Source organism: Gouania willdenowi, chromosome 12 (genome assembly GCF_900634775.1).
Source record: "Gouania willdenowi chromosome 12, fGouWil2.1, whole genome shotgun sequence".
NCBI classification, from domain to species: Eukaryota; Metazoa; Chordata; class Actinopteri; order Blenniiformes; family Gobiesocidae; genus Gouania; species Gouania willdenowi.
In genome coordinates this window covers 19,976,853-20,097,045 of record NC_041055.1, presented here as the reverse complement: position 1 = coordinate 20,097,045, position 120,193 = coordinate 19,976,853, and the positions used below count along the sequence as shown (strand labels likewise).

General features: G+C 37.6%; 4 protein-coding genes across 6 annotated transcripts; 2 read left to right on the top strand and 2 right to left on the bottom strand.

The window, feature by feature from the left end:
• Window positions 1–3,412: 3,412 nt before the first annotated feature.
• On the bottom strand, window positions 3,413–21,640 carry LOC114473838 (iporin). Its single transcript, XM_028463665.1, has 10 exons — window positions 21,372–21,640; window positions 15,887–17,170; window positions 14,346–14,625; window positions 12,333–13,256; window positions 9,157–9,233; window positions 8,853–9,027; window positions 8,656–8,761; window positions 8,514–8,560; window positions 5,898–6,504; window positions 3,413–5,815 (listed from the first exon to the last, which is right to left on the bottom strand). Exons 2-10 carry the CDS (start codon window positions 17,123–17,125, stop codon window positions 5,680–5,682), a joined length of 3,591 nt encoding a protein of 1,196 aa, XP_028319466.1. The 5' UTR covers window positions 17,126–17,170; window positions 21,372–21,640; the 3' UTR covers window positions 3,413–5,679.
• A 1,909-nt stretch (window positions 21,641–23,549) lies between these two features.
• On the bottom strand, window positions 23,550–39,514 carry scarb2c (scavenger receptor class B, member 2c). Its single transcript, XM_028463152.1, has 12 exons — window positions 39,392–39,514; window positions 38,280–38,437; window positions 35,020–35,164; window positions 32,713–32,904; window positions 32,536–32,627; window positions 32,137–32,256; window positions 28,055–28,233; window positions 27,838–27,956; window positions 26,638–26,711; window positions 26,368–26,419; window positions 26,118–26,270; window positions 23,550–25,968 (listed from the first exon to the last, which is right to left on the bottom strand). Exons 1-12 carry the CDS (start codon window positions 39,512–39,514, stop codon window positions 25,930–25,932), a joined length of 1,446 nt encoding a protein of 481 aa, XP_028318953.1. The 3' UTR covers window positions 23,550–25,929.
• A 1,223-nt stretch (window positions 39,515–40,737) lies between these two features.
• Window positions 40,738–92,181, top strand: rai14 (retinoic acid induced 14). 3 transcript variants are annotated; one of them, XM_028463034.1, is made up of 21 exons: window positions 40,738–41,140; window positions 44,318–44,395; window positions 68,522–68,652; window positions 71,879–71,967; window positions 72,047–72,111; window positions 73,546–73,603; window positions 73,793–73,863; window positions 77,789–77,895; window positions 77,976–78,160; window positions 78,777–78,802; window positions 79,106–79,192; window positions 81,305–81,394; window positions 81,524–81,658; window positions 82,259–82,360; window positions 84,268–84,984; window positions 86,663–87,126; window positions 88,629–88,797; window positions 88,861–89,028; window positions 89,121–89,279; window positions 89,407–89,472; window positions 89,594–92,181. In XM_028463034.1, exons 2-21 carry the CDS (start codon window positions 44,360–44,362, stop codon window positions 89,738–89,740), a joined length of 3,072 nt encoding a protein of 1,023 aa, XP_028318835.1. In that variant the 5' UTR covers window positions 40,738–41,140; window positions 44,318–44,359; the 3' UTR covers window positions 89,741–92,181. The 3 variants fall into 3 exon arrangements, with proteins under 3 accessions (XP_028318835.1, XP_028318836.1, XP_028318837.1); XM_028463035.1 differs by having other exon boundaries at window positions 40,739–41,140; window positions 90,985–92,181; XM_028463036.1 differs by lacking the exons at window positions 40,738–41,140; window positions 44,318–44,395; window positions 68,522–68,652; window positions 71,879–71,967; window positions 72,047–72,111 and having other exon boundaries at window positions 73,541–73,603; window positions 77,981–78,160.
• Window positions 92,182–93,407: 1,226 nt separating this feature from the next.
• LOC114473450 (uncharacterized) lies at window positions 93,408–97,978 on the top strand. The gene is made up of 2 exons (XM_028463085.1): window positions 93,408–93,884; window positions 96,465–97,978. The coding sequence occupies exons 1-2, from the start codon at window positions 93,665–93,667 to the stop codon at window positions 97,721–97,723; spliced, it is 1,479 nt and encodes a 492-aa protein (XP_028318886.1). The 5' UTR covers window positions 93,408–93,664; the 3' UTR covers window positions 97,724–97,978.
• Window positions 97,979–120,193: the final 22,215 nt, after the last annotated feature.

Sequence of the window (120,193 nt, the reverse complement as noted above, 5' to 3'; positions counted from 1 at the left end):
AATAAAATGAGGTTTACCATAAAGAAGCATTACTTTCCAGGAACTCAGGTATGACGAAAGGAATGCTGATAAAAAGATATGACGGGATGTTGAAGGTTTGTCATTCACGGGTTTAGATGGAATCTAATCTCACTGCTGTGACCTACAAGTCTTTAGAGAACCAGACATACAACACAGAGTCTCATTTTCAAATACCTTAAGTAATGGCATATGTATGAAAATGGAGACTGTGAGAAAAAAAAGAAAAAACTGAAGTAGTGACTGTCACTTCTTCGTTTCGACATAACTGAGATTTATCTGATTCCTTTGGAATTTGCAGAAAGGACACTCCCGTCTCCGTCTGTTGACTAGATCTGCATTCTTCAGGTGAACTCAGTGTCCTACAAACACATAAACATGGCACACTCATTCCACTTCTATATTTATACAGGGTTCCCACACTTTTTCACAATGATTTTTCAAAACATTGCACCCATGTTTTATTATGCTATTATGATGTTGCACTTGTATTCATTTGCCCACAGCTCTGTAAAGCACTTTGTGATTTTATCAGCGAAAAGCGCTTCATAAATAAATGACTTACTTACTGAACTTTGGTCTCATATTCATGTTTTGATCTGAAACCCAAATTCCAATGCTTTTGGAGGGGACTGTATACCATTCTGACCACTGATGCTCATGGACCATGTGAGGGGCCCTCAGGAGCTCCAGTCATCAATGAGCTGCATCTAAAATCTAATTAACTTTCTAGGATTGAAACTCACAAAGATAAATACATTTGAGAGATGTATTTAGTACTTAGTAATGTTAAATATGTTGATAAAGTTTTAGTATGGATTTAACCATCTTTAAACTGTTTATTTTCACTGAAACATTGTGAGAAATGGTTTAAGCCAGTGTTGCAGATCTGTATGGTCAGTAGAATGTTATATATATTATGATATAAGATATATTTATAAAAACACAAGGTGGATTTTCTAAAAAAAATTTAATGAAAAGGAAACAATTGCATAAATTAGGAGAAAAAATGTTTCATGTTGAAACCTCAACATTTCCTGCCTTTAATTTGTTATGGTTTCATTTATTCAGATAACTGTTTTTCAGGAAATTTACTATGGCCTTCTGACATGTTTCGACTGTCAACTGCCAGTCTTCTTCAGAGGTGTCTGCTGATTGCTTTGATGTGAAAAACAGAACATATTATTCAAAAATAAGTCAATAAGAACTTTCTGGAATTTTTTCCTACCTTTCTAAGTTACTTCTATCCTTCCTTATCATCTCTAATTAAAGTGAAACCATGAAAATGTAGTATTTAAGAAGTTATTTTCTAACTGGTGAAGTGTATGAAAGTATTAACGTCTTGATATTATAAGGTTTATACTCTTTTGAACAAAGGTTAACTGTTTTCAATACATCGCAGTGAAGAGCTTAGAGGCCTTCATTTTTGAGTCAGTGTACCATTGAGATATATTTAAACTTGGGGGTCAAACAACAAGCTCCCTGTTTCACTGATTGATAGGTTGTCTTTTTCTACCCCGCCTTTTTTTTGTCATCACCATCTACACCACCAGATGCAACACTGGTAGTCCTTCAGTCTATACAGTAGGCTTATGCTGTGCATCTTTGATGAAGATGTCTGACCATGAGCTGTGTGAACTTAAAAGATCAGATATGTAAAAGTTTTGATCTCACAGTTTCAAGGGAGAGGCAAGGGTTACTTATTAGAACAGTAAGTAACTATGCTCACAATAAGGACTGGCTCAATGTCAGAAAAGGATCAGAGATACAAATGTCAGGCTGGAGCTGCCAAAGTGAAGCTTGCATGTTTTTATCCTCTTATCATTTCGAAAGAATATATTCCAGGTATAATGTCGGCAGTTAGTTTTTAAACTTAAAATGCCTGATACATATCTGGTGATTTCATCTTGTACCCTTTTTTTCCCCTCCTTAATCAAGTTAATTTTTTTCACACCCTTCTCCACTGCTAAACGTGAATTATTCTGTACAGAAAAGCTGAAAGTGACAGTAATGAGTTGAGGGTGTTTTGGTAGAAATGTATTGCATGAACTTTGATAAAAACAGGGTTTTGCAATTTCAGTTTAAACATTGAAATTGTGAAGGTCCACACTGAATTTTTTGCAGGAAAATTGGTCACAAAAGACCATCTACGGTACAACAGAGCTGCTCCTCTGGCAGGATCCAGAGCCCCCACTACACAACCCCCCCAGATGGAAACCAATTTCACCTTCTCTCAAATGGTGTCAAAGAAAGACAAAACAAGCATGCAAAAGTAAGATATCAGGCACACACACACACACAAACACATGCAAATCTCACACAGCACAGAGGTCAGCACAGTAACAACATCTTAAGGGGATTTTTTTGTCTTCGAAGCACACCCATAAACTTCTGTCACACTAACATTTAAGCGATGTCGTCTGACAACAACACACGTATTGCTACATTTGAAATTTGGCAGAATGACAGCATGGTTTCACAGCAACACAATAGCAAATAATCTGCAATTACAATGGTGCATTATTAGTTATGAGCCAGCGGTTCAATCAAAGTTGAAAATCAAATAAAACCCATAGTGGAATAAACTGTAGTTAGAAACAAACAAAGTGCTCACTTTGCAGTGAGTTTTGAACCTACTTCTATATGAATGTGAGCATGACATGTATCTATGAGTTTAATCTAGTATCAGAACAGAAGGAAAATGTACCTGCTTCAGTTGCACAGGAGTGAAGAGACTTTGATGTAAAAGTAATGTTTTCAACATCATGTGATGTCCTGATTTAAACCCACAGGACACACAAGTAAACTCTGCCAACATTATATCTCCTTTGAAGGCAATGAGCAGTATTCGCATGTTCTCACTGAGCTACCTAAGTTTACCATAGTTACCTCGCCCAGTCTAAAATCATCTATGTTGGATTCAAGGGGAGTTTCTATATTGGAATTAGAATTTGACTGGGGTACTTTCCCCATGTTGTACTAAATCCTAAATTTGTGACCTGGGACCGCGACTTTCTCATTAAAGCAGGGGTCTTCAACGTTTTCCAGGCCAAGGACCCCCAAACTGATGGAGAGATGGAGCGGGGACCCCCTACTTATATATATTGTATAAAATTGTGTTTTATATTAAACTGGTCCTATAGTGCCATGTATATATATTCAAATAACACACAGGTTTATATATTCTTGTTTTTAGTTTAAACATGTGCAAGGTACAGTGAGTAGGGTGGCCATGCCACTGCCATTCATACACATAACATAACATAATAAACTGATACCTGCCAAGATCAACAATGTCAACATTTTGCATAAAAGCTGTTCAAATGGACATTTTTGTTCAACATAAATGTGGAAACGAAAATTATTGATGCTTGTTAGTGCCACTGGCATGCATAAACATACCTGTTATCTTGCATACAATGCTGAACTATTAACATAATTGACAGATTCATGTCAGCATTGCTGACTGAAAGACATCTTCTGCCTCCATTTATCTGTTCACTACAGTGTGTTGGATTCATGTTAATGTGTATTTAAAGACATTTCAATTTATTGAAAAAATTGCGGGGGGGAATATAAAAAAATGTCTAATCAACCAAAACTTTTGCGACCCCCCTGCAGTACCTCCGCGGACCCCCTAGGGGTCGCGGACCCCCTGTTGAAGACCTCTGGATTAAAGGATATCGACAAAGCGGTTTCGAGCTTTGTACGGCCATATGCAAGATATTGTTTGGGCGACTCCCATTTGCTAAACCAAGACCCTAATCAAATTGGCCAATGAGCTCTTACAATTATATTCTATTATAATTAACCAACTAAACAGGCTACAATCATGACAACCTCTCCTTAGAACAGCTCTGCCTAGGACTTAGCTTTAGAGGCCCCTGGTGGTTAATGGGGCCCCAATGTATTCGCAACGTCTGCAAATAGCAAGAAACGGCCTTGGCTAATTGCATAAAAACAAAGAAAAAACTTAAAAAAGAAAAAAAAGCTTTATTAGGATGGATGGGTCTTTTAAAACGTTGAACATCAACTTCTGCTTTAAACATTTCACAACAAGAGTCTTGGATAAAGATCACATGATGCATCTAGAGTGAAGAGGTTTGCATATCTACACACCATTCCATGTCACTTCCTGTAATTGTATTTGACAAATAATCCATAATGATGTATCCCTGTACTTTTCTATACGTCAGCCAGCTAAACATGACTACCTCCCCATGAGGCAAACATGAACCTTCAGCAAAAAGAGAATTGAATGAGGTCAGAAGAGAAAACAGAACATCTAACAAAGTTCAGTCTTGAACGAAATGAAATGTGATTGTCACTGGGCATTGAGGGAGGCATTCAGGGGATTCTAGAAGATAAAGGAGTGTGGATTACACACAATTCACAAAACTGCAGAACATTTAAAGATAAGCTTCATGTAATAAACACAGAGAAACTTGTTTCCTTGACTTTCCCCAACACCTGCGTATCAAACTTTGACTGGCAAAGAATCATTTACCTGAAATAGCCACATGATGGCTTAAAGCTGACATCGCTGGAAGGCGGACTACTGTAAGCACATTATTACAACCTAAAATTACATGCTAGAGAAGTTCAAGAACTAAAGAGACATCAGGAAGTTTGTTCAGACATCAAATTACCAACAGAGTCACATTCTGCATGACTGCGACATTATTTATCCATTCAAACCAATCCATGGTCCAAATATGCTGGAAAAGAGGAAACAGTCGATATTAAAAAAAAACATCAATGAATTTTCACTACATGAGGCTGGTGTGTGTACGGTGTATTTGGTACTAGAGTTTGTTATTCCTATTAATGACATCAAAGATCAACCATGAGAAACAAATACATATATACAACAAAAACAGTTTGGAGCAATATTCAAACATTAAAAACACAGCAAAAACAAGAAGGCAGAATTGTAGCCATCAGGAGTGTATGGATGCATTGTCATTTATTAAAAACAAAAGTTTCCTAGTTTATAAATTTGATCTTGCTTAAAATCATTCTAAATGTTGTGGGTTCCCTGGGTGGTTGTGTTGGAGCATTTAAAAGACGTCCACATTAAGAGGTTTTTGCTTTTTGACAGTTTTGGGTCAGAAAATAAATAAATCGCTTTATCTATTTATTAAAGGGAATTTAGTCACCAAGAATATCCTCCAGCATCAATAATTCAAATGATTATTAATATTTGAAAATATTCCGTGGCATTCAGATTGAAACATTTCACACCACGAAGTGTGGAGTGAAAGAATAATGCCATGTAAAGTGCTTTGAGTGGTCAAAATAAGGTGCTATATAAATCCCATGCATTATTATCTGGCCCAGCACCAAATAAAACAAACTAATTTATTTGTGACAAGTCAAAGCACAGTAATGTAGTGAATCTGATCTCGATTTACTCAATAACGTTACAAATATTGCATTTACTCCAAAAACACGGATTGGAACAATCACTTCTGCTACAGTTGCTGCTTCTAAATGGCAGCCAATTGTCAAAATATCTGTGATCACATACAGAATTAATCTCAGTGTAGAAAAACAAGTGTGACACAGCTTAATTATATTAAAACCTAGATAAAGAAAGTTTCCAAGTGACACCAAAACCTGAATAAAAGTCTCTGCTGGTCATTTGGTGCTTTATCGTCATCAGTGTGTATGTTCATCATTGGTTAACATGTGTTTATCAGTCGCTGCTGCTCGTGTCCCCAATGACCGGACAGATTTAGCCAAAAGTCCGAGCTGTGATTTGTCCAAATGGAGCCACTGTGACGGTCTCATGTTCCTGAAAACAGAGAATGCTTTTCATTATATATCTATATGTTTTTAATATTTGTGTTTTATTCTTAGATGTTCAGTGTGAATACCTTCTGGAGTGAGCTTCAGTGAGACTTTTAGGAGTCGTCTCTGCTCTGGTCAGTGTATTCCCTGCACCAAACAGCTTGGCCCAACGCAATCCATGTTGACATGGACTTTCTGTCATGTTGGTGGTGCTACAGTCTTTGTCCGCTCTGCTACTTCCCATACTGATTTGAAACCAGTTATTGCCATTATTCCTGCTACAGTCCCCTCTTTCAAACACAGAATCCTCCACGTCTGTGTCTTTGGGCCACCACTCTGGAATAGGAGCTAAAACTGGACTTTTCCTGCTGGTTTGAATAACCACACGCTGCTGCTCATCTGTTGAGTTGAAAGACTTGAGGTGACTTGAGTTGGCGGCTAACTTCCTGTCTGCTTGTAGCTTCGGCCAGCTTGTTGCTAACAGGCCTGAACAAGGCTGAAGCGGACAAACGGCCTCTTGGTTTGAACACAGCTGTCTGTCGCGCAGCAGTCGTGGCTCCAGGAGCAAGTTGAGGTCAAAGGGCAGCACGTTGAGCGGCTGCAGCAACAGCAGCAGCTCGTCAAACAAAGGCCGACACAGACTCAGTGACACGGACAGGAAACCCCAAGAGTGGTAATAAGTGGTCACTACATCTACGGAGACAGAGATGAGAATCAGTGACAAAGGGATGTAGATTTGGAAGATTAAGAACTTAAGCCTTTAAAACATCCAATGTGGCTCGCAAGGAAAAAGTAAAAATGACAGAGAAAACAAGAATCATTGCGTAGATTACCAACTAATTCCGTTGTAGTTATCTCAAATACACAAATTCAATGAAAATCCATATTATTTGCACAGTTTTCTCATGCTTATATCACATGATGGCAATCAATGTTAATGTATTTTTAAAAAATTCAGTTTAAGGTCACTCATTGATGGGATATTGTCGGGTCCTTACATACCTTACACATTATTTATACAAGTGCAAACTGGGCACATTAATGTTGACATTGCTTTTCTCCCCTAAAATTTGTGGTCTATTTACAATCACAGTTTGACGCCCCCTGCTGTTCACAGTTTGAATGCGGTGCGATGGAGCCGACTGATGCTCGGAGTTTACGTTCCCCCCCCAAATTCAAAAAATAAAATACAATTCTTAATATAATATACAAATATTTTAGGTGCCATAAAACACACAATATATATATATGAATTTATTTGTTGTTCTTTTAAAATAAAAAAGTGATTTTTTGGTGCTCGAGTCATGTGACCAACGTCTTCCTTTCAAGGCTGTTATTGAGATTTTTTAAAAATATATATGAAATAGCTTTCTGCTGCTTTAAACTAAACATATTACTGTTAGTTTCATGTCAACAATGTTAATTCTACCTCAGGTATGTAGTATAAGTTTTCAGTGAAATGGTCCCAAACTTTTGAGACTTTAGGTTGGTTCTTCTTCTGTTGCGTAATTCTTCTCTACAATGTAAATGGTGAAGCGACACTGCACCCAGCAGTTCATGTGTGGTACTGCATCAAAAAGGAAGCAGAGAGCGGCCGCCGGCCTGATTTTATCATGAATTTACAACATTAAACGACGCATCAACGCACATTTATGGACTCAACATTATCAATAATGTTACTAATCATTTTTGCATTATTGTATATGTTACACAAATTGTGGTTTGTGCGAATCTCGAGACGGTCTATATATTTCATTTTATTTTTTCTTTTGCCCCCCCCTGGCAAGAATCTGAAACTCCGCCTATGAGCTGACTGAGGGCACAATCTGTGCTGGAAAGAAATATCCTGCAGGTCCAACACAAACAGGCCATGAACGGTGCCTCTACATTGTGATGCAGTGACCCTAAGCATAGCTCCACTCAATGCCTGTTTGCTTGCAAAACTAACTCAATGACATCCATTGACTATTGAGATTTTACAATGAACACTAACTTGTTATAAAACTTGCTTAAGGTTTTCAAAACTTTACCCTGAAAGCAAGTTCACAGCTGAATCTTAGTTCTAAGGATTAGACGATCAACAACTTTAACAATACAGATTAAATACAACCAGAAACACTTTGTTTGCATTTTCAGCTGCTTAACCACATAACTCACATTTTTCTAAAAAAAATACCTGAATGTCTTCCAAACAGTCTCATAAATCCACTCATATGGATTTACTCACAAATAAATGTTGAAGAAAAAAATTGCCACTTGAGTGTTTGTAATTGTTGAGTTTCCACAATAAACAAACAGGCTGTTGTCAAATGTTCATGTGACTTTGGAAAAGTTTTGTGCATTGCATTGTGGGATTCAGAGTCCCTTAGAAGAATCCAAAGATGGCACAGTAGCAGAAAAGTTTCTTCAAAAAGTGTTTTTACTTAATTTTTATTGTGATTTTTTTCCCCCCATGATTTTGTTTATTGGGATATGATGTAACGCTGATTTGAAAAATAGGTAAAATTAAAAAAAACAATTATTGATGTTGTTAGGCAGCTTTACATATTTAATATTTCTCTTCTGGAAAGTCCTTTTTATAAGGTAGCTCCTCTTTTCTCACTTTAATTATTTCCTGCAGCTAAAATTAAGTTTTTTTTTAACCAATGTTTACCATAATCAATAAAAAGAACAACTCAAAATAAAAAATTGCACAAACACACCTTTTTGACTGTGAAGGTGACTTAGCCAGAACTCCAACGCTCTCAGGCTGCAACAAAAGGAGTTTGTTTGGTGAGTTCCATGTATTTAATGTCAAAGAATGTTGTGAAGACGAATGTGGAATGTTCAGTGTGATGGATGTACTTGAGCAGGCCCATGATGAAGGCTCGGAGTCTCATGCAGGGGCTGCTGAGCTGAGAACACTGCTTGATTTTAAACACCAGACTTTGGAGCACCCTGGTGGATGGACCTGTTATCAAACAGAAAACAGATGGATTACAAACAGAAACGGAATGTTTTCACCTAAATCCCAATGGATATTGTTCCATCAGTGGGCGTACCTGTCCGAGTGGAGATCTCCACCACATTCCAGGAGTGGTTGCGCCTTTGCCCAATGATAAAATCCAGGTTGTGATCTCGAAGGCCATCCTCTAAAAGAATCTGGATCGCTGGACACAGGTGCTCCAGAACCAGGCCCGCAATGGTGGGACTGCAAGAGCTTTTTCCCAGACGCATCTGTACAGGATACAGGAGGACTTCTGCTGACACAGGCTTTCTACACTGCTTGTCATTTAACTCCAAAATTGTAAGTGACACCAGTTTGGCTCATTTCCATTGGAGGATTATTGATGTGCAAATTCATACCTTTACTTCTGGATCCCTGCTGCTGCCAAAATGAGCCATGATGAGATCCACTGCTCTGCTCACAGATCTGAGCAAACCTGTCAAAATCAACAAAGAGAACTTGTATCTTGTAACTCTTGTGACTCAAAACTAGACTGGTTCAACCACTACACATATATGTGGATATGTTTTTACACACATAAAAAACAACCTCTATATACAGTAAAGAGTGGCAAACTGGCAAATACTGACTAGTCTGATCGTACTAAAAAATAAAATAAAAAATAACCGGCAAAAAACTCCAATTTCAAAATGAAGTTGGAACATCTCAACATATCTTTTTTACCAGATGAAGACAGTGTGAGCCTCCAAATCAAAAAATCAATGATGTTTTACTTGAAAAAAGATGGAAAAGGTTCAAATTGCTGCTGAAAAATGTGGCAATTTCAACTTTTTACATGTTTTTTTTTTTTTTCAAGCAAGTGATCTTCGATTTATTGATCTATGAAGCATACACTAAGGGGTAGATTTACTAAAGAGCTGCACGTGTTAGAATCTGCAAACGTCACTAAGCGCGCTAATAAAGGGTGCAAACCCCTTGCAATCAGGATTGCATCCGTTAATATTACACATACAATCCATTTAGTGCGTTTGCCTCTGAAAAATGCTCAATGTGGGCAAATCAGAAAAATGAAACAAACAAAAATAATGGATGTTTAATGCTATATTAATAGCCACCTAACCAAACCGCAGTGTAATTTGTGTGTGATGGATAATGACAAAATAAGTGCATCTTTTCACCCTTAATTCAACGGCTTCAAATTTAATTTTGCGCTTTCTCCCACTCAGCTTTCCTGCATTCTCTATGTTGAACAGGCAAAATGTTTATTCAATTAAGGCTACACCTGCACCGGTTTGTGCTACAATCCCAGCGCGTAAGGATATTAGTAGACGAGATTTAGATCCTTTTATTGTAAATCTGCATCTGTCTTTATCTGATCTCCAGCAGCTTTAACATCTGGATAGAAAAGACTTAAAATGTCCTAAAGTGTAAAACATTTAGCTACAGATATCTCAATGGTGATTATACACGATGAGTCATGTTTTCCCTGTTTTCCCCTTTGGGCAAAATCAACCCATTAGATGCTCTGGATGGCTGCACTTGAGTTTGACATGTTTTGCTATACAAAATCTAAAGAGAGCATAAAAAACGGAAAACACAGACACTTAAAAGGTATTTAGTGTTTTTCTTTTAAACACAATAACATTTTTAGTTAATAATTAGGTAACAGAAGACTGACATGTAATAAATACTCCATCCATCCATTCAAATGTCTGGTGCAATTATGAGGAATTATTTATTTTTTATTTTTTTAAATGCAAAATAAAATGTCATCATGTTGTCGTAATAATTGCATTTGATCACATTTCTGCTTGTTTTACACCCAAATCTGGAGACTGAGATCTAAGAAAATGTGTTGACTAACTGTAACTAGACCAGCGCGTTTCATTACCATACTATTAAAATGCAAGTACGAGGCAAAACTAAAGATGAAAGAGCCCCTTTCCCTCTCCTTTCCTGCTTTTGTTTCCACCTGCATCCCCTCTGCAAATGTCAGTGAATTCTTTATGCATGTTGATGCTGCATCGCTGCACCACAGAGACGTTTACTACTGCTGCCAATGCCCTCACTACTAAACATCTACTGAAAAGTGTCTTTGTGCTATATGTGCTGTGCACCCAGCAGAACATATGGTGGCATGTACGTATATACACTGAATAATTAGATGAATCGTAAACCATTATCATTACTTGTACTGTTTCAACTCCTCCTTCTCTCATCATCTGTGCCATGCACACATAGGCTACAGAGGAGAAACCACAGCCAATCCTGTGCTGGGAGAGTTAAAAATAGGTCATGTTTGAGTGGAAGCCCCTTCAGGGTTTTGAAGGCACTGCTTCTGCAGCAGCAGAGTGACTTTTCATTTCTGCTTTGAGCTGCTGCTCATCAGCAGCCGTGAGACAATCCTTACAAGAGGAAATGCAGTCATCACTGCATCACAATGACCTTTACTACCTTTTAAATCTTTGTATTCCACACCATTCAGAGAAACTGAGAAGCATTATTAATAATCATAAAACCAGAGGTGAAAGTGGCAGATTACAAGTACTCACGTTACTGTAACTGAGTTGTACTTTTTTGAGTATATTTCTAAATCAGTCATTTTACTTGTACTTTTGTTTTAAAAGAATGAAAGTACACATTTTACATCACATCACGTTTCACTCTCACCTTAAAACAGTCGACTCATCCCCATCCCTTCCATTTTCCCACCCTGACTCCCTCTTCCCTGTTCCCTTACCCCTCACCTAGGTGTAACACTGCCCTCTCTTTTTACATCCTCCCTTTAATAAAGTGTATTTTATCATTTCTTAGGGAGGGCTGGTGATGGTCACAATTATGCAATAAAATAAATTCATTTATTTAATTGCAATAACAAAACATGCATTGCTGTCGTTGAAAGATTGCACTTCATGTAGTGTTGACCTTTGACAGCATGTGCAGACAAGGCAAAAAATAAAATAAAATAAATAAATACTAAAGTAATTTGTTACATTTCTACACCCAACAGTTACTAGGTACATTATTTTTTTTTCTTTAAAATGGTCAATGGTTGAGAAACTACACAAAATTAAATGACAAGACAACAATCAAACGCATCACATTATAGCCGACCAATCAGATTAAATGTAATGCATGTGTTATTTTCTCAGTTTTAGAGTTCATAAATGTAGCTATACTTAGAGCCTGATCATTTTTTTAAATTTTCAATTCAATATATTCATTTTATTTTATTTAAAAAAATAATTGTACATTTATTTTATACAGATGCCTTTGTGTAAAATAAAGTAATTCGTTGTGCAAGATCTGCTTCTTCCTTTTCAAGTTTATACATGAGATGTTTACTGTATGCAAGGGAACTGTGGCAAGATCTATTACCAAAAATAAACATGGGGGGCGGCTAACTAGTAACTTTTACTTTGAGTACTATTTAATTGAGCTACTTTTTACTTCTAACTGAGTATTGTATGTATGACTTACATGTACTTGTACTTGTGTACAATTCCAATCATGCTACAGTATTTCTACTTGAGTTATAATATATCATCTTTACACCTCTGCATATAACCCTCACCTCTCCTCTGGAGATCACTGATAGACATGGAGTCATAGAATGTATCAGCTGAGCGACGTGTCTCTGTCGGCCTGTCACTCAGCGTCAGAGACTCGCAGTGATGACTTTGGGACGTCTTCACACTGAGCCCCGCAGACTCCTGCTTTTGTAGCCCAGAAAAAGAAGAGGAGAAAACGGAGCCCAAAGAGGACAGAGCAGCCATGGAGGAGAGGGCAGCTGTAAAACTACTGTGAAAAATGCTGGAATCAGCTGCACACGCAGGTGGATGCTGTTGGGAGAGGTTTGGGTGAAGGGTGACAGTGGTTAGAGGCAGAGTGGGTGGAGTCTCAGGCGACACTGAATGGTAGGAGTTCATAGGCCTAATGGGAGTTTGATCTTCTGGAGGAGTGTTTTTCAACAGGGGGGTGAGGTTGATCAGGTCCTGGTAGGTGGGAATTTTAACAAGAGTGGAACGTTTGGGAGCTGGAAGCAGATTTAATAAACTCTCAGATTGAACTTTGCTTGCATCGTCTTGTAAAAGAGTCATTGAGGGCTTAATGAGGCTGGTGGGATGTGGATCAGGACTGTTTTTTGATGTGTGATTTTGGCTGGGCTGGCTCCATGTGTACCTGCGACTGAAACACTCCGGGCTAGGCGTGCAGGTGGAGCAAGTATCCGAGCTGGAAGGAGCCTCCAGAATGATGGAGTAATAGCTTTTCATTGATAAAAGCTGAGCGTTAGAAACACAGTGGCTACTTTTCTCTCTAAACTTTGACCCTGGTTGAGAGCTTTCAGTGTTGTTGCTCTTTTGATTCATATACTGCTCCAGAAGACCACCAAGGTGCTGGGCCTGAGTCTGTGCTTTTCCTGAAGGGACCAGAACAAAGGGTTGGATCGGCAGTGATGTTGGTCTCTGAGCTTTACTGTAGCGCTGTGGACACACTCCTATGAGAGGAAAGTAAAACAAACACCAATATTTGATTGACTTAATCAATTAAATCTTGTCCTTTTTGATGAAGCTATAAAAGTTAATGACGCTTAGCTTGCGTCATCAACTCATTCACCTGTCACACCACTGAAGTGATAATTTGATTGCCTAAAGCTCACGGATCAGGTTGAACAGAGTTAAATAGCTTGCTGCTATGCAAATCTCACAACTTAATAATGCAAAACATGACGATAGAGAACGGAAAGGCAAAGCGTATGTGGACCGGTGATGGAGAAATCAAAGCTTTGTGAACTCCTGAATCAATGTGACACGACTGTGTTAACTTAAAATGAAAACATTTAAAACATCAGCACTCAGAGTGCAAACCTATTGGCAGTTATCTAGATCAGTGATACTGAATATGGTACCACAATCATTTACAAACTAAAGGCTGAGAAGACATTTATATCCCCATAAATAACAATACAATAGGCCCAAACGTACAGGCACCACAATGGAAAAACTAAATTGCAATGAAATGCGCAATCCGGATCAGATTCGGATGAAACTCTCTGGGGTTCTTGAGGAACCAACCCAACATAACCAAGGCAAATTTCAGAAAGATTGGTCCGAGATACGAATTTTTGATGAGCGATAGCGATTTATTTTATTTTTGAAACCGATCCAGAATCAGTTTATTAAGGGAATCTTCCATGGCGTGAAAGATCCATCTATGGTTAAGTTTTTTAAAAATCCATAAAGAACTTTTGATGTAATAATCCTGGTAACAGTCAAACAAACTAATAAACGCTGGTAAAACTATTGCCTCCTTAGCAGACGTAATAAACAACTATAAAAAACATCTCAGAGCAAATTGTCAGTATATATAACATTTAAAGGAACGGTGTTGGCTATGTTTAACTACAATGTAATTAAAAATTACGATTCACTTTGTATACACTGCCATATATCAAGGGTGAATGATAAAAGATCTTGCAGAAAACATTCATATATGTGGCGGAAAATGATGATATGATACACACACAAAAATAAATGATAAAATATAAAGCGTGAATGGACATAAGTGATCCAAGCGTCTCTCTCACCGTCTGGCTTTTGTTTCTCTGAGACCTCAGCACGACTACACTCCCCGTCCTGAACCACAGATGGCTGTGTGGACCCGGCTCGTGCATCTTGGCACTGGCTACGACCTGGCCACAGCGAGCAGGGCATGCTGTAAATGTTCTGGATGCCGTTTGTTTGCTTGGTCCTGCAGGGAGCCTTGTCACAGGAAGTGGAGGCAACCTGGTAATCAGTAGTCTGTGAACAGTCAGAGCTGCACTGTGTAGAGGAGAGCCTTCTGTCTTTATGTACGTCTTCTTTTACCTGATAAAAACATACAGACAGAGCAGAATCAGCTTAATTATACAGTTGCACTTATTTGAACCCCAACCCTAAACCACAAATCAGATTTTTAGAAACAATTACAAATATGAAGTCAAACATTGTAAAAACAATTTAAAAAAAAAACATTATAAATTGAAATTCATTTGGAAGATAAATATCCTGAATAGAGAAACATTACAATCCAAAGCAAATCAGGCTGTGACAAGTATTCATTTTGTTAGTAAAAATCTTATTTTTTAAACACACGTCATGAAAAACTAGATAAAAATAAATCGATGTTTTTGTTGACTTGTAAAAACAAAACAAGAATTTTGTCATATTGAACGATATCCAATCAGAACTCAGGTTGACTAATGGTAAATTATTTTTTCTTTAAAAATGCATAAACTCTCATGCTTTATATTTTAGTCGATTATGTCTGTAACAATTTTGGTCGACTAGAATCTTAATGTCATTTAGTTGACTAAAACGAGACTATGGTATATAACTGAGCCAGTCCTGATGACTACATTTTGACTAAAACTAAAATGCATTTTAGTCAAAGACTATGACTAAAACTAAATCAAAATTTGCTCTCAAAATGACCTCTGGCTGTGACTGATTTTGGGTCTTGTGCCCGTGTTTGGGAAACACTGCTATGCAGAAAAAAATTGTTAAAAAACAACAAATTTTTTTTTTTTTTTTTTTCTAAATTAACTATGACATATAACACTATATTCATTTATATAAAAGAGACTGGTGTAAACTTTAATATCAGCACTTTTTGAGAGTACTTTGGTAATAAAACTAACAATATTTACTAACTACATTCATCAGGGTGACAGAGAATCCTTACAAATGGCATATATTAACATAAACTTACGAAGCATTACTATATCTGTTTAGATTGAATGACCAAGTTATCAACAACAAACTAATAAAATTAGCTGAACAGTATTATTTGATATTGATGACAAGCGTTCATCTAAAATGTACTACAAAATAAAACCCTCCAAAAAATAATTGTTAAACTTTATAAATCAAAGGTAAAAACAATTATCAATAAGATCTCATGTCCCCATAAATGTAAACAAAAACTACACACTTCTTGTGAAAAGTTTAGATACACCATCCAAATCAAATTAAATGAGAAAGTGTAGACGTTTTCAGTGTTTCTGAAACAAAGTCTTTCATTTGATTTCATCACTCTCAAGTAATACAGTCATTATTAATCAATCAGTTCTATTTGATCTGAAGTTACCTTTGTGACATCAGAGTGCTGCTCCTCTTCCGATTGGTTACCCCTGTTCTGACCTTCGGGGCAGCTAGCAGCACTGGACCAGGCTGGACTGGGTGACTGGGAGGACAGGTCACAGTCGACAAGCTTGTAGTATTTGGGATTGGTGCCCGTGGCCAGTGTGTCATGATTTTGTAGACAGGCGGTAAGATCTGACACCTCTAAAGAGGACACATCTGATGGTAAACGCTCAAGAGAGTAAAGTTGGTCTTTTGAATTGGAAGCGAGTTTGATGTCCCCCTTGTCTCTTAAAGAAGAGCAACCTGCTGGGTCCTCTATGGGAAAGTTGTCACTTAAACTGGGGGCAATGGGCTGAAGATTGAGGAACACTGAACCCTCAGATGAGTGTGACGGGTAGACAGAAGGACTTCTGAGATCAAGAGGTGTTGCAGGATTGTTGCTCTTGTCGTAGATTGTACAAAAGTTAACCAAAATACCATCTGAGCTGTTACTGGAGGAGTCACTGACGTACTCTGTCTGACTATTGAACAGAGCACCTGGGGAACATCTGTTCTGGTTGTGCATGCAGCAGGTCAGCTTATCTTCTAATCTCCCTGAGTCCTGCACAAAACAAGTCGTCATGGTGATGTCAGATCTGGTAATGGGAGCATGGTTTGTTTGTGGAAGCTGGTTCCAGTGTCCGTCACTGTCAGTGCTGAGCATGGTTCCTTCATTGTTCCATTCACAATCCACATCCCTGTAGGGCACTGTGTAACCTGAAGCCCCATCACGTGGTGACCAATTTAAATTACCGTGCAGGACAAAAGATGAGTCTTCGCGATATCTGTGAAGGTTGTCACCATCAAAGTCTTCGTCTTCGTCGTCCTCGTCCAGAGCAGTATTGGGAAGGAATGAATTCTGTAAACGCTGGCAGACTTTTTCATCAGACGTTTCACTGTTTAGATGGGAACTGGTCTCCTCTGGGGATGAGGTGGAGTCGCTGGCTCCCTCCTCCTCCACTCGGTCCTCAGTGAGGCTTCCGTAGCTGCAGGAAAAATTCCTGCGTCCGCCCGTGAAGGCGTGCTCTTTGTTGAGCAGGTCTTGCTCTGGGAGAGACACGGCTCGGGTCAGCCCCGCTGAGCACTGAGTCCTTTTAGCAGAGCTGCAGAGGGCCTGGACAGGAAGTTGCCACGTGGGAAGCTGTACCACAGGGAAGTGGCAGGCAATCAAGGTGTTGCCTGATAATCTGGATGCTTCAATCATGGTTTTTTAGAGATCTAGACGAAGAAGGAAGAAGTCTGCATGTTCCTAGAATACAGACAGAGATATGTGATGGATCTGAGTCCCAAACAAAGAACATATCAGTCTGATTAATTTTGTTATATTTTTTCAATATCTACAACGGCGTATTAGGGCCACATTAAAGGCATACTGTGTAACTTTTGGCCACTAGGGGGCGCGAGACCTGTAACTTTCACATCAAGCGCCCCTAGTGGCCACAAGCGCAGCAGCACTGTCGCAAAAATCAACAAAAAGTCAGTCGGGTCAGCCTCCCTTGTCTTTTGATTGTGCATGCAGACAGTAGTTGACCTGTAACTTCGGGATAAGGATTGGCTCTAAGGGCTGGGTCGGTCGGACTGGGGTACAAAGCGCCGCTGCCGCCCTCCTCTCCCTGGCGCTCAGTGCTCCCCCCCCTACTCCCTCGCCTCGTCGCCGTCGGCGGCGGATGGGGATGGGTGACCTGGCGCCCGGCGGAAAGTGGGTCGGCGGTGAGGGCCAGGTCTCTGCGGCATCTTTTTAGCCTCCTCAGAAGCAGTTTTAAACTTTTTACTTGCCTCGGCCATGACTAGGAGTCGAACAGGTGGAAAAATAGTAGCAAAAGCCTTAGACAAATAAGTATATGTGAGCCTGTGGTCACGTGACTGCCGTAAAGTGATACGTTCTCCAGGCATTCTCTAGGTCACATGACCTGGCCAAAGACGGTCCGTCTCTCTAAACTTACATGGGCGGTATTTCAAGAGGGAAGCCCTGTTCGGAGCATTGATACAGCCAAGCATTGTATATTGGCCTGAGGAATCATTTAAAATAACTGAGTCAACTCTTTAGGTCAAAAAGTCCGCGGTGAGCCTTTAAAATAAAAAGAAATCTGGGCACTACAAGATTAGTCATAATATTTTGAGAATAAAGTCGTCATTTTATGAGAATAATGCCTTATCTTAAAAACTCGTATAGATAAAGCGGTCAGAATTCCTTGTTGAAGTGAACGCAACGCAACACCGATAGCCCTGAAGTCGACTACTTCCAGCCAGTTCCTCCTCCACAAAAGACGCTATTTGCTCCAAATCAGTCTGGCTCTTTTGTCGGAACCAACGCAAGCATCTGCAAAGTCTGTTTAAAGTCCTTAAACTGGTAACAGTGTGGTTATGATGGGCCAAAAGGCTCAGTATCACTATGTGTGAAACCTAAAAAGAAGCATAACCTCACTAAATGTTCCACACTCTCCATAAAACACACCAGTGACCTGTTTGTATTTCATTTTTATTTTCATAAAATGACAACTTTACTCTCGAAATATTGCGACTTTTAATCTCAAAATATTACCACTTTAATCTTGGAATATTATGATTTTGAATTTTTTTAAAATACAATTTTATTAAGATACAACTTAATTTTCAAAGAATTACAACTTTACTCTCGAAATATTGCGACTTTAATCTCAAAATATTACCACTTTAATCTTGGAATATTATGATTTTTAATTTTTTTAAATTACAATTTTATTAAGATACGACTTAATTTTCAAAGAATTACAACTTTTTTCTCGAAGTATTAGGACTTTCAACTCGTAGCGCCCAGATTTGATTTGATTTTAATGTGGCCCTAATAACGCCATTGTAAATAACAACTCTACATGACGTAGAAAAGTTATTTGTCAACATCTGTGTGAATTCTAGCTCATTTGGGGGTTTGTGGGGGTAGCAGGAATGTGCAAAATAATATATATTGACAGAAAATCTCCACCTCATCCAGTGGAACACACATACGTATGCAGATAATTCCAAGATTTTAAAACAAATTGCCTGATGAACCTTTACATTTTTATAAATCATTAAAGCAAGTTTTTAAATTTGGAACTACACAGACTGATTGTAAAGATAAACTGTTTTCCTCTCCTTTTCCACATCATAGACTTCCTCCTCCTGTCTGAGTCCTTTATCTTTACTTCCACTCCTGGTCCTGAGAGCGGCCTATACACTCCATAATTCAGACAAACATTATGAAACCCCTCCTCCAGGGCCTGGGCCAACCACATTCCCCAGCAGTTACTCAGCTGCTCTGTAACTAGGGCAGCTGCACTGCAGAGATGCTAAAAGTAACTTCAATCCACCATCAGTTTATTCAAATCAGAGCTCCACCACATACTGTGCGTATAACAGTTACACCTTGTGTAAATGTGATGCAGATCTTCTCTCTATGGGGGAGTTTGATGGAGGTCGTGATAATGACGCGAGTATGTGTCACTGCTGAGGAACCTTAGTATCCACTGATCATGTGACTGATATGGAAGTGTTTTAAACAATCATTTTCTGTTGATAATCAGCCTAATGATGTGCATGTGGATCTTCTCCGTGGGTGGGTAGGGTAGTGCATCCCAGTGCAGAGTGACAATGACCTGAGGCATGTTGGTAGCAGCCAGCAGAGCTTCTTAAGATGGTGAATCAGAATATTTTACACTTTCTGCAAGAAAATCACCTGAATGGATGACAGCTGCAGTAACATCTACAGGGACCAAACTGTCTGTGGGCTTAAAGCTGATATCCGGAGTTTCTGAGATTAGTAAAATATCAGCCCAATCCATACACGAATAAAAGAGGAGGAGCAATTTTAACTAGTGAAGAAGAAGAAGAAGAAGGTGAAACCAAAGTACAAATTCTTCTTCTGACCCTTCATTACCTCTGCAGACGACACTAACAATGATTTCTTAAGATTTATGATCTCAATGAGATTACAGTATACACATGAATGTCTTGCTTATACTCGAGTGCTTTCAGAGTATGAGACACTGTTCCACGATGGTATTGACACAATGTATGACAGTCACTTGGGTTTCAGCATCTTGCGCAACAAAGGTTGAACAAAGACATTTGTAGCACATTTCTAGAGGAGAACTAGACAAATATTCAAGGTCAACAATTGACAGATGACTAAACACAAAAAAACATTATTTATAGTTACAGCAAAGATGGTGGAAATCAGTCAAAACAATGTTTAATGTGAAATCGTAATGCTAATGTGGATAGAATATAAATATGAGATTGATGGTTGGTTGAGAGGATAAATGGATAATAATGAAATATAAAGGGTGATAAATATGAATAGGATCCATGAATTATGTTTAAATGTCCCTGAGATGATGTGATCCTCTGTATCACACACCCATGAAGACTCACAGTAGGAACTATAGCTGTGAGACTCGTATCAGGATCGTTGGTTCTTGAAGAACCCACTCCCACTCATGTCTTTTATATGTTAATACCACAGGAAAGTAGGTCAGTCTGACTGACAAGAATTCTGAAGAGCTCTATTACGCTGCCATCCAGGCTGAAAGTCTTTACAAAAAATGAATCCAACCAATTAAATCATTAGTGCACTGGATCCCACTGAGATAATCCCTACAATCTCTCAACTATTGGAAATGTCTGTCAAGTCCAGTTATCAAACCAGTGAGAAGAATCAGAGAAATGATCCTGCTTGTTATGAGCGATCCTCTTCAGTAATGACATGTTATTGCAGCTTATAACAGTGTGGATGTAAGAAGTGAATGATAAAATAAAACATTTTTGTACATCTCTGTAGCATTTAGGATGTCACGTTTCACAAATCATCAAATCAGCTGGAAATCATCTTATTAAGAATGATGACTCCACATGTTTTGAATGTATTTTTAGGATTTCATGAGATACACTTTGGATTGGAATATGCTCAAAGGTGATTATAGATTTTTGACCAAATGAGGCAAAAAAACAAAACAAATAAACTACTTACTGCAGCTTTAATAACTTGATACCAGGTTGTAGACATGCTTTTAAACCCTGTCTATGACACACACACACATATATATATATATATTTAAAAATGATAACTGCCAATATAAACACATTTTACTTAATCTAATTAAATTGAATATGAAAATAGACTTTGAAACATAATTTGACTGTCAAGCTTTAGAATAACCACCATATTTTTGTTGCACTTTACTGGGATTAATTCGATTTTTTCTCTTGCTTTAATGATATCTTAACATAGTCTATATAAGCACTAAAAAAAAAAAATCAGACAAATCCTTTTTAGAAGATTTACACACACACACACACACAGTGTCAAACCTGGCGAGACGGCTCAAAAACAGACAAGAAAAGTAGTTCAGCATTTATATAAGGGCTCTATAATGCATTCAATGAACCAACATGTTTCTTTCTCAGTCAAAGCTTTAATAATAAAGTCTCACCGTCAGACAAAAGGAGCTCCGTCCTCCTCCACAGCTGACTTTGATCCGAGGAAACCTCCTGAAACCCGGCGACAGGCTCAGAAACACCGGAGAAAAGAACCGAGCAAGACTCTAGCCAACCTAGGAGGATAATGAAGCTAATAATTCAGATTCAATACACATTTTTTTGGCAATTGTCTGCTGCTAAAAGCTAAAATTGTGGCTAGTTTTCTAAGAAACTACTAAAACAGACGCGGACCGGTCCGGTGCTGGTCGGTATCCAGGCGCCGCAGCTTCAGCACCACTCCGGGGCTGCCTGACGTGACACGTCATCAAGGCTTCAGCCAATCAGGTTAGAGGATGTTGAAAGACAAGTCATCCAGGACATTTGGTAGCTTCATACCTTAAAATACCTCTAGTACACGTGTCAAACTCAAGACCCGGGGGCCAAATCCGTCCATTTGGAGCATCTAATTCGGCCCGCAAGAAAAAGTAAAAATTATGACAGAGAAAACGTGAATCAATGTGCAAATTAAATTCAACCCAGGTGCTTATATTGCAGTCATTCTTATTGATAAAAAAAAAAAAAAAAAAAAACTCAAAATACAAAATTTTGACACAATATTTACCTTAATTAAATAGAAATCTAGGAAATTTAAAGTGAATATCCTGTTGGGACTGATATTTCTGACTTATTGCTTGGATATAGTCAGTTTCTTACATATGTTGTATTTTATGCATATGTAGAAGTGCAAACTATAGGGCACAATAATGATGAAATGGCTTTTGATTACTTGTAACCTTTGGCCCATTGAGATCAAACTACTCTGTATTTGGCCCCTGAACTAAAATTAGTTTGACACCCCTGCTCTAGTATCATGTTACCGTAATGGTAAACTAGCAAAGCTATTGAAAAATATATAGAAATATTTGGTTTACCATTGTTTTTTATGTTTCTAAGATTATACACTACACTTCAAATACAATTTAAAAAGACAATTCATAAGAAAACATGATTCAGTAATAGAAAACTATTAAAACTGAAGCGATTCAGGAGCATTGAGTAGGATAAATCAGAATTTAATCAAATTATTAATTGTAATACATCTACTTCATTCTGTGTCATAATTATCATATTTTTCCAAACATAGTGATTGCTGTAATAATGCAGCCCATTTCATTCTTTATCTTTTATTAACTTATCTTTATTTGAACACAAATAAGACGACAAAGTCATTGCAAACCAGGGGTTTAGGGGTATTAAAAGGTGTGCAAACATCACTCCATGCGCTAATAAGGAGTACAAAGGGCAGGGAATCAGGAGTGCACGTGAGCTGCGCTTTCAGAATCAGAATCAGCCCTCAATCCATTTAGCCTCAAATGAATATGCATAGTAGGCAGATCAGTTGGAAGCAAAAATATGGGAGGAGGAAATGCAAATAAAGTTATGCAGGGAAGGCAATGCGATTCATGAAATCTGGAACTGTTTGCGGTGATTGTTTTATTACAAAAAAATAGTACAAACGAAAAGGAGGTGCAAACACACACGCAGAGATCATCGCTGCAGTAAATGTAGACAGAAAAAAGGGAATTAATAAAAGGCTCCAGTTGTGTGTGTGTGTGAGAGAGAGAGAAAGAGGTTTGTTGTGCGCAGAGATTGATATATAGATATGACCATGAATCGAGCAATTTTACAAGACCAAACGGAGCATCCACAATAAATGGGGGGGGCTTTTTATTAGTTTATTTAGTTTTCTACATTATTAAATATTTGTGCCGCAGACAGAGAAGTCCATCTGCCTCAAATTTAACTTCCTCAAATGTCAGTGTGCTTGTGCACACTGACATCTCCACATTAAACGAGCAAAACGCACATTTAAATAAGGGCGGTCTGCACCAGTTCTGCTCGTGCACTAATTATTTCTGCAATCTTCGTGAATTTCACGCAGCAGGTGAGGAAACTGCGTCACTAAAGGATTTAGAGAAGCAACTGAATTGCCACCCTTTATTTCGAATCTTTGTGAATCCGGTTCCAAAATTAGTGATTAATAGTAGCATGCACCCCTAGAAGAGTTAACACAATTAGCTTCGGCGTTAGACAAGCTAAGGCTTTGAAATACAAATCCAGCATGCCTCAAGAAAACTGAACAAAATGTTATTTGACTATTTGCAAATGACAAAACAATGTGACACTTGAAGTAATTACACAAAAGGTAAAGGTGCTTTATTTCTCATTGGACAACAAAATGACAGATTACAGTCTTTTTTTATACAAAACATAAAAACTAAACACAAGACCTTTAGTAATTCAATAGTAGAACTGGTTACTGAAGTAGCACGTACAAAAAATGCCTTTTCCTTTCAATTGGAAAATAATGTTCTTATCTCCGTCAACAATCAAGGATCATCCATTAAAAGTGATTGAGAATCCCACACATATTATTTTTGCTTCTTTAGAGTGTGTTCTACTTAGAGGCTATACTGTACATACGCAGATCTGCTGTTTACCAGAATGTGTTGGTATAAAGAGGAAGAATAATATGTTGTTTTGCACCAATAGACTTTTCCTTTATCATTCCACTGTAGAAAAAACAAAATACTGTTTGGGTAAAATTTAACAATTTACTGGTACATGCTTTGTATCACAAGAAGACACATTTTAGAAAAAATGCTGGCTTCAGTTAAAAACTAAATTCAGCAAATATATTAATAACACGGTTTGGTTACAGCTAAAAATATGGCTGAATTACTTTTTCGGGACATAGAGGTGTCTAGTTCCTTTCTCTTTCCTGGAACGAGATAAAAACAAACTGAAACTCAGTTTTTCTTTCTATTCTGACACATTTTATTTTTTTCTTTCTACCTCATATTCTCAAAGAATTTTAGGTAATCGAGAAGGCTTGCTAAATGCTGACGCGTCACATCGCCCTCTGAAACACCTACTGCCTGCTATCCATTTACACCCTGTCAGTCCATCCTGTCCCTCATTCATTTGCCCTCAATAACTCCATATGAAGGACGTCCGACCAACTATGACAGCTAATCAATTGTTATCTTAGAGCTGTTAGATAAGATTACACAATTAAAATATATAATTCGATATCTTCTTAATAAAGGGTGTTATAATATATATATAAAATAGTCCCTACTTCCTTGAGAACAGCTTTGCATTTAGATTATATGTTCAGACAATCACTTAGTGGGGCTAAACAATTTCTGCTGCAATGTTAAACTAGTGCTGCGCCTTAGTGACCTTACCACACGCTATCACATTTGGCTTTCACTGTATATCTAATGCATCATCGGTACAAGGTTTGTATATGAATGGTCATAATGGACCAATTCGACATTTAACATGCAAGAGAATATGCAGTCAAAGGTCAGAATAACTAACCTCATATCTTGGTTACGATTACTAAACTGTGATGCAGTTTGTAGTATTTAAAGTGCCTTTAGTAAATATACCCAGCCCACTTTGTGCCATTAAGGACTGCTTGAACAACAGTTGAAAAGGAAATAGTAGAAATGTGACGCATGCTTGTAAATATGATATTGTAAGATGCATGTGATCCACTGTTTGTATCATACGTGTTCAAAACAGAAAACAAAAGCCTGAAAAACATCAATTGGTAAAAAAATGTGTGATTTGTGTGTGTGTGTAGTAGCAAGAAAACCTAACTCCAATGTAAGAACTGTTAAAGAGGAATGGCTTTCCACCATGGTGAAGTTTGTTTGATATCAGATATTTTAAATATGACCCAAGTGGTTTGAATATTTTAAAACCACAAGATTAGACATTTCAAAAAAAATACTGGTCAAAAAAATGGAAGCATTTGAGTGAATTGAATGTCAAATGTCTAATATTAAAGTAACATCACAATGGTTTGTTCTCCATTTCAATAAAGTCCTTTGAAATAAATAACTCTTCCATGTTCATTTTCATACACAGGAGCCACAAACCGTCTCCCACCCATCTTTTAAGATGATCCAGAATGGGATAAGGCAGGTTCAGCCTGTCTAAAACCAGCAACTTGTTGTATTCATGTTTAGCAGCTGATATCTGCTCTTACTTTGAAGGAACAATAGGACACTTTAGGTTTCCGGCTACATACTGTAACAAAGTGTTAAAAGTTAATTCTTTCACTCCCATTTTGACAGTTGGTTTTAAATTGTGCTTGAAATCGGAGATACTTCATATTTCTCTTGTGTTTGTCATTTACCATGCATTTATTTTACAGTAACGACCCAATCCCACAATGCAGTGCGGCTGAGATGTTGACTTGATCTATTCTTGAACCTCAACAACAAAAACTTGTCTTGATTTCTAAACTTTGCCTAGTTTCGCTTTGTCAATATCACTTCTTCGGTTAGCTGGAGAATGAAAACGGCTTAAAATTGAACAATTGAATGAAGAAAAAAAAAGTGATTCTGAATGAAAACCTTGAATTAATGGTTACCCCCTTTACCTCGTTTGATATGCTGCTCATCAATTCAACAATTTCTCTGAGGATTAAAAGGTAAAAGCTGTAAATTCTTTGAACCAACACTGCGTGCATTGTTATCCTCCACATTTTGTGTGCTACGATGAGAGTAGTGGTGTTCGTTCAGCAGAAGTGCCCTGAAAATATAAACCCCACCCACAAAGAAATACACAAATATGCATTACTCACGATATAAGTCACACTTGTTAAAAAAAAATAAAAAATATCTGAAAACATATGATCTGCAACAAAAATAACAAATATGGTAAAAATGTCAAACTCTCACCTCTGGTACTTTTTGTCGACACATCAATAGCATGAAAGCCCCTCCCATTAGGATGGCTAGACCAATCAGCATGAAGGGGATGTTTTCTACAACATTCTGCTTCACGACAATTGTCTGAAGCTTCTTGGCAGAAGCATCATCGATGACAACACTCTGACAGAGCAAAAGAAAAGGCAACGTCATCGTTAAGAATACAAAACAAACCTCAACTTTCACTTTAAGGACTGTGTGAAATAGTGTGTCCATGTACCTCATTCAGATACAGCATAGGAAATATTACTGTCCTCACGTTTCCTGTTATACTAAAAGAGACAGAAAAAATGTTAGCTTTCAACAGGTAGTCAAGGATTGTTTAATAGTCCACATATGAAGATGAAGATGATGACTCCACCAGAGAGGTTTATCATACTGAGAGCACACTCAATGAGCAGACACATGTAGATACAGCGCAGTTACTAAGTTACACAAAAACCTAACAAAGGAGTCATGACAGGCTGAAGTAGGAAATAAGCCGATTTACCTGAAAGTGGGAATTTTTTCCACGTAGGCGTTGATCTGGATCCGATTGGCTAGTTGGAGGACGATTCCTGTTAGCTGCAAAACACAGTGGAGCTAACCTGAGCATACACCTCAATGTATGAATCACAATTTTACCTTTTTGACAAATATTAGGCACCAAATATCTAACATTCAACATGCTGAATACTTGAATTGCAAAGATAGACAATAGTTTAGTCACTATAACCATAATCAACCTTTATTAAAATAAGCATTTAAGTGTTGAAACCATTATGAGGTATATACATAAGAAAAAATATAAATACAATGAGTAAAGCATGACAGGTTTTTAAATTCTAAAAGTGCAGGGGGAGAGTTAAAAGAAACCCTGTTTTGAATAATATCACAGATCTTAATCTCTTAATTTAACTGAGTAATAAAGCGAGGACGTATTTTTGTTCGTACGAGATTTACTGTAGCTTCTATGATAATATGGGTGTAAGGAAATACTCAATTCCAATCTCGATTCAAAAAAACAAACTCAAATGAAAGATTAGGATGTAAAGATGCACTTTACTCTTTCAATTTGAATACATAGAGTTCATATTCTGGAGAAAAAAAACATTAGTCAAACTACAGATTCTTATTCTTTTATTTAATGTGTCAAGAATATTTTTTTGTCTTCTTAAATAAGCAAACAAAACAAAATATCTTCATTTATCACCATGCAAAGATTTTTTTAAAAACATATAAATTCAAAACATAAGAAAAGTTTTAAAATGAAAAGTACAGTTCAAAAAATAGAGGTGACTATTTCTTTTTAAAGTGCATCTTATGTTCCTGACTTGGAATTTGAAATCTAACTAAACCTATGATTTAATCTTATACTGAGCTGTTATCCTAAACCTAACCTCCATCTACATACAATACTCAATCTGGTCCTTCTTGTTTTTTTTTTTTTTTAAATGATTACTAAGTTAAATAAATTATTAGGTAAAAAAAAAAATATATATATATATATATATATATATATATAAATAATTGAAAACGACGTATTTGATGGGCAAGGCGTATCGCATAGATCTAAAGAAGACTGTCATCTAGTGGTAAAAAGTTAGATTACCTGTTCTTACAAACAAACTTTTAAGTCTGGAACATAAACATTATCTCATAATTCACTTCACTTCCACACACAGTGAATAATGCATGTGCTCATTCTTACAGGATGGATGTCGATGGCAGTCTGGTGCATCAGCTTGTCGGGCCTCATGCCAAATACGTCCTTTACAAATTTCTCATCGGCCTCATAGAAATGTGGTGAGGACATTATGATGGGAGCGCCTACACACACACAAAAAAGAAAAGAACGTTTCGTACGAACACACAATCAATCGGCTTTATTCCAGTCTAATCCTCCAGCTGATTACTGCATTTCCTACCTTGTTTACACGCGCTGACGTTCAGCACACCAGAGCCCAGGCAGTTTCCAGCTGGCACACAGAAGCCTGCGTTAGCCGGGTTTAAGGTACGATTGGCAAACACCTCACTGGGTGGAATGAATCGATACCCAGGAATCGCCTTCACTGTCACGTCCTCCTCATAAAGAGCGTATATAGACCTTAGGAATAGAGTGACATGCTAATTAGTCTGTTACTTTTTCAGTATTGTTCCCAAAGACATAATCCAGGACCTCTGCAAGACGCAGATTTACTGAAAGCCTAAACAAGAGCTTACATTTAAGGTATGGAATTAAGAAAAAATTATGGGAGCAATTTTTTTCCCTCGTAGTTTAAAAAATGGGGGCATTTTTAAAATGATTGGGGGCCATGGAAAAATGTTTAGCTAGAACTTGGATATTTTTTATAGATTAAAATGCACAGCAGTTTCTGCCAAAGCAAATGAATGAAAAGCACAGATTTTCTTTTTCAGAAAGAAGTTTGCAAGTATTACAGAAAGAAGACAAATGTAGGGAAAATGCATGTTTGTTTAGCTTAATTTAGACCAACAGTTTCTAAAGAAATTAAAGTAAGATGTAAAGAAAAACAATGTTTATTTTTCCCAACCTAAAGTGTTGTCAGGGCAAAATTTTTAGTTATGTTTATTAACATATTTACTCATAGACCTTATTCTTTTTAAGGCTTTAAGTTGAGACTTTTCATTTCTGCTGTCTCATGTTTTCTGCTCTCTTCTCGAGGTCAGCTTCCCAAAACACATCTTATCCCTCAGACACAGAGGCATGACACACTCACATGCCTACACACACTCACATTGTCACACATACACACCCAATACACATCCATTCATACACACAAACACCATACACGCACACACCTCCAACACTCACGACAATCAGGAGATACCAGAGAACTGGTTGTTTTGACCTAAAGAAGAAACTGTCTCTTTTCACCCTCTTCTTTCACCTCCACCCTGTCCTCTTTATCTCCTGGGGGAGGAGGGAGGGGGACTGAGGGGGAATATACGTGATGAGTTAGAACTGTGCCACTCTGTCATTGGACGTCCGCCCGGGGCGGTCACTAATTTTGTCCATATTTGTACTCCTTTTTATTTAGTTTTATAATAAACCTTTTTTATAAAATCATCAATGCCTCGCCTGGACTCCATCATTCAACCAGAGCAATAAATCATGTCTCCAAATGAGGTCAACCGCAAATTTGCCGTGACAGTGTAAACAGGTTCCTTACCATCACAAATGAATTTGAATAGATCGACACTAGAATCTGATTCAGTAATAGCATTTACAGATTAAAAAAGCTATTATTCACGTTGGTAACTATTGTTATTGTATGCAATTCATTTATTTCCTATCATTTATAATCAAATTATTTTCTAAAAAAAAAAAAGGCACATGAAAAGCAAAAATACCTACAATAGTGTTTTCACTCTTTAATATAAACCACTTTATTTTACATCTGATAATGAGTTACATAAAGTTATGATTGCTAAATCACCGATTTCCTCTAATTAAACCAGATCAGGCATGATGATTTAATCATTAATGTACTGACAGCAGTACTAACAGTATATTTAGGTGTTTCACCACATTATACATAATCACAATAGTTACATTACTGTCTAATATCTTCTGAACTCGTAAAATATAATAATAAAAAAACAAGGATGGATGAATACAGTGATGTTAGTTTTATGCTAACATTTATTTCAACATGTTAGCTTTTAGCCTTCCATTCAAGTGTTAAATCTTACCACAAGAAAATCAGTGGCGCCTTGTGGTTTGATGACGGTAAGCCGTGAACTTTTTTTTATTCAGTCGCTTCCTTTTATGAAATTGTTAGCATTAGCGCTTAGCTCATTCTTATGTTTCGGTGGGTTAGCTCAGCATGCATTAGTCAACTTTCCAATTCATCGTTGTTGGCAGAAGGTACATCCCTTTGTCAATGTGTTTGTGGGAACTTTGGGTGGAACTGGTGGAGGAACCAGCTGGTTCACTTTGTTGGGTGGTTGTCTTAACGGTCTTAACCAAGTAGCGACACGTGATGTATCGCAGCAGGGCAGCTTCAGGTAGGATATGGCATGAGCAGCTCTCTGCAACCTTTTTAATGACCTTCTGGAGAATAATAAGTTAACAAAAAACATGGCCTGTGGAACAGGGTTTTTGGAGGCATTCTTGGCTAAATTGAGGGCCAAATGGCACAGGGCCCTCGCTAATTTCCGACAGTGGATACATTCATAGAGTTTCTGACTCGTCTGAGAATGAGTGCCTCATAAAGCTATTTTGCAAACCCTCAGTCAGCAGTTAGTTGATCTCTATGTGCTGAACTCTGACTGTGAACTCACCATGAACTAGAAAAGAAAAGTTATTTGCTCATTAAAGCACATTCATAATGGCCTTGTTTGACTTTAGTCAGCTTGCCAAGCCAAACTAGTCAACTTTAATCCAACATCGTGGTCTGGAAAAAGTTGATGGACAGCCTGAGTATCAACACTGAGTGAGACAGGAAAGGAGGATACCAATGCCAAATGTCAGTCACTTTTATTATGGCTATCACAGCTTGTTCTTATTAATTGGACAATTAAATTACTGAATAGAAAGAGAAAATGTCACACTAAAGATTGGAGCATGTTTGGGACTAAATACACAGTTTGTTTTTATCACTGTCATTGGTTTTAATAGTCAAATTAATCAGAAAACCCCGTTTTTAGTGCGTTGTATGTGGAAAAAACTTAAGTATGAGCCAGTTTCAGTTAATTCATCTACCGTACACACAGTTTACCCTGTAGAAATTCATGATAGGGTGTAAGTATGGGAGACTGGGGCTTGTTGTTGTCACACTTGGGTAAGTTGTCTCACAATCTGGGGTAAGACGTCACACTAAATTTTGCAACTAATAAAACAAGGACAAATTTATTTGTTGTTCTTTTTTATTACTTGAAAGTGAACATTGAAGTCAGGCACAGAAAATGTTTATCATTTAGCTTGAAAAAGCCACTGACCATAGCCATTGAACAAACGTTAACCTTACTCCTTAGTAACTGCTGGCACGCAGGCTATGGTTCTCAGCCTCAAATGCTTGTTTTACCTTTCTGAAGCTCAAAAATCCAGAATGAATTGAATTAGAAAAATAAATCAGTAGTTCACATGTCACAATTAACCCCAAAATGACTGAGACGTGTTGCCCCAAACTGGGGCCCCAGACAGGACATGACATATGACCATGTAAAGGAAGAAAACGAGTATTCCACTTTTTAGTTGCGCCCTCTGGTGGACAAGATAATTGCAATGGGACAACTTACCCATGTGACAACAAGTCCCATTCTCCCTATGTTCTGCACTGGTAAAACCACAGTGTGCTTATGTTGCTGTTGTTATCATAATTGAATTGTTATTGAGTTCAGAAAGTTGAATTTGTAATTGGCATAGAAATTCTATTAAAATTGTCATTTGTGATTTATTTAAAAACGAACCAGTGGAACTATGTTACAGTTCTATTGTTTACACGAGTAGTTAACAATCATTAAAATCAAGTTTTCCCATTACCTGGCTGTCAGTTCTCTTCAGGATCATTTTATCCTTTTAAAAAAGGAGGCTATACTGACAGAAAAAAGGCTCAGACACCCACACCAATAATATTAAAACCAATATTTTCATGGATAAGGAAGCCTAACATGGTAACCAAGAGTTGTGAAACAAATTAGATCATAGATAATATTTTACATTTTATTTTACATCTGATTTATGACATGGGTCAAAATGACCAGTTATCATAAGTGATGCAAACAGAAAACACGAGAGGAAGGTTACTTTTTATGGGGTTGTTTATTAAAGGCTCAGTAATTGTAATTAATTGTAATTGAACTTTAGTAATTGATAATGTAATTGTAATTTACTTTGAGGGGAAAATAACAATTGTAATCTTAGTTGTAATTGGAAAAAAATGCATGTCCCCGTAATCGTAATGAAGTTGTAATTGAACATGGATAATAAAAGACGTAATTGTAATTGAAAAATGTAATTGAGCCCAACCCTGGTGTGCTTGCTCACCTGCACAGGTCGGAGGAAAAAATGGAGAGGGTCTCATTGGTGGTGATGACAGGATGAAAAAATGCTCCATTGGTTCCATTGATCATATTACATTGATCTGATGTCCACCAGTTTAACGAGCTGCAGGCAATACAAATATATATATATAGACCAGGCGGTAAATGACTAAAAATGAAAAATTAATAAGAAAAGTGAACTAAATAATTTGCTAAATGTTTTTATATTCTGACAGAATTTAAAATGCCAATTTTCATTGCAACAACAAAAGTAAGAACAAAGTTAGAAAAATCAACCACATTCTCCTTCATACATTTCCAATAATCTATAACATTGATTTTTGGAATTAATCCAACTAAAAAACATTACCATGTCTCTGTCCAGTCAGCAGATATTATCTACCTTTTAGTATTCCATGTGTCCACTCTGGCAAAGTCTTTGTAGTTTTGTTGACCTGTGAAGAAAATGTACTCTCCATCATTTGACGCATTGTTCTGCAGGAAAACAAACAAACAAACATACATTTTAGCATGAGAATGTTTTTCTGAATGCATGTCTCATTAAATAATGATATGAAACCTTGTAAAAGAGTCCAAAGAAATCATCCAGGTCAGGTTTTAGCTTTTTTAAGGCTTTCAGCAGTCCATCTTCATACCCCCACAGCAGCTCCCCCACTGTGCGGGTGGTGAAAAGCCCCTCCCCCGTGGACCTCATGTAGGCATTAATGAAACTGGCCAAAATGGGGTCGTATTCAAACATCTTCATCACCGTCTGTCAACAGAAAGAAATGGGTGTTAAAAACCGCCGAAAAAATGGGAAGGTAGAAAGAAAATAAGCATTACTAAAAGTTAAGGTTTACAAAAAGTTACCTTCCAACCATGTTTGACATAAAAATGCTGCAAGAGCCCAAATAATTGATTGTAATGTTAAGAACAGGAAAACTTTAGTGGATACAAACGAAAACAGTGAGAACAAGAGCATTCAGAAAATGCAAATCTGTGCCAGGTGGAGAACTGGGAAAACATCCACATTATGCTCCAAAAACTGCTTTAGATACTGTATCCACAATACCTGCCGGATCATCTCCAAAATCAAACACCTTCTTCCTTTTAACGTTGTCTATAGGCTCACCAAATTTAATTTAAATCAGTTCAAAACTTTTTGAGATATCCTGCTAATAGGGATGTAACAATTAATCGTAAGGCAGGTAAAAATCGATTCATATGTATCACAGTTCACATCGATGCTCTGAAAATTGAATCGCAGCACTTTTTTTAAACAGCAGAGGGCGCTATATATCCTTCTCGTCTAAAAGTGTTGGCGGCGGGCGGAATCTGCTACTACTTTCTTTCTGGCCGCCATCTACTCTTAAACATGTTCATAAATTATTCTTTACCCCTTTAGCCCCGAAAGAATATCTGTAATATTACGTGAATATCTGTAAAAGTCAGGTTTTCTATTAGCATTGTCTGCAAGCATAGCTTCTCTTCTTCACTGCAATAATATCTGCATGCCAACCGACCACTGGGTTACCAGCGCCCTCTGCTGATCCAAACAAATATCTGACGTAAATACAATGCAATGACTGTCCTTTTTTTTTTTTTAAAGTCCAATTGTTAAGGCACAAAATAAATTTTCAGTTGCACTTTTAAAATGAAAAGGAACTATTATATAGTTTTGCATTGTTTACTATAGAACCAGAATTTAAATTAATAGGCTTCTTCATTTGTATTATTCCTTTATTTCATTCAAGATTTATTTTTAGTTAAATTGTATTGTTTTGAATAGTTTATCGAGGAATTCGTTTGACAATTAAATATAAAAAGAAAATAGTGCAGTATTTTCTAGTTTTTTCCCCCCCAAAAAATAAAGGAATATTTGTCTACATTCCCATTTTGTAAAATAAATCGTGAATCCAATCGTATCGGGAGTTGAGTGAATTGTTACATCCCTTCCTGCTAACAATAATGCAAGTGGCACATGTGCTCCTGAAGTCAAATATTTGGAAATATAGTGCGTGCCGCTGTATTGGCCACTTTTCACGAATTTTCAATATTCCTGGAAAATCCACTCCCTCACATACGCCGCATTCTATTGGCTGATGAATTTGCCCATTAAACAACACACACACGTTTTATATGTATGTATTAACTGTATACTATAACGAACCTGCTTCCATCCTGCACTTTTGTCTATTTGTTGTTGTTGTTTCTTTATGGTTTTGTGTTTCTACTTGTATCGTTTGTCTTGCCATAAAAAATTAAAAATTAAATAATGAAAAAGATTCATGTGTTTCACTGTTTTCTGATGAGTTTCTACACATGAAGTCCCCACCCCACTGCTCCAGGTCTGCATATCAGTCCTTTCACAACTTTTTTTGGTAAATTTTTACAGTAACTTGGCTATGTCGTTCATTATTTCCTACTACTACAAACTTGCTGAGATATCTCACATTTTAAATCTGATTGTATCTTTTATTTTCTCTCTTACTGCTGTTAATGCATATGAGCCCACAACCCTCCCCTGTAAAAAAAACTTCAATTTATTACTGGTATTTGCTTTTTATTTAAGCACCCAGACAATTTTCCTCCACTTCGACACCATCCTGCATACGAGGCACGTTGTATCCCACCCTCTGTTAGTAAAGTTGTGAGGGCATAACTTTACCAACAACTTCTGAATGTCATTTTTTAATTTTCGGTTTACAGTGATGTCCGGTGGCTGTGCTAGTTCAGTCATCTCGCCGCAGGGATAATGGTCACTACTACACAGTTTTGCCTCCCAACAGCTGCTTTCACTGGACTAATGTGTGCCAAAAAAACAACACAGCTGCCTATACGTTGGAAAATTCCAAATACGGTCATTTCCACCATTCGGTTTACTCACCATTGCTGGGACATTGGCCGTCCTGATGAGGTCGCTCTCTGGTCCTCGAGACATGTTGCGCTCAAAGATGTAAGTTTTAGTGTTGACAGCTGCTACTTTAGTGCCATTGTCCTGAAAGTTGACCTGCTCCATGGGTCGGTACTCTCTGTGTAGACACAAACACAATGTCAGCGAACAAGATTGTCTTCATAATGTTATGAAGCCAGATATGGCTTCAGGCGACCTAACCTGTTTTATTTTTCACCCGTAAAGTTAATCGGCATGAACAGCATTGAAGATAAAATGACTAGTAATATACAGTAGGGCCCTGTAAAATCCACGTTAAAGGAATCGTGGACGGAATCGACCACTGAACGCGGAAATGGACAGAATCGGGATGAAGAAAAGAACAATTTTTTTTATGGTAAAATGTTTCGGGGGACCGCCCATTAGATGCTCCCCCTTCCCATCATGGCCACTTCAAACGCCGCCTAAACCACCCAAAGCAAAGTCAAAACTGTTTATTGATTTTTATGTAATCATTATGGTCTGGAATGATGTCATCATGATAATTTAAATTAAGTTGATCAAAACTTAATCAATAAACCTGCTCAGATTCAGTAAACCATTGATCCCTGAGCCGGAATTGGATGACATTAATGTTGCGCTCATACATCTTTATATGACAAATAATTAAAAAGGAGCCGTCAAAATAATCCATGTAAGTACAACTTATATCTCACTTCTGTATGTATTTTACTATATTTTTGACATAAATTTTTGTTTAATGATGGGTTTTTTTTATTTATTAGTATTTATTTTGTTTGCTCATAGAAGTTAAAAACTACTATTTTCTGAAAAAAAGTATTAATATTTCTAAAAATACGGAATTTTAAAACGTGGAAATGTGAAAAATTTGGAAAAAAATAAAACAGATTTTATATGGCCCTAATACAGTAAGTAAATTTGGTATTTAGTGTTTGGATAAGTTCAATTTGAGAAAAAGATCCTTTCTGATTCAAGTTCATGTGACTCCCCAATTAACCACAGCCTGTGATGACAGCACTGAGTCTCAGCCTGTCAGTGTATTCTTACAACAGAAGTACGCAACTTTTACCACTGCGGGGCCACATGATCAGCATCCATGTCAGCATTTAGAATAATGAGCAATCTGAGCATTAATACAGGAAAGAACAAAGAGTTTTTCATTCAATTTTGTGTGTTTTTCTGTCATTCTGTGTATGTTTGTTGTTGTCTTGCTCGTTGTGAGGTATTTTGTGCATTTCTGTTGTCCTTTTGTGTATTTTTCCTGTAAAATACATGTTTTTTGGTCATATTGCTTATTTGTGGTGTCATTTTGTATTTTTGGGGGGTAATTTTTATGTATTTCTTTTGTCGTTTCGTATGTTTGTTAGTACTGTGGGTGTATCTTGTCATTTTGTGTACTTTTGTTGTTATTTTCTGTAATTTAATATGTTTTCTGAGTCATATTGGTCATTTTTGTTGTCGTTTTGTGTGTTTTTGGAGTATTTTCTGTGTTTTCCCTCTTGTCTTTTACTGTATTTTCCTGTGATGTTGTAATTCTTTGGGTTTTTTTAATGTATCCTTACTTTTGTTTTGTGTAGTTTTCTGTCATTTTGTACATTTACTTTGGGGGCCGCATGAAATTAGACCGAGGGCCGCATGTGGCCCCCGAGCCACCAGTTGCCTATATGTCTGTCTTACCTCATCAAATGTCAAAAGTTATAATACTGTTTACTACCATAATTATTAACATTATTATACTGTCATCATCATCGCTTTCATGCATATTTAAACAAATTCTTGATAACTACTGCATAATCGTTATGTCAAAACAGTTAATCAGTTAATGCAGGGTTTATAAGGTGTGTATGAAATTTAGTGTAATGGTAAACTAAATGAATCACAGGTGGTAAAAAATGGTCACAAAATGCTGACTGGGCAGAAATAAATGCTACATTGACAAAAAAAAGTTTAAGACGTGTTATAAATATCTCAACCATGTGATTTCTGTTCCTCAGCAGACAAACTGAAAAATTAAACGTTCAAGCAATGAAGTGGTAAAAAAAAAAAAAAAATCAATAAAGAGGTAAATGTTACATTTCCAGTGTCTCAAATGTTGAGCGAAGGGACAAGTCTGAGTTCTGACCATGTAAAAGAAAAAGCAGCCCACTCTCACCCTCTTCAGTCAGTATGAGACAACAGATTTTATTTTAATGACAAAGGGCATAAATCTCGGGAATGACTGACAGCAGGTTTTGCTTCAAAGTCAAATAAGTTTAGATACATATTTGCTGATCAAAGCATTCCTTTTAAATTAAAAGTTGAACTTAAATCAGGGTCTTATGGCGCGTTCACACCAAACGTGTCGAAAGCGTCAGGTGTACATTCACAATACATGGTGGACGCGCTTCTAGGGAGCGTCGGAGGTCCCGCTGTGCGTCCTGCGCGGCGCGTTTTGAATTTTGACGTGCGTCTGGCACCTCCAACGCGGCTGGACTTTTGGGGCATATCACGGCGCGTCGACCAATCAGGAGCGTTCCCCAACCGTGACGTATTCAGAATATTCCCCACGACTTCACAGTCACTGGGTGAATTGTGAACATAACTCATCGTCACAATATCATCCAGTGTATGAACACCACCGGCAACAGAGAAGCCCCTCCCCTCGACGCGCGTCCCGAGCATCTTCGACGTTGGTGACAAGCGTCTGTATTCAATAAGCACAAGCGTCCAACTACGTGCATGAGGCACGATTTTGATGCCCAACATGCGATTGGTGTTAACGTACCATAACTGTATAAAATGCCTTGATTATGGGCGGGGCTCCTTGAGCAGTTAAGACACCCAGTCTATAGAATAAAATCTCCAATAAGCAATTTATGATATGCTAACGAGCTACTCAATATATTCTGTAATAAATAGGTTTCAACCCACAAATGCAGTCACATTTAACAAAAAAATATGCCAAATTTTAATACTTTGCTTTATTTAATATCACTTAATTATTGCTGTTCTAAAATATCAGATGACACTTTTTATGTTGTTTGATTCCATTTTGAAAAACACTAGTTTTTAAGTTACATTTTTGACCCATTTTGTTGGCATTTTTTTACTCTTTAAAAGAAAACGTTTGAGAACCGCTAGCTTAAGTTTTGCACCAAATGCACACAATTATCATCCGCTAACTTTCTAAATGTTTAAACTGTATGTTGTCTGTAAATGTGAATCTGACTCTGTCTACTCTCTTCTGTTCTTACCTGTAGGTGTACGGGCCTTTCTCCACCACAGCAGGCCGTTCTCCATCCATCACCTCCAGAGGGTTTGTGAGATTGAAGAAGTAAAATTGCATGTAGATGGGTGCTGGTGGTTCCTCCCAGGCTTCAAATGCCTCGGTGCCATTTCGTAGCACAACCTCCTATTTAGGGCAAAGGGCAGTGGGTTAAAACATGTGACATCAGACAGAGCATTAATGTACTAATTAATGATAAGCTCTGTTATCATCAAGTGACGTATAAAACAGCTGTCAAAGGTAAGGAATGATCTCAGTATTATATTTGATCAGATAAGTAGTGTGGCAAAGAGATTATACTTCAAATAAATGAAAAAAAAAAAAAAAAAAAACTAGACGTGTGTATACAAAACAAAGTGTCTATTCAAACGAATCAATAGACCCCAGGACTATTGACACTATTGACAAGAATTAGCCCTTGGTTTCGAATCCTGCTTTAGTCATGAATATTTTTTTCATTGTGACATATTTAACACGGCAAATTCCACCTTTAAAAATACCTATACGAAAAACATTAACATTTAAGGGTATTTCCTGGGTTAGGGATAGTGTTCCGATTAAAAATACATATACAAAAAAATAAACATTTTAGGGTATTTCCTGGTTTAGGGCTAAAATAAAATGGTTAGCAGGGTAGCGAAAAATAAATATGAGCTAAAATAAAACTGACGGAACTTTCAGTCACGTGATGCACCTATCACGTCACCTAAAATTGCCAATGAGGGGGCGCTCAGTGCGGATAGTCAATTGATACGCTTCCGTACGAATAGCCACCGCCAATACAAACAGGTATTAACATGCATATACAGAGGATGGTAATGATCTACAGTGTATTCCGCTCTGTAAATTACAGTGACAATACCCCTATAATGAGGCAAACAAAGCGGTTTAAAGTACGCAAATGTAGCTACAATGACAGCAATAAAGTCAATTGCAGGTTACAACAGAATCTACAAACAATGAAGGCATAATTTACTTCCAAAAACTCAATAGGCTAAAGTAGCTAGCACTAGCTTTTAGCCGCCAACTATTGAATTGTTAGCTCGTAAACAAAAACTGTGGCCTACATAGTGTGTTTACCTGTTTAGTCATCGACTGCAAGAAATGAGGAAACACTTTGGACACCTCTAAACAAATGCCAGCGACCAACAGGAGGACTGAGAACACGCCGAGGCTGTAAATACAGCATGATTTCAGTAGCATGATGACACTGTGCTTATCGCAGTGACAGCCGCTCCTCTAACTATGACTGTCCCTGAGCTACTGTTGTTGTTATGAACAGCACACAGAGCAAAGACACACTGCTGCACTGAAATAGTTCCCTGCTGTCACTTCCGCTAGCGTTTTCCCCCCAACATCGCCTCTGGTTTCTCAGAGGAAACAGTTACCGTAAATGTATTTCAAGTCAAGAGTGTTTGGATATATTCCCAGCAGACTTGTGCATACGTTATGAGCACATATGATGGTAATAAAAGAGGCATACTTCATTTCAACTACTGCACACTTTAGCCGATTGTTAAGAAAGCCAAAGGAAAGGGTATGGAGGTAGATTGCTATCTTTATTATTCAATAGTACACATCTTATGAAGTTGTTTTCACGCAATAAAAGTATTTTCAATCTAAAGAAAATTGACTACAATAGAATAAAATAAAAAGTTGCATTTGCACAGTTTTTTTCCCCTTTGAGTGAAAATATATTTTTGATTGAAGTGATTTTTTGTTTTTTAATTAAAATACGTTTTTTGATTCAAATAATCTTTTTTTGTATTTGAACTTTAATATGGGTCGGACATTTGTGTGCTTTTTCAAATAAAAAAAATATTATTTTAATTTTTTTAGATATATATATTTTAAATGCATCAAAATAAACTTCACTTCAATCAGAAAACCACTGTTTCAATCAAAGAAAAAAAGTGTTCAAATGCTATTTTATTATATATATATTTATTTTTTATTTTTATTTTTTTTGGACTCTAAATACTTTTATTTATCTATTTTAATGAAACGAGATTATTTTTTCATTGAATAATAAAGACTGAACTCCACCTCCATAAAATGGCGAGTGCTTCTCTTGTGTTTAAACACTCTTTGAATCAAAAACGAAGACGTCAACCACTCACATGACTTGTTTTATCATCATTTTATTTGAAGTTAATGTAATTAATCACCAGTAGGAAATAATAATAATTATTATATATATTCTTTTAAAGCTTCAGGGAGCCATTGCAAAAGAGTCAAAGAGCCACTTGAGGCTCCAGAGCCGCAGGTTGCAGACTTAATCACGCGACCTAAACTGGCCAATGACTGACGTATCACGTGATCTAAACTGGCCAAATAGGGGCGCTGCGTACGGATAGAATGTCGGTATATTGATACGGCAACCGTACGTATAGCCACTGCCTTTTACGTAGCGCCCCTGCTGGTCGGTACCTTGGGGTTTCCGTAGTTTCTGCCAGGGTTTTGAGCCTGGTTTGGACTGGGAGAATGTTCCAAGTCTCTCTACACAGCAAAGTGCTGGAGGACTCTCCCTCGACGCGGTCACGGGAGCACAGGCACAGTGACGTCACTTTCCTAAACCGAGCTGTGAGAGAGAGAGAGAGAGAGAGAGAGAGAGAGAGAGAGAGAGAGAGAGAGAGAGAGAGAGAGAGAGAGAGAGAGTCCATGAGCTCCATAACTTTTAATGTAGTCAGACTGAACGGAGCAGAGCAGTCGTGTGGTTCCTACTCTTCTGCTTCTACACACTACACAACCAGCTGTTGTGTGTTTAAAAACCGCTGTTTTCACTTTACGTGTCCAACCTTTCTTCTGCGACGCCGACACACAACGGAGGTGAGTGTGTGTGTGTGTAACATGTAAAGCTGTTGTTCTGTAGGATGAAGGATGCTTTCGTGCTGCTATGTTTAAACCAACCTCAGCCAATAGTTGTCGAGTGTGAAACAGAACTGTAGCTTTTACTCGATGATGCACATCGATATGTGCACATTTCATACTCGTGTTCTGAGTCGCAGCTTTAACATTGTTTGCTCATTGTATGCGCTTCTCTGCACACATTATTCACATGTGGTCACATTTAAATGTGCTGTTGTCCAAGTTGTTTATACGTCAGGTTAGTTTTTTTTTATTGTTATTACAAAGGAAATATATTCCCAAATCATGCACAACTGCACATGCATAAAGGTATCTCGATCCCTCGGATTATATCGACCTGGTATTAAAATCTACGATACATCATTTGTTTTTCTTTGATTTATCGCGGTTATTTTTCAGAGTCCTCTAATTTATTCTTTATTTATTTTATTCAAATGTAGAATGTTATGTTTGAGGTATGTAACCCATTGGTTAATTATAATAATAGGGTCAGTTTTTTCATACTTACTGTTGCTGACTTTTCTTTTCTGAATTACATCATTTGATCAAGCTTTTTCCAACATTCCACAATACAAAGTAAGTAATAAAAGTCTGTATAATTCGTGCTGATGTCATATCAGATCTATATTGTATTGACCAATTCTCAAGGCAGCAATATCGGTATCGTATCGGAAGTAAAAAAAAAAAAAAAAAAATTGCATTGGGACACCGCTTATGCATATTGTATGTGCTCATAAAAGATTATGTTTTAAGGCTCACTAGAATTTTGCCCGATGGAGACCCAGGTAGTCGGTGTTTTTGTGCACCAGATTACACGACTGTTGCTGCAGCTGCTCCCATTGTTTTTTAAAGGCAGAGGCTATTCGTACGTAGCCATATCAATATACCGACATTCTACCCGTACGTAGCGCCCCTCATTGGCCAGTTTAGGTGACTTGATAAGTCACGTGAGTAAGACGATACTTACTTGTACTTCTGTTTGCTATTGATACGTAGATTCCTAAACTGCGATGTTACCATGCTACGTATTATGAATTGTTGTGATATTCATATGTAACGTCCCTCATTGGCCAGTACTTCTGTTTTCTATTAATACATATATTCCTAAACTACGTTATGGACTAACTAATACTAACCGTAACCCTAACCCTAAACAACGTTACGAACTAACTAACCCTAACTGTAACTCTAACTCTAAACTACATTACAAACTAACTAACCCTAACCATAACCCTAATCCTAGGGCTGGGCGATATGGCCTTTTATAAATACCGCGATATTTTTAGGCCATGTCACGATACACGATATATATCTCGATATTTTGCATTACCCTTGAATTAACACTTTGATGCACAAAATCACACCAGTATGATGATTCTATATGTCTACATTAAAACATTCTTGATCATACTGCATTAATATATGCCAATTTTAAACTTTCATGCAAAAAAGGGGATATCACAACTAAGTCAAAGTTGACATAACTGTATTTATTAAACAGTGAGTGGCTCAAACATAAAATTGTCAACAGAAAGTGCACGTTCTGTGCAAAATTGTCACAGAGACATTTCAAAACAAGACATTAGTGCAGGATGCAACTCACATGGCATTTCAAAACACAAAATTAAAGTGCACTTTTTGTACATAATGCCACTACAATATTTTAAAACAAATAGTGCCCTTTTGTGCATGTTGTCATTAAGATGACATTTCAAAAAAAAAAAAAAAAAAGTCCGCGAGTTTAACGGTATGGTCATTTTCAACACCGCACAGACTACAAGCTGCGATATATCGAGTATATTCGATATATCGCCCAGCCCTACCTAATCCTAAACTATGTTGTGGACTAACTAACCCTAACCGTAACCCTAACCCTAAACTACGTTACGGACTCACTAGCCCTAAACTACATTACGGATTAACTAACCCTAACCGTAACCCTAACCATAAACTACGTTACCGATTAACTTACCCTAACCCTAAACTACGTTACGGACTAACTTACCCTAACCCTAAACTACGTTACGGACTAACTTACCCTAACCCTAAACTACGTTACGGACTCACTAGCCCTAAACTACATTACGGACTAACTAACCCTAACCGTAACCCTAACCATAAACTACGTTACCGATTAACTTACCCTAACCCTAAACTACGTTACGGACTAACTTACCCTAACCCTAAACTACGTTACGGACTAACTTACCCTAACCCTAAACTACGTTACGGACTCACTAGCCCTAAACTACATTACGGATTAACTAACCCTAACCGTAACCCTAACCATAAACTACGTTACGGACTAACTTACCCTAACCCTAAACTACGTTACGGACTCACTAACCCTAAACTACGTTACCGACTAACTAACCTTAACCGTAACCCTAACCATAAACTACGTTACCGACTAACTTTCCACTGCTTCTAGCGTGAGATGTGTATTTTTTACAACACTTCTCCTAATGAAATACTTTATTTAATGCATGTCAGACAGAGGACTGAATGGGTTAAGGTGAGACGAGGCTTTGTGTGAATGCTCGGAATTCAAAATACACCAACGCATTGGGTTTATGGTGATGATCTTAGCTGAAATACAAGCCGGCAAAAAGGAACATGGAAAAGATAATGATGGAGAATGTCAATACTGAGAATCTGGCTGGAATGCTCAGGGAGAATTTTTTCAAGTTAAACCGTGGACAAGGTCACTGCATGCATAAAAAAAAAAAAAAGTTGCCCAAGGCCAAAAAGAAAAGAAAGAATGACCGGTAACCAGACGTTCCTAAGGGTTCTGCTGATGATTTATAACATCCCTACAGGAAACAATACAGCGCCAGATACTGCTTTCTGCAACATGTTTAAATTAGAAGTGCATGTGGTGGAAGAAGTCAGTTTCCAAAGAAGAACTGTTGAATCTAAACACACTTTGTTGCAGAGTTTCAAAAGTTTTTTCGTAGGAAGACTATCTAAATGACTCAGACCTTAGACTGTTACCACTGTAAATCACTGTAACCTGTGTGGATATTCTGTTTCAAAATATTCCATTAGTCAAGCTGCTTCACCCACCAAACACTAAGTGATATGATATTTGGAAATGGGAGCTATCGTGGCTAAGGCTAACTCTTTTCTCTTCTGCAGCCTTGACCCAGCCACTGAGTGACTGCATGGATCGGACTGAACATGAAGAGCCTCAAAGCAAAGTTTAGAAAAACCGACGTGAGTTCTTTACCTGTCATGATTGATGATTCAAATGTGTGTTTGTCTGGGTGTGTGGGCGTCTGCATGGGTGATTCGCTGTCTATGTCTTTCTTACAGACAGTATTAAAGCTCAAATATACTACTATGCACAAAGGACTGTGTGCAGACTGTCCGCTCCCCTCAGAGCTTACATACCGCGTAGTAGTTTCCATTAAACTCCTTTGCAGGTGTTCTCCCGAGTATGTTTAAGCCTTTAGGCAAAGAGTACTGGTATTTTGCTTTTTTTTACCTAAACAAAGGAGGTAATCTGATGGAAAGATTTTAATGAAATATTCAGGAAAATATCCGAAATGGGATAGGGAACAAGTGATTAGATATTGGGGATGTTCTGGATTAATATCCCAAATCTGGATTAGTTCAACAATAATTCCTATCTCGGTTCTTAATTGACCAATGTTGATGAAATTGACTCGGACATGTAGAGTTGGTTCCACTATCAACCCCACTGAGTTTCATCCGGATCAGATTCGGATTAACTGTTGTGGCGCTCTCTGCTTACTAGTTTTAAATGTATTTTTTTTGGTCATAAAGTTGCACTAAAACACTAAATAATGTAAATACATGTAATATTGGAATAAACAGATCCTTTTAATGATAAATGCACATCATTCCATAGCAGCTATATCCTGATTATGTGTGCAACTCTGTGTAAATAGTTGATAAAACACTAAAAATTATTATTTTCATCCTTTTTTTGCATACACACAAAAACCTCCGCTTCCTGCCTTTCACAATAAGAGCTCTGAATGTAGCTTGTTAACTTTATCAACAGGTTTTCTAAACTTCTGCTTGCTTTTATATAGCAAACCAGACTACATTTAAATAAAAATAGCTTAAATACAAAACAATGTACTTCAGAAAAAACTGCTGTTGCTATTTATTTGCCATTTACTACATTTACAACAAGGGCTTTAAATTATAGGTTGTTAACTTTATCAATAGAAATAGCATAAATTCAAAACAAAGTATTTTATAAAGAACTGCTGTTGATACATATTTGCCATTTACTACCGTATACAGTCGGGCCTATAATCTTTTTTTTTGGAGGGCTGTAGTAGGTTTTATTTTAATAACTTGTTTGAAAGGAGAGTATTAAGATACAGACTAAAATGATGACAATTCAAAATGATCGCCTCCACTTTTAATGACAAGGTAACGCAGACCTTTATAGAGATAGACGACTTTAATGCCATATACTTTTCATTCTGAGTAAGTAATGAGAGAGTAATGGCACAGATAACATCAGATACTTCAGCTCTGCTGTTGCTCCAGATGAGGATTTGATGCAGCTGTTGGCTATGAATCAGTCTTTAATGGGGGGATTTCTCCGTGGAAGTTAAGTCATACATTTTGTCACAGTCTGGGATGCTCCACACTCACAGGAAGTCGGGCGTCTCCAAAGCTCCTGACTTATCTGCTAACACAGTAATGTTGATGACACAGACAGGAAATGTAGGGAGGTCGTGTTGGATGAATGAGTTTTGGAGGTAAAAAACGCTAAAAAGCTTGAGGAAGTTCCTCGAACAGAAATGCTTGGTTTATGCAGCAGAGCAGGATGGTAATCTCTGGTCAGGGTTGGGGCCAATTACAAATACGTTTTCAATTACCTATGGTCAATTACAATTCGATTATGATTACCATTACCAGGATTTTTTCCAATTCCAATTCATTTAAAAAAACATTTTATCATCAGAAAGTTAATTACAATTACATTCTCACTTACTTAAGTTCAATTACAATTAATCACAAGTACTGGGCCTGAAATAAATAACCTAATAAAAGTTAACCTTCCTCTTCAGTTAGCTTTCTGTTAGCATCTTTTATGATAACCAGCTGTAAAGTACACTAAAAACAAACATCTATCATCTAATTTCTATTAGTTAACTTGTTAGGCTTCCTAATCAATGAAAATATAGGTTTTCATATTTTTGGTCTGGGCATCTGAGCCTTTTTTGTGACATTATACCCTCGTTTTTTTACATTTTTTTTTAAATGGTAAAATGTGGGACATTTCCATATGAAACATATTTTGATAATTGTTGACTACATACGTGTAGAACTGTAACATGGTTCGCCAGTTTTGCGTTAAATTTTAATTGACAATTTTTCTTGAACGTTCATGGCAACCACAATTACAAAGTAAATTATCTTAACTCAATTATAATGTAATTGCGATTACTACAGTGATAGATTTTTTAGAAATTACAATTATAATTACGCTATCATTGTAATTAATTGCCATTTACGTGAATACAATTATAATTGACCCCAACCCTGACTCTGGTAATACTGAGGAGGAGAGACCGTCCCATAAAGGTGGAATTTTGTCCATCTCTTAGTCATTTACTGTAACACACACTGCAAGTAAGGCTGAACGATTAATTGCATTTGCGATATAGCAATTATAAAATACGATTTTCTAATCGCAAAGGCTGCAATTTTTGATTTATTCATTTATTTTCTTGTCCTGTCTTGTACTGTCCTGTTAAGTTCAGAGAGTGTTTAAGAAGTGCAGTCCACATGTTTACGCGCTTCATGAAATGTGAAGATAGTTAGATATGTTGGAGGTAAAGCCACAGATTTGTTTTCTTTATTGTTGTAATTTGTGCTTTAACATTTATATTTTATACTTATTTAAAGTTTAAATACATCTGAAATTGTTTATTATGAAACACATTGATTTATTGCTTGTGTTCATTGAAAAATACATGACAAGAGGCCCTTAAAGAAATAATCGCACATTAAATCTCAATTGCAATATTGAGGAAAAAAAAATTATTTTCCAAAATCGTTCAGCGGTAACTGCAAGTCCAAAAGTATGAGTTTCTTGTTGTATGAAATCAGTAGAGAACACAAATAAAACCTTTTGAAAGCCACCATTAGCACTAATATGAACACATTGGTACAAGTAATGAGCCTTCATTATCAACAGTGCTTGATATTAGTACATTTTATGCTAACTCACTCAGCTATGCGGAGTACAATCGTGTTCATTGTTCTGGAAAATGTCGAGCATGAGCTTTGGATCTGCAGGTCAGATACAGTAGTTTGATGGTAATGAGTAGAATTGAATAGATTCAGGCTCACATCCTTCTTTTTTTCCTTCCTGCATTGGATACTATCAGCTGCAAAGCACCAGTGATGCTTTCCAAGTGAAACACTCGTCACTGAAATATCCAGTCGTAGGCGGTTGGAGCGAAGAAAAGGGAAGAGCAGTGGATGATGTGAACGTTGCTTAGAAACCATGCAGTTTGCCGACATGCATGCCTTTGCAGACCTCCCACTCACACTGTCGCACTTTGATTGCTTGAATAGTCGTTTGCTCTGTGTTCATTTTTTAATTGAAAACTTTCATCTCTCCTTCTGGACGTCATCAAAACGAAGCATTATGTGTCATACGTGACGTCGCAGTGACATGCCATCTCTTTGTTGTCTTGAAGAAAAGGTTACACTATGGTGTCATTGCTTTAGAATGAGTACAATCTATTTTCAGTCAGTTGTATTTCACCACCTTTCACTGTATTTCAGTGTAGCTCTCTAAAGAAAAGTCTTCTAAAACATGTGACTATTGCTTGTCACAAACTTATTAGCTATTAACCGTTCCTTAGCTTTTTACAGTACTGTTGATATTTGATATTAGTAGAGAAATGTGCAACTTTTATTACAGCGGGCGCCACAAAAAAGGGAAAAGTTTGATTCAAGGGCCAAATTATCAACATTTATGTCAGAATTTTGATTAATATCCAATCCGAGCATTAATATAGGAAAGAATAACAAGACAGTCATCAACATCCCCCGCCAGATTGTTTGTCATAACTCACAACCTTTTCCTAAATGTCCTAAATCTAAATATAAAATTACTAACTATCTTAAACGGTTTCTAAGAAAAGCTGTCCCCTTTGAAGACACCTCGAACAGAGTAAAAAAAAAAACGGAACAAGGGCGGTAACTCCGGAAAAAGTAATTGCGCATTTCTCATTTTCGAACTCCATCAAGGTATTGATACCCTGAAGCCACACAGCAAATTTGGTTATCAAATCTTAAACGGTTTCTGAGAAAAGCGGTACCCTTTAAAGATACCTCAAACAGAGTGGTTTTTAAATCATTGTCAACTTTTTTACAGTTCTTGTGATTTTTGTTTCGCTCTCTGCTTGAGTCTTTATAGAGGTGTTTGACATCCTTGTGGCGGAGAAAGAAAACCTTTTTTTCTAGTGATTCCCAGGGTGACGCTGCATTGGGTTGGCAACTTCATAAATTTCAATTACAATGATGGAACTGATAGGTAATATTAGGTAATGTGGCCTCCTGTTCCCACAGACCATAAACAGACTTTATAGTAAGCAAACACCTCTGCTCTATTTCAGGCCTTTTACTCACAGATTACTGAGCAAAGCTTCCCCCAAAACATTCCAAGATTACGATTTTTTTTTTCCTCTTCTAAGGCTAAAAATAGGAAGAGCAAATGTAATGGCTTCCTAAATAGCTTTTAGATGAAGCACCAGCATTCCAGATAACATGCAGAAGAGTCTGTGGTTCAGTGAGCAGTTAATGCCAAATGTTGTTCTCATGATTCTCCTCCAGCTCAGTGAAGTGAGCGAGGAATCCTACAGGATGATACCCTTCAATGTTAAAATGTAAAATAAGCCCAGAAAAATTGCTTTATCACTACTATATATATATATATATATATATATATATATACTGTATATATTGTATATGTTATCATTGGGCTTTTCTCAACAAAACACAACCTCTCCCTTTTACATCAAAATAATAAATGGTGGAGGGTTTCTGATCAGCATGTTTGAAACTTAACCTGACTATAGATATATAACTTTGCTACAGACTTATGGATTATCAGGTGAAACATGGATGTAGCTGCACCACCTGATTCTTGAACCATGACAGAGGGGCATGGCTGAATTTGAACCGTGAATCCCGTCCCCCACTCTGATAATCCCTCCCAGTCTCCTCCTCTCATGGAAGTGCACAAAATCGTGCACGAGAGCTGAACGTGCACTACCGGTAAAAACAGGTCGCCACGCAAAAGGATGCACCCAAAATGTAGGGAAATGGAACATTAGATTACCTGTCTAGAAGGAAAACAGACACTTGCGCTGAAAACAAGTTTGCACCGTGCACGCTCTTCACTATATATCACAGCAGCCAATGAGGAGGCTCCTTTGTGGGCTTTGCTCACCCCCCCCCCTTTCTCAAATCCTGTGATTGGAGCTGGAGGGGGTGACCGCCAAGACATTGTCTTCCAGGGTTTTATTAACTAAAATAAATAATTATAAGACACAGACAGCACGAAGATGTACGATTTTTTCACAAATTATTACTTTTATGATATACTATGATGCTAAGAAGAATTTTTTTTTTATTTAAAGAAAATAAATGGAGTACCCCAGCTTTAAGAGTTTATGATACCTCAGAGATGTAGGCGCCTCAATAATAAGCCATTACTACAACAGTTTACATAAAAACACTATCATCAAATAAAACTGCCAGCAGGAGACACTTTAAAGTATAAACACCATGAAACCACATTCTCTAGAATTACTCTCGGCTTCTACGTGTCATCATGCTGAGACACAGTGGCCAATGTAGACATTTCCACTGAATCATTTTTGTATTCATAAGAAATTGAGCTGCACGAATTGAATCTATTTCCATATAAACAGCTGTGCAGCTGTATGCTATGTTTAAAATGAAGAACTTAATGAACAGTAGCAGTTGTTTTTTTTTATTTAAATGTTTACTCTGTCAATTCAAACACTTATGAGTTACTGTTTAAATTTTACTCTAGTTGCTGGAAGCCTTGGGTGTTTTTTTACGACTTACTTTTCCTTTTATTTAACTTTACCGCCTGTGTTTGTATGAATTTATTTAGTTTTTATTACCTACTGCAGGTTAAGGGGTTGAATTTTTCCAGTGGCTTATATTGAAACAATGGCAGCTAGCTATAGGTGAGTAAACCTGTTTGGCCATGTGATTTTATTTATTTTATGTCCTGAATCTGAAGGAGACTTTTGGAGATATAAAAGTATATCCAGTGGGCTCAGTAGATCACTTTTCTAAATGCTGCTGTGCAAAATGACCACAGTGTGAAAACCCCTCCTACGCTGAAGGTGGTTGTGCATTTCCAATTTTGATATTAAACAGTGTTAAGGCTGCAAAAAAAAAAAAACAGAAAATATTTTTTTCCCACTCCCTTCAGATTATGCAGTGGAGATAATAACAGGGACTCTTGCTGAAAATGCATCCTCATCCGCCTGTGTGCCTGATTCGGAACACATAACACTGGTCCACCAAAATTCTGTGCATACCAGGGTTTCTCAAACGCTGCCTTATCTGAGTCTGTGAGCAGGTGTGTAGGTATTCAAGGTCAAAGTAGGTTAGACGGATTTTTTTTTTTACAAGGGTTCTTTTTCTTTTTTTTTTTTTTTTTTTTAACGTGTGTTGCACATTTCTATGCATGACTTGTTTGCATATCTGTCTGCTGGACTCTGTTTGTGTCTGTCTGAGAGCTTTCTCGCAACATTGTGGGATTTCTTTTTAGATCTTTTTCATGGAGCATGTTTAGTCAAGCCTGTCGTATAATCAGAGAGCTTATACACTGTTTGTGCTTGTCGGAGACGCACTGTGTTCCAGTTTCCAGGAAGGATCAAATCTCAGCGCGAGAGATTTTGGTTAAACCATGTATACAATACATATGTATAAACTATCATTTTCTATTGTTCATTGTGTATTCTAAGGTAATGCAAATCTGTAAAACTCCATCCATCCATGCATCTGGTGTATTGTACCTCCATCCGTCAATGAGGTTATATTTTTAAAGGCATTTATTTATTTTTTTGTTTGTCTGTTAGCACATAAAGTTTTTTTTTTTTTAGTAGATTTTGACAACATTTCAAGCAAAGATAGCTATTAGGATGATCTGTTGACATTTCCGAATGCAGAATTTACTACATTTGCTCAATAAATGCAGACTTTCCACACAAACAAACGTAAATGTGTCATTAGTATTAGGGGAAAAAAAGAGATTATAAATATATCAGGCCCAGACATGAATACCTTAATGCCTGACGGACTCGGGTCGGTTTTGGTCATTGCTGTGTGAGGTTTGGGCCAGGCTCAGACTGTATGATCTATATATACAATTCTTCTAAATATCACTGGACACTTAAATAAAAACTCTGAAATTGTGACACTACATGTCATTATCACCTTTTCAGCCATGATCAGCTGCAAAGCTCATTTTCCCTTCTGTTTTATAGAAAACATTTGACTTTATTTCCACAACAAAAACCTATGGGAAAAGCATTTTTTGCATGGATAAAAAGTGTAACTAATGTGAATTAGGGGAGTTGAAAAAAATCGATTCGGCCATATATCGCGATACTACGTCGCACGGTTCTCGGATCGATTCAAAATGCAACCATATCAATTTTTTTTAACTTTCCTTTAACCAACAAAGTCTTTTCCACTGCAGGAGACTTTGTAACTGCACAAAGAAGTGCACTGAAACCCGGGCATGTTGACCAGCTTGTGTTTTTTCAATAAAATCTAAAAAGAAAGTACTAAGTTTCTGCATGTGTTTGTTGTTCTAGGCATATACCTCAGTTATGTTGCACTAAAGTCAAAGTTGGTTTAAAAACCACAGGCAGATTGTTGCTTTTTTATTTTAAGTTGTTGGCACATGACATGTTAAAGCCAATGTTTTGACTGTAAAATATGCCAATAAAATATATTTCATACACAATGTTCTCATGAAGGTGTACACATTTACAGATTAGTTGTTTCTTAAGTCATATATTTAAAAAAAATCGCAATAATCGCCTCAGACTTTACAATCGGGATATATCGTATCGTACCGGGAGACGAATCGATGCCAGGCAATACACACCCTTAATGTGAATGATAAAACCTACACTGAGTAAAGCTATAGCTAAATCTAGCCTAACCTCTGTGTTAAGACTATGTTTTCCATCATTGCTGAAATCCACCTGCGTTTTTGTGCCTTGATGGCTGGTAAAGTCGAGCCTAGATGAAGACTATAGCATTTTTGCAGGCTTATTATGAGATTCATTATAACAAGTGATGTAGATTTATGTTTTTATCTGTTGATGTATTTCTTCTTCTTGCACATGCAGTATCAGCTTAATTTACAAAACTTACAAAACAGCAGGTGAGCTAAATAAAAGGAGGGGGAAAAATATGACCAAAGAGCATCAGAAAAAGTTGCATACATGCACACTAGAATGTGCACATTCCTTTGTTAGCAGTAGCTCTGGTTGTAAATGCTCAACCGGTCTTTCATACAGTTGCAAATGCTTAAACCTTCTCCCCCAGCTGCTAGACTAAGAAGGATTAGACAAATCTTACACACACACACACACACATACAGAGTTGCACACACACTCACCCTAGTTATCATCCAGTCTCACTATGTCTAATTGATGTGTGGATTATGTTGTCTCCTCTTATTCCACACAGCTGTTTAATAGCTTCACTTCATCTGTGAAACACTGCAGGATAAGACCTACATTTATTGTTTGTTTGTGTATTCTGCATGTCAGTGTGTGTATGAATATGATATGGTTGATGAGACAATTGTACGTGTTTCAGGAATGGCATTGTCATGAAACTCTTAAGCTATTTTAAGCGGAGCAGCAGAAATAAAAACAATCCTATGCTGCTCATCCAAACACTGCCTTAATTCTGCTGAAGGCTGAACCACTGAACTGAACAATATTTCCCATCATTCTTTGAGTAGTTTACTCAGACACATACAGTCATGAGAGAAAAATGCGCCACCTCAATTTCTCGATCAAATATTAACCCAAACGCAGTCACACAATAACAATGTGCCTCCAGCTGCTGCCTTTCAGTTACTGCACGTTTTTTTTTCTTTTCTTTTTTACCATGAACCCCATCTTCCTCACTTTGCTTGGATTTGATTTGGCACAGTTGGAATTGGGTTGGCATGTTGTGCTTTGTAATTTCATTGTGTATTGGCAGGGTATTATTAATCCTGGGAGGGACAATAAAAGCTCATGGACAGCCTGGGATTAATCTGGGTGTAGATGGAGGAAGGGTGGTGCCTGTTATCAGCAGGAGATAGCACAACAACCCAAGGGGTAATTATGACTCTATTGCTATTTTAATCCCACTACTGCACACTTTGCATAATTTGCATCCATCTGAGAGAAAAAATTTCAAGTTCATGCCTAAAGTAAGATTTAGAAATGTAATATTTTGCAGAGGTGTAATTAATCTGATTACCCTAATATTTGTGTGTAATTTACAGTAAAAGTAATTTTGTGAAAAGAAACTTGTAATCATATTATTTTTTAAATAAGATTTTATTTGTGTGTCAAACACAGGCTGTGTTCGAATTTACATACGAATGTACTACTCATACTAGAGGTGTCCCGATCCGATATTGATATCTGTCAGATATCAGCCAGAAAACGAATATCAGATTTTATCGGACTGCATCTAAAATCACCGATATAAGCTCTCCGATAAAATTTTCCACTCCAGCACTTCTATCCATTGGTGACTGTGGTTCACATTCCAACACAGTAACCTACTGATGCTGGCTATTGTTTTCTGTTTGAGTAACGTCACTTGATCAAGCCTTTAACATTCCACACTACAAAATAAGTCATAAAAGTATGTATAATTCGTGCTGATATCGTATAGGATCAATATTGGTATCGGCCGACACGCAAGGCTGCAATATCGGTATCATATCGGAAGTGAAAAAGTGGTATCGGGACATCCCTAACTCATACTAAGTCTGACGCCAAAATGAGTATGCATTAGATAGTATGGAAAGATTGAATACGCGAGAAGTACCCGGATGTATACTATATCAAGACAAGTATGGACGGTGGGCACACTAGTTATACTCAACCTCCCCATGATGCATTGTGAATGGAACGTAAAATCGTCCTGGGACCAGATTCAAACAAAAAATCAAACATCCCCTTTTCAAAACAAAAGCATCTCTTCTTGTCTTCCATTAGTTTTTAACCCTTTCGTAAATAGGGCTCTTGTTTTGAAGTTAACCAGAAGTTTAGTCAGTAGCACAATGGCAGATCTCCCAAAATCTGCGAAATGTGGGCAAGAAATGTGTTTTCCGCGAGTTTTATGGATCAAATGACCACATGGTCACTTTCTCGCTTATAATGCTTTCAGAACTTTCAAAGGTAGCGAATCAACAAAGATATTTAGCCTCAGCGTGCTTCAGGTTTTTTTAAGTTGTAGGTTCAAAATGTATTCTTGGAAACTTTGAAGTATCATCCTAATCCTCCTATCCATACTTAATGTGTATAGTATACAGTATATACTATACACATACACTATATACGTAGTATAGAGTATGCCTCGTCGAATACAGCCCAAGAGTTACAGTGAAAGTAAAAGTTCTTGGACTGTCAAATACATTGTTATGAGAAATGAACTATGAAATGCTTTGGGCCTGTTTGGGTCAAAATAAATTATTACCTTATTTCTTACTACATGTACACAACAACTGAGGACACACTGGCAGGAAGCAGCTGCTTTACACACAGTGGGCTCAAATTGTCATTGAAAGGGTGAAAATTTCAAAGTCAAGTTAAGTGTTGCAGGCTGTATTCAAGGTGAGACAGCCCAAGCTTTTCAAATATGTTTATAATCATAGATAAGTAAATCTAAAAATACAACTGTGCTCCTTGGTTGAACAGTAACACATCAGTATAGTGTCTCAGTGTGCCTGTTTGTGCTTTTAGGAACATTTTTATCTCGTTACGGAGAATAGATATGGTTATCAGAGCTCATTTGAAAGCTGCACATCCAGTTTGAGCTGACTCACAATGTTTGGCACATGTGGTGATGAAGTAATGCAGTGACACAAAACTAATCAGTGACAACTGAGTTTGTAACAGAGAAACAGATGGACGATTACAGGGAATTTATTTAAAAACAGTGAGAACATGGAGAAATTCCAAGAAATAAGAGAAACAAAGAAAAAATGATGAGAAAGAAGAACTGAAAGACAAGAGAAATGAAAAAACCACAAGAATTGATTGAGCGTGACTGCAGATGACGGTTTAAAAAGTATAGAAGAAAGTGAGGGTGAGAAACAACGTTGGAGAGAGTGGTCCTCACTCTCAGTAAGTATCAGGCTTGTTTTATTTGGCGGACTCTGAACAACTAAAACAATATTCTTGCTTGGAGATAAATAGAGAGTGGGTGGAGAGTCGGTTCACCTGAAAAAAAAAAACCTCAGACATTTAGTTTTGCACTTGTTGATTTGTTGCTCTCTTCCGAGAACTGTGTGTGCTTCCAGATGTTAGTGAGATGTTTGTGTGTTAGCTGTGTCTAATGATTTAAGTAGTGGAAGTCACAGACAGGTTTATGGATACAGTTTCTCTGCAATGTACCCAGACAGGGCACTGCTTCCTGCCTGGAGCGTAACAGAGTTTTAAATTCACTTAATCATCTGTACCTGTTTCAACCAGACTAGAGAACGAGAAAAAACAAGAAACAAAAAAACCCATGACACCACATCACCAATCCACCCCAAGACTAACAGAGAGGGTCACCCACTCATGATGAGACTGATTTACATTTACAGTGAAGGAAGCCAGTGCTTCTGCAGTGGCTGTGATTTTCGTTTCAAAATATCTCCAATTCCGTTTTAGGGTTTACGCATCAAGGCGCCACATTACACTTTTCTGTTTCGTTTCCATTTTATCATCTTTTCCTGTTTAGATGACCTTACTGGGTACGTCCCAAAATCATGCTAAATATGGTAATAAAGTCAACTACTGTTATTAGTTTTACATTTTGAATGCATCAGATAAATTGCGTGAACAGGAGGGTTCCGCTGAAATCACGCAGGATTACGTTGTGACAGTTTAACATGTCTGACTGCTTGTCCCTCAGCTACTCATTTCTTGGGCAAAATACCATGGCAATGTTTGATATGGTCCCAAAAGAAAGTTTGTGAAACCTTTAATTACCACCAACTGGAGAATCGTCCTCACGTTTTGCACCAAATCCCATGCAGCCGTGTGATAAGAGGTGTAATGCTTCTGCTGTGATGTTTCAACAGCTTAAATGATCACCAGTTCAACTAATACATCAACAACTACACCTGTCACAATAATCTCAACCACTTGTTCATCACAACACATTAAAAACACAGTTCAGATGAAGCTCCGCATTCATTTCCAGTCATTGGATAACATGGTCACTCGTCGGATCGTAACACGCAGCGCAAGATGTTGAACGTGGACAGATTTGTCCAGTTGTCACACTTTGTAGCTTCTGTACGTTGAGTCACTTGTGTTCTGTGTAAATATATATTGTCCCAAAATGTACATGTGAGGCATGTCCGTATTATGTTATGGAGCTTTTTTGATTCAGAACGTGAATTCGTTTTTTTTTCTGGCCATTATCCACTCCCACAAAAATCAAAGGATCTACTTCTGGATAGAAGTATTAGAAATATTCAAACTTCAATCTTTGTTATGAAGTTGGAGCAAACCACTTTTCATCATGCTAAGCTTCAGATTAACGTTTGAATAACTTAACATTGTTCTTGTTCGCACACTATGTGCAGGTGTTTGTGAGCTTGAACTCACTCAACTTATCTTAGCTGCTCCCTGACATTTTGAGCAGCAGCCCTGAGGCCGGTTGCTTTCCAAGCTCCGTCGTGTTTATTTATAAGATAGGAAAGGCTATTTGTATCAGAAGGAAGTGTTGCACGAGAGTTATTTTTTCACTCAAGGATCATCATTTCCCCATAAGGTTCCCGCGTCAGACTTATGTGTGAACTTTAAAGCTGTGAGGACTCTGGAGAATCAGTTCCTCATGTATGATAATATACTTTATAACATTGACTTCTCAGCATTACAGTATTTTGTCACAATGTGTGAAATCAAACTTCAACTATGCATGAGCTCTAGTCACTCAGCGTTCATGGTTTCTATTCTCGTGAATAACTATTAAGACATTTTACGAGTGGAGGTAAACCAAGGCAGTGAATAAAGAAGTAATTACTGTGATCTTTCAGTAGTTACAAGCTCGTGCTAATTAAAAAAAGTACATGTGGAAATGAAAGGTCTATAGAGGCAAGCTATGCATCTGAAATCGCATTGAGTTTTGAATTTGCATTGAGTAACAACCCTTTTGTGACCTAAATTCATTGTTGCACTCTAGCGTTTTAAAAAGTACATGATAAATAGTTTTAGTATGACCACAGTGCTTGGCAGCAAGCCTGTGGAGTTTCATTGGAATGTTGAATGTTCTATAAATCCCTTGGACGCTAAAAATAACTTTAAGGAAGACTTCAAAGCACTTTGCCATTTTTATTTTATTTTTTTTTACACAGTCACCTTATTTATAACAGATTTAAACCATTTTCTATTCGTCCAGCCAATCGAGAAGAAGAACTTGGCAGATGCTGGAATCCATTGACAAAAACCTCATTTGTACACACTAAAGTCTGTGCACATGTTCGCGAGTTTACTTCTGCAAAATAGTTCAACAAACACTTTTGTCAGTCTGTGACCGTTGTAGAACACAAAAGAATTACCTAGTGGGCAAATAGTACGCATACAATCACTAAAAAAAATGTTTTTTCTCATGATGTACAAGGTCAAAAGTTTTACAAAATGTCAAAAAGAGAGTTTCTTCTAAATCAATGCTTCTCAAATGGTGGGGTCCATCATTCCTGCTTTGCACTCCCAATTAGTTTGAATGACTGGAGTGGGGGAAGGGGGTTTCTAATGCCATCAGCCTTTTGTCCACATAGATACAGCCTTTAGTGGATTTCAATGTTGTCACTATTTTGGCATGCCTTATATGGCTGGATAAAGCTCTTTTTAAAAATTGACCGGAACATAGAATAGAATAAAATAAGTCTGTGCTACAGTACCACATGCAGGCTTCAGGTATTTGTCATTGTAATGTATTTGTTTTTATTTTGTGTAGATCTGTAACCTAAATGCTTTAAAACAAAACAACCCGAGGGGGCTGTACAACGAAGCTGGATAAATATATCCAGGATATCTCTCCATTAGCGTGCTTCACTTAACCAAACATTGGCAATCCCAGAACAGCTGGAAGTGATTTCTACCTGGCTGCATGTGCGCTCATATGCACCTGTCTTGGCGACTTTACATCCCACAATGCAATGCGCAAAAGTGTGCTTACAGTGGAGATGAACACAAACTTTTAGGTGACTAATTTGACCTTTTAAACCTTTTTTCTCAAGCACATGATCTTCCGTTTATTAATAGCGCAATAAAAACTGGCAATGGAAACACCTGAATTTCTAAAAAAAACACTCAAATATCACAAAAAAGTTTTCACTTTCGTGAGGAGGTTTTTCATAAGTTTTGAGATAGAGAAATATATGTTTATACTGTATATGTAATTAATTAATCGAATTAATCTCTTTTTTAATCGCACCTAAAAAAAATACTGAGGGACGCCCTCAACTTGAGGTATTTTCATTTAAATTACATTATTGTGGCAGATCAAAACATTGATATATATCAAAGTGGCTTTATAAAGTCATTTATTGTTTGTTTTTAACAATCTAGAACAGATGCTGGCATAGCCATTTACATTCCTCTGTATTTGAGATTAGTCCCAAGGGCTACAGTACGCGTCAAATTGCTGTGTACTTTTTCTCAATCTCTAAATAATAGAAAATACAAGTGAAATAAAACATGTAGTGCTATAAGTTAGCACATCATAAACAGTAAGAACACTTTTCTGGCACCTAACTTGTAGCTTTCGCTCTCCTTCAGATAATAATATTTATAATAATATTATGAGTTTGTTTATTTGTCAGTCACGGCGTGGTTGCAGCATGTAGCAGTTAGCACTGTCCGAGTGTCCGCGTTAGCTGTCCGTGCTAGCTGCTACATGTTTAGCATTGAGGTGGTAGCGGAGACTACAAAACTCCTGTGGTAAGGCAAACTCTTTCTTGCACAATTTGCACACAACTAGGCTTTAGTTTTCCAATCGATGTTTTTAAAAGCCAAAACTAACGCAAACGAAGCTCAGCAGTTCGGTAGTCTCCCGACTTGTATTATAGCATGTGCATCAGTATTTTGGGTATACCGGGAACTCTTGAAATAAGATTGGTTCCGCACTGTTTGGAGTGCTAAAAAAAAAAATTCTATTAACGCCGTTATTTTTTTAGCGCGTACATTTTTCCTGCAATGAATTAATTGCAATTAACATGTTAAAGTGACAGCCCTACGTAAAAGCACAATGAAAACACTTTTTTCGCAAGTACACGTCACAGGACATGACGTACCTGGCCACATGATCACTTCTCTTAGCATTATACTTGAGAAAAACATTACTGCTATATTAGACAGCAAACAGCAAAGGGATGCAATCATAAGGAGGTTTGGAGCATCAAAGTCTCGTGGGACGAGATTCCTGGCCTAAACAACCTTCAATAGAAACACGTTCAAAGCGCAAATTATACTTGGTCGAAATTTTAGAAATATCACTTTAATTTTGCAAAAAACTGGAATGGAAACCTAGCTATTGACACCTACAGTATGTCTTTACCTGATTCAAAAATGTTCTTGACCATTAATGTCCAGCAGCTTTAAAGATATCTAGAACAATAAATAGTTATCTTTAGATCAACTGACGTACATGTGTGTGAAATGGGAATTTTACTGCAGTAGTTCAATGATTCTTATACAAGAACATGGCTGCTAAGGTCTGGTTGGTATGTGAAGATAACTTTTGTGAAAGATTTCCTAACTAAGAAAAACTCTTCATGGCTCTTATTGTGCAGGTCATTTGAAGTACAGTGATTCATTAAAGGCTCTAAGCAGATTCAGCTGTGGCCAATGAGAAACGATGCATAGTTGCAGGATATTTGAGCAGATGCTTTGTTGCAGATGTGAGATTTGCTGATCAAAGAGCAGGGCTAACGTACTGCATGTCTGCGTTTTCTTTGCAAATTTTCCTCTCTTATTTTACTACCATTTATTCCGTACTGTACACCTCTGTCTTAATATTAAGTCTACACGAAGCGCTCTTGGATTGAAGTCAGGGTTTTTTCTCCCTTAACCTACTTTCTATTATTATGAGCATTTATTATTCTCCTTCATCTCCATGTAATCCCTTTTACACCAGTACAGTAGTATTATAATAAATCGACGCTGGTGTGTGAGGTGGAAAAAGAAAGCCTTGAGACAACTTGACACAAAAAAATATGAATCTTTCTATTCTCATCCATAAATGTTTTATTGCTGTATTGCTTTGGGTTTTTTATTTGCATTTTTTTTTACAAGTGAATAATTACAAAAAGCTGTGTGACTTCATGTCACACATGAAGTCACACAGTTTCTTTCCTCCAATTCCTTTTTTTTTTTTTTTAAAAATACTTTCTCACCCAAATACTGACTCTGTGGTCGAGCTGTCTCTCAAACACAGTGGGAGGCAAGATTTCTTGACAATTACAAGCTTGATCACCTTTGTTTGGATAATTTATCTTGCACATGTCCTTATTTTACAGGATTTTTTTTTCAGTACTGTCCAATCAAATTTCCTCTTTAATCCATGAAAAGACATCTGGAATGGTAATTCCTGGATATCCCCATCCCGTAGTTTGGCAACGGCCAGTCGTTCAACATCCTGAGAAAAGATTAGTGTAACATGTGCTGCATTTTTCTGTTCCACCTGAATCCACAAAGTGCACAACATCAGAAGAACTGCACTTGCTTATCAGGTGGATTTTATCTGCGGCTAAACCCTGACAACCAGTGTTTGTCTAAATGATTTGGCAGGTACGTGGACGCTTAAGAGTGCAGATGGAAAATCAAAGAAGAACAAACAGTTCTTTATCTGGAGATCAACAAAAATGTTATTTTTTTCCAATTTTAGTTGGAAATACTGTACATTATTTATCTAAAGTAAAGGCTTTCCGGCCTGCTTTTAGTGGTTAAACTCTACAAATATACAGAATGTAAAACAATAACTGCTGTTTCCTGATTGATGTTTGTTATTCTGTCAGGGAAACTGAGGAAAATATATAAAAGTGGGGGAAAGATGTCCAGTCACAGATTCTTCTGATTTCTTTTCTCTTTAATGCTTTCAAGACTCTACAAGTTACTGTTTGGACTTGAGTAACTGTTCCTGACAACATCTCCGCTCACTTAACACGTATTGCTCTCATGTCCTTGTGTTGTGCCCCGGGCTAGGACAAACAGGAAACACTTAGCATTATCAGCACTCTTTTTCTGTGTCTTAATGAGTGTCATGCTAAAGACAGAGAAGGAACACACACCCTGAACTCACTGTAAACACAACCTACTTCTGCCAAAGATAGAGTTGGAGAGGGAATGTGACGGCAAAGAACAGAGAGAGTCAAAGGAAGCTGAACTGAGAGCAGGAGAGGAAAAGACAACCCTTCTCCCTTCCTGGTGGGACCCACAGGAGGACAACACTCTTACTCATGATGTGCTGTAAGACAATGCACTCACGGAATGAGCAAAAATGTTTTGCACATGGTTGTAAAAAGCCTGACACCTATAAACACAATAAGAATAAGCGGAATAATAAGGAGAGATAACGTGTCTTTACATTTGTGAGCAACATGCTTTTGTGGGATCAGAGCTTACGTAGTTTGTGGGTTGCGCCCATAAAAATTGCCAACTTCCTCTTTACCAAACAGCTTTTCTTTGCTCTTGCTGTTGACTTTTGCTTTGACTGTTAAAACAGGTTTAACAGTTTTAAAGCCAACAAATGGCAGATGTCCATATTTGATTTTCTATCAACAAATTATGCTAAACTTCTGCGTTATAACTTATGGCATATGTTACAAGAGAAGCAAACATTATCATAGTTAGAAAGCTACTAAAGCTGAAGCTGCCTGAACATCACAGAAGAAAATCATATGAGGAGATCAAAACTTATTTTGTACACAAAAGCTTTTATCTGTAAGAGGTAAGCTTTAACCTAAAGCTTCAAAAACTATCTCGACTGAGCCACTCCCTTTGTTGTTTCCAAGTTTCAAAAGAAAAGACTAAAATAGGGATATTGTCAACCAAACATGGGTAACCCTCAATCTCATTTTGCGTGGCTCCCAAAAGTAAATGTGATGCACAAGATGACTCCAAAAACACACCAAACGGCAGAAAATTATGAAAAAACTTAAAAAAACTGCAAAAATACACAAAATGAAAACACAACATTAAAGATAAATACACAAAAATGACTCCAAAAACACAGCTCAACAACAAAAATGCACAAACCCTTTCTTCTTTCCTGTGTTAATGCTCAGATTGGTTATTATTATTCTAAATGCAAACATGAATGTTGATGTGGCCCTCAAATCAGACAATAACATTTTTGTGGCCCCCATTGGGACAGCGTTTGCCCATTTCTGTTCTAAACCCTTCTTGCCACCCATTTTGTTACGACACAAGAGACTTTTCTAAAATCCACTTGTTAATTGTGCTGTTGAGCAAAACTCTGCTTAGTCATGTTTTGTCATGCTGATTTAGCACCATCTCTGCCAGTAAATTATTCAATCAGCCCTCCTGTGATGGTGTTGGTTTGGTCCCGGGCTGAAACTGGAGCAGTGCATTCCGCTCCACTTAAACCTGTCCAATACAATGTCGTCTAATGCTCTTGGTGTCATGATGCTATAGTGGTTGGCCTTGGTTTCTTTTCTGCTGAGCCCATTAAAATCACAAATGCCATTGGGTACATTCATGCCTCAGGGTGCTTAAGTGTTTTCTATTCATGCCAGTGTGGCCATTTCTTTGGTTGGGGTCTGGTCTATATTTTTTTCCCAATGTGCAGTATTAAATGAACTAAACTATTCTAATTTTTATTATTAAAACATGAGATTTTACAGGCAACACGGGTCAACTGCAGGCTTGACAGTTTTCAGAGAGATGCTGTGTTTTTAAAGTCATGCACGTTTTTTGATGGAAAAAGCTAAAAACTTCACCCCATGACTCCCAAAGAGCCCTAGGTTGTGACATTTAAGAATTATCCTAAACTGTACGTTTTTTTTTTTTTGTAGGCGTGTGTTTGTTTTAAAGTTTCTGGATCATAAAGGTACTCAATTATATCAGTTGGACCAACCCTTCCTGATATCCATAAAACAAGATAAGAACATGCAATATAACGTGAGAATTGCAAACTGCTGATTTGTTTCAATTTTCTTCAGTTACGCATTTTTTTATTACAATTCCTCCAATATAGCTCCATGTATTCTGTCTAGTTGTCATAAGGCTGTGCTCCTGATTCTACAATACATGACTTAAAAAATAAACCACACGACTATCAATACAGTCACTAAACTGCCCAATTATTGCCACAACCCTATGTGACATAAACTTTGGGACACATTCAGCTTTGTTATTGTGGGTCATCATGTGAGACAGTTGGAGGGGTGGTTAATCAGCCTCTCATTTTCCAATTATTGAAGTCTCAATTCCATTACAAATTTTAAACTTTTATGATGATTGACGAGAGATTTCACTGTTTTACTTTAATTATAGGGGAAGATATGAAGCATTTCTAGCATTCACTTAAAAAGGTAGGAAATAATTAAAGCAGAACTAAGTCACTTTTTCACCTTAATAAATCCTTCTCGTAGTTCCTGTGAGGGTAATACAAGTGTTTATGGGGTGATTGGGGGGTCTTTCATCCCCCCTGCTGTCTGGCCAGAAAACCGCACTTGCAACTTTGCTGCCTCCGACCCGGTGGCAAGACGTATTGCTTTACGGCAGTCCCATACAAACTAATGCTAGATTATGACCAGCCCCGTGGCTGCACACGGTTGTCTACAAATTCACTTTTCTCTAAATTCTATCATGGTGGAACCAGCAAAAAAGGAAAAGAAGACCTTTGTCCATGGAACGGAGCAACTCCATGCAGTGAAAGCTCAGCAGCAGCACACAGCAATCACGTACCGTCGTGGCGGCGACAGGCACGCACACACACTCGCAACCCAGCGCTCCATCAGGCAGCACACACACAAATATCCATTTTCAGAGCCGCTTTGTCAGCACACAAACAAACATATCACACACATTTCCACACTTCCTTCCGTATTACTCCCACATCATTCATTTATTTTACTTGTCTCTCTTCCTCATACTGGTCACATGGGACTATATGTGTGAAAGCACCCTTAGTGTCACTGTTGTATTAGGATTTTTCATCGCTTTCTACCGTCTCGGGAGAGCAAGACGGTAGCTGTGGGGTGGGGCAGGCAGCGGGGGGGGGGGGGGGGTGTAGTGTTTATGACAGTGACATAACCAAAGGGACCTTTAGGGGGAGCGCTAAGCACAAGTTACTTAGTTCTGCTTTAAGTTTCAACATGCAACACTTTATTCATGTTAAGTTATGTGCATCGTTTCATTTTCAAACGACCACTTCTGAAACATTTCATTGGAAATCATCATGTTTCTATTTTACTAGCCACTAACTACTTTTAACTAATAGAAACATGTTTCTACTTGTATATTCTGTATTATATTTTGGCATTGATATACAGTATGATATTTTTTTTCTACTGTAATATGTGCTCTTGTATTTAATCCTTATTTAATTAACAGTTTCTACATTTTCTTTTTTCTTTCTTTCATTGCTTAGTGTTTACTCTTTTCATTTGTAATATTTCTCGAGCTTCTGTGACACAAGTCATTTTCTCCTGGGATAAATAAAGTGATTCTGATACAATTCAACAATTACGTAAGATTTTATAAAAACTTTTTAAAAACATCAAAATCTAAACACCAATTTCTGCACCATCTTTAACAAAAACCTATCTGTGATACTTGAACACATCTGTCACAATATTAGGAGGACTCGCTTGGTTGGAAATGTAAGAATCGGTTCATTATCGTCAATAAAAACGTGATTATTTTATTATTGATTTTTTTCCACCACCCCAAGACAGCAGAATAGTGAAAGTAAAGTGTTACCTGATTTGTTAATTTAGCCATTTGCTGTTAAAGACCCTTAATTAGTCATGTGTTTAAGGTTATAAGCGATACAATTTAATCATATTCAGCCAAAGTTCCCACATTTTATACGTATTTATTTTTCCTTTTTTGTGATGTGTATAGCATGCACAATGTGTTATTTCAAGCCAGGTGGGAGACGTTCTCATTTGGAACCACCTGGATATCTTTGAGTTATATCTTTTTGGGGGAGGGAAACAACCTAAAATCCCTTTTCTCTGATCAAAAAAGCAAAAGCAAAAAAATGTGCGTGGCTCATGGTGTATGAATGTCTTCTTTAACTTTGTTTAGTCAGTAAAACACCTTGAATGTTATTTAGAGTTTATTGCCATTGACCTTGCGCATTAGGCTACAGAGCTCATTGGTCACCCAATCCGTCCTGGTGACACGGGATTTTTATAGCCCTTCGTTTTTTCCAGCAGCTGTGCAAAAATATATTGCAGTTAAAGCATATGGATGTTCGCCACAGATGATATTTACAACCGCTCACTGTAGTGTGCTGAGCTGTTGCTCTCCTAAAATACAGTAGAATTTGCCACTGCAAGTATTTATGGTGTCAGGGAGTTCAACTTGTTATTACTGTGTAGGTCACTGTGTCATCAGGTCAGATTTAATACAGTGCTACTGTATTAAATGTCCTTATGCGCACAAAAAGAGTTGAGTCGGTCTTAATCGTCAGGCTCACAAGGATAATATCTCTGTTTATACTTAAATAACTTTTCCTTATGTATTTATTCTAAGTATGAACTTCTGTTACATCGATCAACTAATCAACTGTAGATATTTCAGCCCCTTTAAATACACAAATTCAAGGAAACTCGACAATATTTGCCAGCACTCACTGTTTCTCCATGCTTATGTCACACAATGGCAGTCATTTTAAATTTGAAAATGTTGCAACAAAATCCTGCTTTTTTCCTCAAATTATTTGACATTTCTCCAAAATACATAATAATTGGTTGCAAAATGAAAGAAATTTAAAGTGAAGATCCTGCAGGGTCTAATGCAGTGTTTTTTCAACCTCGGGGTCGCCTAAAATGTCTAGTAATTGTTAAAAACAACCTGGATTAAAATATTATTTTTCTATTTTTTGAATGATTATTTTTGGTTCAAATACACATCACACACATTACATATCTAATAACTGTACCTTAAACTTTCTCAAATATAAATCTAGTTCAAATAAAAAGCAGTATAAAAATATCTGAGGTAGCTACTCTGTATTTGGTATTTATATGACACGTTAATGAACTCGAACAAAAACTAATTCTTGGACAAAAAAAATGTCTCTGGGGTCGGCATGAGGTCAAAATGGGGTCACAGCCCAAAAAAAGGTTGGGAACCTCTAGACTAATGTATGTCACTTATTGCTTTGGATATTGTCATTTCCTTACATACTTTAGATATCCTTTCTATGTGGAAGTGCAGACAAGGGCACATTTACTTTGAAATTGCTTATTTTCCCCACCTTTTATCTGTGGCACCTTGTTTTGACCTCAAACTTCTCCGTTTTTGCTCCTGAACTAAAATAACTTTGACATTCCTGGTTTGAATTGAATGTTCTTATAGATTTTAAGCTGTTGAATGTTTTCCGTTGCACTTTTTGATCATGTAAAGCACATTGTAGTGTTGTGTTCAAGACCACACTATCCGAGACCAAGACTTGCCCGAGACCAGAATGCACCGAGAACAAGACAAGACCAAGACTTCCGGGAGCCGAGACCAAGTCAAGACCAAGATCGAGACAAGCCGAGACCGAGACCAAGACCATAAACATTTTTTTTTTCAATTTAAAAAAAATATGAATAAATAAAATTATGACAAGGTTCGACAGTTAAATAACATTCTCTCTTTAGTTTTAGTTTCTTTTTAATACATTTGATGGACAAAAAAGGTGCCTGCAAAAAATTAACTAAAATATTAAGACTACTACTGCTACTGATAAATTCACAATTATTCTACATATTTGATTTTTATGTCAGCTGAATGTACAGCAAGTGTTTAAATGGCTGGTCACCTACACACCGCAGAGCGTTTCCTCTTTGCTGTGCTTTTACAAATGTATTATTTGTGGTTCGTGAAACCAAATTTCACAACCAACAAGTTAGCGGACATGTTTAGCTCCCGCCTCTCTCTCCTGCTTGTGTGTGTGTGTCACACGTCACTCAGTCACAATAAGGAAGGTTGCGGTCATTATACAGGGTGGATTAAAGAATGAATCCACCCCGTATAATGTTGTTTATGCACTCTTGTTTTATTATTCTATTGTGTTGCACTTGTACTTTTAGCACAACTCTGTACAGCACTTTGTGATTTTATCTGCAAAAAGCGCTTTATAAATAAACTACTTACTTACTTACTGAAAGGATTGTTTTATCCCGTTCTTCTCCGTGTTATTATCACATTATAAAAAAGTTTAAACATAGCAGGAATTAGTGCTGGTCTCGAACGGTCTTGAGGGAAAATCCTGAGTCCGAGACAAGACCGAGTCAAAATGCTTCCGAGTCCGAGACCTTTAAAATTTGGTCTCTTCTCGACTACTACAACACTAGCACATTGAGTTGTCTTGTGTATGAAATGCGCTATACAAATACATTTGTCTTGCCTTTGAAGGGTCACTTTATCATCAGGCTTGCATAGCAATTACTTTTTGTGGGAACAGACCACTTTTTCTGAGTCGACTTCAGTGTCGTAGCCATACTAACACTGGTGTGTTTGTTTTGTGTACGAACATTGGTGTATATGCTCACATTAGATCATGCTGGAAGACTGTGTGTGTGTGTGTGTGTGTGTAGCTCTCTCACTCATGATGAATGTTTAGTGTGGGCAAACGCTGGTGCCAAAAACATTCTTTCGCTGTGAAAACATTTTGGGCATTTCAGCCAACTTGGCTGCACAAACATGATTTGATCATGTGTCTGTGAACATAACAATGATGGTATGTCTTTTGTGCGGGTCACTCACTAGGGTGTATCATTAAAATACGTCTGAAGCGGCAGCATTGATTTTGATTGACTTAATTCACATATTTTTGTGTTTTCTCTCTCTCTGCTGATAGAGCCACGAGTGGAACAAAAATGACGAGCGGCTGCTTGCTGCGGTGGAGCACGGCGAAGCAGATAAAGTTGCGTCTCTTCTTGCCAAGAAAGGTGCCAACGCAGTCAAACTGGACAGTGAGGGCAAAGCAGCGTAAGTGAAATAACAGACTGTGAAGTTTGTGACCAAAAATGGAGATATCAATCATAAACTCGATCCGCATTCAAAAGAATAACGGAGATTAATACTGGAAAAAATGGAATTGTCGCAAACGAAGACATTGAACAATACCTGTGTCAAAAACTGTAGCGTGCTACCTAACTTTTATATTTATTTCATCTTTTCATCCATTCTTGTGGCCTTTTTTGTACAACCCAGTCCCCTGTTTGTTTCATATTTGGTTCCATATTACAAAATAAAAAATATAAAGTTTAGTTGGAATTGCAAGCCAACATACAGTATCTACAATGTCATTTTGAATAATTGCATTTGTAATTATTAATATCTACAATTATATTCTCACCAGTCACAATGTCACTTGTTGATTGTTGACCTGTGACAATGACTGTTGTTGATATCTCCAATTGTTGTTATGTTGTTAGATAAATACAGGTATTCATGTTGTATCTAAAACCCAATTATGACCATCAAAATTAATTTACCGATATGTCACCTTGGGAATGTAACTTGTAAGAATGTAATTTCAGATATCTAGAATTGCATTTCAGACATCTAAAATATAATTGTGATTATTGAAAATTAGATTATTTCTTGTAACAATATTTAACATCTTTAATTCCTTCCTTCAGAATTTAATTTTAAATGTAAAAAAAAAAGGAATTTCATCTAGTCAAAATGACATATCCAGAATGTAATTGTTGCTATCTCTAGTAGCAAAATACATTTCCACCAGTCACAATTATTTTTTGACACGTGGACATGTATTTGTAGTATTCTATAATTGTTTTTCTTTCATGTGAAAAAGGAACGTAATCTAATATCTGAAATTAAATTAGACATATCTGTAAATCACTTTTGACTTGTTAAAATGTACTTACTACCAGGGTTGGGGTCAATTCTAATTGTAAAATTGGTAATTCATTAAAAATGATGGGGTATTTATAATTGTAATTGTAATTTTAAAAATCTGTTGCTGTTGTAACCGTAATTGAATTATAAATGAGTTCAGAAAATGCACTTTGTAATTGTAATTGCCATGGAAATTTAGTAAAAACTGTCAATTACAATTTATTTAAACGCAAAACAGGTGGTTGGTGGATTAGAGGTAGGATATAATTGAATATATTTATATAGGGATTAGGGATGTAACGACTAATTGTAAGGCAGTTAAAAATCGATTCATAGTATCACGGTTCATATCGATTCTCTGAAAAATGAATAGCAGTACTTAAATTAACAGCGGAGGGCGCTATATATTTACCCTTCTCTGGTCCAGAAGTGGAGGCGGCGGGCGGAATCTCCTACAACTCTCTTTCTGGCCGCCTTCTACTCTTAAACATGTTCATAAAGTCCTTACCCCTTTAGCACCAAAAGAATATCTGTAATATTGCGTGAATATCTGTAAAAGTCATGTTTTTCTATTAGCTCTGTCTGCTAGCACGTAGCATCTCTTCTTCACTGCTGGAATAGCTACATGCCGGCCGACCACCGGATTACCAGCGCCCTCTGCTGGTCCAAACAAATATCTGATGTACAGTAATACAGCGCAATGACTGTTTTTTTTAAAAAAGTCCAATTGTTAAGGCACAAAAAACATTTTAAGTTGCACTTTTAAAAAGAAAAAGAACCATTATGCAGTTTTGCATTGTTTACTATAGAACCAGAATAAAAATTAAGGCTTCTTCTTCATTTGTATTATTCCTTTATTTATTTCATTCAAGATTTATTTTTAGTTAAATTGCATTGTTTTGAATAGTTTATCAAGGGATTCTGACAATGAAAAATAAAAATAAAATAGTATTTTCTAAATATTTTATATTATATCATCATTTGTCTACGGTCCCATTTTGTAAAATAAATCGTGAGAGAATCGTATCGTGAACCCAGTATCGTGAATCGAATCGTATCGTGAGTTGAGTGAATCGTTACATCCCTAATAGGGATGATACAAAGATTAAAAATACTGTGAATGTGACTCATGTTTTGTTCAAAAAGTTTTTACCTATTGCTAAATTCCAACTCTTGTCCCTAGTTGGGCTTTTACATAAGATATTACAATAAATGCACCAAAATATAAATGTAAAGATGCTGAAATGACATTGTACACATTAAAAAAACCTGCATACAATTATCACAACGCTATATATAAATGAAAAATTGTATGTGAACCTTAGTAATTGAGAACGTAATTGTAATTGACTTCCAGGGGAAAAATAATCATTAGAATTGATTTGTAATTGGAAAAAAATGCTGGTTATCGTGACCATAATCCTGCTTACTACATGTCAAAATTGTTTTAAAGATATCTTCAGTTCACATTTGACATGTTGAAATGTCATTTTCATTAGTGGGCAGCTTAAGTGAAACTAATAAGCCCTGCTGAATAAATGTTTAAACAGCCGTACTCAGCCTCCCTGACACTCAGTGTTTTGTGATCCTGCCTGTTTCAGCAGTGATGGCTGATTTCCACATGTTCCACATAGTGAATAACATTGAAGCTGAGTGTTAATATTTGACCTCTTTCCTTTCTGAAACCTAACACTCACTGACCTTAAAGCTTTGAGCGGTTCACACAGTGTTAGCAACATCCAAGCACATATGCAGATCCTCGCATGCTAAAAGTAACACAAAGACTCTTTTATTTCCCCGCTAGTTCATACCCTTGACATTTTCAGAACTGCACACTTACACACACACGTTTTTTTTCAGAGCCTTTGTTTCTTACACTGAACGTGGTTTGGAATCAAACTACTCCATTCTTTCCACGATTCACAAAGTGGCCGACGCTGCCGTATCTCTATGGAGATGAAAGCTGATTGAGAGGCATGTGGCATTGTTGTGTATGCAAGTTAGTGTGGTGGAGAGGGCTATGTGTACGGTTCCTTTCATTCTGCCCTCTGAGGTAGAAAGGAGTCGTATTGATTGACTGCTGCATACATATAGTGTATGCACAAACACAAGCACGCTGTTCACACAAAGAGCATTTTTGACTAGCCAGGGTGCTAAATAATACCGTGCATCCACCAACCATGAGGCGTCTTTGTCAACAGATTTAGCTTAGGTCCACTGGTATGGTTGTTATTGTAATGCGTTGTAGCAAAAAGTGCAACAAAAAAAAAAAAAGAAATGAAAATAAAATCTAAACAGCCATTATCAGTATGTTTTTAAACATAAAGTCTCTTCTTTGATTTGTGTGTAGTCTTCATGTAGCAGCTGCTCGTGGTCACACAGACTGTCTATCTGCCATATTGGCTCATGGAGCCGACCTGTCAATCATTGATGGTGCTGGTAAGTAAAAAAAAAAAAAAAAAAGTCAATAAATGTGTTGATAAATCCTAACACATATCTTCTTTCATCCAATGAACAGGTTTTGGTCCTTTACACCTCGCTGCCAAACACAATCATGCTGAATGCTGCAGAAAGCTTCTTCAGGTTGGACACATTCAATATTATAAAATACGGTTAGGGATGGGTTTGTTTTTCATGAAATGTCATGACGTTCCAGTTTTCCGCATTTTTAAATGATTTTTCTATTGTGTTAAAAATCCTACTACAGCATAACAAGCCATGTGTTTGATTACCAGTAGCACACATTGAAGGTAGAACAAGCTGCTGAACCATTTTCCTTGTGCTTTGTTTCCTGAAAACAATGGGAATGGTCAAATCTCTTTCATTCCAAATCTCTATTACAAAATTCCATCAACACACTATACTGAGATTTTTTTAGTTCCAATTTAATAGGTTTTAAAACCAAAAATATGTCATGAAATAGCAATGGAATGACATCATGTGTTATTGATAGTATGTGTGATGCAGAAAAGAAGAAAATGTGTAAAAACTAAAAACACAAACCAAAACTTGCTTTATTGACATTGTCGGAAAAGTTCTGAATCCAAGTGATGGAATGCAGGAGTGATAACACACATTTTAAATAATCTCTTTTTGTAAATAAGTGGAAAGAATCCGTATTTAGTGCCTCCTGAATAGATTTATTTCAATTATTTTTATCGTTTCCGGTCACCTCCCACCTGGTGCGGGACCAAGACTAACCTTTGTATTTTCAGTTGATGTTCTAATCAAGATCATTTCCATCATCATTATTATGATGACCATTTTTAACTAAAAAAAATAAACATTATAAAACCCATATTTTTAATGCTTTCATTGGTTAATTTTTAACTCTCTCTGGTGTTTTTACTTCATTCTTTCTCTAGCTTGAAACCATTTTCTTCCATGAAAACACCAGAAATGTGTTGGAAAGTCACTTTGGCAGAAGTAAAAACACTTCTATGCATCCATCTACGTGACTCCACATCCCACAATGCAATGCGTGAAACTTTTCCGACTATGTCAACAAACCGGGCGGAGATAAAAAAACAGACTTTGGAGCTGCAATTTCAATGTTTTTCACATTTTGGTCTTTGATTTCTTGATTTATGAGGCCTACGTTATGTCTTTATCTGATAACAAAAATATATACAGTATGTGTTGTCCCTAGCAGATTTAAAATGTCAGAAAAAAGGGCAGTTGGTTTGCTTCATTTATTGTGTCAGGTTTGTTTGAGCAGAAAAACCTTATCTCAGCAGATGAAGTCGGGCATGAAAACACACACAGACAGTGGGAAACTGAAGAAACAAAAGCCTCAGTCTGATGCAACGTACTTTCTGAAGTATCTCTAACCATAAATCAGTTTGTGTTCTTCCCTGAATTGAGTTTTTTACCCTCCAGTAAGAAGAACAGAAAACATGTTAACTTTAAAGTTATTTAGTACGGAGAAGTGTCGTGTGTTATAATTACATTAAAATCCCCCACCCATGCAATTGTCACAAGTAACTATTAACAGACTTCCTCTTTGTCATCATTTAGGGTAAATATCCCGTTGACGCAGTGGACAGCTCAGGAAAGACTGCTCTTCATCACGCTGGTAAGTTTCAGTGTCTAGGGTTAGTAATTAGACCAATGAGCCTTCACTGGAGGCTTTAGGAAGAGCATGAGAAAATGTCTTACAAGATGGATGATTGTATCATCATCAAATGTAGATTAATGTTACATTAGGTTCTGCGTGGTAATGTTTGTGTCGTTCAGTCTGGGTTGTGTTTTCTTTACCCCTCAGCTGCCGCTGGGAACATCCAGATAGTTCAACTGCTGTGTGAATTCAAAAGTTCCATCAATCTGAAGGATGCAGTACGTACTTTTTTATGATTGCTTCCACTCTCTCCTCCTCAGACTTATTTTTCCTGGCACATTTCCTAGTGGGCCTCTGAAACAGAGGGAAGACCACAAAAATGCTTCATTCAGTTAAAAACAATATTTTGTGTCTGTTTTCAGTCCAGAATTTAGAAACATTTTTTTTCCTTTTCCTGATGACACACACTGATGATCAGTTTCTGTTATATTCTACCTTCACAACAGTTGCATTTCTTTACTAAAATGTTTTGCATGCGAAATATTGCCATAACAGAGATTTAAAGTCAAGGTTTTCAGGGTCCGACCCATGTGTGCGTGTGTGTTTTGTTAAATCGTAGTGTGGGAACTCTGTTCTCAGGCCGCAGACATGCGGTCTCCATTGCAGCGACGTACCGTGCCTGTGGTTTTTAGCCAGTGGAGTGTGAGCATCCGAGTTTGTGTGCGCTTTTGTTGTGAGCGTGCGTGCGTGCGTGCGTGCATGCGTGTACGTGTGGAAGCAAAAGGAGAAATAGCTTGTCAAAAAAGTGGAATAGAGTAGTTGATCATTCAGTTCCTTAATGTCACTCCTGGCTTGATCTGTTGGTGATAAACACATCCCGTTTGTTCATAGTGATCCACTGGCACAAATAGCCATCTTTTGGATTCTGCCAAATCCAAATTTGTTTACACTGACTTTCCGGCATGATCGCCACGATGTAGCTCACGTTTGTCAAACTCAAAGCGAAACTAAACGAAACCTCAACTTAACATACTATTCAAAAAGAAGACTAAATGAATCTTGCTGGAACTATTTCTAAGTTATGTCCCAGGCGGGAATAAAGTTTAGCGTTTGCAATAATCTTCTGCAGGTGCAAGTTTGGTGTGGCTTTGTGTCCTGTTAGCAGATACAGAGCACACATGGCTGTTTCTATGTTGAGCAGATCACGCTAGCTTGTTTTGTTTTGCCTTAAGCTCATCTTACAGCTGTAACATGTTTCTGAACTTAATCTATATTTAACTCAAATGAACACACAGCGTGATGTGGAAGGATTCTTCTGCCAGGCCTAACACATGCCAGACAGAGAAGGTTTATAGCAAATTAAATATGTGTAACCCAACTCTGCTCAGATAAATGAGTGAGATATGCTGTGAAGTTGTGTGTTTGCAGCTGCAAAACATCTCATATTGCCCCACAGCTGAGATAAAAGCTCAGTGGTTCATCTTTTGTTTGAAGCTCGACAAGGAAATCAAGCCTGTAAACAGTAACAGATAGAAAACAGGAACAGTTATAGAAAATAAGGTCCTTATTCTTCCCAGGTTTTGGTTTATCTCGTCATAACATGAACATAATAAAATGTCTAATTTGCGTCTTTATGTCAACTGTCTATTTACATATGCTACAGTATTATGATCATTTTTATGTCTCGGTTCCTGAAGAGTTTTGCTTTAAGGATTGTAAATTTTGACGGTGAATCATAATCCTGCAACTTAAATATGTTGCAAAATTACAACTTGTGTACCAGACAGTGTGTTTCCAATTTAAGTGTGACTCACTCCTGGGCTGGTTCAGTGGTTAGCACACAGGCTCTAAGCATGTAGCTTGGTGCATATCCTAATTAGTGTAGCCAGGACTTCATTGTTTACTGCCACTGTAAGTGGGTTTTTTGGCAATTATTCCCAGCATGGAACCAACGATCTTGTTGGGATTTGCCGTAGAAGGCTGGAAAGCAGGGCAAAAACATGTTTTTCTCTTCTCACAATAAGAGAAAAGTAACGTGATAGAAGCGAGTCTGGTTTGCTCATTAGGTAATCGTTTGGCTTTCCTACATTACGTGGGTAAATCAGGAGTTTTGATCCGAGCATCGTCTGTACCAGCTCATCCCGAGCCGGGCTGACTCAGAGCCCATCCCAGTTTCTAAAATCGTAGAATAATTGCCCTTAATCTTGTGAGGGTAAAACCCAAGAGGATACCACAAGCTTCAAGTGTGTTGTTGTTTCTACTGTGCATCAGGAAAAGTTCAGAAGTTACCTTTAAAGGGGCAGTATTATGAAAAATCACTTAATAATGGTTTTGTTATACAGTGATATTAATTCCTTTAGCCTCATTCAGAGGACCAAAGTTGAAAAAGTTCTGTTTCCTCCCTCCCTTCCTATACCACATTTTGTAAAAAAGTGAGCTCCAAACAGGTGTGTTGGATGTTTGCCGCCTTATGACTCATAAGGGGGAAACTCCTCCTTACAAACCTGTCTCCTCCTACCCTACATAAGAATGTGGGCTCCTCCCTCTCAAACTACCGCACAGGTTAAACAAACATGGCAAAAGCAGGTTAATATCACAGTTACTGTAATATCTTTACGTTCAGCATATAGATAATCCAAAGCGCAGCGTGAGCGCTCACGACCAGTTTCACTTTTAGCAGCCGTATACGCCTCGTATCGTCTTTATGGGATGATCTGACATGTTTTGTAAGCCACTGTGACGCAGCGGTAGGACAAAACAATGGACTATCGCGTCTTCAATGGGCTATTCCTGTGGTCAGAAGAGGTGAGGCGGAGAAGGAAGTGACTGTTTATGATTTACTGCTGCTGTGATAAAGCAGCGTTTGTCGGACTCACAATCACAATAGCCACTGAAATAGCTGCGTTTTACTGTAATGTGCAGTTTTTTTGGCTGAAAACAATAACAAGAGTGTGTGGATACACTGGATAGTGAAAGACAATAATAAAGCTGTGGCATGAAGTCGGCTTCTGCAGACACGCCCACTCATGCTTATGCATGAAGGCCCCAAAATGGCCTGTTTTTAGGAGCGGTCTGAAAGTGACTTTTCAGAGGCTAAAACTCTGGAAAACAAGCGAGTTTGGGGAAATAAACCTCAAATACTATGTTGTTGGGGTTCTTAGAACAAATGGAGATGGGTGAAAAATAGCATAATACTTGACCTTTAAACAGTTAAATCTGCACAAAACGTTTCATCTAAAATGTGCGGAAACCTAATATTACCAAAATACCGGTAGTTTCAGAAAAAGCAAGGCCAGTATGCTCCCTGTGTTCTTCAGTTTTCCTTCTTCATAGGTTAAATACTGTTTACAGAGGATCACCACACCTGTGAGCTAGCATACATCCTCACACACTGAACTCCTGATCAAGATAAAACACAAAATACAGTGTTTGTATTGTAGTAATTGTAGGCAAGTTGACACAGAGCTGCAGTGTGTGTGTGTGTGTGTGTGTGCGTGTGAGGAAGCTTGGAAACACACTGACTTTCTCTAAAACTATGCTCAGTGCCGACACACACGTTGTGACAGTGTCCTCCTGAGCCCTTTATTTAATGTTCGAGTTGATTCCAGGTTGTTATTTCACAGTTTGGATTTTTCAAGGTATTATAGATCAAATAAGATGCCATACATGACAGTTTTAGCCAATCAGCATGTTGAGATGAATATAAGAAACTGATGTATGAGGTTAGGGGTCATATTTGAGGTCCTGTTGCAAATGGACAACTTATTGAGCCTCTTTGGACAAAACACACCCTTTTTATTGCATTTTAGGTCCCTTTTAACTCATTTTATCAAATCAATGTGGTTATCACAGATTCATAGAACAATGGGGGATCAATTTGCTGACTTTATGGATGGGCCCCCAAAAGCTCTCCCATTTATTCCCCCTTATAGATGGCCCTGTCCCCACATGACTGTTCTAGAATGTTCAGGTCTGTGTTCAACCACCTTCGGGTACAGTGGGGGTCCCCGGGCTCAAAAGGTTGAGAACGGCTGATTTGCTGGACTGTAAGGAGACACATTTTAAAACCTTTCACACATCTAGCTGCCATACGTAGCGTTGAGTCAGCTTTCTGATGTCAGACCAAATGTGTTTTGCGTGGGTGTTTATGTGAGCATGTGTCATCCTTTCATGTTTCCATGATTGATGTGCTTTTGCCTTCAGGACGGTTGCACTTGTTTGCTGCTGTCAGCCAAACACAGTCACGCTGATGTCTGCGGTGCTTTGTTGGACTGTGGCGCTGAAATCAACACCTCCGACAACGCCGGCAGGTAACAGACCGACCTCCGGTCCACTGTGTGACAACATAGAGACCATGGGAGTGAGTTTGAACCATGCCTGTGTTCTCCAGGACAGCCTTGATGCTCGCAGCAGAGTCAGCGGCTGTACCCGTTATCGAGCTGCTGGCTCAGCGTGGAGCTGATTTGTCAGCGGTGGACTCAGAGGGCCACGATGTTGAATATTACGCCAAACTGTCAGGCAACACTGAGGCCAAAAGTGCCATTTTGGCTGCGCTGAACAAACATTTGGCCTCAGGTGAGAAGTGCATGGTAACAAATAATTAATATTGACATCAGAGACTGTACAGAGAACTGGTTGATTGTGTTGAACTGTCATGTAAACAGTGTTTTAGAGCAAAGGCAGCATCGCCATCTGTAGTCACATTTATGCAACTGCATCTTTCTTTTAGGTTTTTTTGTTTGTGTGCTTCTGCCTAATAAATATAGACCCCCCCCCCCCAGAAAAAAAACAACTTCACTTTAACAAAAGAACATTTTAAATCAAAGAATATTTGTTTACTTTTACTCTTCCTTTGATTGAAATGTTGTTTTTTGTTTTAATGAATTAATGTTTTTTGAATGAAGTTTGATTAAATTCATCTTTTTTTTTTCGTATTTGGGCAATAATATAGCTAGGAAATTTGTGTCTTTAGTATTCAGTCCCAAAACTATTGCTTCAGAACTTCAAAACAATCAATCAAAGAAAAAAAAAAGTGTTTGAATGCAACATTAAGTGTTTTTGATTGAAAATATTTGTTGTGACTGAAGCAATATTTGATTGAAAAAACAACAAATATACTTTCATACCATTTACAGTTTTATATGTTTGATTTCATATATTTTCTCCAACTATTATTTGTTTCCTTTGATAGACACCAAGTCTCCCAGAAGTCAGCAGGTGAGTCCACAGTCTCTCTTCTCTGTAATCTCTGCAGAAACCTAAATATAGTTCATGTATTTCAAATTGGCATAGCTAAACAAATTCAAATTAACAAAGATAACAGAAAGCTCACATAATATATAATTTAATATCAGTTGTTTCTGCTTTGAAGCTTTCCCAGTTAGTGTTTGAACTAGGAAACCTGAACCCTGTAATAGCAGCACATTGATTTAACTCCTTTTACTAACCAGCACTAAATCTAAACCCTCTTCCTTTGTTTCTTTCTTTTGAAACCTTCCACCTCTCCTGCTGCCTCCTCAGCATGATCAAGTAGCTAAGCTAAGCGATGAACGGATCACAACTCCCAAAAAACGAAAAGCACCTCCTCCTCCTCTTAGTCCACTGCAGGTAAACGCATGTCTGTGTGTGGTTGTGTCCGCTTGGATCAGTGTTTCACGCTGTCAATCAGTGGTTCTCAGATGGCTTCAAGATTTAGCATCAGGCAACACCGAATTTCAGGAAATGGCTTTAATTTTCAATTTAACAAACTGGTCATTCCATGTCATTTCAATAAATGGTCCGCGCACTTCGGTCTCAAAGAATTCTCACATTTTTACCAACTGTTCTTTAAATATTCAATAGGCACACTGTAAATCTTTAGTTTGATCAGATGAACACTTTTTGAGATATATGGCCAATAGTGAGGGGGTGTGTGTCGAATTTTACGCATCCTTATTTTTCTTCCATTTTCAGCTTCCAGTATCTCGGGAACTACAGCACATAGGAAACCCAAATAGAAATGGTTTTATATCCAAAGAAAGAATAATCTTTATACTATAAATTATAATTCAGATCAGATTTTTTCTTACATACCCCAGGGTGACCGCGGGTCCTTAAAAAGTCCTAAATATTTTGTTTTACAAATAAAAGGCCTTAAAAAGTGTTAAAATGTCTTTAATGTGCTTTAGTCACGTCACCACAAGAACTTCTGGTGAGCACAGACTGAACGCTCTTCTCATTCCATCTCGCCCCGTCATTTAGATCACGTGACACAATAAGTCTGCTGCCTCCTTGCTCGCTAACCTAACCTTTTTGGTTGCACCAAATGGGAAAATGACGATTTAATGACAAGTGGCTTGAAAACCCAGTCTAGTTATTTACATTTTCTTAGAAGACCTCATTTTAGATCAAAGCTCCACATATGGCATTTACACGGTGAAGGATCTGATAAAAGCACTTTGGCATTTGGTTTGCTCACTGGTTCCAGTCAGTTTTGATATTAAATGTTGTGATAATTGTGTTACAATAAATATAATTTAGGACAATGTTGATATTTTTGTTCTTTTCCCATATCATATTAATAAACACACTTGAAGAATGCTCTTGATCAACTGATTATTTTCCTTATTGTACATTATAAACAGACATCAATGCCCTTAATTGTAAAATAATATTATTTTCCCTTTGGTCTGTAATTCCATCATAAGTTTGGTCTTAAATGATTTAAGGTGGTATTAAAAAGGTCTTAAAAAAGTCTTAAATATAACTTCTTCCTACCTGTAGTGACCCTGTTCCCACATGCAGTTATGGGCCAATGAAAATCCATCCAATCCATCTTCTTCTTCTGCTTATCCGTTGCCGGGTCGCGGGGTCAGCATCCTTAGCAGGGAGGCCCAGACTTCCCTCTCCCCGGCCACTTCTTCCAGCTCTTCCGGGGGATCCCGAGGCTTTCCCACGCCAATGAAAATCTGTCACAAAAGTATTTTTTCAGATTTCAACGCCAAGGCATATGCAAAGTTGTTTACTAAAGATCCAAACATGTTCGAGCCCCAAACCCCGACAAACCATTTTTCAAATTTGAGGGGCTGGCATGTCCACCAGATACGATGTATAGTAGGTGTAGTTCCTGAGATATTTGAAGCTGGAAATAGAAGAAAAATAAGGATGCACGAAATTTGATACTAAATTGGCCTTATCTCAAAAAGTATTCATCCGATCAAACTAAACATTTGCAGAATGCCTATTGAATAATCACGGAACAATTAGTAAAAACTTTTTTGAGACTGAAGTGTGTGGGATGTCCTGAAAATGTGTCGAAATTTCTGACAAATGTTGTAAATAATTATAAGCTACATTTATTTACTTTTAAAATATAACAGTTTTTTAAATCAGTTTAACAAATGCAACCACCTGAGAAGTGGTTATAGCAACCATATTTAGGTCCCGACCCATGAGTTGAGAACCTCTGCTTCAGTCATTAATAGCAAACACTTTTTGATGTGTCTGCGTAATTTAAGTAGTAATCTATTCATCGTGACTTTCTCTGTTTGTTTGAAAGAGAAAAAAAAAAAGGTAACATTTGATTTTTTTTTTTGGTAAATACTACTTCCTGTCTTCCAAAACAACCTGTTATTATGATGTACAGTACTTAGCGATTTAGACGACAACAACAACAACTGTTTCAAGCTTTTCAAACTATAACTAGATTATTAGAAAACTATCATCTGGACTCTTCCACAGAGCTCTGGACCATCTTCTCCCTCAGTTATTACGTGTGTCAGCACTCCTGCTTCCACTAAAAGCGACACTCCCAGTAGATTAAACTACAAGGTGATACAAACAACCTTACTTTTCATTCAGTGCTTAAGTACAGCAAATTCTTCTCTCCTTTGCTCATTTCTTATTTATTTTTTTTCCCTCTGCCGCCCTTCACTCTTATCCCCTCCCCTCCTTTCAAAGGAGGATGAGATCAGAGGAACAGTGCTGAGAGAGGAGGTCGAGAGGCTCCATGAGGAGAGAAACATGTTGCTGGACACAATTGAAGACCTGAAACAGACCGTGGAGACGGACATTGGTGTCGATCTCGATACTAAGGTAATGACTACTAATGTCATGGGACATTTAAAGCAGGTTTAAAAATTATTTGACTAAAGATATTGTGTCAAGTCAGACATTATACTGGGTAGGAATCAGTGTAAATACATCAATTAAAATGTGTTTTATGTAAGAATATAGCATTTCTTAAGAAGATAATGCCATTAGGACAAAAGCACCTGGCCTAGATTTACAGTATGAAACATATTTGGCAAAATTGGCTTTAAGATTTATTTATTTTTTGCTTAAAGTTTAAAGTTTGATTTTTTTTAAAAAAACATTTTTTACTTTTCTAAACAAAAGTGAAATCAATCCTTTTAATTGCACCAACAGCAGCTGAGTTATTTCATCAGCATTCTTCGAGTAGGTCTAACCTAAGCTCAGGACGTGTCAGGACTTGTGATGTTTTCCCATAGCAAGCAAGAAGTACTATGTAAGGCCTCCATAACAGTGTGTGTGTGTGTGTGTGTGTGTGTGTGTGTGTGTGTGTGTGTGTGTGTGTGTGTGTGTGTGTGTGTGTGTGTGTGTGTGTGTGTGTGTGTGTGTGTGTGTGTGTGTGTGTGTGTGTGTGTGTGTTTGTGTGTGTGTGTGTGTGTGTAGGGTGAACAGAGTGTGACTGCGTCGGCAGCTTTAGTTTCCGCTCTGCAAGCCAAAATTGCCGCTCTCAGTTTGGAGAATCAGCATCTCGCAAACAAACTAAAGGTAAGACTTTCATTCACGTCTGAACAGAAATGTAAAGTTAGAACAAAACAATATCCATCCAAGAAAGTACATGATCCAAGATGAAAAAAATGATAATTTAAATGTATTGAAATATACAGTACAGTGGGGTTTAAACGGCACATGACATACATTTTTACATCCCATGTATTTAACATCTTCTTATTCTCTGAAAAAAGTGCTGATGCCCGTTAATAAAAGTCCGTAATCTTTAATTCAACATCGTGTTTTCCACTTCCCGCCGAAGAACACAAAAGTTGGATTTCTGGAGAAGTTAACTTTGAAACCTGTTCCCCTTCATTCTCAGATGAATCTAAGCACGAGTTGTAGATAAACATTCAACTTGAATAATTCATTCAACCTTAATGAAGAGGTAGAACTAGAGTAAGGATACCGACTCTCCACGGCTGCTTAATTCCTTGAAAACTTTGCAACACACACACACTCCTCATAGCTGTTGCTCGAAACTCCATTCACAGAAGTCTTCCTACATGACACACTGGCCCAGCAGAGGAGCACTTTCAGCAGGAGAGCATATATGCATATGTGTGTATCCATAAAATGAGGAGTCCGTCCCTAAGGCTGCTCTACTGTAAAGTGTCTTGAGATACCATTGGTTATGATTTGGCGCTATACAAATAAAAGATTGATTGAGGAGACTCCTCTTACCCAGATTCCTGCCTGTGGTCATTAAACTCTCTAAGATAGTCAGACACCCCCCTTGTGTAACCTGACTCAAACACGTGTACAGTCTTTTTCATTTTGCTCTTTTTGTTCTTTCTGCACATAATTAAACTGTACAGTTGACATTTTATATATGTATAGTTATATTTATATTGTTTTTAATAGATGTGGCTTGTATAATATATATTGTTTGTATATCTGGAGCTGTCACAAAAATAATTCCCCCCTGGGATTATTGAAGTATTTCTGATTCTGATTCTGCTACACAGTAGGGTAGTTTGAGGGTAGTTGGTGTAATGATAATAATTATGATGCTACTCGCAAAGTCTGGTCTCTATGTCACAAGCTATGGTCATGCTCTGAAAAACAGACCAGAAATGCATGAAAAGCAACAGTAAAATGCAAACGTTAATGTTTAGATGGACAGAATAGTGGCGTCATCCACACAACCTTTACCGTTTCCTCAGCAACCAAACGTTATGAGTCGCCATTGAATTTTTTTTTTTTTTCACCAATAGGAAAAGGGTGTATTATGTGCTCGCAAACACTTTCATTTTGCGAGAGAAAGAAGAACGGCCGTTCTTTACGGTTTCTTTCAGCACCAAACGCGACAAAAATAATCAGGAAAAGTGTAGCGTTTTGAATCCCTCGTAACTATTATTTTACTTGGCCTATCATGATCATTCACAAACTGGTATGTAGTTATCAGTAGGCTTTACACTGATCTGATTGGCTCTATCGAATCGGCCGATACTTAGCATTTTATGCAATGAATGTGATCTACTGTAATGTCTCAATTCGCCGATCCGATCAATGACGTTATTGTGGTGATGAAACTTTCTGTAGATACTCACATTGCATTGTTTTATCTGTCTCACTTAGACCGAAGAGTGGTTTGCTCTATGTGACACAGCTCTACAGTATTTCACTCACATTTGTGCACTAAGGTGAACTCTTACGGGTTCAAGGAAATTTGAGTATAAAAGTAATATTTGTCATATTATAGTTGTCTTTTACAATGATAGATGTATGTATGTGCTGTTTATCTATCTATCTATCTATCTATCTATCTATCTATCTATCTATCTATCATAACAGTAGGACTGCCTTTTGTTAAAAACGAAGAAACAAGCCTGACACGTGTAATTTAAGTATTTGTGTGTATCGATAAGCAGATTTAAAAAAAAAAGTTTCTCACCTCACAGAAACATCCAACTCATCACGGACATGAGGACCTAATAGAGAGCAGTCGTCCAGACAGCATGGCATCCAACGCTTCCTTCCACTCCACCCAGGATGAGTTTGATTTACTTCCACAAGTTTCCTCCAGCTCCCACGCTGAGGGGTCAGATCTGAAGTTGGACTTAGGTAAAGTGGAAGAGGAAGAGAGTGAAGGTTGTAGAGGAGGGAGTAAAGAGGAGATCCGAATGTTGAGACAGACACTAGAGAGCCTTAAGGTAAAACTACTTGAGACTAGAAAGGAAAACTGGTCCCTTCAGGCTCAGCTGAAACCAGACCAAGACAGAGAGGACGAAAGTGTGAGAGAGAAGGAAAGAGAGGAAGGGTTGATGGGGAGTCTGGCCGAGCTGCAGACAAAGCTGACGGACACTCAGGAGAGGTATCACCAAGCTGTGGTGCAGATGGAGAGTCTGAGGGCACACATGGAAAGAGGTGGAGGTGAGCAGACAGAGAGAGCAGACGTCCAAAGACAATCTGCACTGGAACATGAAGTAAAGCAGCTGGAGGCCCAGCTCATCCAATCAGAATCAGAGAAAGACGACACAGTCCGACACGTGCGACTGCTGGAGGACGCGCTGAGGAAGACGGAGGAAGACAGAAGGACTCTGAAGGAGAGAGAGCAGAGGACGGCCCACATGGAGGAGATGTACACAGAGGCACAGGAGGAGATCAGGGCACTGCAGGTAAACATTCATGGGACCCAATGGAGGAAAATATATTACACTAGAGCAGTTACTCTCAGCCTTTTCAGCCCACGACCCCCCCCAAAAAAGGTGCCAGAGACCAGAGACCCCCACTGTACCTGAAGGTGGTCGAACACAGTAATGTAATGTAATTTAAAAAGTAGGAACAAGTAGTTTAAAATGACGTGAATGTGGTTAAATTGGCAAAACATAAACATGAAATATGGTGAAAAGAGGTTAAAAGTGTCAATAGTGGGTCAACATTTGTGACATCGGGTGGTAAAAGTGGTGGTAGAAAAATGTGCAGAAAAGGTGTTTAAATTTGATAAAGAAGTGGCAGAAATAGGAGTGATGTAGCAAAAATATGGCAACAAAAAGTAATGAAAATTGGTTAAAATATGGCAAGTTTGGTGTAGTTGCTGAAAAAGAATGAAAATAAGCAAAACTGGGCTCAATTGTGAAAAAAATATACTTTGTTTCTTGAAGGCATCTGACGACCTCTCCCCCAAATGGGGTCCTGACCTTAAGGTTGAGAACACCTGCACTAGAGCAGGTGACAAACCCCAAAAAGCCAAACCAGGCTCTTCAGTTCAGAGGAACCAATTACTACACTCAGTTTTATTCAAACTCCTAAACATGTATTTATATATTGGAGTCACTGAATACAGTTTTGAAGTCAATATATTTGCTAATATTAATGAGACACTGAGCTGCGAGTAGCAACGTATCCACCCTGAAGACAATAGGATCAAATGGGGGAAGCTGATTGGACAGAATTTGTTTGAGACTTTAAGTAATCATGGCCTAAAATGACAAATAAAACAACAGTTCAATTCAAGGGTAATCAATTCCATTCTAAAGCATTTCATGTGTTGTTAGAGCTCGATATGTAGCAACAACCTAAAATGTAACAAGACCCGAATTGTTATTAAAAAACAATGTAATAAAACACAAAATGTAAAAACTTGTCAACAATTTAACAAAAGTGCAGAGACCAAAATGTAATTAAAAAAATGTAATAAAGCTGAAAATGTGAAAGCTGAAACTTTTTTCCCAGTATATATATATATATTTATATATATATATATATATATATATACTGTATACACACATGTACACATACACATTTGTGTATGATACTACACTCTACATTGAAGCAATGAGCCCTTTAATCCATAAATCAATGTAAAAAAAAACAAACAAAATGTAATAACTGCTCAATAATGTAACAAGACGCTGAGCCCAAAAACATTTTGACTTTTTTTTTTTTAAATATATAAAAGTTTTTTTAATATATGTATATATAAATGAAGGTAAGAAATAAAGTTACCAAATATATATATATATATATATATATATATATATATATATATATAGACACACAGACATTTGTGTATGATACTACACTCTACATTGCAGCAGTAAACCCTTTAATCCATACATCATTAAGTCACTATGATTTAATAACATTATTACACTATTCCGGACATTTTTTTTGCCTGCGCTTTAATGTAATAATAATGCAAAATGTTACACGTTGTTACATTATTGACCAGTTATTATTTAAATTCTGGTTTAATAAAAAAAACAATAATAACATTTGGGGTATTGTTACAATGTGCTTTCCTTAGTGCTTTAAGTGTTTTCTTGTCCTTTCTGTTCCTCTCTTCCTGTCCAGGAGGCCCTGAGGGGAACCGTTCCTGTGGAAGCAGCAGCTAAAGACTTTGAGGAGATGAAGGCCGAGTTAAACGAGGTGATTTCTGGTCTACAGCGCCGCCTGCTGGAACTCTCCCACTCCTACAGTGAAACCAAGAGTCGACTGGGGGCCGCTGAGAAACAGCTGGCTGAGAGCAGCGCGACCTCGTCCACGTCCTCGGAACAGGCCCAGATGTTGAACGCTAAGGTGCAGGAGCTGCAGGGCCTGCTGGTGGAAGCTGAGAGGAAGCTCGGAGCCACTCAGGAGGAGATGAGAATACTACGGCAGGAGGCGGAAACTCAGGCACAGAGCTCTGTGGACCTCGCTGACCACACGCAGGTCATGTCTTCTTTGGGAAACGCCATCAAGGAGTTGGAGAGTGAAGCAGAAGCCCTGAGAGCAGAGCTGCATCAGAAGACCATGCATGCAGAAGCTCTACAGAAAAGGTAGCGTGAAAGCCTCATATTTGCGTCTCATATGCAGAAATGATTTGCACTGCAGCAAAAACCCAGTGTGAAAAGGTAGATCCAGAGTAGTAGTTCATACCAGGGTTGGAGTCAATTCATTGTAATCATAACTGAAAAAAATGTGTTGCTGTTGTAATCATAATTGAATTGTAATTGAGTTCACATTAATTGACTTTGTAATTGTAATTAGCATGATAATTCTATACAAATTCTAAATTACAATTTCATTAAAACGCAAACCTGGGGAATCATGTCAGAGTTCTATGGCTTACACATACGTAGTTACTGATTAAAATATGGTTCAACTTTTCCCACTACCTGTCAGTTCTCTTTAAATAATTTTACTATTGAAAGACATTTCAATCGAGGGGTAAACGGACAGAAAACAGGCTCAGACGCCCACACCAAAAATATTAAAACCTATATTTCATGGATAAGGAAGCCTAACAACAAGGTGTTAGTGTTATTTTACAGCTGATTTAAGACATGGGTCAAAACTGACCCGTTATTATAAAAGATGCTAACAGAAAGCTAACACAAGAGGAAGGTTATGTTTTATGGGCTTATTTATTTCATTCTCAGTAATTATGATTGGTTGTAATTGAACTTCAATCATTGTGTTTGACATTCAGGAGGAAAATAATATTTGTAATTTGAATTGTAATTGGGAAAAATGCCGGTTGCCGTAATCTAGGGCTGCACAATTAATCAAATTTGAATTGTGAGCACAAGTTCGGTTGCCACAATTAAATGAACCCGATTGTCTGCAATATTTAAATTTGAAATGCGTGCTCTGCATCTGTAATAGTGTACACAAAGTGTGGAAGGGGGATATAGGTTTGAGCTCCATCCGTCCGTGCGTCAGGCCGTCCGAGTTAAACGGGACGGCTTTTCTCAGAAACTGAAGAATAACCAAATTCGGTGTGTGGCTTCAGGGTATCAATACCTTGATGGAGTTCGAAAATGAGCAGAGTGCAATTATTTTTTCCGAAGTTCTTGCCCTTGTTTTTTTTTTTTTTTTTTTTTTTTTACTCTGTTCGAGGTATCTTCAAAGGGGACAGCTTTTCTTAGAAACTGCTTAAGATAGTTAGTAAATTTATATTCTGATGTGATCATATTTTCTTATGTATACATCGAAGTTCTTAGATTTAGGACATTTAGGAAAAGGGTTCCTTTTTTTTTAATAATGTTTTGAAATTATAATTTCATTTTTAAAGCTTAATTTTGCACTGTAAACTGTATTGTATAATGTTTGTCTAAAAGTAGTGCAACAAAAACACAGATTTTTCCTAAATATGATAAGTAATTGTGATTACAATATTGATCAAAATAATCGTGATTATCAATTTGGCCAATATCATGCAGGCCTGCCGTAATCATAATTGAGTTGTAGTTGAGCATGGATAATTGAATACATAATTGTAATTGAAAAATGTAATTGACCCCCAACCCTGGTTCACACACTTTGCTTCTTGTGTTAGACTTACAACAGAGAAGGACGCCTCTACGGAGGACTCCGTATCTCGTCATGACCATGAGACGGTGCGAGACCGGCTGGAGGGCGAGTTGAAGCATGTGACGCAGCTCCTTCAGGGGGCCCTGAGAAAGCAGGATGAGATGGCTCTGGAGGCTGCAGATGCCTGGCAGAAGGTGAGCTGGATGAGAACACGGAGAAAGGACAAAGATCTGTTAATGGGCTTTTCTGTCTCTTAGGCTCGGGATAATCGTGCGGAGCGGGAAGCTCTGCAGGAGCTGCTGACGTCAAAGGAAAAGGAGAACCAGACTCTCACCACCAGACTGGCTGAGGCCCAGGATGCAGTGTGTCAGCTCAAACAGCTGGTGGAGAATCACGTTTCATCGGAGAGAGAAAAGAACAAGAGAGTCAGTTTGAGATGACCATTTTATTATGTAATTTTAAACGTTGTTTTCTTAATTCTAAAGGTTGAATGATTTTTTTTCTTTCTCTCTTTCAGATAGATGATCTGTCCCGGGAGGTGGGGAAACTCAGGGATGCTTTAAACAGTCTGTCCCAGCTGTCCTACACCTCATGTTCCCCCGCTAAGAGACAGCAGCAGAACCAGCAGGTGGAGACCATGCAGCAGCAGATCAAACAGCTGCAGTACCAGCTCGCTGTAAGAAACCCTGCATCCTCTGTTGTTGTTAAAAAAGAGACAAAATGACGCTAACGTACTGGCAGTGTGAGAGAGCATTTTCAAAGATTATTAGCTCCACTATGCTAACATTAGTATATCTTTGTAGGACTCGAAGAAGCAGCACAATGAGATAGTGTCTGTCTACAGGATGCACCTCCTCTATGCTGTTCAGGTAACTGCCACCAGTCATCCATCATGTTCTATAGAAGACATGGAAACCATTTCTAGATTTTTTTGTTTCTGTCTGTATATTTTCCTATATTTTATTTTTATGTATTTGTTTTGTTTGCTAGCTGGATTACGTCAAAAGTACAGATTTGGACAAGATTTTGATCAAAAGATGGACCTCACGCTATGGAAGATTCCATTACATTTTGGAGGGAATCCAGATCAATATGATTCTGGATCAGTTTGAAAAATCTCAAAATTTAAAGAAATAATGTCTCAGTTCATATTTAACAAATCTTTATGAAACTGACTCAGTTTTTTCGGGTTGGTTTCTCTATTATCTCACTGAGTTTCATCCAGATCGGATCTGGATTGCTTATTTCATCGCGATTTTTCAGAAGATGGGAGTGCCCATACATTTGGACCTACTGTATGATTATTAATGGGATTAGACATTTCTACCAAGCCTTTAAAGTGTGAATGATCATCACTAACCTAGATAAGTGAACTAAAAATATCTGGCAAAGAGGATACTTGGTTTGTGCTTCGAGTGCTTTTGTTTTAATTGTAGAATTCTAGTCAAAGAGGCCAAAAACTAGCTTTAAAAATAAAAAAACAGTTCCTGCTTTTGATTTTAAATGAGCTTCATAAAGCTCTAACACTCTGTAAACCCAATCAATATACAGTAGGTGGATACATTTAAGTCAATGTCTGAATGTTTTTTGTTCCTCGTTTGTTTTTTAAATAATTAGTGGACGGTGTACATTTTAGGACATCCTTCAGGCATCAGGGAAACTGTCATTCTTCAGACCAAATGCCATCAAACGACACGACCTCAGGCTTCAAAATAAAAGTCATCAGACTCAATGGCCTCAGGCCGTAAAGCACTACATGACATATTTTGAAGAAACCGGAAATACACTTGACCTAATCAATATCAGAGTCAGGAAGGTTTTTAGTCGCCAAGTACAGTTTAAAAACAGTAAAAAGAATTGAACTTGGTAGTTGGTGCGAAGAACAGAAAAATAATAAACTAACCCGAAAGAATAATAATAATAAATATAAAGGATTAATATATACAGTTCAAGTGCTACAGGTAAATATGTGCTGCTTCGAATACAAGAGTAAGTATAAGATGTTGTTTTCTTTTCTATTTCTATTCTAACTATGTCTTTAGTAATCAAACAATACATTGATTTATCGTAACTTTAAAAAAAAGAAAAGGAAACAATGGCTTTTCAACTTACGTCATGTGTACTTCTGGTTCCTTCAAAATAAAACGGCATGTTGTGTTTTACCACCTGAAGCAGTTGAGTCTGGCTTTTATTTTGAAGCATGAGGCCGTGTCGTTTGATGAAAAGGCCTCGTTTGTCAAACCAAACTTCATCTGAGGTTTTACTGAGACATGAGTCCGTTTGGTCTGATGAATGACACAGGTTTCCCTGATGCCTCACTCTGAGACCTGACGATGTTCTAAAATATACACTGTATAAGTGAATCTTTGTTCCTTTCTCAGGGTCAGATGGATGAGGATGTTCAGAAAGCCTTGAAGCAGATCCTGATGATGTGCAAAGTGCCAAACCAAGCGAAGGACGTCTGCTGAGATACTGCTTTAATGACATCATTGACTGACTCATGGCTGTGCGACACACTCAGTGCCTCTTACCAAAAAAAAACCTGGATTATTTACTTTTATGGAATGGATTTATAATTGTGTATCACATGTAATCAGTCCTTGAACAACTGGTCAAAGAGAAGGAAAATAAATCCAACTTTAACAACACATATTTGTAGGAAATTTTCACCTTCTCTCCAAATGTGCACATTAGGACGGAAGATGTTCTCCAAACCAGAAATTGTGCAACTAATTGTGTATTTTCTGTGACTAAGGAGTGTGTCTCCATTACAACGCACACTTTGAGAAAAGACTCGGTCAGAAGAGGCCTTTTTAACAACAGAACCATCTTAGTATTATTTTATACATTACTTCATAGATTTCTTGATAAAATCTCAAATACTTCCAACCAAAAATGAAGCGCGTTAGTTTGCTCGACTCCAGCCTCAGAAACTCCACGAGTACCTACTATCTATTGCTACTTTTTCACAGATTTGATGTGTTTTCCTCTGTTATTGATGTCGCTTGTTTTCGTGTGAATGACAAGGCACTGTTTTTCCATTTTTGACAATGAAAATAGCTGAATTTCAATGGTGAGCTCATGAACCACGTATTTACACCTCTGACCTGTAGTTTCACATCACAGTTTCCTGTCTTCAGTGTTCATTGGCCTTCTTTCACAGGCTACTACTTTACCATTCATTTATTTATTTACCTTTACAAGGAATCTTTATTTGTGATGCTCTTTGTTAGGTACAGAAACACGCTGTACAGTGTTTGACAACACATTTTAAATGCACTTCTATCAGAATTCTGTACTGTTTACTCACTCCTTTGCCTTATGGTGTACTATGGAGGAGCCATGTGTCCTGACTGATCAGCTCCCTGCAGCTCAACACTGACAACTTAAAGAGAGCCTTTGCATGTGGTTGTGTTTTAGCACATCGGAGAGTATGTTCTTTGTCAGACTGAAATGTTTTTGTTAACGAGAAAGGGAAAAGGTGAGACGGCTTTTTCTGAAGGTTGTTTCTTTACTAACGGTTTTGTAGTGACAAGAGAGAAGATTGTTTTTTCCAACAATAAACTTTCAAGATGTTGCGTCTTGTCTTTCTTTTGTGCGTGCGTGCGTGTGTAGTACGGTATTTTATAAATGACACTATAATGCTTCCTATTAGCAAAAGTGGAAGCAGCAGCTGCTATTCTTTGGTTTTGCTCAGGGATTTTCAGACTTGCAGTCGTCCGGAATGTCTAGTAATAATAAAATAAAATACTAATTAAAATTAATTAGTATAAAACTAATTATGGCGATATCGGGATATTTTTTCGCAATTTTTAAAAAAATATATATATTTTTTTTGTTTTTCTTTTCAAAACCTTTTCTGCTTTTACACTAAGATATGCAGGTATGTCTTCACAGAAATGTTGTCACTGTTTGTTGAAGGAACCAATACATTGTTTACTGGAATATTGCACTATAATGGTGTCACTGGTAAGAAAGACCCTATTTTTTTGTTTACAGAAAGCACTGTTGGAGATACTTATTCGTTTACATTGGTATGTTGACACTTATTTACAGAAATGTTGCACTAAAATAGTCACTGTTCATAGGACACTTTTTCAATGTATTGTCTTTCAGAGATATAAAATAAAAATGGTATTTTTTCACTTGATCTTTTTTTTTTTCTTGTTATGTCAGATTATCGTAGATTGATTTCTGACCAATATATCGATAATCGCTGTACCGTCATATCGTGAGATAATTATCATCGTGAGCTCTGTATCGCGTATCGTGAGGTACCCAGAGGTTTCCACCCCTAGTGTTTATTTATTTGGTTCACTACCTACTTCAAGTCTCTTAAATTAATCAAACGTACCAAAAAAAAAACAGCCAAAATTTAGAAATAAATCAAAATGTCCTTGCTTTTTTAAGTTGCCATTGGCTTGTATGTTCCCTTTTCCTTTTGTCTTTATTAATTATTTTTTTGTTTACTTCTCCAACGAGTGCCAGAGTGTATTATGGTGCCTTGTACCCTCATTTAAAATGTATATGTATTGTTTGTAAAAAATAAAACAAATTAAAAAAAACAATCAGAAATATAAACAAACCGCACTAAACAACAAAAAATTGTTGGATTGGCTAATATTATTTATAGCATATGTTATCAACTGCACTGACCAGGCTAAAGAAAAGACTGAATAGATAAAAAATAATTGTGAAAAGAGCAGAGAAGTTCTTAAATATGAAGGAGCTGGGGGGGGTACTTTATTTATTTTATTATTTTTTGCAAGTTTTGGTCCTCTTAAAATCTGGTCCACCTAAAAACCAGTAGGTGGCGGTAATGCACTTTTTAGTTTGCCAACTGCCATAAGACCCATGAAGAAGAAAAAGAAAGAAGAAAAAATAAGAAAGAAGAAGAACACAGAATAAAGAAAAAAGAAGAAGAAGTATTAGACCATGCCTCATGACCTCACAGGTCACGTGATGTACGGTCCTCCGCCATGATAGAAGAACAAGCCACCACCGCAGGAAACGTGTTAAACCGTAGACTGTAAAGCGAAGCAGACTAGAGAGTTCACAGCGATGGTTAACTTTTGCGCTGTGTTTGGGTGTTCTAACACGGCTAAGCCTGGAGTACAGAAGTCTTTCTTCAGGATACCAGCTGTGATAACCACCCAAGGGGAAAAAACCGAGGAACTTTCCCGTGAAAGGAGGAAAGCCTGGATAGCTGCCCTGTGCAGGGCTGACCTGAAAACAACAAGCCTGTACCAGTACAGGATCTGCTCCGATCATTTTGTCACTGGTAAGTTTTTTCTAAACGTTGGTTACTATGTGAGGCATGACTCAGTTTATGGTGAGCCGCTTTGTTTTTTTCTGTTTTGTGTCAGAATACAACAATTGAAAGTCTGTGACGTCACCGGCCGAGCTAACGTTGTCACGCTAATTCTAAATGCACTACTCAGTAAATGTTGGTTTAAGATATTTTTTATGGCCAAGTCTATTCATACGTAGCGCCCCTCATTGGCCAGTTTAGGTGACGTGATATGTGCACGTGACTTAAAGTTCCGTCAATTTGATTTAAGTGGAGTGGACGAGGCACCGCACTCACCGCTAACGTGGGTTTCAATCCCACATTGGACTTTTTTTTTTTTTTTTTTTTTATATATATATATATATATATATTTATATACTATAATTATATATAAATATATATTTATATAATTTTAACATATTTAACACGGCAAATTCCACCTTTAAAAATATATTTTCGACAAAAAAAATAAACATTTTAGGGGGGATAAAGCTAAAGTTAGGGCTAAAATAAAAGGATTAGCGGGGTAGCTAAAAATAAATGAGCTAAAATGCAAATGATGGAACTTTAAGTCACTGGTACACCTATCACGTGACCTAAACTGGCCAATGAGGGGTGCTGCTAATCCATAGAGTGGCAGCCTAGGGATATCACGTGCCTGTAGCCACGCCTATTTGATAATTTGTATTTTTAGCGACCCGCTAACCCTTTTATTTTAGCACTAGCCCAGGAAATACCCTAAAATGGTTATTTTTTCCGTACATGTATTTTTAACTGTATCCCTAACCCTAACAATACCCTAAAATGTTTATTTTTTTCATATGTATTTTTAAAGGTGGAATTTGCCGTGTTAAATATGTTAAAATGAAAAAATCTATATGACAAAAGTGGGATTCAAACCCACGTCAGCGGAAGGAAGAATTCTTGAGTACGGGGCCTTAGACCACTCAACCATTCTGGCACGTGAAAAGACACTGAAACATCTCTGTATCAATAGATGCTACGTATTTTTATTTAATGGGATCAGTGTCTTGAGCGGTAGGGGTGTCCCTATCAGATACTGATATCGGTCCAATATCAGCCAGAAAATGAATATCGGATTTTATCAGACTACATCTAAAATCTCCGATATATAATAAATATAAGTATTAAAAAAAATAACTAGTGAATAGAGGTGGGAGAAAAAAAATCGATTCTTAGACGCATCGAGATTCGGAGGTGGATGATTCTGAATCAATTCTTTAATTTCCAGTAATCGAAAATCTAAATTTTAGAGGCCGTTTAAAAGTCTGAACAAAAAGGCCGCGGAACTGTGGCGTGCGGCGCGTTTCCAGAGGGACACTTTAAAGAGAGCACCACAAGGAAGCATGGACGTGCGGGAGTTAAGACCAGCCCTGTGCAGCTTAAAATCTGATGTTTCTTTAATGTTCACGGTGGAAATGAACTGGATAAGAGCAACGCTGTATGTAAGCTCTGTTACACTAAAAAATTAAGTACTTTGGGAACACAGCGAACACGAGAAGCCATATAGCACGCTTTCACCCAGAGGAGGAGGCAAAGTCGGCTGCTGCTGTGGCTAAAAGTACCTCTGCTAACCAGAGAACAATCGAACAAGTCACAACAAAGCTTCCATCCTCTTTGGAAAAGGTCAAGTGGATTAACAAGTCGATTGCAACATTTATTGCCAAGGATTTACGTCCTTACTCGGTCGTGGAAAACCAGGGCTTTCGTTCGCTGCTGCATACTTTGGAGCCGAGATATACCATCTCTTCTCTACGGTACATTACTGATACGGCCATCCCGGAGCTTTACAACCAGACCAAAACAGAAGTCATAGCATAGCAGAAAGCAGGTAGGATAGCAGTGACATGTGATGTAATGTCATACGTCATTTTTTTTTTTTTATTAATTGAAGTTATGTTACAAGGAAGACTGCTACTACCTTTGTTTCAAAAACTTGTACATTTTCAGTTCACATACTTCTTCCATTAGTGTAATAAAGGACACTGAACTAACTACAATTAATATATATATAATATATATTTTTATACAGTGCGTGGACACAGTGAATACAACAGATATTTTGTGAATAAAACATGCATCAAAATACATTAATAATTGATTTAGAATCGAATCGAAGCCCCTTGAATCGTAATGGAATCAAATCGTGAGGTGCCTAAAGATTCCCACCCCTACTAGTGAACTTAAATTGTTTTCACTTTGAAAGTATAATTTGTTTTTATTGTATTTATTTAGGTTATTTTTCAGGGTCTTAAATGTTTTTTTAATTTATTTTATTCAATTGTAGAATTTTGTAGATATTATGTTGAAAGTTAAATGTATGTACACTGATGTAACCAATTGGTTGAAAATAAATGGGCAGTAAACCGGGGGCAGGTATTGTGCAGGGAGTTTCCAGATGGTAGTACGGGCAGCGAATGGAGCCACATGCTGTTGGGCAAATTTTGGTTGAGTGGGTTCCTGGTTCAGACAGTGTAAATGGATGTCTTGTATATATAAAATTACATGTAATGTAATTGTGAAACATAACAGTTGTTGTATTTATTTCAGGTTCACCATCCAAGCTCTATTACACAACCAGTCCAGACTGGATTCCCACCGTAAAGATGGGCCATGACAAGTTCAAGTTGGATTTAGTCAAGAATAACTCAGATAGGTATCAACGGAAAACTGAACGCGCATCTAAACGCAAGAGAACGAAAGTTGCTGAAACCCAGTTGGAGCTACAGACATCGCTCCAGCAAGTGGAAAGTCTTCCATCAGAAGCTGTTGAGGATGATACTTTAGTTTTTGAGAGCAACACTGTGGTCTCTACTGTACAAACAGACATTGGCAGTTTGCAGAAGGAAATGCAGAGGCTTACAATTGAGAACATGGTCCTGAAAAAGGAAATAAGCAATCACCAAGTCACACCTGATGCTTTCAAAGACAATGATGAGAAAGTGAAATATTTCACAGGACTGCCAAACTTCTTGGTTCTCATGTCAGTTTTCAAGTTTGTGTCAGCGTCCTTAAAACAGAATGAGAGAACCTCATTCTGCGAGTTTCAACAGCTGATAATGACTTTTATGCGATTACGTCTCAATATGCCCATGTCGCTGTTGAGTCCCTGGTTCCGTGTGTCCCCATCTACAATATCCAGAACCTATGCTAATGTGATCAATGTCATGTATGTCAAATTTAAATGTTTGATTCATTGGCCTGAAAGAGAGGAACTCCAGAAAACAATGCCAATGGACTTTTGTAAACATTTTAAAACTAATGTGGCGATTATCATCGACTGTTTTGAAATATTTATTGAGAGACCTTCAAATCTTAAAGCCACGGCAATGACATGGTCTTCCTACAAACACAACAATACTGTCAAGTATTTGATTGGTATTGTTCCTCAAGGTGTCATAAGCTACATTTCTAAAGGTTGGGGAGGTGGAGTGTCTGATAAGTACCTTACAGAACATTGTGACCTCCTTGATAAACTACTTCCAGGAGACACGGTTATAGCTGACCGTGGGTTCGATATTGCCGACAGTGTCGAGTCAGTTTGTGCAAAATTAGTTCTCCCTGCTTCTACCAGAGGGAAAAAAGGGCTGTCTGCTTTAGAGGTGGAAAAGACCCGCAGAATTGCTCATTTTCGTATCCTTGTCGAAAGGGTTATTGGTAGTCTCAGAGAGAAATACACATTTTTTAATAGCGTTATTCCTGTGGATCACCTTATTTGTCCTCCAGGTGATATCCCAATGCTAGACAAAGAAGTAATTACATGTTGTGCTATGATTAACTTGAATGAGTCTGTTATACCATTTAACTGATTTGTAAAACGTGTTAGCATAAAAAGTGATGACTTGATTTCTTCAGGGCTCTCATGTTGTTCAAATTTCAAGTTCAGTTAAAACAATTATTTCAGAGACCAAAAGACGTGATATAATAAATGCACCTCTAATTAAAGCCACCCTGTATCACAATAAATTGTTTTTGTACAACATTTTTATCACAATGCACAGAAGAATGTAAAGCATGGCGTTAGCTCTGCAATCTTGAAATTATTAAAGTCTCAAGCAATATTTCAGAAGTTTTTTGTATTTTTTTCTTTTTCATTCTGATGACATCATCGGTGTTGATATTAAACGTCATGCGGCCATCCTTCATGCTCAAAAATGCTACCATTACAGACGAGGTTTTGTCTTGCACCATGTCCGTTTTAGGTTATTGCTATTATACGATATATGCTTTAGCAAATAAGTAGGTTTTGAGTTTATTTTTAAAGGTGGAGAGAGTAGCAGGCTCCCGTACTGAGACTGGAAGCCGGTTCCAAAGGCAAGGAGCCTGGTAGCTGAATGCTCTGCCTCCTGTTCTACTTCTAAACACTTTCGGAACTTCAGGAAAACCAGCAAACTGAGTGCGGAGTGATCTGCCCGGATGATAGAGCACTAATAGGTCCTTAAGATCCACGGGAGCTTGATCATATAGAGCTTTGTATGCTAACAGGAGAATTTTAAACTCTATTCTAGATTTTACAGGAAGCCAACACTGGAGAAATGTGCTCTCTCTCCTGTTAGTACGTGTTAGTGTTCTAGCTGCAGCATTCTGCATTAACTGGAGACTTTTTAGCAAGTTATTGGGACATCCTGAAAAAAGGGGGTTCAATAATCTAGTCTAGATGTAACAAATGCATGGATTAGTTTTTCAGCATCACTCTGGGCCAAGATATTCCTGATTTTAGAGATATTACGGAGGTGGACGAAGAGATTAGTTTAATATGAGAGTTAAAAGTTAAGTCAGTGTAAAGGGACTTAGACAAGGAGTGATAATTATAATATTATTACAGTAATTTGCCAAGAGGTGCCATCTGAAATTGAGTAAAGGTGTTTCAGATCACTTAGTTATTAATACCTTGTCAACGAGGAATGTGAACTCTTGTCAAGACTATCTACTCCCCATACAAACCTTATGATTGTAATATTTTCATAAACCACAGACAACTTCTCATAGTATAAACATTTCAACACATGCACGTAGACTACGTCACTTCCTTCTCTCGCAATCCTTACAACAGAGCTGCTGGGACGCGATATTTGAATGTAAACCGACCATATGACTTTTGTTAAATATTTTAATAGTCCACATTTAAATATGACAGTTTTGTGGTGTTTTTAATTATGATAATTTTTTTAAACGAATAAAAACAATACACAACATTGACAAACAAAAACCAAACTGAAAATAAATTGGAATTCACTCAAAATGTACATTTCTAATTATTTTTAAATAGGTTTCAACCTTTTAAAGAGTACACCAATTTTCGTAAAATAGGCCGACCGGATGGAAACGCGTTTCGCGCATTAGTTGAAAGGATCTGAAACGATCAGGCCCGTGAAAGGATTGGGCACTGACAGCTAGCATCAACACTAACTAGCATTAGCCAACATTATCATTAACCTAGCATTAACATTTGCTAGCATTAGCCTAACATTATCATTAACCTAGCATTAACATTTGCGAGCATTAGCCTAACATTATTAACCTAGCATTAACATTTGCGAGCATTAGCCCAGCATTAACCTAATAATAGCATTAGCCTAATATTAGTATTAACCTAGCAATACAATTAGCTAATTAGCCTAGCATTAACATTTGCGAGCATTAGCCTAACATTAACCTAATAATAGCATTAGCCTAATATTAGTATTAACCTAGCAATACAATTAGCTAATTAGCCTAACATTAACATTTGCGAGCATTAGCCTAACATTAACCTAATAATAGCATTAGCCTAATATTAGTATTAACCTAGCAATACAATTAGCTAATTAGCCTAGCATTAACATTTGCGAGCATTAGCCTAATATTAGTATTAACCTAGCAATACAATTAGCTAATTAGCCTAGCAATAACATTTGCGAGAATTAGCCTAACATTAACCTAACAACAGCATTAACCTAGCAATACACATAGCTAACATTAGCCTATCATTAACATCTGCCTAGCATTAGCCATCACAGAGCTGAATATTTAAAAGTTGAAATCCATTGAAGAAAATCTGAAGTTCAAAGTTGAAGCCGTTAAATCTTAAAACAATAAAATTCCCAATTGAAATATAGGGACATTTTTAAAAAAAAAAAAAAAAAAAAAAAAATGTATTGAAACTTTTTTTTTTAAAAAAAGTTACAAATCACAAAAGTACAAGCAACCCTGTGCTGAATTTTTGACTTGTTTTTATATCTTAATCGTTCAAACGCAGGAGGAGTTGAAATGTGCGAAAAGTCTGTGACGAAAAAACCAAACCAAAACAAAACAAGAAAACGGCCTCTTGCTTCTTCACTAAATATCACAGAAATACATATGCAGTACAGGAAGAAGCGGAAAGCTCCAAGAGCTTAAATAATAATTATGAATATTCAAATTAAAACACGTACCACACACAATCTCAAACTACCGTATTCTATATTTTAACTTTCTCAAATATAAATGTAGTTCAAATAAAATGCAGTATAAAGATATCAGCTGGTGTATAATTGTCACTTTGTGCACTAATCCTGGTAACACACAGTATAGCAAACATGTTCAAAAAACTACTTTTGGAGAAAGAAAAAAAAGTTGGGAACCCCTGGTTTCGCTACACTTACAGGGGGCCACATAAACTCACTAATGTGCGCCGAAGGGTGGTTTTGACATCACAAAATTAAAAAAATATGAATGGACCTGGAAAGAGATTTAGAATTAAAATAAATACAACGAAATGAGATTTTCAAAATAAATATTAAAGATTTGAAACAAACCTGAGAAGGAACAGCTTCTGTTGTATTTGGTTAGCGTAGGTGGTCTCACTGCATAACTAGCGCTTTGACATCTTTATTCTTCATCAAATAAAATACAAAAACGTTTGCACTGCAACTACTGTTTATTTATTTTGTTTCGCTCTATTCTGTGAATTTATGTCAAATGACCACTAGGGGGCAGCATCTGCTTCTCATAACGTCCATATAATTTAGACATTCACATGGTCAGTTTAACAGATTAACCATAAGATCAAAGGGCAGATGTCATTAGAAAATGTTGCTACTGAGTTAAAAGTTAACTAAAATGTAAAAATGTACATTATCACATATCTGAAAACTAGACTATAGACCAGTGTTCTCCAATAAAGTGTTGGAACACTGACAAAAAATAAATAAAGATTTCACACTTACATACAATTCAAAGACAATTAGAAAATTGCGGAGAAAGACGTTTCACACGTTCTAAGGGAGAACATGCACACTCTGCTGAGAAAGGCTTTGAGTCTCCCTATTCCACTTTTATTTGCTTTATCTAGCAAACAAGTGAAAAGCAGCTGTATGAATTCTGTCAATCATAGTTTAAAGAAATTATTGTATTTGCACAGCCTTTGTCCTTTGCAGATTGGTTCTGTACAATGTTCTCCATGTCAACACTCTGTCCTCCCATCCATCTCCACACTGTTCTGCTTCTCAGAAGTTGTGCCAGCTCAGACGGAATAATTTATCTGCTTTTCTGTTTCCTCTAACCAGTGGCACCACCACTTTGTTTCCTGCCTGCTGGGTGCACACACACACACACACACACACACACACACGCAAGCGCACACACACCCACCCCACAACTTCCTGTCAATTTTGCTTTCCCACACATTTTGCCCTCTGGCTTGGGGTCACTGCAGTCACCACAGAGGCAATGAGTGCTGTGATCCTAATCCAGTTTGGTCTTTTGTTGTCAACTCTGGTTCCATGAGTGGAAGATGAAATCCACTCAATTACACTAAAAAGTGCAGTGCGTGACAATGTGCGTTCACGCAGCCATTTCTGTACTAAACCAGGTCTCTCACCAGATCCGTGATCCGTTGTGAGTTATAAACATGACGAGCAGCTTCATGTAAGGTAAAGGCAAGGTACATGTATTTGTATAGCATGATTCATTCGATGTGCTTTACAAGATCAAACGGTGCAACAGAAAACATTCAACACGCTACACGCTATGTCTGGTTAAATCTCACTATTTATATTGGACGGTGATTATGCAGATAATGCACCCAGGCAGCATCGGGGGCAGCTAAGTGGCAACAGGGGTCCTTAGGTGAAGACGGGAGCATCCAAGCAAATCGTCTGTATTAGTGTATATTAGGGGTGTCCCGATCCGTTATCGGATATCGGTCCGATATCGGCGAGAAAACGAATATCTGATTTTAGCGGACTGTATCTAAAATCTCCGATATATACTAGAATACTGTAGATATTATGGTGAAGGTTCAAAATGTATGTAATAAATGGGTCAGTTTTTCTCATACCTACCGTTACTGACGTCACTTGATCAATACTTTTTCTATCATTCCACACTACACAATAAGTAATAAAAATATGTATGATTCGTGCTGATATCGCATTGGTTTGACATCGGTATCGACCAATACTCAAGGCCGCGATATCGTTATCGTATCGGAAAGTGAAAAAGTTGTATCGGGACATCCCTAATGTATAAGGTTCTCCGTTATGCAGATTAAAAAGAGAGTTAAAACCACACGTGCACGCCTGAAAATCACTTTTGTATCCAAACGAGCAACTATTATAACGACGGTACCGATTAAAAAGAAAAAACAGAAAAGCCCCTCTATGCATCGTAAGGGGTGACATCACTCCGTAGGGGAGCAAAACTACACCATAGAATCCTTTAAGCTGTTGTGTTGTCTTGACCATCAACATTACCTCTAAACATCCTTTTTTTTTGGCCAAAGGGAGAGCTGAAATAATGCATATCTGTTACCTAAAGAAATAGAGACAATAATACACGCTTCCTCCTGAATGCCAAAAACAAATCAGGTGAGAGGAGCGTGAAGTATTGAATAAGGTAGAGCCACATGAATGAGAAAAAGAAAAGATCTGGTTACCTTGTGGATCGTGATTGTGACCCCTGTTTCTGAAGTCACCCTCAGCACAGCCGACTCATGTATTCCTCCTCTAACAGGGGTCGATGAGCTCATTAGATTTAATAGTTTTCAACGTGCAAGGCAGAGAAAAAGAAATACATATCTTGGCATGCGTTTCTGTTAAACTACTCAAACATGATGACTTCTCTGTAGAGGAGCTTTGAGTAATGACGTGTTGAACTAATAGAAGATTGGCTTGGCAGCGAATGGAAGTTCTGTGCTTTACAAGCAGGGGACGGGACAAGAGGGAACGCTTAAAAAAAGTAAAGAACCAGAAATGAAGGGAATCTGCTCTCACCTGTAGAATAGTGAGATATGACACCAAAGGGGGTATTTTTAGTCCTAATTTAGTGGACAGCATTTGAAGCCCAGGTTGTACTGATTAGTGGATAAGGACTCAGGCTTGGCGTTCCATAAAAAGTCGGTGGTAACTGTATTTTTTTGGATTTTTGTATGTGCTACAAGCAACCCACCTTGGAAGATATGGTTGAAAAGCCATTGAAAAGACGTCTTTGCATTACGTCAAAATTTGACAGAAAAATGAAAGGTGAAAAGCCGTTGTAGTACTATGGACTCTAGATGTTTTGTTAATTCATTCATTAAAAGTGTTATATCTTACCTTCTCAAAATGTAATACCTAATTGTGGGAACCTTTGTAGTCAGCTTGTACCAGGATCAGTTTTGTATTTTTGGTTTATGTTTGAAATTCTTACAATACCTTTTTTTTTTTTTTTTTTTTAAATTATTAAATAATGAGGTATGAATTGTTCAGCTACTTATCCCCAAATGAGAAGTCCTTTTTCCAATGACTATTTTTAGGCCACACTTGGACCAAATGTGCTAAATCATGGATCTTGGACAGTCCAATAACAACCCAATTTCAACAACGATAATTGGGCTAAAATTGGACCGAGTTGGACAATCCATTGACAACTAAATTTCAAAGACTATGTTGGACCTAAATTTGAACACATTTTGACGGTAAAAAAAAGCCACTTGTCCAATTTCAACGACTAAATAAGAGCTAAAATTGGACTACATTGGACGGTCCAAAACTATTTCAACAACTATTTTTGGGCTAAATGGAGGCTAAGGTGGAACGACCAGATTTAGCCCAAAAAAGAACGTCTAAATGGCGTTGGGTGTTTGGTGGGAACATTTCCTTGACATTATCTGTTTTCATTGTATCATGAGTAATGTTAAACTCACTGTCATTTTCATCTGAAGCCACTAAGTAGCAGTGCTTTTTAAAATAAAAATGGAACATGTGCTAATCCAGATGATGGTTTGATAAAGTAAACTTGGAGAGCAGCACTAAACTCATATCATTAGTCCTAGTCAATAAACCTTGTTCTACTTCAGCATTTCCAAACCTATCTGCACATGGTCCTACTTCCCTTGTGTTTTCCTTCTACACATGTAGATCAAGATTTGTCTTTTCTTTCCATGACTCGTTTTGAATTATAACAGATTTCTGCGGCTTAAAGCTCAGTTGTCATGTTAACAAATCCAAAGTGTGACAGAATTTGAATGCTTTATCCAGAGAATTTATAAGCCTTCGAGCAAGTAAATTTTATAAACTGTAAAAATAGTAAGATCCATTCAGTAGATTAAAAAAATACATTTGTGCCAGTAGAATGATGAGCACAACGACAAGAGATTTGTTGGTTAAGGTCCTGTCTAAATTATTCTGATGAACGTTGTTATAAATCTTATATCTTTAGGACCTGCTAATTAAACACGTTCAGGTTTAAGGGTGCTTTCACACATATAGACCGGTGGACTCGGTGCGGTTCAGGCGGCGAATCTGCAACATTGTTGCATTTTTATTTGGTCCAGTCCGCTTTCACACATTCTATTTGCCAAGCGCACCAAACAACGTTGCCTATTGGACAGAATACTACAGCCTCCATGGACTTCTGTCAAAAAAAAATGCATTTTCCAAAGGAAATCCTCCAACAAACCCCCTGAAACGGAATTAATAATGATTCAAAGTGACCCATAAACACAATGAGTGTGGAAATGTACTTTGTGTGTGAGTGTGTGCGTGCTCGTTGCCGTGACGACAGTTTGTGTGACTGCTGTGTTTCGCTGCCCTGTTGCTGACAGTTGCGCCGTCACGTCCTATATTTGGTCCTTCTTCCCATGTTTTCCAACGGAAATCCTAAAAAAAAAAAAAAAAAACCCCAAACATCATTATTAATAATTCAAAACAACCTATAATCACACAATCCCACAACCTGCGCTAATGCGCTACATAAACACAGCTGATGCCGCTACTTCTCGCACCTGTCAGAGGTGTCATGTCACCAGAACTTACCGGTAAAGATGTATAATGTGTGAAGATGTGAATGTATGAGCAGGTGAAACAGAGCAGTCAGGTGTGCGGTCCCTGACTATGTGAACACTATGAGGAAGAGAGAGAAGTGAAATGAATGAATGGTGTGGGAGTAATACAGAAGGGAGTAAGACAATGTTTGTGATGTGTTTGTGAGCTGACAAAGCAGGTCTGAAAATGGATGGATGGATATTTGTGTGTGTGCTGCCAGCTGGAGCAGTGTGCGCGCACGCCTGTTTGTGTGATTGCTGTGTGCCACCGCTGCCCAGTCACTGATGGAGTTGCTCCATCACAGTTGCGCTTCAACGTAAAGTCCTATATTTGGTCCTGTTTGCTTTCTCAAATGATTAAAAACCACACCATGCTTCGCCTGTTTGCTCCGCACCTGAGCTTTCACACATCGCAAAAAGACCGGACTATCCGAGGAAACGAAGCATGGTGCGGATCAAAGAGGTGTGTGTGAAAGCACCCTCAGTGACAGGAACAAAAATAAGTTTGTTTTGACACGGCACAAAGATGGGTTTGCAGGTTTTGTGGGCTTTTATTGCCTGGAATAAACAAGGACCTTCTTTCACTCGGTTGCCGGCATTTGCTCAAGATCTCATATGACTAGACTACTACAACGTTAAAAATAAGAGTTCATTTTATTGCCCCCCCCCAGTAAAAAAAAAAATGTCAAAATAAGATCTGTTGTGCAGAGTAAGGGTATAAAAACACATTCCTCGTTTATATGACGGAGGCAACAGTCATTAAGAGAGGAAAAAGCAGGGTCAAAAGATGAGGAGATGTGCAAAGTGTAAAGGTAAACCACTGGGATGATGACAAACCCCAGTGAAGGAATATACAAAACTGAGGCAGTTTCCAGGAGCAGAGGAAAGGAAAGCAGTTTTGCCGCTCGTTCTCTTAAATAACGTCCCTCATAAGTAATTAAACGCAGCAAAACAACACAGTGTGATTGAGCGCCTCACCATTTTTAGATCATTTTTTTAAAAAGTGTATATGCATGTCCGCCTGCTGTTTGTTTAGACTGCATTTTTGTTTTCCAGCTAATCAAGGTTTGTGTGCTCAGTAAATATTTTTGAATGGTTCTTCACTCGTGTGCGTCATAGGAAGGGTGCTTGTTGTCAACGAGCGGGCCAAAAATGTTCACAGAAGTGTTGGGGCTTGTGTCTGTATACATTTCTGCTGTTTTAATAATTAACTGTTTCCAAATATCCCCTGTTGCCGCTCCTGCAAACATCTGCGGAGGAATTCTTTTACACAACACTGAACAGTGATTTATTAAACAAGATGAGAAATAAACTGGTATCTCCTTTAGAAACCGTTCTTGTGTTTAATTTGGTAGAAGGACAAGTCGTTTTTTTTTTTTTCTTTCTTTCTTTCTCTTTGATAAATGAGTTTAAATGAGTGCTCCTGCCAGTTTAATGCTGTTTACCATGGAGCTCTTAAGTTTAGTGTACTGTAAATCTTTTAGTCATCACTGCACGTTTTACTCAAGTCAACTGGTCCTCACAGTTTGTATAAAAGCTTTCTTACTGGTTTATGTTCCTCTACAAATCCATTCTTGGACTTCATCCTCCAAACTTACCATCCCACTTGTTGCATAGACAGTACAGCCAGTTTTTACGCGGCTGACTTGAGTAAGAAGTGTTGAGGGATTCGTCTGCGTGCCATCAACATCCGACATGTTTGTGCAGCAGCTGAGCACTGTGACTGATTAAATGGTGGTTAGTGGACCCCAAAAATAAAATGTAGTATCATAAAAGCTGAACATCACTGCTGTGGTCCGTCTTTTCCTCCCACCATGGGGAATACACAACTTGTCATGTGGACATGAAAAGACATGCACACAGCAGCACATGTGTCACAGTCCTGGGTGTCTCTAGTGGGAACAGATTGAACTCAATTTGTAGGAAAAAAGCAGAGCATTGTGCAACCAAGCACAGATAACAGTCAACCTGCATGCTATTAAAGAGAAAAAAACATCCCTGCATTCACTACATGTTGATACGATTGGACAACTAACTCTACACCCAAATAGTTATTTTGTTAATGTATATCAGGAACCAGTAAAGACAAACTGTTTGCAGTAGTCAAACATTATAAAGTTGAGTAAGATTTGAATGACTGAAACATTTTTGAACTTTTACATTTCCCTGAAAAAAATTACAATTTCAAATGAACCTAATAAAAAGTAGGTAACAAACAACAATTAACAAATTAAAGGTCAGGATTTTTATTCTCAGTTTTCTAAAATTCTTAAAAAAGCTATCTACTGAAACATAGTTTGACAGTAGATACAGTTATAAAGCAGAAAGATCTACAGTGAAGCCATTAATGGAACTGCCAAGGAATTTCATTCAAGAAAATGATATGGCTTGATGTAAAATAAGTGGATCAGAAACAGGCAACAGTTTGTACAGATAGCTACTTGTGCATCAGCTAGGTCAGAAATTACTTGTGGAGTTCCTCAGGGATCGGTTTTAGGACCTTAAGTCTTTGTTTGGTGTAAGAATTCCACTTTTTTTGTGAGTCAGATGATATGTTGGCTGTTTATGTTTTTTTTCTCTCTGTTAAATAAACTAATTGCTTGTTGAGGAAATTACCTGAATTTGTCACAGGGGCACCACTGAGCAAAGTGGACTAATTGAATTGGACTGAAAGGGTTACAGAGGATTTACTAGCTAAGATGTTTACTCAGTAAAGACAACAGACAGACAGGAGCTCACTTCAGCAGTGACACAAAGTAGGCCGGAAGCAGTTTTGAGAGGTATTCCACTGCCCAAGAGAAAGAGCAAAACACACACCCACACAACACAAGCTCAACGTCCTTAACCACGAGGCCACCACTCCATCTCACTGAGGCCAGCCCTGGATGGACCCAGGGCCAGGGTGGCATCAGTTAAAGTCCCTCACAAACACAGTGTCATGGACGTCTCAAACTGGTACCATGCAGGCTCCTCTGGTCTATAGCCTTCCCAGTCGACAAGGTACTGGAAACCAGGCCCCCATTGACGCAAGGACATGAGACACCTGGCCATATTGGCCACTTCGCATTTTGACTTCAAGCAGCAGCAGGGGGAATGGACGAGGTTGACAAGCGGAATCACTCAAGCAGGTTTGAACCTTGAGATGTGGAAGCTAGTGTGTAGCGAACAGTAGAAGGACGGATTTCCTGAAGAATTGGGTAAGGGCCTATCAATCGGGGAGCCAGCTTTCTCCAGTCAGTGTAGGTCTTGTGCGGAGAGCCAAACCCTCTACCCTCGGAGAATTTTTACTTCCGGCACTAACCGGACAGGCTTCAATGTACTCAAGGAAATCCTTTTCCTTCCTCCCCTAAGTAACTGCCCCATCACGCAGGGGGCTCCGGGACTAAACACACAGGAAAGGGCACAATGGTTTGGATTTTTTGGAGTATGAAAACAAAAAACTGAAATGTGTGAAGAATAGGGCCCACTTAGCCTGATGGGAGCTTAATCTTTTCGGAGAATGGATGTATTCTACATTTCTGTGGTGTGTCCATACCACAAACATGTGCTCCGCACCTTCCAATCATTCCTCAACGACAGACTGTTTGGCCAGAGAGAGAAGGTAAATTGGCGCAGCTTTCCGTCCTCCCGCGCTGATAATAATAATAATAAAAAATCAATTTTATATAGTGCTTTATCATAGACACTCAAAGTCGCTTTACAGAATTAAGGGATTATTCTTTCACTCCACACTTAGTGGTGGTAAACTACTATTGTAGCCACAGCTGCCCTGGGGCAGTCTGACAGAAGCGAGGCAGCCATAGTGCGTCATCGGCCCTTCTGACCACCTCCAACACTCACTCACACACTACATTCATACTAGGCATTGTGGGTGAAGTGCCTTGCCCAAGGACACAATGACCAGGCCCAGACTTGCTTAGCTTCTGAGATCTAACGAGATCGGGCAATGACAGGCTGGTATGGCCAATATAGGATGGGATGGTTGTTGACTCTGTCAAACACCATTCTTGCCACAATTACGACCGCTCATCTCGAATCAAAATAAATGCTATAAAAAAATGGTACCAAAATCAAAAAAACACGCACATCCCTCTTTGAGGCAGTGTGCTGGATCAAAAAAGCACACTTTGAGCGTTTAGCCCGGAACGTCACGTTTTTTGGTGTAAATTAAAATTGGGAGCAAACCAAGTTGTGCAGACTTTTTTTTATTGCATCTATAAACAAAAGGTGCACATGATGATTTAACAGCATGTTTAATACAACAGAACTTCTTCAACAATATAGCACAGTACACAGTTTATAGAAAGCTGAAGTCTCCAATTTTAGTCTCTGATCACATTTTCAAAAACTATACTTGGTTCTATGGATCGGGAGCTGTGATTTCTATATTGACATTTAAGAAAAAGCACAAATTATCTCTATTTACTCTGAGGTCCATTGATCATCACAGACCATATTAAAACAAATCTTATCAAAAGTAAGAAAAAAAAGGGGTTTGATTGTTACGGTTGAGAGGATTTACATTGGTTTTAACTTTGTGCAAAAGTAGAAATTAAACCTTTGTATTTCTCACACATTTGTCAAACCTAAAAAAATAAATAAATATTACCAGAGGTTTTCGTTTGAAAGTAGTGGGTGGGGAGGGTGCTGCAGGGAAAAAAATCTATCTGAGCATAACACACACACACACGCAACCGTGATCACTGACAGACACATTCAAACACTAACTGATGTGTCTTAAAAGCATGCCATTCACAGAAAAAATGAGCGAGCGAGTAGGAGTGAGAGAGGGAAGCAACAGGTCTGGGGCTGGCACTGTGACACCGTGATGGTCCTGACGTTCCAAAGTAACTCGTAGTCAAGTAACTCAACTGATCCTTAGTATACCAATGATGGTCTTTAAAATAAAATAATGTAAATAGGGTTTTATCAAAATACAATGTATTAATTACATTTTCACATTTCATTCAGTCATTAGTTTACAAGACCACCTGTTCTGGTTTAGGGCCATTTGGTCCCTATCCCTACCTCTCAGTGGGCGTTAGGCTGGGGGGACACCCTGGACAGGGCGCGATTCGATTGCAACCAATCACAATTTTCTTCACTTCTATGGGCAATTTAGAGACACAAATCAACCTAGCATACATGCTTTTGAAAATGATGCTCATCTGTTTGAAGACAGAAGATTGAATCCACCCAAAACATAACTTTCTAAGGGGAGTTTGCATTTTCTCTCTAAATAGTGACCATGTGATTGTTGGTACTCAAGGAACCTGTGACTCATATCAGAATTAGCATATATAAATGATTTATAGGTAAATAAATCACCAGGTGATGTTCAAACAAATACTTTGTGTAATTAGATCTGTCCATTTAGGACTTTCTTTGTCGGTAAATAAACAGCTGACTTCGAGTCCTTCACTCGACCCTTCTGATATTTCTTCCTCTCCGTTGCCGTGCACCCCCTTGGCTTGTCGACATTGTTAACATGCTCATGTTCCATCTCATACAACCACATTTTACTGCCGAGTAATTAACTCATGTGTGCCACATCTTGCACCCAGCCATCATGTCTCAGCCACCAAGCCATCAAGTGTTCTCAGTTTGTCTAATGCAGGCTAGCCTTGAAATAAGAGCCGGCAGTAGACGAATGAAGGGGCGTATGAGACGCATGCAGCCTAATTGTTGCAAGATGTAAACTTGCCTGCAGCCCACTGCGGCAGAAACAGACACACACAGCCTCACATGTGAATGCATGCACACACACATTGAAAAAAAAAAAAGCATGTGAACGTGAACATACATAATCATGGAATGCCCATTGAGAAAAAACCACAATTTACATGTTTTTAAAAACTACACTCTACTGTTGGATGCATTTGTAGTTTATTTGCTAGTATACAAAAAAAAACAAAACAAAAACAACCTTGAAATTCTTCTGCCTGATTTTAGATTAATTATTTTTTAAAGTGTCTCTCAGGAGCAAACCAAATCAAATCTGATTTAAATACTAAAGGGTTGTGTTTCTTTAGGCAAAAGCTTTTAAAACTAATTTTAATGGACAAAATATGATATCAAAAAGAAACAGAAAGAAACAAAGGCCTAACTTGATTTATTTTTTTTCCTATCTGAAATTAAACAACAATATAAAATAACCAGCGTTGAATATTTATTTGATATGTGAACATTAAATGCATGTTTGTCAAAGTCAGACAAGGGTAAATAATCTACAACCATAGAGAATCAATTCGGAAAGTTGGGAAATCAGCAGGCAGGCAGGAACATTTCCTGAAAGATAACACATTTTATCAGTCAAATCTACTCAAACGTTCACAGAAATTGCTCCAGGCTTTCAGGGAAAAAAAAAAAAAAAAAAAAAAAAAGACCTATGATATAGCAGATATGAGTTTTAAAAATGTAAAGGTATTTGAATACAACCGCTGGCATCCTCAGGTATGCTGATGATATTCCCTGACATCATTGCCCTGGCAGCAGCAGTAACCCAGGTCACTGAGATACAGTTACACTCACCGCAGACCACAGAGAGCTTCAGCAGTAAACTCTTCCACTGAAATTCTACGGGGCAGTGGATCATGAGCAGTCATAAAAACTCATGCTTATGTTCATTTAACTGGTAATGTATCTGTCTGTTCTGGTTTCTAATAGAAGCTACTGGATTAACAGACAGAGAATGTCGTGTGGTGCTTTTTTTGTTTTTGTTTGACCTGTAAGCTCAAAAGTCAGCGTGCTGCATCACACGTCCAAAAATGCTGTTTTGGTCTGTAATAGATGTGGGATAGTTGGAGCACTTCCCCCTGATCTGAAAGGGCTTTGGCTTTAGATCCAGACCCCCGAGATGTTTATTTCTGCATCTGATTTAGCACAGAATGATTGCAACAATACAGTCTGGAGGTGGGGTAATTGCAGTGGGAAGAACAAGGCCTTTGATCAAGCCATTTTCATGTTAATGTTTTACATTAGAGCATCTCACAAATATGTTCAATGCAATGTTGACTCACATTTGTCCCTCAGGGTACCTAAACATATAAACTGAACCAATCCTAAAAAGCAATATAATTATAAAATCATTTGTATGTTGTGAAATACATGCACATGTGCACAATTGACGGACAAAAAGGAAGGAAAAGACAAAAGGAGGGGAGAAAATATGTTTTTGAAGGTTGGAGCATGTCAGCGAGGTAAAAAAAAAACGACTTTGTTTGACTATTTATTGCGGCACACATTACTTTTCCTGCGAGTTGTTTTTGATCCTGCCAGACTGGAGTGTAACCGAGTGTACCTGTGCAGTTAAACTGTGTAGAGCCTGTGATTTAATTATTTTACCCTGTGCCTCTGTTCCCACTCGAGGGTCTGGCTTGCTAGTTACGGTCCCTCTTGTTCACTCCGGCCTCTGCACATCGGGTTCTGATGAGAACTAACTGGAAACACATGCTCCACGCTGGCTCCCCCGACAGATGGGACAATATCATATTATTAATGACAGAAAGAGCGAGGATAGAGAGTCAGAGAGTGAGCAGTGGGGAAGGAAAACCCTCCTTCCTCAAAGGCTTGCTGGTCTTAAATAGCTCAACACTGAGCTGCTGTCGCTTCTGAGGAAGTTATTATAGGAAAACTGCACGTCTGTGTTTGCATATGGAATATCCCTCAATCTAACCCTGGAGACACCAAGATTAGCCCCGTGTAACTCATCTCACCGCCCCTGACGTGTGGACACACTCGATAGAAGAAAAAAAGGTATTAGTCTGACATTTATATGAAAAAATTACACAAATAGTACCTAAACACTCCAAATTGAACCAGTTAGTTACTATAACCAATGACTTTCGGCATCCATCTATCCATCTTCTATATATCTCTTCTATTCCAGGTTACTTGTTGCAGAAAACAAGGTACAAAGTACAATAGAGAGCTAAAAGGAAGAATCACAATTTACTGTATTTTGGTTAAAATGTCAAAATCATATGATAGCAAGCAAGTAGAAGAACGACAAGCCTAGAATTTGCTTTTGAAGCCAAATAAAATTGTAGTTTTCTCGTGTCTGAACAATAGATCTTGAGGCCTTCCTGTATATTAAAGTGACCCACGTATGTTTTTACAATGAAGCGGATAATGTCTCCCACAAGTTTTCAGAAACGCAGTAGCTCATAGTACTTACAAAAGTAGCCCACGTTAGGGTTAGTTAAAGTCCAACCTGGGTTTAGTTTTAAAATCATTTTCTTGTATTGCAGGCGTGTCAAACTCATTTTAGTTCAGGGGCCAATCTGCAGATTTTCGGCGGGAAAAACGAGCAAATTTCAACAAGTGCGTAAGGCACCAACAACATTAAAGCAAAACGAGACATATCTTTGATTGTGTGACATTTTTCAAGATTTTCAAGAGGACACGATTTGAGGGAAAATTCAGAGTTCTTTCAACAGTTAATCAAGAAGAAGCTTGCGTTTCATAAGTAATGCTTGTTTTTATTTAGGATTACTTGAATGTAGCTTAAAATCCTACAAAAGCTAAGGAGGTTTAAATGTATTTGCAAGGTGTGATGAAAGGAATTGTTAAACTCAAGAAATGTGTGTGAGCTTTTCTATTTGAATATCGGACCACCGATAGTATTCTACGTTATTAGCCATAAAATATGATATCAGTTGACAGTATCAGTTTTTCCACCGATACTGAAAAATCCACATGTGCTGTTTGTTAAGAAAACATATTAAAAACAAATATGGCACTTTTCCATCACTAAAGTTAAATAATTATTCAGATTTTTCAGATTTTATTTAAGGGATACATCTAGTTCATGTGAACTAAATGCAAGTATCGGTGTCTGCAAATATCAGATTTCGAATATTTAGTGTCGGACAATAGCAGCAAATCATATATTAGCAAACAGCTAATTATTTTTTAAATATAGTTTAAAAAGTAAATATTTCACTTCTTTATTTATGTTTATAGTACAGAGATGCTGCATTATTTTTGGGAACTCATTTTGACACAATTTTAACTGATGAATTATAATACAGTGGAGGGGAAAAAAACCTGATAAGTCACACTGCTGGTGAAGTTTATCACGCCAATGTTTGGAAGCAAGATTACAGAGAAGAGATCCTTGGGTTGAGTCACAAAGCAGAGGTTCACCTGCTCGAAATGACTCATGCAGCCAAAGGCTTTGCATCCCACCCGCACAGGAAACCCCAGTCTTGTTCGTGTAGTTGTGGCATTTAGACAAATCTAAATGGAATCCGTGCAAATTCTTCTGCAAAATGACGTTAACGATAACAAACGGAAGGCGGTGGTTAGTGAAGAAGAAGCAAATACAAGTTCAAAGTCGACACATGTCGACATATATTTGTACGTATTGCTGTAAACACAAACATGGTTTCGGAAGTGTGTGGATATCTTGCAGAGAGAAACCCCACACGCTGAGCGACAATTAGGTGGTCTACTGCCTTAATGGCTTCTTTCACCCCCAGTCACCACTGATTCACTTTGTATCAAAGCACCGGAAGCAACATTAACAATGACTCAAACCACCAGAAACTACCTCTGCCTCTCTTTCATTTTGCCCCCGCTCACAAACACACACACACATACACACACACACACTTACAGTACCACAGCGTATACACAGGAAGGGGTCTCTGAGTTTGCAGCCAAGTGACAAAGTATTTACAGGCATGTTGTAAGGAGCCCAGTAGATCTAAGGTCGCATGTGTGTGCGAGAGCCGGAGAATGAAAGAAAAAAGTGCTCTGACACTTGTCTATGAGTGCCTTATTAAAAAGGTGAGAAGTGAGTGCAGTGTCTGGAGGAGGGGGTTAATTGTGCTCTTAAAAGTGGACTTCAAAGCAAGGCTGGTGTCAGGGCTGAGGGGCATGGGAGCGGGAATGAATGAAGAGGAAGAGGCCGGAGAAGAAAGAGGCATAAAAAGATAGCAAGGTCGATGTCGGAGGTTCAGGAGAAATCCCTGAAATGGGAAACACTAAGTCATAGTAATTCAGTCATCATCCGTAACACACATGTTCTTTATTCCAGCCGTTTGTCCAAAGGGACACAGTATTTTAAAAAACGCACGTTATGGAATGCTTTTGCAGCAGCTTTCAGAGTGGGAAAGGCTGAAACCGTTTAGATAAACAAGAAAGTTGATGACTTCACCATCGCACACGCTTTCCAAATATTGTTGGCAGTTGTAAAGGATCATTTCTCCAAAATAAACTGATAAAATTTAGCTCAAATTGCACCAAAACTACTAAGAAGTAATTGCATGTATTGCCAAATGTTAACTTATACTAAAGGCTCTCCTGCATTGTGAGTCAAAACAAAGCATTCATTCCTGCTCTTCCACTCATCACAACAGTCACCATCATTCACATTTGGTCAACGTACAGTACCTTACTCAAGGTTACAGCACTATGTGCACGCTAAAGGGGTTCGGGAGATTTCATCCTTTCATGAGAATGTAATCAACTCTAGAAACTGAGTTCATATCAAATCAAAACAAAACAGACAGATTCTTCTATTTATCACATGCTAACACCTGCGAATGATTTCAGCCCTGTTAATAAAACATGTCATTTCTTAAGGTGTCCACTACATCTAAGTAGTGGTCAGATTATCAAATGCCAACACATTATCCTATAGCATAATAACTCTATATTCCGGTAACATAACCTCAGAGCCGTCTAGAGAGAGAGTAGTGACAACTCCGTTCACTTTTTTTTTTTTTTTTTTTCTTCCGTGTCCTGTCTTGTACTGTCTTGTTAGGTTCAGAGAGTTTTTAAGAAGTGCGGTCCACATGTTCACATATTTCAAGAAACGTGAAGTTAATTAGATATGCTGAAGCGGTAAAGCCACAGATTGGTTTGCTTTATTATTGAAATCTGTGCTTTAAAATGTATATTTTATATTTATTTAAAGTTTAAATAAATCTGAAATTGTTTATTATGAAACTGATTGATTTATTGCTCGTGTTCATTGAAAAATACATGACAAGAGGCTCTTGAAAAAATAATCACATATTATATCGGGAAAAAAATTGAGGAAAAATAAATCGTTCAACCCTAATCTAAACCCATTAACATGTGCATTAAAGCATGTTAGTGGATTATCCCCTGCTAAACTAGTAGATTAAGGGATCATTAGCAGATAACAGATAAGGCTAGAATATGTTAACGTTACTGGATAAAGTTAGCAACACACAGACTTAAACACAAGGTTCAATTTGATTAATTCCATTTCATCCAACAACGTGGAACCAGAGAAAAAACTTTTAAACGTGATTTATTTTACTGTAGTAAATTTAATAAATTAATCAAAAAAGAAATAAATACTAATACTAATACCAATAATAATAACAATAATAATAAAGTAATTCCTGATAATGTGCCTGCAGAATAACTTGAGTTTACTTCACACACACAACTCAGTTTAATCTACCCACATAGGCTACATATCTTTTTTTTCTTTTTAAATCAAACAGTAAACTTTTCAAGTGTGTTATTTGTGAAAAAGTGCAAATGAAGTGTTTGAATATGATTTTTTTTTTTTTTATAGCTATAATCCTGATTTATTTTGAGATTGCGCCTGCTGACTTTGGCTAACCATTTCTTTCTGGTTCGGTTGAGAAGCCATACATTTTCACTCTTTTTTTCGGAGCTTTTGGAGCATCCCCATGCAGCACAGCAAACCATGGTAGCGACTACATGCAAGGACACCACGTATGAACGGCACAGACAAACTGCATGACACGTTATTCATGTTTCTGACTTTGTTAGGCATTTATTTAATGAATTCATCTTGGTACATAAGTGCATAGTAAAAATCTCTCTTATAGATGTATAAACATAATCAATATGTTTTCAATGTGTCCTGTCTGGATGTGGTGTGTTTTTAATGATATCTAAAGTCAAAGATTACATTAACTTATTAAGATTACATAGGCCCTTAATTAAAAAATATAGTTGTCATTTACAAGTGTTTTTTCTAAGTAGTCAGTCTAGTTATTTTCACTTTTAAAAAAATATAGTATTAGTCAACTAAATTAACACTAGTAGGAAGTTATTACAGGAATACCCTAACCCTAATAGTAATAAAAGTGTCCCTATGAAGCTATAAATATTGTTTCATTCATAATAATTAGAAATTTACACTAAATGTATACATTAGACTGGGGTTATGTCATCTTAGAAATCCTAGAAACATGTTGTGCACAGGGACTGTGTTTGAAAGAACGCTTTGTAAATTGGTCTCAGTGGAGATAACACCTTAAACAATGTAATATACCTATAAATAATTGTTAGTGTAAATAGAATTTATAGTTGGTAGGATTTAAATCGTCAGTTATTTGTCCGCTCTAACACTTTTAGACCTAAAGCTGTAAATCTGGAAACTGATTAGGCTCATTGACAGTAACTGATACTCTTTGTAGCTGTTAGCCCTCACGCTTTTTGCCCTCCTGATTGTTTCTGGTAGACGTTAGCTTAATGTACCATAGATGATTGGACATTATCATTGCTTTAATTAGCCCCTCTGACAGGCAGCTGTAAAGCAGATGGTGGGCCGCAGCCTCAGACTAAACACTCGGCAGCCAGAGGAGACAAATTCTCATTCCCAGATATAACTGCTGTGGATTTAGAAGCTTGAATTTCCAATATTTAAACTGTCCAGGTGCTGAAAACAATGACTGTTTTGGTTTTTATTACATTATAGTGTTTCATAGTATTTCCACTCATCTAACGGGGTTTAAACCAAACCCATCCTATTTTGATGAATCTCTTCAAAGCACATATTGGAGCCAGAGCGTCCTCATTCAATCATCAGTTCGTCTTTCTCAGGTTCTGCAGACGTTATTGATAAATGCTTGTTTTCCTTAAAGCAACAGTTTGCTTTGCAGATGGACTTTGTTGCGTTGTTTTGAGTCACAATGGCCTTTTGTGAATAGTAGGCCTCACACTGGATGTATTTTCTAACATATTTCGATGCCATGTTGTAAAACTTGACGAACCGTAAGGTATCGTGATCAAGAACAAAATGCTCTCATCTCCCTATAACAGAAAAATCAAGCCAAAACCCATGATACCCTACTTTCATACATGTTATTAAAGATCCCGGTATACATATGTCAATTTAAATGATGACAATATTTTAACTAAACTTTGATCCATTACTGGACAAAATTTCAGATTTGTGGAGATGGTATAATCTCTTTAGCTACTCTTTGGTTCAAATGCTTCCGTGAAAATGTAAATCCTAAAATCGCGATTAAATGCGCAATCCAGATCTGATTCAGATGAAACTCGAGGGGATAATTTTGGAACCAACCCGAGATAACATTTTTCCCCCCAACCTTGTTTGCACATTGAAGGTCTACACTACATGTAGTTCTTGTTTTTTAAATAGCCATGCGTGTTTTTTTTCTTCAAAGCAAATACATTTATTTAATTGCTTAACTGTGACCATCAGGAAAGTTAAGCTCAACTTTATTAGAAAGAAAAATATGAAAATAGACGGTAGTGTTACACCCTGGTGAGGGGGAAAAGAATAGGGAAAAGGGAGTTAGGGTGGGACATTAGAAGGAGTGATCGGCGCTAAGCTTTTTTGGTTGTGCTGAAAGTATAATGTGATGCTACTATTGTGCATATTGCGTTGTGAGGTGTAATCTATTGAACCATTCTGGTGACAAATGTGGAGAGACATACAACCTGACATAACCGAGTCTAATTTAATAAAGAATGGTCGAACATGAATAGCGTAAGGTCTACCTTTGGGTACAGTTTTGTCAAAATTCAATAAGTACTTCTGTCCTAATCCTGTTCAAGACAAATAAACAAGTACACATTGGTAAAAAAAAAAAAAGTGTAACTCCTTGGTGGAGGTAATCATAGAGATCATAGAGAACATCTGCAATGTCATTTTCTTCGGTCATAATAGGTCATAAATGTATTCCTTAAAACATGTACAAAGCCATTCGACCATTTAGAATTGAACTGTGGAGCTCGGCTTCACAAACTGTGTTTCAAATTTCTGTGTTCAGGATTTAATGGGCGGGTCAGAAATCATAGTCGTGTTATGTAATGGAGCCATCATTAGCATAAACCTGACCGCGCTGCTGAAGCAGACCAAACTTCCGCGTCTCCAGCGGACGCAATTCGGCCCGTAGCCAAAAACAAACCACATATTCAGACTAGGGGGTTGGCACATTTTCTATGAAATTAGCACTTTTTTTGCACCGTGATTTTGTTTTTCGCCTCTAGTGGACGCAGTCCTTACTCTACCCGGGAGGGATGCACATATTCGGACTCTGGCGGAGCAGACCTTTCCGCACACTTTTGGAAAACCAATTAGAGAAGCAGTATCAACGCTGGAGACACTTTCACACTGCTCTCTCCCATAGGGTTAGGGTTAGTACATGGATGCGGCGCCCTTCCCGCGCGTGGGTGTGATTTCAGCGCCTCTAACCTACATGACCCCAGCATTCAGAGCAGAGAGAAGTGCTTGTTTTGCCATGATTTTGACACCTAATTTCAAATACTTAGCAATTTTTTTTATCTTTCTAATTTGGCATACTAGTAGTCAAAGACACGTGGTATGAGTTTGTCACATCACAGAAACATAAGTTTACTTCTGCTAACTACAAATATATGAAACTCTCAAACATCTTCCTTATCACTGCTACTCTCAAACATCATAACTGCTTCAAATATCCACTGATGGCCTCTCTTTTAACTGCATGGTGGAAAGCCCTGGAGATCACAAAGACTCCTCTTAACTTAGAAGATATATCTTAAGTTAAGAAGTGAAACTGTGGCTATTTGTATAGATGACATCCTGTATGTGTAATAGCGAGTACTTAAATTAAGAAATGTCAGAAAGTAGAAAGTTGTTGATATGATTGCATAATAATCATGACAAAAACATGTCTCCCTATAATCTGATTAACATACCCTTTTCCCAACAAAACCTTAACATTTACGTATAAAAATCATGGAGAACAGGTTTCAGATGGAGAGT

Excerpts from the sequence above, each read along its gene's own strand:
- scarb2c (XM_028463152.1), bottom strand. The coding sequence starts at position 39,514 with ATGCTACTGAAATCATGCTGTATTTACAGCCTCGGCGTGTTCTCAGTC. Across the intron at positions 35,165-38,279 it reads AAAGGCCCGTACACCTACAG|AGAGTACCGACCCATGGAGC; the intron begins GTAAGAACAGAA and ends GTGTCTACACAG. Across the intron at positions 32,628-32,712 it reads TCTTTGGACTCTTTTACAAG|AACAATGCGTCAAATGATGG; the intron begins GTTTCATATCAT and ends GTTTTCCTGCAG.
- LOC114473450 (XM_028463085.1), top strand. The coding sequence starts at position 93,665 with ATGGTTAACTTTTGCGCTGTGTTTGGGTGTTCTAACACGGCTAAGCCT. Across the intron at positions 93,885-96,464 it reads CTCCGATCATTTTGTCACTG|GTTCACCATCCAAGCTCTAT; the intron begins GTAAGTTTTTTC and ends TATTTATTTCAG.
- LOC114473838 (XM_028463665.1), bottom strand. The coding sequence starts at position 17,125 with ATGATTGAAGCATCCAGATTATCAGGCAACACCTTGATTGCCTGCCAC. Across the intron at positions 9,028-9,156 it reads GCAGGGATCCAGAAGTAAAG|ATGCGTCTGGGAAAAAGCTC; the intron begins GTATGAATTTGC and ends TATCCTGTACAG. Across the intron at positions 8,561-8,655 it reads TTCATCATGGGCCTGCTCAA|CCTGAGAGCGTTGGAGTTCT; the intron begins GTACATCCATCA and ends CTTTTGTTGCAG.
- rai14 (XM_028463034.1), top strand. The coding sequence starts at position 44,360 with ATGAAGAGCCTCAAAGCAAAGTTTAGAAAAACCGAC. Across the intron at positions 73,604-73,792 it reads GACTGCTCTTCATCACGCTG|CTGCCGCTGGGAACATCCAG; the intron begins GTAAGTTTCAGT and ends TTTACCCCTCAG. Across the intron at positions 78,161-78,776 it reads GAACAAACATTTGGCCTCAG|ACACCAAGTCTCCCAGAAGT; the intron begins GTGAGAAGTGCA and ends TTCCTTTGATAG.